This window comes from Schistocerca nitens, chromosome 2 (assembly GCF_023898315.1).
Source record: "Schistocerca nitens isolate TAMUIC-IGC-003100 chromosome 2, iqSchNite1.1, whole genome shotgun sequence".
Lineage (NCBI taxonomy): Eukaryota > Metazoa > Arthropoda > Insecta > Orthoptera > Acrididae > Schistocerca > Schistocerca nitens.
Window position 1 is genome coordinate 145,607,436 of NC_064615.1, and position 144,179 is coordinate 145,751,614.

General features: G+C 43.8%; 1 protein-coding gene across 1 annotated transcript; it reads left to right on the plus strand.

The window, feature by feature from the left end:
* Positions 1–23,096: 23,096 nt before the first annotated feature.
* LOC126234879 (uncharacterized) lies at positions 23,097–116,819 on the plus strand. Its single transcript, XM_049943619.1, has 7 exons — positions 23,097–23,107; positions 26,516–26,768; positions 43,065–43,407; positions 51,565–51,787; positions 106,413–106,624; positions 109,850–110,037; positions 116,493–116,819. Exons 1-7 carry the CDS (start codon positions 23,097–23,099, stop codon positions 116,817–116,819), a joined length of 1,557 nt encoding a protein of 518 aa, XP_049799576.1.
* Positions 116,820–144,179: the final 27,360 nt, after the last annotated feature.

Genomic DNA, 144,179 nt, shown 5'->3' on the forward strand with positions numbered 1-144,179 from the left:
CATTACACCACCTAAGTTTCTGTGCTCAGAAAGCTGAACTATGGAAAACTCTGATACTCTCTTAGGTGCTGTAACTGAAGCGCAAAGATTAGTCATTAAAAAAAGAAGACCCTTGATGACTTGATTACTTTTAAAAATTCTTTAATTATAGAGACTCTTTGCATTGTCACATTGCATAAAATCTGAAAAAAACTTCATTCACACAATTTTCTGTAACACTGGATAACTGGAAATACCTGTGAATAACGTTGTCCCACATTTATTTTAGTGCTATTTGTATTTCAAGTGCGTTAAACAGATCTTTGCCAGGTTCTGTTCCCCAAATATTTGACGAGTACGTTTGTCATTTTCTTCGCTCTTACTTCCGTCGTTTACTTTTGCTCCACATATTGTGCACTAATATGTAATGCTTTCAATAACATTGTTGGTAGTTTCAATGCACTTTTTTTTGATTTTGGTGTTATCATCAGTAGCGGCATGTAGGCACCTTACGCATACACCGGGTGTAAGCGATATCTGTAGACGATACCTGCTTATAATGTACCTAGGTTGAACAATTCAATATAGTACACTTGCAACGTATAGTGGAGGGAAACGACCACAAATACGCTTATACGAATCAGAGATTTTCAGTAGTACCTCGCTCTCTTACGCAACTATTTTAGTCGGCTGTTTCATTAACATTGTTAATTTCGACTTTTCCGCGAGGATAATGAAAGAAAAAGAACTGTCGTTGTGCATAAGCTAATTACGTTTTCAATTCGATCTGAACTTAACCTTTAAAACCACAATAGCTTCGCAGTAGCATCGACAGGCAAACAAAAAGATTGCATTTTTTATATCATACTGTTCAAATTCACAATACTTGGCTACAAAATTTACACACACGTAAATTTTACATTTTGAATGAGCAAGAAAGAAGTTTTTAATTTTCAAGGACGATTTTACCAAAAATCTCGCATGGCGACCATACGCTGTAGCACAGGTGGATTTTGAAGGCCAATTAGAAGCCCTTTCCTGGCTTGACAGATTGTGACTATCATGCCTCGACTTTAAACAACATCATTCTAGTACGATATGACAAGTTATTGTTTACACCCTGTACACAGGCTGTTTCACATCTCCTACTACAGGAATCCAGGTGGTGTGGAGGGGACTTAGTAGATGTTTAATAATAAGCCCACGTCTGGAAAAGTACTGTGTCGATGTAAAATATGTTTGAATAGTGGATCACTTTCAAATCTCGCGCTCCACAGCACACAGAGGACACCATGAGCTGTGACCTGTGAGCTCTACAGGAGCCGTCGGGCTCTCTTCTACGTGAGAGTCCTGCGCGTCCGTGGAGCATCATGGTCAGTCCTCCTATATTTGAACGTACCATTGTCTCGAAGTCGTTCTTACAGCCAAACTACACTGAATAGCCAAAGAAACTGGTGCGCTTGCCTAATATCTGTAGGAGCCCCGCGAGCACGCAGAAGCGCCGCAGCTCGACGTGGCATGGACTCGACTAGTGCCTGAAGTAGTGTTGGGGGGAAATGACACTATGAATGCTGCAGGGATGCCCATTATCCGTAAGAGTACGACAGGGTGGTGATCTTTTCTGAATGGCTCGTTGCGAGGCATCCCACGAATGCTCAATAATGTCCACGTCTGGGGAGTCTGGTGGCCAGCGGAAGTGTTTAAACTCAGAGGAGTGTTGCTGGAGCCACTCTATATCAATTCTGGACGTGTGGGTGTCACACTGTCCCGCTGGAATTGCCCAAGTTCGTCGGAATGGGCAATGGACATGAATGGATCAGGTTATCAAACACGATGCTTACGTACGTGTTACCTACCAGTGCCCAAGTTCGTCGGAATGGGCAATGGACATGAATGGATCAGGTTATCAAACACGATGCTTACGTACGTGTTACCTACCAGAGCCGTATCTAAACGTATCAGGGGTCCCGTTACACTCCATTATAGAGCCTACATCAGCTTGAACAGTCCCCTGCTGACATGTAGGGTCCATCGATTCATGGGGTTGTCTCCATACCCGTATATGTCCGTCCGCTCGATACAATTTGAAGGTAGACTAGTCCGACTAGGCAACGTGTTTGCAGTCATCAACAGTCAAATGTCGTTGTTGTCGAGCCCAGTTGAGGCATAAGGTTTTGTGTCGTGGAGTCATCTAGGGTACATAGGTGAGTCTTCGGCTCCGAAAGCCCATAGCGGTGATTTTTCGTTGAATGGTTCACACGTTGACACTTTTTGATGGCCCAGCATTGAGATCTGCAGCAATTTGCGGAAAGGTTGCACTTGTGTCACACTGAACGATTCTCTTCAGTCGTCATTGGTCTTGCAGGATCTTTTCCCGGCCACAGTGATGTCGGAGATTTGAATTTTTACCAAATTCCTGATATTCACGGTACACTCGTGAAGTGGTCATAGGGAAAAATCCCCATTTCATCGCTACCTCGGAGATGCTGTGGCCCATTGCTGCTGCGTCGACAATAAAACCACTTTTAAACTCATTGAATCCTCGTCAATAAAATTTTTCTGAGTTTGTGACCGAATTGTCAATACGTAAAGCTACCGACATTTCGATCACTGTTGAAAGCGACTTTCTTCAGGGTGTTTTTGATTACAAACCCAGAAAAATGTTATTGAGTGTGACGATGGCCGCGGAAGCCTAAATTTATATTCACTTATATCTTGATAACCTGCTATTGTAGCAGCAGTAACCGATCTAGCAATTGCGCCAGGCAATTGTCTTATATAGGCGTTGCTGACCACAGAGCCCTATTTTGCCAGTTTACATATCTCTGTTTTTGAATACGCATGCGTATACCAGATTCTTTGCCGCTTCGGTGTAAAATGGTATGTGATGTCATAATTACACCAAGGACTGACGACATAGCCCTCTCTTCTGTGTAAGTACCTCGAACGGGGGATTTTATGTTCAAACGGTTATTATATGGACATTGGTTCCAAATCAAAACTTTATTTACTAAGTCCTTTCTACAACCATAGAAGTCTGCAAGAGAAATTGAGCTTCCTGTGTACACTGTCTGACAAAAAACTGAAATGTCCAGAACGGAAGACGTCTGTGGATCTTGATTGTCACGGGAGTATCTGAACATTAAACAGGCAGTTCATAGCGACACGTGCCATGTGTGAATGAGCATTGTCATGTTGGTTAAAGGCACCACGATTGTTGGGTCCGCTACAGCACTGACACAAACAAGGAAGGACAGAAGTTGCGATGGCCGGTGAAAGGAGTGCAAAAGGATCTGTCCATAACACTTTCAAATTAATAGAACGCTATTTCTAACAAGAAAGAAACTCAACTTCTCGTTATGAAGTGATGTGCTTCCTGTGCCTCCTACAAGCAATTATTTTACACTGTATGACTACTGGCAGAACTTAGGCTAGGTACCATTTTCCTGTTACTCACTACTAATGCTTTCGAAGCCTGCGACCAAATTGGGTGCGACCAGCGACCGTTGGCTGGTTAAGGCAGCGTTAACAGTGGGCGCTGAACTGTGTCTTCCTAGAAGTGTGGCTCTTCCCGCTCTTTCCATTGGCGAGCGGTCAGCCATTTTCATGGGTATGTATCACAGAATGAAAGTTTAAATATAAAATATATTGCGCTATTCATGACCTCTTTTCTGCAATTTTCTGTACTTTAGATCTCAAGATGGTTCGACAATGAGGTGAAACTAGTAATCAGTAAAGAAATTTTAGCGATCTTGGCCTAGGATTTTTATTCACACATTTCACGTGTGAACAAATGTAAATGCTTCTGTGGCTGAAAATTTAATACATTCCTGGACACCGTATTTGTCTATCGAACACCTTTGCTAAGCAACCGTTACACTCGTAGGAAAATTACTTCAGCTAAATAAACATATCTAACGAGGTATGCACATTAATACAAGATGTTCTACATCTAGGAACACTGAGAGTTATGCACGGAGACAGAAGAATAGGAACAAATATTAACAAATATCTAGCGAACGCGGAAGCCACAAAATCTGAAAATCGAAGACAAAGAGCTCGCGGTGCAGAAGGTATTAGGAAGCGTGGCAGCTAATTACCAGTGTTATTCACTTTGAGTGCAAAGGTGAAATAGAGAAGCCGGCAGCTCTGACCGAGCGGTTCTAGGTGCTTCAGTCCGGAACCGCGCTGCTGCTACGGTTGCAGGTTCGAATCCTGCCTCGGGGCATGGATGTGTGTGATGACTTTAGGTTAGTTTGGTTTAACTAGTTCTAACTCTAGGGGACTGATGACCTCAGATGTTAAGTCCCACAGTGCTTAGAGCCATTTATTGCAATAGAGAAAGTGAAACTGAATTCCACAGCAGGACGAAATGAGGAAGGGAGAGATAAACAGGCTACATAAATATAGCCTATCCAACAGTTAGGCATTGTCAACACCCAGACCCCACAGTGAAATCAGTCATAGTAGCGGATCACATCTTGTGGTAAATGACGTGTTCATTGTTACTGGGTGTGTAGCGTGAAAAATATCGAATTCCAATATAAGTAAAGATCTAAGTGAACTAGGAGTACAACGTAAATATACCAAGATGATGCGTAATTGTACGTTCCTGTTCGAAGGAAAGCCATCCAAGTAAACAAGTTACACTATTGGCCATTAAAATTGCTACACCACGAAATGACGTGCTACAGACGCGAAATTTAACCGACCGGAAGAAGATGCCGTGATATGCAAATGATTAACTTTTCAGAGCAATCACACAGGGTTGGCGCCGGTCGCGACACCTACAACGTGCTCGCAGGAGGAAAGTTTCAACCGATTTCTCATACACAAACAGCTGTTCCACGGCGTTGCCTGGTGAAACGTTGTTGTGATGCCTCGTGACATGCGGGGACCAAGCAGCAATCGGTATTGTTATTGTAAACTGTCGAAGCTGCATTGGTAAAGTACCGGAACTTCAAGCGCTGATAGAAAGCACCGAAGCTGAAATCGTTATAGGTACAGAAAGCTGGCTGAATCCAGAGATAAATTCTGCCGAAATTTTTACAAAGGCACAGACAGTGTTTAGAAAGGATAGATTGCATGCAACCGGTGGTGGCGTGTTTGTCGCTGTTAGTAGTAGTTTATCCTGTAGTGAAGTAGAAGTGGATAGTTCCTGTGAATTATTATGGATGGAGGTTACACTCAACAACCGAGCTAGGTTAATAATTGGCTCCTTTTACCGACCTCCCAGCTCTGCAGCATTAGTGGCAGAACAACAGAGAAAATTTGGAATACATTCCACATAAATTTTCTCAGCATGTTATAGTCTTAGGTGGAGATTTCAATTTACCAGATATAGACTGGGACACTCAGATGTTTAGGACGGGTGGTAGGGACAGAGCATCGAGTGACATTATACTGAGTGCACTATCCGAAAATTACCTCGAGCAATTAAACAGAGAACCGACTCGTGGAGATAACATCTTGGACCTACTGATAACAAACAGGCCCGAACTTTTCGACTCTGTAAGTGCAGAACAGGGAATCAGTGATCATAAGGCCGTTGCAGCATCCCTGAATATGGAAGTTAATAGAAATATAAAAAAAGGGAGGAAGGTTTATCTGTTTAGCAAGAGTAATAGAAGGCAGATTTCAGACCACCTGAAAGATCAAAACGAAAATTTCTGTTCCGACACTGACAATGTTGAGTGGTTATGGAAAAAGTTCAAGGTAATCGTAAAATGCGTTTTAGACAGGTACGTGCCGAGTAAAACTGTGAGGGACGGAAAAAACCCACCGTGGTTCAACAACAAAGTTAGGAAACTACTGCGAAAGCAAAGAGAGCTTCACTCCAAGTTTAAACGCAGCCAAAACCTCTCAGACAAACAGAAGCTAAACGATGTCAAAGTTAGCGCAAGGAGGGCTATGCGTGAAGCGTTCAGTGAATTCGAAAGTAAAATTCTATGTACCGACTTGACAGAAAATCCTAGGAAGTTCTGGTCATACGTTAAATCAGTAAGTGGCTCGAAACAGCACATCCAGACACTCCGGGATGATGATGGCACTGAAACAGAGCATGACACGCGTAAAGCTGAAATACTAAACACCTTTTTCCAAAGCTGTTTCACAGAGGAAGAACGCACTGCAGTTCCTTCTCTAAATCCTCGCACAAACGAAAAAATGGTTGCCATCGAAATAAGTGTCAAAGGAATAGAAAAGCAACTGGAATCACTCAACAGAGGAAAGTCCACTGGACCTGACGGGATACCAATTCGATTCTACACAGAGTACGCGAAAGAACTTGCCCCCCCTTCTAACAGCCGTGTACTGCAAGTCTCTCTAGGAACGGAAGGTTCCAAATGATTGGAAAAGAGCGCAGGTAGTCCCAGTCTTCAAGAACGGTCGTCGAGCTGATGCGCAAACCTATAGACCTATATCTTTGACGTCGGTCATTTTTGGAAACCCAAAATCTACTCTGTAGGAATCAACATGGATTACGGAAACAGCGATCGTGTGAGACCCAACTCGTTTTATTTGTTCATTAGACCAAGAAAATTTTAGATACAAGTTCCCAGGTAGATGCCATTTTTCTTTGACTTCCGGAAGGCGTTCGATACAGCTCCCCAGTGTCGCCTGATAAACAAAGTAAGAGCCTACGGAGTATCAGACCAGCTGTGTGGCTGGATTGAAGAGCTTTTAGCAAATAGAACACAGCACGTTGTTATCAATGGAGAGACGTCTACAGACGTTAAAGTAACCTCTGGCGTGCCACAGGGGAGTGTTGTGGGACCATTGCTTTTCACAATATATATAAATGACCTAGTAGATAGTGTCGGAAGTTCCATGCGGCTTTTCGCGGATGATGCTGTAGTATACAGTGAAATTACAGCATTAGAAAATTGCTGAGAAATGCAGGAACATCTGCAGCGGATAGGCACTTGGTTCAGGGATTGGCAACTGACCCTTAACATAGACAAATGTAATGTATTGCGAATACATAGAAAGAAGGATCCTTTATTGTATGATTATATGATAGCGGAACAAACACTGGTAGCAGTTACTTCTGTAAAATATCTGGGAGTATGCTTGCGGAACGATTTGAAGTGCAATGATCATATAAAATTAATTGTTGGTAAGGCGGGTACCAGGTTGAGATTCATTGGGAGAGTCCTTAGAAAATGTAGTCCATCAACGATGGATATGGCTTACAAAACACTCGTTCGACCTATACTTGAGTATTGCTCATCAGTGTGGGATCCGTATCAGATCGGGTTTACGGAGGATATAGAGAAGATCCAAAGAAGATCTGCGCGTTTCGTCACAGGGTTATTTGGTTAGCGTGATAGCGTTACGGAGATGTTCAGCGAACTCAAGTGGCAGACTCTGCAAAATAGGCGCTCTGCATCGCGGTGCAGCTTGCTCGCCACGTTTCGAGATGGTGCGTTTCTGGATGAGGTATCGAATATATTGCTTCCCCCTACTTATACCTCCCGAGGAGATCACGAATGTAAAATTAGAGAGATTCGAGCGCGCACGGAGGCTTTCAGACAGTCGTTCTTCCCGCGAACCATACGCGACTGGAACAGAAAAGGGAGGTAATGACAATGGCACGTAAAGTGCCCTCCGCCACACACCGTTGGGTTTGCTTGCGTAGTATAAATGTAGATGTAGATGCAGATGTAAGGAGGATAAATGCGTACCATCACGTTTCCGACTTTGATAAAGGTCGGATTGTAGCCTATCGCGATTGCTGTTTATCATATCGCAACATTGCTACTCGCGCTAGTCGAGATCCAATGACTGTTAGCAGAATATGGAACCGGTGGGTTCAGGAGGGTAATACGGAACGCCGTGCTGGATCCCAACGGCCTCATATCACTAGCAGTCGAGATGACAGAAATCTTATCCCCATGGCTGTAACGAATCGTGCAGCTACGTCTCGATGCCTGAGTCAACAGATGGGGACGTTTGCAAGACAACAACCGTCTGCACGAACAGTTCGACGACGTTTGCTGCAGCATGGACTATCAGCTCGGAGACCATGGTTGCGGTTACCCTTGACGCTGCATCACAGACAGGAGCGGCTGCGATGGTGTACTCAACGACGAACCTGGGTGCTCGAATGGCAAAACGTCATTTTTTCTGATGAATCCAGGTTCTGTTTACAGCATCATGATAGTCGTATCCGTATTTGGCGATATCGCGGTGAACGCACATTGGAAGCCTGTGTTCGTCATTGCCATATTGGCGTATCAGAAGGCGTAATGGTATGGGGTGCCATTGGCTACACGTCTCGGTCACGTCTTGTTCGCATTGACGGCACTTTGAACAGTGGACGTTACATTTCAGATGTGTTACGACCCGTGGCTCTACCCTTCATTCGATCCCTGCGAAACCCTACATTTCAGCAGGATAATGCATGACCGTATGATGCAGGTACTGTACGGGCCTTTCTGGATACAGAAAATGTTCGACTGCTGCCCTGGCCGCACATTCTCCAGATCTCTCACCAATTGAAAACGTCTGGTCAATGGTGGCCAAGGAACTGGCTAGTCACAATACGCCAGTCACTACCCTTGATGAACTGTGGTATCGTGTTGAATGCTGCATTTGCAGTTGTACCTGTACACGCCATTCAAGCACTGTTTGACACAATGCCAAGGCGAATCGAGTCCGTTGTTACGGCCACAAATGGTTGTTCTGGGTACTGATTTCTCAGGATCTATGCACCCAAATTGTGTGAAAATGTAATCACATGTCAGTTCTAGTATAATATATTTGTCCAATGAATACCCGGTTATCATCTCCATTTCTTCCTGGTGTAGCAATTTTAACGGTCAGTAGTGTATTAAATACGAAACTGCATCTGGAATATGCTATCAACAGCAAAATGTGTACTGGTCTACATTATTGTAGGGGAATTGTAACATGCAGTGATATTATAGATAAAGATGCCAAAGAAATTCGACAGGAACAGGAAAGCGAATGTGTCACCAAAGTTCAAAAGTTTATCAAAAGAGTTAATGGTGAGTACCAGAATACACCATGTTTTATCGTGACATTCAATTTACTGACATTGCCGGAGTATATTTGCCGCAGGCTCTCTACCAGACAATTATTCAATGCCCTTTCCCGCTCATGCCCCAAAAATCATCCAGTTTCCATTCGGCAGAGGAGATGAAAATCTCGGAGATTAAGTCACATGACGCATCTTATACTTCGACGTGAAGAGGGCTTTTAGCGTACCTAGCACACCTGCTTTAATGTAGTCAATGCATCATAACTGAAACAGTGCTTCCAGATGACTAGTGTTGGCTCCCAGATTTCGACTGCTGAGCAGAGCACAAAAACCTACCGCTGTAAATATAGACGATGTTTCACAACTCATTTTACATATTTCTAGTGGTTGTAGAGGGGACTTAGTAGATTGCGTTGTACATAGGAACCAACGTCCATAAATGTCATCCAACGATGCTACAGAGTGTCAACGTTACAGACGCCGGCACGTCTGTAAACGTATGTATATAATACAGGGTGATTCTGATGTTTCAAACTTTCTAGGGTGATGGAGAAGGAATAATGTATCAATTTGAGATAGGGATCCCGCAACAGAAACGAACGAGTCGAAAGTTATAAGGGAAAACCGTTCTGATACATCTGACAGTTGAATACAAGTACTGGTGCTTTTTTTCTGAGATTTTAGGGTAGACAACGTTCATAAGTGGTAGTATGGACCAAAACAAGGAAAAAATGTCAAATATACGTGGGCTCTAAAATGCATACCTGAGGAGCTATGAGCAATTGTTCACCTTCGCTACTGTAAAACATATCTACCTTTGACACTCTGGAGCGTAGTTGGATGACTTTTCCGCACATGGGTTCCTATGTAAAACTTGATCTAATAAGTCCCCTCTGCAACATCTAAAATTGTGTAGCATGAATTGTGGTACACCCTGTACGAGAGCACGTCTGCACCACAAGTCAAATAATGAGGCTTCCTTGTGTTTGAAAAAATGGTGGAGTCGAAATCTAATGTCGGAGAGAACAACAAACCCTCACGGCAGACAGATGAAAATTTCTGTTACAACACAGTTTTGCCACCATCCACAAAGTCAAAGTCCGGGACGAAAAGCAACAGGCTGAAACGATCTCGTCCCAAACTAATACACCATGCGACATTGGTCCTGTTTTATGGATCAGATGGTGACCATATTATCGATGGTATGGACGGCGGTGTTTGCCTTAGGGAATCAACAGATCCCTAACGTAACTCTCACCCACTTCAGCCAACCTACGCTAGAGGAACTACAGGGCTAGAGACAGAGGAAATGTCGAAGTTAAGACGGATTTCATAATACAGTGGAATTTGAATTAGTTGAAGATTCCTGTGGAGGAACTATGTCTAGCAGCTCGTGGTAGGCGAATATATATATATATATATATATATATATATATATATATATATATATATATATATATGTCTCCAAGAGACGCCCCTGAGGTATGTGACTGTATTCTTCATAAAAAGACGGCCTTAGCGGGGAGAAAACTATAGGAGATGTGGCTGTTTTGGTGAACGATGCGTACCATTCCTTTCTTTTCTCAACCACCCAACAAACTGTCGTTCTACCAGCACATGAGCGTCATAATTTAACGATAAATTCCCACTACAGGACCCCTCATGAGGTGGAAGACGAAATGGCTCTCAGTGTGAAGATATCGCCATGACACTACACAGATTCCGTTACCTTCTTCCTGAGCTCTCCTCTTTTCTTGTTTTCTACTTTCTTCGTCAGTTGGAAGATTTAACACTGTATGGATTTTGTAACTTCGTTTCTTTGTACAACTTTCTTTCTGTGTAAGTCTAGGAAATGGTATTTTTATCTTTTTGATGCTATGTGTTTGCACTTTTATTAACGCATCATTTCAGTTATTCTCTGTAAACATGATAATATGAAATTGTGGTATTAATACGTAACTGTAAAACAGCGTATTCGGTGAAATGCGAAGTGAGATGCGTTGAGCTGCAGATATATATCGAGAAGTCTATAGATGAACGGCAGCAAAGAAGCCTCTAGAGAGGGAAGGAAATGACTGTCGTTTCGTGTGAGTTGGGTAGTAGTGTGTCCTTGGCCGAAGTGAAAAGCTGTTTTATCTATGATACGTGTTTTGATTTCGATGCGTACCATAGGCAAAGAAGCTAATAACCAAACGCGTCGCACTGCTTCTCTTTCTGAACTGCTGTTCAGGACATTAGTCTTGAAATTACGATCGCCGCATGGTTGCTATGGGAGTACGTTATCCACTGTGAAAAGTACAAACTGTTTGGATTGTAATGCGGGTTGTTAACCAAACTATCGAGATATTAATGTATGTTCTCTGTATGGACTGTGGTACTTTGAAACGTTCCGAGTCATAACGGAAAGGGAAACAGCAAAATAAATACTGTGGCCATTGGCGGCTAGCAAACGTTATGACGTCGGCATGCGCCACATGTTAATTGAATGAAGTGTGTCTTACCTACATAGGTAGCTGCATATACGTTAATCAAGAGGATTCTGCGACTATGAACGGACTGTTGCAGTCAAGAGGTTTAGCATGACCGGATAATCAGTGGAACGTGCGCTCATAGATTACAGGCAAACAACGCGGACGTTGACGATACGCCGACAACGCCAGTTAAATGAAGATTGCCATTGTACATCGCAGAAAAGCTAAATCATCACGAGTTATTGCTGAAAGGTTTTTGTAATATAATTTCCATTTGTGTTAAAGTTGTGTTAGTTCCGCATAGCCTCTGGCTGTTACATAACTGAAATTCCACTCAATTTTGATTCACATTTTTTAGTAACTTTCGCAAGTAAGATCAAAATTAAATTAGTTCATTAAATACATTTCTAACACATATGTTAAAATTTCATAAGCCTTTTACCTTTCGACAGTGTCCTCATTCATTTTTAGCAGCGATACTCAAGTCTTCAGTCTTTAGTTTTGATTCGCGTTTTGTCGTGTATATATGTATACTTGTGTTGTTTGCCACTTATATTTTCTGTGTTTTCATGTTGCTTGTCTTTGTGTTCATTTTCATGCTGGTCATTGTCATATGCCCAACACCAAGCTACTAGGCAGCAGCCAAGCGCAACAAGTCAGAGTGTTCTCATCGGTGCACTACTTTAATAGTGGGAAAATCTGATTTTGGTTGATGTGTAATGAACTATAATTAATCAGATGTCAATATTCGTCATGTTATGTCTGTGGCAAAATTAGTAATTATTTTAATTTTTGTTGGCGTCAGATTCAATTAATCTTGAGGATTATCGATTATTCTTTGTTCAGTTATCTCTATCCTTCTGCATATGATATATTGGGTACGTAGCACGGGAGACTTGTCAGGACTTTTTCACTTCTGTTACCTGAACACCATTTCTAGTAACATTATGATTAGATGGGGTTCCCGCTTCGTCACAACTGTACTCCTCACACAGCTATCCTACCCTTTCCTCTTCTGTGGAAATTTTAATTTACGAAATGTGCTTTGTAGTTCTGCAACCACATATCCCGGGATTACATGACTTTGGGGGTTTCTCATAACATCATTTGCGTGTCTAATCAACATGTGGGAAGGCACGCACTGCAGCACTGCGGTGGAATCGTTCAATGGCATCGATTTCCCGAAATGCTCTCTGGCCCTCTCAAATACTGCTCTGTGGAAAATGTTCCAAGACTTGCATTCAGATGACGCCCTTCCGATCTGAATTCGACTGCCAGAAAGAGTGGTGCCCGAAAGAAAGAAGCGACGGTGGGTTTTCAGTAGGACCAACTGGACACTTCACTACGGACTTTTAGTACGTAGACACAGTGACAGCGTCCAGGAATGGGTGGATCATGTTACCAAAATGATCCGCCAAGTGCCTGTCCACAGTCTTCCAACCAGTTAAGAAAGGCAGCCTTGGTGGAACGATGAATGCCGATCCACAACCAGGGCTAGGTGGGGAACTCTGCTCAAGTTCAAGTGCCAGCTAGCAGCAGACAACCCCGCGGCCTTCGGGGCAGCGACAGTGAAATGTCTTCGAATGATTGGATACAGCAGAAAGAGGTCCTGGAAACCGTTTCTGAGCACCATAAACCGTTCCACTAAAAGTACAGTCCTAGGAGGATACCCGGGAACGTCGGGAGGTGCTCAGTAAAAGCTGTAACGAAAGATGGACGTCTCCAAACCAACGTAGGAATTTTGTGAATTCTAAATTTTGTGGTAAGAACTTATGGGTTCATACTGGTTAGGTCATCGGTCCCTAGGCTTACACACTACTTAACCTAACTTAAACTAACTTGCGCTATGGACAACACACACACCAATGCCCGAGGGAGGACTCGAACCTCCGACGGGGAAGCACGTAGGAGATATGTTCCACACTATGATGAACTGTTTTGCCGTTATTACCGTCTCTGCTGGTCTGGATTCTCCTTCCCAGTGCTACAGAGTGGCCGCTGAAAGGGCCAGTTGGGACCTCAGTTCCACCAATTATGGTGAATGCAACTGCCCCTCTCCAACCAGGGAAACTGATTCTGTGTTATCTGCAGCTCGCGACATAGCACCTGATCACAATGGGGTCCATCATAATTTGTTACGGCATTACACAGAGCGAAGAAAATAAACCCTCCTCGTTTTTCTTATCTTCAGTTAGGCATGTGGGTAGTTTTCCGACTTGTGAAGACAGTCAACTTTAATTCCACTTTCAAAACCTGCGAAGGATCGTACACCCCCCAGTAGAAATAACAGTTTTCCCTCGCTAGCTGCATGGGGGTGACCCTGGAGCAGCTGTCTCGTTATTAGAATTCAGTCTAATCGCCAATGTCTTTGAGTTTGGGTTCAGGAGATATTACTCCACGTTCGATAATCTGGTCCTTCTGAAAACGGCTATACCACAGGCATTTCTGCACACGAATGACGTAAATTTGTTTCTTTTACTTCCTGACATTGAGAGAGACAATAACCTCGGAAAGTTCCATGAAAGGGGCTTTCGATAACTTCCTCCTGTCGTTATGTTGTCCTTCCTCTCACTACGCTGTTATAAATATCGAGTCGGTCAAATACTCTCTAACCACAATGAGCAACGTAAGGGTGTCGCGAAAGGAACTGTTTATGTCTGATTGTTCTTGTTATACACTCCTGGAAATGGAAAAAAGAACACATTGACACCGGTGTGTCAGACCCACCATACTTGCTCCGGACACTGCGAGAGGGCTGTACAAGCAATAATCACACGCACGGCACAGCGGACACACCAGGAACCGCGGTGTTGGCCGTCGAATGGCGCTAGCTGCGCAGCATTTGTGCACCGCCGCCGTCAGTGTCAGCCAGTTTGCCGTGGCATACGGAGCTCCATCGCAGTCTTTAACACTGGTAGCATGCCGCGACAGCGTGGACGTGAACCGTATGTGCAGTTGACGGACTTTGAGCGAGGGCGTATAGTGGGCATGCGGGAGGCCGGGTGGACGTACCGCCGAATTGCTCAACACGTGAGGCGTGAGGTCTCCACAGTACATCGATGTTGTCGCCAGTGGTCGGCGGAAGGTGCACGTGCCCGTCGACCTGGGACCGGACCGCAGCGACGCACGGATGCACGCCAAGACCGTAGGATCCTACGCAGTGCCGTAGGGGACCGCACCGCCACTTCCCAGCAAATTAGGGACACTGTTGCTCCTGGGGTATCGGCGAGGACCATTCGCAACCGTCTCCATGAAGCTGGGCTACGGTCCTGCACGCCGTTAGGCCGTCTTCCGCTCACGCCCCAACATCGTGCAGCCCGCCTCCAGTGGTGTCGCGACAGGCGTGAATGGAGGGACGAATAGAGACGTGTCGTCTTCAGCGATGAGAGTCGCTTCTGCCTTGGTGCCAATGATGGTCGTATGCGTGTTTGGCGCCGTGCAGGTGAGCGCCACAATCAGGACTGCATACGACCGAGGCACACAGGGCCAACACCCGGCATCATGGTGTGGGGAGCGATCTCCTACACTGGCCGTACACCACTGGTGATCGTCGAGGGGACACTGAATAGTGCACGGTACATCCAAACCGTCATCGAACCCATCGTTCTACCATTCCTAGACCGGCAAGGGAACTTGCTGTTCCAACAGGACAATGCACGTCCGCATGTATCCCGTGCCACCCAACGTGCTCTAGAAGGTGTAAGTCTACTACCCTGGCCAGCAAGATCTCCGGATCTGTCCCCCATTGAGCATGTTTGGGACGGGATGAAGCGTCGTCTCACGCGGTCTGCACGTCCAGCACGAACGCTGGTCCAACTGAGGCGCCAGGTGGAAATGGCATGGCAAGCCGTTCCACAGGACTACATCCAGCATCTCTACGATCGTCTCCATGGGAGAATAGCAGCCTGCATTGCTGCGAAAGGTGGATATACACTGTACTAGTGCCGACATTGTGCATGCTCTGTTGCCTGTGTCTATGTGCCTGTGGTTCTGTCAGTGTGATCATGTGATGTATCCGGCCCCAGGAATGTGTCAATAAAGTTTCCCCTTCCTGGGACAATGAATTCACGGTGTTCTTATTTCAATTTCCAGCAGTGTATATTTTAATTGTGACCAATATGTTATGGCTCTGAGCACTATGGGACTTAACATGTATGGTCATCAGTCCCCTAGAACTTAGAACTACTTAAACCTAACTAACCAAAGGACAGCACACAACACCCAGTCATCACGAGGCAGAGAAAATCCCTGACCCCGCCTGGAATCGAACCCGGGAACCCGGGCGTTGCAAGCGAGAACGCTACCGCGCGACCACGAGCTGCGGACGACCGGTAGGTTATATCTGTTCAGGAATCATGAAGGAAGGATACATACATGGAAGAAGGCTGGAGATACTAGACGGTTTCAGACAGATCATATAATGGTAAGACACAGATTCTGGAACCAGGTTTTAAATTGTAAGACATTTCCAGGGGCAGATGTGGACTCTCGCCACAATCTATTGGTTATGAACTGTAGATTAAAACTGAAGAAACTGCAAAAAGGTGGGAAATTGAGGAGATGGGAACTGGATAAACCGAAAGAACCAGAGGTTGTACAGAGTTTCAGGGAGAGCATTAGGGAACGATTGACAAGAACGGGGGAAAGAAATACAGTAGAAGAAGAATGGGTAGCTCTGGAGATGAAATAGTGAAGGTAGCAGAGGGTCAAGTAGATAAAAAGTCGAGGGCTAATAGAAATCCTTGGGTGGGAGGAATATATAGAGGGTCTATACAAGGGCGATATTCTTGAGGACAATATTATGGAAATGGAAGAGAATGTAGATGAAGATGATATGGAAGATATGATACTGCGTGTAGAGTTTGACAGAACACTGGAAGACTTAAGTCGACACAAGGCCCCGGGAGTAGATAACATTCTATTAGAACTCCTGACAGCCTTGGGAGAGCCAGACTTAGCAAAACTCTACCATCTAGTGAGCAAGCTGTATGATACAGGCGAAATACCCTCAGACTTCAAGAGGAAAATAATAATTCCAATCCCAAGGAAAGCAGGTGTTGACAGATGTGAAAATTACCGAACTATCAGATTAATCAGCCAAGACTGCAAAATAGTAACAGGAATTCTTTACAGACGAATGGAAAAACTGGTAGAAGCCGACCTCGGGGAAGATCAGTTTGGATTCCGTAGATATGTTTGAACACGTGAGGCAATACTGACCCTACGACTTATCTAAGAAAATAGATTAAGGAAAGACAAACCAACGTTTCTACCATTTTTTGACTTAGATAAAGCTTTTGATAATGTTGACTGATATACTATCTTTCATAATTCTGAAGATGGCAGGAGTAAAATACAGGGAGCGAAAGACTATTTACAATTTGTACAGAAACAAGACAGCAGTTATGAGTCGAGGGGCATGAAAGGGAAGCAGTGGTTGGGAAGGGAGTGAGACAGTGTTGTAGCCTATCCCCGATGTTATTCAATCTGTATATTGCGCAAGCATAAAGGAAACAAAAGAAAAATTCGGAGTAGCAATTAAAATCCATGGAGAAAAAATAAAACTTTAACATTGTATTTCTGACAGAGACAGCAAAGGACATGGAAGAGCAGCTGAACGGAATGGACAGTGTCTCGAAAGGAGGATATAAGATGAACATCAACAAAAGCAAAACGAGGATAATGGAATGTAGTCGAATTACATCTGGTGATACAGCGGGAATTAGATTAGGAAACGAGACACTATGTTTTCCTATTTGTGGAGCAAAATAACTGATGATGGTAGAAGTAGAGAGGATATAAAATTCAGACTGGCAATGGCAAGGAAAGAATTTCTGAAAAAGACAAATTTGTTAACATCGAGTATAGATTTAAGTGTCAGGAAGTCGTTTCTGAAAGTATTTGTATGGAGTGTAGCCATGTATGGAAGTGAAACGTGGACGATAAATAGCTCTGACAAGCAGAGAATAGAAGCTATCGAAATGTGGTGCTACAGAAGAATGCTGAAGATTAGATGAGTAGATCACATAACTAATGAGGAGGTATTGAATAGAATTGGAGAGAAGAGAAATTTGTGACACAACTTGACTAGAAGAAGGGATTGGTTGGTGGGGCATATTTTAGGCTTTATGGCATCACCAGTTTAGTATTTGAAGGCAGTATGGAAGGTAAAAATCGTAGAGGGAGACCAAGAGATGAATACACTAAACAGATTCAGAAGGATGTAGGTTGCAGTAGGTATTGGGTGATGAAGAAGCTTGCACAGGATAGAGTAGCATGGAGAGCTGCATCAAACCAGTCTCTGGACTGAAGACCATAACAACAGGCTATGTTTTCATACCTAATGCAGCTAATGCAGAAAGGTTCCGCAATCACTTTCAAATGTATAACATAGACAGTAAAATGTCCTGCCCAAAATTCTTTGTTTGATGACGTCTTCGAACACTCAGAATGTTGTACAGTCGTGACTATTAGGCACATCGCTTGGCCCTTATAAGCCTAATATTCTGCCTTAAGATTGGTGGCCAATGTTAACTGCTTGACTTGTCCTTGAGTTTCCATTTTCTTGCAGCTAAAATTCAATGCCATTGCTAGTGTGTATTGAAACTGCTTGTGGGGACCAATGTAGGGACGTCACCCTCACTGCTCTTAAGTGAAATTCGTTTGTACCCCATTTATAACTGTTCGTCCTTATGGTTACCCATTTGTTCATTTAGAATTTTAGTCCGTTGTAGTTCAGTCCATCTATGGGATTATGTCATCTTCCCAGTTAACGGGGTAGAGCTTAGTGCAGGTTTCTGCTGCCTTGTCGTCCACGGGTCTGGCGCCGCTCTCTTAGCGACCAACCGATCGACCAACCGAACTGCCAGTGTGAGAAAAGGCCGAGCCATCTCTTGTTTGCTGACGTTCGAGGCTGGAGCTGTAAGACAATAATAACTAGATTCTATGTATCTTACTTTCTTAAACACAGCTGGCTTTATTCTGATCGCCCGTGACATTTCTGTTCAGAGCATACTTCGCACTGACTTGTTAATATGTAATTAATTATTAGTTGAGTGCCGTGGCGGGTTTTGGTCTTAAATATCTTATAACCTGAATTGCTATCAGTAGAAGTCTTAGTGGACGTGGTGGCGCATGCTTCTAAATTACAACTGTTAATTGAAAGGTTATTAACAGTGTTTGGTAAGCGCGAGGAGCGCACTTTTCTAAAGTTGCTAATATTATCCAAGTTGCATCGAAAAAATAAATTGGATGGTTTAGTAAATGCCAGGTGCGCGTTTTTCGAAAACTGCAAATTTCGTTTAATTTGTTTCGCAGAGACAAATTATGATTGACAGATAGTCCAATAAGCGACAGGCGCATATTTTCTTAATTCTAAAATGTCTTGAAATTCTTGCGATCGTCTGCTTTTTTAACTGAGAATTGTTTACTGTGTAACCAGAATTTCATTCGAGTATTTCGTACAGGAAGAAATATGTTTAATTGTGTCCATGCACTCACTGGTTAAACTAGCGCAAATAAGTTGTTACCATGCAAAATGTGAATGATACTGCTGTTGCTGCGCTAGCCCTCCCACTCCACAGCCTGGTGTGCTGACCCTTGTGACCTGTCCTTATGAGCGTCGTTTCAGTGTCAGAGCGTCGTTACGGACCACTGTGGTAGGGTTCTTGATTGCAACATGGCCTGGACTCAGCATTTGGATGACTTAACACAGGGAAGAATCATCGGGGAACTAGAAGAAGGACAAAGAATGACGAGTGTAGCTCATTTATTTGGTATTACTCACAGAATCATTTTACGTGAGTAGGAGAGTTACGAACCACAGGCACTGCTGATCGAATGAGAGGATGTGGATGACCACGACCAACCATAGTAGCATGTGACCGCTACATTGCGCAATAGTCTAGAGGGGCCTCATGTAAAACGTCGGGTGCAATTGCAACGACATTTAACAGGACGGCAAGGCATGCAGTCGTATACTCCGCAATTGCACAGTGATTGTATGCGGGTGGTCTCTTTGTCCGACTCCCAGCACGTTGTTCTCCGCTGACAGTCCCACATCGGCGGCACCGTTTCCGATGGGGTCAAGAGCGTAGGAACTGGACCAGCGAGGCGTAGGGTCATGTGCTCTTCTTGGGGAGACCAGACTCTGTCAGAATACTGATTCCGTATGTACACTCATGTAGCAGGTGGTGGGAACAGGAATGCACCGAGAAACGTTGTTGAACACCATCGTTTTGGTGGTCCAATTGTTACGGTGTGGAGACGCATAATGTTGCATGCACGTAATGTCTCCAAATCATTGAACACAATGGACGCACTGGTCAACGTTATTGTGACACTGGACTCCCTCCGAATTTGAGTCTCTTCATGGGTTCGTTCGCTTCTGACTTCTTGGCAATGAGCGACCACATTGAGCAGGACAGGTGCAGAATCTCTTTGAATGGGAGGATACTTGGCGAATGGTTTGGCCTGCTCTTTTCCCGACTTAAATATCAACTAGCACTCTTGGGATGCCATAGGGAAACGTATTGCAACATGTCCACGTGGATCAATGGCCTGGTAGCAATTGATAAACGCGCTAGTGGAGGAATGGAGCACCATAAGGTTGGCCATTATGTGAGCACCTTGCAGAACATGGACTACTGTCTGTGGTTATCACACGAACTTTTAAGAACCATTGTTTCGTTTTTGTAATATCTAGGGTAGTATCAAAGATCGCGCCGTCTCCAGTGTAATAGTTGTCTTGAAAATAGTGTCATTTCTGTTCGTCTCATTCCGTATTCCTTCAGTTACCTTCTGTAGATAGCTCTTTCTATGTGTGGTCAAAGTCTCGAGATACGTTATTTCGCAGTGACACATCATGCGGAAGTAGCTTTCGTCCCTACTTTTTGCACAAATGTCAACATAAATGTAAGATAACTTATTGTTGCCGAATACGACCTGAGGAATAAGCATGAAATCTTATTTCTACAAACACAGATATTAGTTCTCACTTGAAACTACTGATACTCAGTCATCAAAGAGGGTGCCCAAATTAGAACGTATGTGCGAACGACTTTAACGTAATACAGTATTCGGTTTTCACAAGTGTATGGGGGGGGGGGAGGGTGGGGGGGAGCTGTAATTGAAACCTGTTTCCTGTTTTTCCTCCACCCATGATAGCTGGGCGGTCAGTTGCAGAGGTTGTTCATTTCAGAAAACATCCCAGTGGTTGTCAGTGGTTGTCAGTATCTCGAAGAGGGTTTCCCGTTCTGGCATTAATCTACTGCCAAAGATAAACCTAACTATAACCATGATCGGAACCGGGGGATTACATCCATTTTACATCCAGGCACTTCATATTTTAAATGTATTTCTGTTCCCTACCCCTAAAGGCAGAGTTGGTACATCGAGTGGTACTTGGTGGGTTTACAGACTTTTCAGCCAAATATCAGGCGAGCTGGTGGAGGAACAACGGGAGTCACGATCGGGAATAGATGATTACTTATTCGAGCTCTTGACTTACAGCCAAGGGAATCTACCTTTTTCAGAATGGGTGGGTGGGAACTATTTTGAATTCATTTCTGCATAAAAATGTCCCACTCTAAATATATGAAAGCCAGTGTACATATAGATGCAGTTGTTTATGTGTAACAGTGTAAAGTCGACGATTTTGTCGGCATGCGATGTGTACCTAAAATGTACAGTGGGACTGTATAGAAATATGCGGTACTGTTGATTGAGATGGAAACAAAGACGCTACAAGTGACTGTTTGTTGTCGCCTGTGTTAACCTTAGTCGCCCTTAAGCCGTGTGCAGCACTATAACGATCACGCTTCTCGGGCTAGCACCATTGCTTGTACTTTGATATTGGCGAGCGTATAGTTGTGGAAATCAGTATAAAAGCAGGTTTGCTACGAAAGTAACGTACAATGTCTGAAGCATACACGCATTGAATTTATTATAAAAGTGGTAGACAGATGTAACACATAAACAATCATGACAGAATCACATATTTTCTTTCATAAAACAAATAACTAAACAGGGCGTTTGCATTTCCAGGTTGGAAATTGCTATATAAGCACTCATTCACCAGTTGTGGTATTGCGTTGTTAGTACTTTGTTTAACCTCTGTTCTTTTTAACTATAAAATTCTCTTCGGTATGGATTTTGGTAGGGTTTGTAGTTGTTGAAGTGAATTTGTCATCCACCCTTCTCGTATCGTTCTTTTCAGCTCACATACGGCCTCAAACTGCCTTCCATTGCTATAAACACGCTTTGTAACTATTCGCCAAAGGTTTTCAGCGGGGTTCAGATCCAGGCTACGTCCAGGTTAGGGCAAGACATCGATATCTTTATCTTCAAGCGACGTTTTTGTTGTGCAGAAATTTGCACAGATGCATTTTGTTGAAACATGAAACATTAAGACGTTCGTCTTTAGGCCTCATACGTGCTAATCCAATCTGTCTCTAGCATCTGAGTGTGAATACTATTCATTGTAGTGTTCGTCCAAACAGTGTGTGATTTACGTTTAGTGCAGAATGCTACCTATATCATATTACTTTCACCACCTCAATTTCTACTCATTCATACCTGCTGTTCTGTTTATAAATTAGCGCATTCATACTGGGTGCTAGCCGGTCAATCCGAATTAAACTTCTTCACATCACTGAAGGTCACTTTACCCAATTTTCAAGTCTATGATCTATGTGTTTCAGCAAACTTCAGTCTAGCCTGGTTCTATTTGGATGCTGGGGCAGGTTTCTGTAGTCGGTTCTCGATTACGAGATGTTTTCATTTGACAGAATATGTCGTACACTCTGGCATTTACTGGCAACCGAAATAAACAAGAATTTCAGAAGAATAACTGTTTGTGGCCCTTGATCAGCGATAATGGAACCACTTCGATACCTAAGATAATTTTGTGCTTTGCCCATATTTTCCGTTCCGTCCATTTCGTACGCCGAATCTAACAAAATTACAAATAACTGTACTTGAACGGTTCCACTTTTTCGCGATTTTACCATTAGAGAGTCCGATTTCCTTTTGTCTACCGATTTTTTTTTCTTTTCATCACATGATAACTGTATTCCGTGGGGCTATGTTAGAATCGTGGTTTTTGTACACAATACGCACTGTCGCTAATGGTGTACGTTTCGTGTCAGTAGGAAACGCACGTGCACGCACATATTAACACGGCACGGAGCCGACTACCTTCATACCAGCTTCCCCACTGGACCACATGTATCGCTGATGTCTTGTCATATACTGTACTACTGACGTCAAATGCGATAACCATTTGACTGCATTTCTCTGTATACTGTATCTCATACTATTGCATGCACACTGTGTGCAACTATATCAACAGACAATGCCTTTATACTGACTTCCACTTCTGCAGTTTGTCTTTTTGGATAGCGAGTGTTCATCTGCGAGAGCGCATGCGCTTAGAGGGCAGTGAAGGATTTTGTGCTCGGCGGTCTGCCCGCAAATTAAGAGAGGATTTGTTGGTACTTGTCCGTTGGCATGCACGAGGCTACTGTGGGCCAGTTAGTCAGTGAGTGGAACCTGGAGTAAGGCTTGGTGGCTGGCCCGCGAGTGGAGAGCGGATGATTAGCATGGCAGCGTGCATGTGCCCAATTACTGTGCATTTTGCAGAGATGGAGGTACGGTAATCTGTGTTTGATGAATGAGCCACTGGTGTGGTTAACTTCCGCCCACGTCCGATGCACTGAATTATTTTGTGGTCACGATGTCTGTGTATTTCATTGTAGTACGGAATCCTCAACTGGAACAGGTACTATAATCTTATAGAAACGATATTGCGTTTAGTTCAGAACCTCCTCCTGCGTCGACATGGTGTGGCGTAACTGATTCTATTCACAAGGGCTACCCACAGTGCTTTATGTGTTTTAAAGGCATATTTGCATGCTGAGCTATTACTATCGGAAAACGTAATTGTAAGTAATAAAAAAAAAAGAAATAATTTAAGCCATAGATGTAGTCCATGGCTGTATAAATATTGTCTACAGCCGCTGGAAACATTTGAAGATTTTTGATAGTCATATTATTAGCGAAAGGGGAAGAGTCGCCTCTTGTTTTCTAGGTTTTGTCAAGATCGGAGGTATGTGGGACACAGCCATTAATACTGCAATATTTCATTCTTTTATTCACGAGTTGCAACCAAAGGGCGCTCGTAATTGCATAATTGAGGTACCAATGTAAGTGTAGTAATTTTAAATTGTGTTTTTATTTCAGTATATAGTTATTACTAACCTATGTACGTTTTATTTTGTGTCTTTAGTCATTGTAAGATTGTTGGGTGACTTGGCATGGAAAAAGGTTCCGTACTTCAAAGCAATATGTCGTCCAGTTCGATATACCGTCGTCTTCGGGTTTTGCTTGATAACGAAGTCCGATTTTGGAGAAAACACGGAGAGAAGAAACATGGTTAAAAATACATGAACGGACTTTTAACGAAAATGCCATCCTCAAGCGCCGAGAGTTTTTAAACTTTTTTTAAAATGTATTACTATAATTCATTGTATGGTCTCGATCCAGTTACGAATGAGCAAAAAAAAAAAAAAATTAAAGTGTGTTACAAAATGAGCCGACAAAAGTCGCGGGATAGCGATATCGACATATACAATTGAAGGCGGTGTCGTTTACATAAGATATAAAAGGCCAGTACATTGGCGGAGTTAATTTGTACTTAGCTGATTCATGTGAAAAAGTTTCCGACGAGAATATGGCCACAAGACGAGATCTAACAGACACTAATGCGGAGTGGTAGTTAGGCCGTTGGGCCGTTCCATTTCGGAAATCGTTAGGGAATTAATATCCCACGATCCAAGTTCCAAGACTCTGACGAGAATACCCAATTTCAGTCATTAGCTCTCATCTTGGAAAACGCAGTGGCCGACAGTCTTCACTTAACGAACAAGAGCAGCGTTCGCGTAGAGTTGTCAGTGCTCACAGACAAGCAGCACTGCGTAAAATAACAGGAGAAATCACTGTAGGACCTACTACGAACTTGTCTTTTATGACAGTGTGGTGAAATCTGGCGCTAGTGGCTTATGGCAGCAGACGACCAACACAAGTACCTTTGCTAACAGCACGACATCGCCCGCAGCGCCTGTCCTGGGCTCGTGACCGTATCGGTTGGACACTAGGGGGCGCCATGTCACGTATTGCGCAGCTGCTCCCGCTGGAGGTTCGAGTCCTCCGTCGACCATGTGTGTGTGTGTGTGTTGTTCTTAGCATAAATTAGTTTAAGTAGCGTGTAAGTCTATGGACCGAAGACCTCATTAGTTCCCTTAGGGTGGGTGGGGGGGGGGGGGGGAACCTACGACCTGTTCAATAAGGCCAGGTTTAAGTTGGTAAGAGCTGACGCTATGGTCCGAGTGTGGCGCAGACCCCACAAAGCCATGGACCCAAGTAGTCAACAAGGCTCTGCACAAACTGATGGTGGCTCCATAATGGTGTGGGCTGTGTTTTCATGGAATGGGTCGGGTCCTCTGGTCCAACTGAACCGATCATTGAGTGGAAATCATTATATTCGGCTACTCTGAGCCTATTTACAGCCACTTACGGACTTTATGTTCCAAAGAACGACGGAATTTTTATGTCATCCGGCTACAAATGCTGGCGATTTGTTTGAAGAACATTCTGAACAATTCGAGCGAACGATTTGGCCACCAGACCGCCCGACATGAATCCCATCGAACATGTATGGGATATAATCGAGAGGACAGTTTGCGCACAAAATGCCGCTCCGGCAGCACTTCCACAATTATAGACGGCCATAGAGGCAGGATGGCTCAGTATTTCTGCAGGGGGCTTCGAGTCGTTGCACTACGCCGGGGAAAGGAGGTATAACACGATATTAGGAGAAATTCCACGACTTCTGTAAAGTCAGTGTATACTGTTATCCTCTTTGTATCGATGTATGCTCTAAACGAAAACCTGTCTTGCTAGATATTGTTTACGGGGTGCCACGAGACATGCTGTTTCTTTGTAATCTCAAGAAGCTTGTATTGGGAAAATGTCTTCAACTACAGTTGGCTCTTTACATTTTCCATGTTAAGAGGATTGCATCTGTGTACTGGGTGGCTGCACTTGCGATAGCTTTATTTGCGTACAGCAGTCGCAGTTAATTCCATTGTTAATACTACACTGCCTCAGGTTGGTTGTTGTGGGATTTCTGTGCCTGCTATTTATTGGTGGACTGAGGCTCCAGTTTATATGTCAATGCGTCGGTGATGTTCTCTTAGGAAGCATCTGAGCTCCTGGACAGGAAAGCTTCTTTTATAATTATTAACTTTACTGTAATTATTTCCTCACTGCTTCTTATTGGTCGATCGTACACAAAATGAAGACTGATGCTTTTCACTCCATGCTTCCCATGCTTGCTGCACCGTTTACAGTTCTATGATTTCAAAACGAACACATTGCGAAAGTTTAATTGAAATTTTCTTATGTATCCCGTTATTTTTATTTCGTTGAACGTCGTCTGGTTGGTTACATTCTGCGCTGATACTGGACACCCAGTTAATGTTCAATGTCATATTCTCTTTTGCTTGTTACTATTATGTTTGGAACCAGTGTACTCGCCTAAATAAGGAGTGCAACTTAGCGTTGTGATCAAATTATTATTGCAATGTTTCTATAAGTGTGTTATTATTGTATTATTAAATCAATCAATCGATTCCATCCTTTTTTCCCTATAGGCCTACCGTCCTTACCAACAGTTAAACATGTGTGATTCCGTTACTCTTAGAACAGTTAGTTTCTTTCCTGAGACGACAGTGACGTAAGGTCGAAAACTAGCTTATTTATCTAAAATTGATAAGGTCACCGAGAATATGCAACAGAAGTTTCATAGCTTCTGCTAAAGTGATATTTGACGTAAGACGATAACACATGCACCAGCTAATAATAATCTCTGTGTCTCATAAGTATCTGCATCCTGAGAAAATTTCATTAGAGAACTATATTCTCTGCATGAATCTCTGTCATCCAGTGTTTTTTATCATCAGCGTTCATCAGCCTGATTTCACGTGTGTCTTGTCCCCAGCAGATTCGACCTGATTTCCGTGCGCTTCACGGGTCGGTTGACGTGGAGGGACGAGGTGGTGCTCGGAAGCTGGGAGCGCGATCGCGGCCTGCTGCCGCCGTCTGCAGACCTCTTCCCAGACAAATTGTCTGACCTGCAGGGCCGCGAGTTCGTCTTCGGCACCTTCCACTACCCGCCCTATGTCGTGCTGGACGATAAGGACCCAACTTTCCAGGACGGCCTCGAGGCCCGAATGATATTGGAGTTCCTCAAGAAGGTTAATTTCTGTTTCACACTGTATCTTACACTCATTTCTAGAAAGACTGAATTCTTCTAACTTTGACTGTTTGTAGAGCCCAACGACCTGTTGGTTGTCCTTTAATTTCGTTTATAGCTCATCGCAACGATACACTTTTTATGTGAGTGATATTTTGTCCGTAGACAGTACATGATTCGCAACAAATTTGTACGGAATTTTAATTTGTTAATGTATTAACTTGAATTACAACGATTGTTTGCGGACGTTTCCATAAAAGGGTGTGCTAATTTACGAGTCCTGTGTACAAAATTACTTGTATGATGACCTTTCGTTATTTACCTGACATAAGACTGATCTGCAGTGAATTTTATACAGGAATCGAAGAAGACGTTCTCTATAGGTTTTGATGCTCTGAACACGAATATCAGGATTAAAATTGTGTCATAGCTCAGGTTTACAAGTAAGTTGGACATCACTTTTCAGGCCTATACTGCTAACCTAATCTCTCTGTAATACCGAACATAACTCAGCAGCATAGCAATAGTCCACAGTCCTATGTACTGCAAACACGTTGAGGTGGCAGTAAAAGAAGTGCATCTCCACTGTCGTGTTGCAGTCGAAAACCATATAAGCATGAATGCGTTCGTCCACAAGATACCTGTAATTTTCTGGTCTCCTTTTTCCCAAGAACGGTGTTGTTACATTGCGAAACAATGACAATCACGCAGCTGATAAGGGGTTAGAGTGGACTCGCATTGTGTATTACCCCAACAGACGGACCAATTAATGTCATTTTGTGAAATTTCCTGGCAGATTTAAACTTCGTGCCGGGCTGGGACTCGAACTGGGGACGTTTTCCCTTCGCGGTGAAAGTGCTCTTGGGTAGCTCAGTTTGTAGAGCACTAGCCCCCGAAAGGCAAAGGTCTAGAGTTCGAGTCTCTGTCCGACACACAGTTTTAATCCGCCAGTAAGTTTCATATCGGAGCAGACCCCGCTGCAGAGTGAAATTGTCATCGCCTTCAAATGGTTCAAATGGCTCTGAGCACTATGGGACTTAACATCTGAGGTCATCAGTCCCCTAGAACTTAGAACTACCAAAACCTAACTAACCTAAGGACATTGCACACATCCATGCCCCGAGGCAGGATTCGAACCTGCGACCGTAGCGGTCGTGCGGTTCCAGACTGATGCGCCTAGAACCGCTTGGCCACAAGGGCCGGCTGCCATCGCCTTCGTGATTGTACTGAGTCGTGGAAACTTCTTACACACTGAAATGCGCCTTCATTCTTGAATGCTGTCAAGAGTCCCAAATTAATGTGCAATAGAAGTATAACTACGTTCTTTAGCAATAGCTTTGACCGCGACATCAGATTTGTTGGGTGTGTCACCGACGAGATTCCACTGCTGCCATCGCAAGGCGAAGAGTTTGGCTTTATGCTTTTGAAAATCTAATTCCCTAATCAGATCACTGATTTCACGATACGTGCTTTTGTAAGGTTCTCCAGAAGGCAATGTTAGTGTAAGTGCAGGGTTAATGTCACTGGCGGATGACTGCACATTTTCGGCTGTATGCATCGCCTCAGCACCATCGCTTTCATTGCTTGATGGCAGGAGAACGGGAAATGGCAGTCCTTCGTCGTGAGCCAGTGTGTGAATGACAGGTGGGATTTCAGGGTACTGACTCCTTTGCTCAAGTGAGGTATCATACAAAAATAACACTCCGGTGCATGATTTGTAGATTAACACCGAACCTCATGGAGACATTTTAACACGCATTCAAGCGTTCAGTGTAGACAAAATGCGCAACATACGCGTAAAATTCACGATTTTTCTTGGTCTCCAACTCGCCACCCAAAATACAAGGCTTATGCTTGTCTCAGACCTTCGGTCAATGGTCACCTTCTTCTGCAAAAATACGACAAAAGTTACAAGGTTTGTTACTGCAAGTGCAGGGAGTTTTTGTAAAAGCGTACATGTGCACAATAATACAGTTCATCGACTTCAACACGTCACCTCACCCACTCACTGCCAAAAGCCGCGACACTCCCTCCAGTAACGAGAGAACCAACACAGCACAAGACGACGCAGCCGTAACAGATGACAAAATCGCGTCTGGTTTCTACATTCTAAAATTCTCACATATCTGGATGGTGCATATGAGTTGTGGCGTAAAGCAGCGTTGCCAAATTGTACTCGAATAATCCACGTAATTCACTCATGGCAGAGGAGCCCTTATTACAATTATTTTGCAAGTAGCTGTTATAATGTCACCTACGTGTGAATGTGAAATGTAAACACGTTATTTACTTGTAACTCTGAGCTAAGAGTCAATTTTAATCTTCTCATCGGTGTTCAGCGCATCTGAATCTATAAAGTACGGTTACTTTCTTTTCTGTAAAAAATAAAAGAGAAATTTTGTGGAGCAGTGCAATTTTTCCACTTTTAAGATAATTGCCAGGCAATAAATATACCAGTAACATAGGAGGGCGTACTGAAAATCAATGCCTGCGATTTTTTTATTCTGTTCTCAATATCGGATGAGGTATTAAATGTGCATATTACTTAGCCGACTTTCTCGCTTGTCTGGAGCACGTTGCAACCCTCTGCCACTAAAGGGCTCCAAATTGCAGCGTGTAACATAGCAAAGTGTAATTTCACTGTGCCGGTGCGTGAGCAACTAGGTGCAGTAATCGAGTTTCGAATTCGGAGAGTTCATCAATATTTTGATATAAAGGTTATAGGCCAAGTAGAATGACTTTTTAACCTTAATTACACTGTCAATCACTCGGTAATTAACGACTTTAAATTTGTAACAGTTTACCACGTCCAACAGCTAAGTACAGTAATGTACTACTGATTTCTCTGCACTCTAAGCATGTGGTAAACTTAGGATATAATACAATCCCTCCTCTCTGCTTATTGCATTAATACAGTGATCAGTCAGAATATTCTGACCACCGACCTCCTATCGATATAGACGCTTCCAAATGATAGCAGCGTCACGGCACATCTACTAGAAAGAAAGGGGAAGGAGCCCGAGTTATCTGACTTTGACCGAGGACAGATTATGATGACCCGGAAGCTCGGCACCAGCATTTCGGGAACGGCGAGACTTGTCGGGTGTTCGAGGAGTGTTGTGCTGATTGACTTCAACACGTGGCGAAGCCAAGGTGATACCACAACCAGACGTCGTAGAGCTGGGCGGCCGCACCTCATTGTCGCTTACGGTCTATCCAATGACATATGCGGTTGGATAGAAAGTTCTCTAACAGACAGGGAGCAGTAGGTCGTCCTGAATGGGGTAACTTCAACAGAAACAAGAGTAACTTCAGGTGTGCCCCAGGTCAGCGTAGTAGGTCCTCTGCTTTTTACGATTTACTTAAACGATCTGGTTGATGGTATTGACAGCGGCCTTAGACTGTTTGCCGATGATGCTGTAGTCTACAGGAAAGTAGTATCACGAGAAAGTTGTGAACAAATCAATGAGGATTTTCAGAAAATAAATGCGTGGTGTAATGACTGGCAGTTATCTCTCAATATTAGTAAGTGTAACCTACTGCGTATAACAAGGCGAAAATCCCCATTAATGTATGAGTACACAATAAATAATTTGTGTTTGGAAGCGGTAAAATCAGTCAAGTATCGGGGTGTGACTATTCGAAATGATCTCAAATGGAATGATCAGATTACAGAAGTAACGGGTAAGGCGAACTCTAGGTAGCGGTTTATTGGTAGAATCCTGAAGCGATGCAGTCCTTCAGCGAAGGAAATAGCTTACAATACGTTAGTTCGTCCAGTCTTAAGAGTATTGTTCGTATGTATGGGACCCTTACCAGTTGGGTCTGGTTCAAGAGACTGAGATGGTCCTAAGAGGAGCGGCAAGATTCGTGACTGTTACATTTAGCCATCGCGAGAGCGTTACAAATCTCATAGAAAGTTGGTAGTGGGACACACTTGCAGATAGACGACATGCTAAACGGAAGGGGTGCACACTAAATTCCGAAATCCAATTTCACCGAGGATGTAGAGCATATATTATTACCACCAGCTTTCGAATCGCGTTATGATCATCATTCAAAGATAAGGGAAGGAAGAACTCGTACTGAGACGTTCAGACAGTCGTTGTTTTTCCCTCGCGCGTTCCGCGAGTGGAACGGGGGGTGGGGGGGGGATATGACTTTGGCGCGAATTGTGCCCTCCGCCACACACCGCTTGGTGGCTAGCGGAGTATATGTGTAGATGTAGAATGCAGATGTCTTGCGTCGTAGGCTGGGCAGACTGGTAAAACAGGACAGGAGGCAATCCGTAGAGGAATTAACGTCAAATTTTAATGTTGGGCAGAGTACAAGTGTGTCTGAACACACAGTCCGCAGAACACTCTGAACGATAGGCCTCCGCAGCCGACGACCCATGCACGAGCGTTTCATGGTCTGGGGAATTCGTCGTCTTCCAGGGGAACAGCTCATTTGACACCTATGCTGCGGAACGGAGACAAGATGGCGCCGGCTCCATTATGCTCTAGGGAACATTTACATGGGCATCCATGTATCGAGTGGGACTTGTGCAAAGCACCATGACGGCCAAGGAGAATCGCACACTAGTTGCAGAACACGTACACCCCTTCATGAAGCTCATGTTCCCCAATGGCAGTGGCATTTTTCAGCAGGATAATGTGCCATGTCACAAGACCAGGAGTGAAATAGATTGGTTCGAGGAACGCAGTGGCAAGTGCTGGTCCCCCAATTCGCCACATCTGAACCTCAACGACACATCTGGGATATTATTGAACACATCGTCAGAGCACATCGCGCCCCTCCCCGGAATTACGGGAATTAGGTGACTCGTGTGTGCAGATGTGATGCCAAGTTCATACAGCGAGCTACCAAAGCCTCACTGCTTTCATGTTACGACGCGCCGCCGCTGTTAGCCGTGCCAAAGCTGGACATACCGGCTATTAGGTACGTGGTCATAATGTTCTACTGACCAGTGTGTATGTTTGGTGGATATTAAATTTCCAGTAAAGAACTTCGTCCTCACGCTTTGTTGGATCTATGGGCACCTACCGACGGCCGTGTGATACTCTTAGAATGGCGTCATGAGACATTGTATGGAGGGGCGTGGATTCAGCACATTGTTCTCCTGCGTTGTCAGTTCAAACAAACCAGGAGCCGCTACTCGGTCTACCAGCTCACCCATTGTTATCATGAGGCTGGGTGGGTGCTGTTGCAGTCCTCCCACCAAGGAAAAATTCCTGGCAGTAATGGGAATCGTACCCGGGTCCACCGCATGGTAATAAGTCGTGCTGACTACTCAACTGTCGAGGCCAATAAAATACTTAATTTCACATTTTTAAATTACAATAGCACCGATAATTTTCAACAGATCAGGTTTGCTTCTGATGCCAGTCGTCTACTTGGTGTAACTGCGTGTAACGTGCGTGGAATGTTGGCGCCATTGTGAAGTGAAGAGGCTGGCACAGGAGAGGAATTCATGGCTGACTGCCATCAAACCAGTCAGGAGACAGAAGACTTAAACCCAGTTTATCGTAATTCGACTATTACTTCTAGCTGTTACCGATTACACTGGGAGGCCATTAGGAGTGGTCTCGTCTACCTTTGGGTTCCAAAAACCCTGTGCTCAGTCCACAACGTAATCTACTCTGCCTTACACAGTAGACATGGTCAGATGACAATGCAACTTCGTATACGTACTCATTATTGGTGGGTTTTCCGTTCTATATGGCTTATAGAATGGCCACCATAGCGAATTAGTATTGCCCATGTTAATTGGTCTTACCAGGCCTTGTGGGATGTATACGCAGCGTGAATAGTGTCAGAAGTTGAATGATGACTCTGAAGGACACGGAGATGCGGCATGCTCATATTTATACACTGTGTCATCAGCGTCTTGCAGACTCTGAAATTGACCTGATAGTAGGACTCACACTGGTGCTGGCTAATCGAATCTTTCAGTATGATTATTCGTTGTGCATTCTCATGTGACAGTGACCCAGTGTTGGACTCCATAGGAAAGTGAGGCCAGTCATATACTGTACGTCAAGCTTCTGGTCGACCACTACGAGGAAGGCTCACCTTATTGTGTATCAAGCAAAGTGGCGTTGTTGCTCTCGGTGTGGATTGTGTGGGCAGCCTTCGGGTATGATACTTGCTCACGCTTAATAGTGACTGAAAGAACTTTGGTAGCGCAATGGTACGTCATGGATATCCTGCGTCCTCCTGTGTTATCTCTCACGATACAGGACCATTGTTACCATTTTCCAACAGGGTAATGCTTACCCTTACAGAGTCCGTGTCTCTATGAACTGTCTGTGCGGTACTGAATTACTCCAGTGGCCGCAAGATCTCCAGATCTGTTCCTGGCAGAAAATTTGTGGGACCAGTGCCAGTGTACAAGCTGTCATGAACTTGTCACAACAGCTGTGGGTCAGCTTGTCCCAGAAGCGGCTAAACGCCTTTACGACTCCTTCTCCAACCAAACGAGTGCGTGCATCTAGAGAAAAGATGGTGCAACGTCATATTCATAAGTGCGCTTATAATGCCAAGTTCTTAGTGAATTTTTTGCTGATTTTGAAAGCAGAGAAATCACATACCCTAAGAACCCACGAAATTTCGTTTTAGTTCACGCAGCGTATTTGGCCTGGCCTGTTGCCTGTCTGTTCACAACATCCTTGATCTTGTGATAGCTGTGACGTAGGCTGAAGGTGTGGCAAGTACCAAAACGCTAAACGCACGTTATCTCTCTCTGTCTCTGTCTCTCTCTCTCACTCACTCACACACACACACACACACACACACACACACACACACAAGCACACAAAAAGCGTAATTTTGCATTCTGTTTGATGTAAAAACGGGTTTGACTATAAACAAAACGTTTATCTTGGATGTAAAAACAACGTTCATGTTTATGAATATTGGTATTTAAAGAATCATATTTGCAAGCGTCCAGGAATTAGATAAAACGTATGTCTTACAGTTATCGACATTATTGTAGACAGCAACCGTACAAGAATGTTTTGTACAGCGCAGTCAACCGGTCGCAACAAGATTGTACTTAAACGTTGTTTCAACACCAACTGCTTGTGTCTTCTTCAGAAAATCTAATAAATTTTTTGTTGTAATGCGTGAACAGATTTATGACCAAAACGCTCTCGTCATATAAAATACTTCGTAAGGAGACAATATTTAAACCATGTAGTTGTCAGTATAATTGTCGCTGCGTGGCGTAGCACATAATACGCCTGTAAGGGCTCTGGAGGTAACAGACACTGTTGAAGGCATCGGACTTAGAAGTAAAATCTGGTTCCAACCGATTCACTGTATTACGCAAACCATAAAACATGCGCAATATAAAGAACAATAGATCATCTATTGATTAGGGAAGCACCAAAGTTAGGGGAGCTTGCAGAGCACAGTGAGTGATCTAAGCATGCGTAAGTATCACAAGTCTATTACGAGCTTTCACACAAAGCGGACGTGAAATGCATAGGTTCAGATAATTGAGGGTACGCGGATTTGCATTAAACACCACTACTGGATTGGCAGCGGTCGTAGTTGTGATGAAATGAATACGGTATCAACATCAAACGTTTTATGTGTGAGCACGGTATGTAGTATAGCAGGTGGATGATGTTACTAACACCACCACACGAGGTTTGCAGCTCTCGTCATCACCATATAAATGGGAAAAAATACGTTTCCAATACAATTGTATGGGAACAAAGACGAATGAGTTTATTTGTGTTTTGAATACACTATCCAAGAGTGAAAATTGAAGTGCCCTTTTTACCTAAAATCACTGCACCTTTTTTATCATGCTACATCTTGTTGCAAAGAGCACATTGTTGCCTCATAAAAATGAGTTAATAAACTTAATTAATAGTTATAGCAAATGTCTATGTCTTTTCTTTTCCATCAGTCCTCTGATTGGCTCATGCGGTGCGCCACGAATTCTTCTCACAACTCCTTGACTGTCGCCGCCTCTATCATTTTTACCCTCTACAGGAATCTCTGTTACCATGCAAGTTATCCCCTGATACCTTAACAACATTCTATCACCTTGTCACTCGCTCGGATGTCCGTGTGCATTAGAGCGCCCGCTTTCGTGACAGGGAGGTGCGCCGATCCGGGTTCGAATCCGCACGGCGGAGTGACAACGAGAGTCGGTCTGTCAGCTAACCTGTATGTGGTTTTTAGGCGGTCTATCACACCCCACTAGGCGAATATCGGGCTGGTACGAACGTCCCACTTCAGATACACGCTACCCAAACATTTGGAAAAATTTCTCAAACTTACACATAGAATTCACTCTGGACGCAGACAGATGCACTCCGTCTTCAGGCCACAAGTGGCTCATCGGGACCATCTCACCGCCGTGTCATTCTCAGCTGAGGATGCGGATAGGAGGGGCGTGTGGGCAGCACACCGCTCTCCCGGTAGTTGTGATGGTTTTCTCTGACCGGAGCCGCTACTATTCGGTCGAGTAGCACCTCAATTGGCATCACGAGGATGAGTGCACCCCGAAAGATGGCAACAGCAAATGGCAGTCCGGATTGTCACCCATTCAAGTGCCGGTCACGCCCGACAGCGCTGAACTTCAGTGATCTGACGGGAACCGGTGTATCCACTGTGGCAAGGCCGTAGCCCACGCAGACAGATGGTGGTATACTAATTCCATTCTCGAGGCTGAATAGGAGACGGAAGACCTAACAAGTTTAGTCTGCGTATTCCCAGAACCAGGATTAGCAGCAGCTGCCTATTATTCTGTCTTTTGTAATTGTTTTCCACTTCGCTTTCCTCGCCGAATAAGCGAAAAAACTTTTCACGTCTTATCAGTCCACTTATTTTTCGGTACACTTCTATAGTAGTGAAACGTTCGCTCCGTCCATCGTTAAAGCTTGCAAAATGACGATCGTTGTCGCGGACGTAATCCACTCTCTTTTGTGTGACATGCCGCGTTCGACACCAATGAGGAGACCTGACGCTCTATACCTGGGTACGTTTATTGACATATCCGGAGTAATGGTCTACACTCATTCATTACCAAATCAATATAAATAAGAGTCTCCTGCATCTCTTTAACCAACGAGACAGTATTCAGCTTGATAACTCGAAAGCCAATAATAAAAATTCCTGTAGCTCTCTAACCACTTTCAGGAAAGAGCCTGAGTTATGATCACTGAACTGGAGGAATTCACAGCCAACAGCTTTCATATACTGGTTGTTAGCAAATGTAGTTGTTCATTATTCTACTAACAAACAGGAACACAGTTCGAAGTCATCAGGAAAAAGGGCACTCGAAACCATCACTTTACGATTTACAGGGATGCAGACACCCATTTAGAAGGACTGGGAAAAAATCTAAGACCTCTTCTGCAAGCCAAACACAAAACCACTTCCACCGGCCGCTGAAAACATGATGAGACGACTACAACTATGAAACAGGCAAGAATAACAACACGGCTAGGAAAATGTGTTACGGCATTACACCTCAATCTCTTTGGATCTATCCTTTTAAGGTTTCCTCATAGTCAGTGTTTTACTTCTATACAATGTTGTGTTCCAGACGCTCATTACCAGAAATCTGTTCCTTAAGTAAAGCCCGATGTTTTGTACCAGTGATCTTTTCTGGCCAGGAACGCTCCGATTGTCTGTGCAAGTCTACTTTCTATGTGCTTCTTGCTTCGTTCGTCATACGTGCTTCCAGGGTCCCATAATTCCTTCACTTATCTACTTCGCCCCAAGTTTGATGTTACGTTTATCGCTAATACCATTGCTGCCACTGTTCATTATTTTCGTCTTTCTGCCGTTTATTCTCAATCCATACTCTGTGTTCAGTTCTTTGTTCAGTCCACTCAACATGTCCCATAATTCTTTCTCACTTTCTTTGCAAGCAATGTCTTCATTTAATTTTATCGTTAATGTTCTTTCATCCTGAATTTTAATCCCACTCCTGAACATATGTTTTATTTCTGTCATTCCTTCTTCGATGTAGAGATTGAACAGCTGGGAAGAAATACGTCATCCCTGACGTAACTTCTCTTTAATCTGGACACTTTGTTCTTGATATCTTATTCTTACCGTTCCTTCTTGGTTCTTATACATACAGAATATCACTTGTCTTTCCCTGTGGCTTACACCTACCCGTATACAGATTTCGAATGCGTTTCTTAAGTCGACAGATCCTATAAAGGTGACTCGATAATTCTTAAGTTTTGCTTACATTATCAGGCAGAACATCAGAACTGTTGCTCTTGAGTTTTTACCTTTCTTAAGTCAGACCAATTGTCACCTAAGAGATCGATAATTTTCTTTTCCATTCATTTGCACAATATTTTTTTGAGGAATTTGGATGCATAAGCTAATAAGCCAGTCGATAACACTCGCACTAATCTACTATTGCTATTTTTGGAATTGCAGGGATGATAATTTTCACGAATGTCTGATGGTACGTCAGCAGTCTTATTGATTCAGTACAGTAACTTCAACAGCAGCTTGGTTGATATTCCCCTCAATTATTTTAGATATTCCGAATAACTGTTAACTACGCGTTCCACCTTATTTGATAGCAAGCCTTCCAATGATCTATGAAACTCAGACTGTAATACGGCATCAGCTATATCTCCCAAACTGACTCCCAGTTTTTCTTATTTCAGCAGACACTTCCTCCCTCTCATAGACGTCTTCAATGTATTCTTTCCACCTGCCGCCTGTCCTCTAACAGCCGAAGCCTCCCTTCACTCTTACGCTGACGCCCTTGCTTTTAAATTCACTCTAAGCTGTTTTGACTTTTCTGTTGGTTGAGTCACTGCTTCTGATAACATTACTACGCGGAAAATTTTGTTTAATTTCATAACCATTTAATGATTTCATTAGTACCCTATTGCTAGACATTCTTCTATGCTTTTAAATCTTTGCAATGTATCGTATGTGGTGACTTGTGACGTCATTGCTCAACTTCGGCGCGTTGTAACATGGGATATTCCAATGTGGTTACGATCTCGTGTATTGGTTTTATTCTTTCCTCTGTTGTGCCACTGTAATGACATTGTTTCTGATGAAGGTATTGCTTATAATGAGCTATAATTTCTTTTTCTTCTTTCTTTTCTGGTGTTTCCTTTTACTCCTTAATCGTGTCTTTGATGGTCTGATGTACTTTTTCGGTTTTGTTCTGAAATATGAAACGTTACTATGTTTTGCTTTATTTGTATTGCTACATGAATCTCCTTTTAACTCAGTATGCAAAAGATTCGGATAAATTCTAGTGTCCGATTCCACCCATTAGCTTCGACCAATGACGTCATACCTAAAACAAAGAAGATACAGAGAGGCGATGTTGAATGCAGAGAGGATTATTCGTATGGCAGAAGACGATACAACAGTGTAATAAACAATCCACAGTCACAGTTCACGAGATTAATTATATTGAACTAATTGTATCGGAAAGACGTTAACTTAACAGAAATACACATACGTGAAATAAATTATCAGAGGTCGCGTGAGTACGTGAAAGAACCTCAGACGACCTTTACAGTCCACTACAATATCACGTAACTTAAACTTGTAATATTGTGAAACATAACAGAAATTTAATGTAAGGGAATTACCGCGTGAAAGTGGAGACAAACCAAAAATCAACGTAACAATCGCAAAATGACGCAAACAGTGACATATAGGAAACGTAAAAGGACATTAACGGGAACTAAGAAGAACGCAACACAGAAATCCTGAAAGAAATGGCCCTACAGTAGTAACGAAAATTCGTGGAATAATAACAAGTCTGGGAAGTGGTTAGTGGAATTAAGCTACAGATCAGTTCTAGTCACCAATTCGAAGGTTCATTATTGTCAGCGTTCTTTCAGTAAGTGCATACAATTCTTTGATCTAGAATTCCTACTTTGTGTAGCCGTCTGTGCTACTACGAAAAATAATTAATCTTGGAATCGGTAACTAGAATTCACCTACATAGGTCAATTCTAGCTGTCGATTGCTAGGTCCGTTATTTATTGCGTGTTTGTAGTGATGCATAGAGCGACATCATACAGCTAAAACCTTAACGAACTATCAGTCCACACGTAATGAAAATGACGTAATAAAAGAACCTGTGATCGATAGCTGAGCGGTACCATATATGAAAATTTTAAAACAATGGATAGTGCACACTACTGAAAAAAAACGCAACAAATAAGAAACCATGTTTCGTTATCTTGAGCGTTTTTGCAATAGATGTGTACAACGGTTTGTTGCAGGATTTAAGATCGTTATTTTCAGCGTTTTCGCAGTGCGTGTGTCCAGTTCTTTCTTCGAGAATTCCTGTTTTTGGTATTGCCTTCTGTACTACTTCGAAAAATAACAAACTTTGGAATCGGTAAATAAATTTGAGCTATAGAAGTCATTCCTATTTGTGTACTACGGCGAAAAATAAGAAATCTTGCAATTCTAGTTGCACTCTTAGACTCCCATGTTAACCATACCCTCGGAAATCGCGACATATGTAGAAGAAATAGACCGGGGTACAACTCTGCGGCTTTGACCAATGACGTCATATTTTAGTCATAGATATTTATTTGTTTATTTTCGGGCCATAGATAATGAATCGATTATCTACTGCGGCGAAGCGTCTAATGGTAAATAGAAAGAAAGGAATGTATTATAAAGAGAAATATATTGTGTACGATTTTTGTCCCTGGCCATTTTTCTGTTGACCTATGTAGATAATCTTAAATATATAATACAAATTTTACGTTTGTCGCTTTTCTCGCCTTCGCTAGTACTGGTATCCTATTCTTCAGTTGACCCATATAGGTCAGCTGAGGTACGGGATTCAAATTTTATGTCTGTCGCTTGCTTTGACTACGCTAAGACTAGTATCCTAATACAGGATACCCATTTGACGTTTACCGCTTTTTTCGCCTTCGCTAGTACTAGTATCCTAGTCTTCATGTGACCTACACAGATTAACTGAAATACAGGATACAAATATTACATTTGTCGCTTTTTTCACCTTCGCTAGTACTAGTACCCAGTTCTTCATTTGACGTATGTAGAGTAACTGAAGTATAAGATCCAAATTTTACGTTTGACGCTTTTCTCGCCTTCCATAGTACTGGTATCCTACTCTTCAGTTGAATGTCAATTCAGGTACTCCATGGCATTGTAACGTACATCAATTTATTCTACGGGTTTATAATGTGAAAAAAGCGATATACGTCACATTACTTTCGAAATATGGATTTACGTGATACATGTCCATGATCTGTTTTCTTTGTACCTCAGTGGTTTGTTTCTCAAGATTCTTCTATGCTTTTAAATATTTGTAATGTGTCATCTGTGGTAACTTGTGTCGTCATTGCTCAACTTCGGCGGGTTGTAACCCTTCCAGTCGTATGAATTGATGTGTGAGAGCTATTTCGATAGTTGCAGGCGAAAAGTGACATTCAGAATGCCATCGGTTTCGTGGCCTGCCCTCAGTTTATGTTGTGTAATCGTGTTAGATAGAATCACACGAAAATGTTACACTGTGTGGATACCGTGAGCTTCTTGGAATACTATTAAAAGCAGTAACAACGAATATGGGTAATGACTATGATTGTCGTTGTGAGAACTGAACTGTTTGCACTTAACTGAGATGAACAAGCTAATATACTTTAAAATACTGATTTCGTTAGCCGCTTAACAAATTGCTGCGTGCGTAATCTTTAACTGTCGCCATGGAAAGAGACAAACTGCTATTAACCTGTGGCACTGTTTTCTCCAGAATTGTGAATTTCCTATAGTGACTGCTAAACATGTTCGGATTGTAATATCGTGGTCTGCGGGTAGAACTGAATACTGTAGTGTTTTCAAACTGTATACGGGACGTTAGAACGTGTGTAGGCAACAGTGTAATCGTACACATACGAACGTGGAGCTATACACCAACAACTAAGTTCTGCCGGACATAAGGAATGCAATGAAGAATGGAATAACCACCTGCAGAAACACATTTCAAGAAAGAGGACGTATCTGCTGCCATTTCACAACCGATTGGCCTGCTTTAATTACACCACCAGGACCGATGAGCCACCGTTGACATCACAACGTATGGTCATCAAAAAGATAAGACCACAAACTTTTCAAACACTTCCACATGTAGTTTCTTTTTGTTTTGTAATGAACTTAAATAAATGTAGCTTTTCTAACGCGTATTTGCAGTCGGTATTGGCGTTGTTAATTTCATCACAGACAGTAGTCATAACAATTTTCTACTTCTATCGTTTTATATATTTTATTTCATTTGTTATTGAGAGTGATTTATGTTTTCTTTTGGAAGGACGTGTTTTTATGAATGTGAACATTGTTTTTATCAGATGAATTTACGTGTTTTGTTGTGATATGTACCACCCCCTGTAAGTTGTGGTGTCAGACATTAAAATCTTGAGTGCCGACCAATCGCAGTTAGGCAGCACGTCTGCTATTACTGCAAGGCGCGCTATAGGTTGAAATTTTAAATCTAATAGTTGGCAACTGCGTAAAGTATGTTTACATTCAATGAGTAGTCATATTACTACATACTCGTGAAAATTGCGAGTTTATTCGGCTCTTACTGTTATAAATAAACAAAATTATGGCCACTCCTTTAATTATTTACGAGTTTTTTTACGGGAGTTTTCGTGTTTTATGCTCTTTTGATGTTTGTTGACAAACTATATCGTGGTTGCTGGCTTAAAGTAAAACGGGTTCTTTTCAGTTTAAATAATCGAAATTCACTGCCAAAGTTGCAGAGAGTGGGTCTGTGAAAACCGTTTTCTTCAATCACGACTCAGTTCGTGACACGACGAGGTAACACAGCATGTTTCGGTTTAATTTCATTACACTACCGAGTCATTTTCTTCACAAGCTCTGGTCCATCTTAGTTGACAAATGTTAGTACTGAAGTCTTGGTAAATGCAGTAAGTGATAAAGGCTTGCGCTGTTTCATGTAATCGTAAGTAATTAGAGTAAGGAAATATAAGCTGACAACTGGTAACTACATCCAAGTCAGCCTATCTAAATTGTTGAAAATAGGTAAACCATGAGTTCAAAGAATTGTAATTTTTGCGAGACTACTAGTCGAATTTTGAAGAGTCAAACGCACTTGAGTTCTTCTGTATTGCAAATATTCTACTAGCAGCAGAAATTATTGTAGTTCCTGGGATGAGAAGTTCCGCCTTATGCAAGACACCTTTTTTCTTTTGTTTGTTGGGTGAAACAAAAGAAAAAAGGTGTCTTGCATAAGGCGGAGCTTATCATCCCATTTTCTTAGCAAGTACGGAGACAACAAGAAGAACAGCACCTCAAGATGATTATTGTAGTTCCTTTTGAAATATCGAACTTTGTTTAAACTAGTAGCTCGGTAACCGATATAACTATTGAAATAGATTATGCGTCATTTAGTGAGATGTATTGACTGGGAGATGCCGAGGGGCAGGTTCAGCTGCATAATTGGGAAGGCTTTTCTTATCCTTCGCGCACACTGACACCTTTCATTCGCGATGTGAGAGATTTGGGTGTTAAATGTATCTGACAGGGTTAGATGACTTTAATGAGTATGTGTGTTGTGTGTGTTTGTGTGTGTGTGTGTGTGTGTGTGTGTTATCTTCGCGTTATAAGGGGGGCTCTGAAATTAACGGCCCTAACCGATGTACGGATCGCTATCCTTAGTGTCACGTGGTGTAAGCCCATGAGACACTGGAGAGAAGTCCGTCCCCGCTACCTTAGTGGTCAGCGCGACAGACTGAGAATCGTAAGGGTTCGGGTTCGATTCCCGGCTGGGTCGGAGATATTTCTCCGCTCTGGGACTGGGTGTTGTGTTGTCCTAATCATCATCATTTCATCCCCATCGACGCGCAAGTCACCGAAGTGGCGTCAAATCGAAAGACTTGCACCCGGCGAACGCTCTACCCGACGGGAGGCCCTCGTCACACGCTTTTTTTTTTTTAACAGCAGAGAAGATTCGAATTTAATTCAGGACTGGCGAACAGGCACTTCACACCGCGGCTCCCTTTCGTCTTTACCCGAAAGGCAAAGAGAATCGCCAACAGTGGGTGAGATACCCAGATAGCCACTAAAGTACCGGCAACGCCTGGCGTTACACAGCTTCGGTGGTCTGACAAGAAACTATCCAACGAGGCAAGCCTGTGGGCTCCCATTTGGGTCAAACAGAATTACGACATCTTAACCAGCTCGGGGACTATCTGAGCGGAAGATATTAGCTTCATCACCCTGTATAACACTAGCAGCAAAAATTAATTTTCTACCTGAACGTATCGTACAGGTGAACGCGACCTGCCGCCTCACGCTGGAGACGGAAGACAAGTGGGGCCAGATCTGGGACAACGGGTCCGGGAACGGCTTGATGGGCGCCGTGGTGCGCGATCTGGTGGACGCGAGCTACTCGTCGCTGGGCTACTGGTACTACGAGCATATCTGGCTGGACTACTCGCGCTCCTACTACCGCACCGGCATCACGTGTCTGGCTCCCAGGCCGCGCCCCCTACCCGGCTGGCAGGTGCCGCTGCTGCCCTTCTCGGCGTACCTGTGGGCCGCCGTCGGGGTCTCCGTGCTCGTTGCCACTGCCGCCCTCTTCATCGCCAAGACCAGCTCCACCAAGCTGCTCGGTACGTACTGAAGACCCATATTATCGCCCTCTGTTTTGCTGTGTACTCTGAAAACATTGTTACCACCTCCCTGTTACTGTGCTGGTCCACCTGAGACGCCCTGCCTAATCCGCAGGACAGAACAGGCAGTTTAAGTTGTGGAAAGGGGCCAAAATAAGCGGCTGTCAGTTACACTCGAACATACAACCTTTTATTTTATCAAACATTATATGTGACAAGAAAAATAAAAAATAACATAGATTTAGTTATGAAACTTAATTAGCGGCTGCATGCGCCGTACAATCCCATGCCTTAAGGGCAAGACCACTTTACTTTAAAAACGACTAAAAGCCAATAACTTAAAGCTCAACCAAAATCAGAAATGTAAAAGACAAAGCCTTATCTTAGAATACTTCCTTAATTAGGCTGAAGGCCCAAAGAATCTAACACTTTAAGAGCAAAACAACTTAAATTCTAAATCGGCTGAAGGCCCAACACTTAATACTCAATAACATTCATTTTAAAAATTCCAAAGGCTTTACGTAAACAGTTCTTAAAGTAGGCTGAAGGCCCAAACCATCTGACGCCTTAAGGGCAAAACAACCTTAATCTAAAAATCGGCTAGAAGCCATACAAGTAAAAACAACAAGTACAAACAAGAAAAGGCAGTACACTCACGGGCGCTCAGAAGTTTCGAGGGTCGGCCTGCAATTCAAACACTAACACTCGCTTTGGTGAGACAGGCAGTCGGCCCAACCTTTTTCGATGTGACGACAACCCATCCGCCAGACAGGCAACGGACCCATCGACAAGATAACCTCCGCTTGACCTGAGAGCTTCTGTAAAGTTTGGAAGGTACGAGACGAGGTACTGGCAGAAGTAAAGCTGTGAGGACGGGGCGTGAGTCGTGCTTGGGTAGCTCAGTTGGTAGAGCACTTGCCCACGAAAAGCAAAGGTCCCGAGTTCGAGTCTCGGTCCGGCACACAGTTTTAATCTGCCAGAAAGTTTCATATCAGCTCACACTCCGCCGCAGAGTGAAAATCTCATTCTGATAACGTAGAACATATTGGCGCCCACAACCAATTATACATTGAGCTGTCAAACACCGTGCTGGACAGCGACAACACGATGAGGAAAATACACTGCTTGAATTTACGTCAACGACCATGGCAGGTAACCGGAACGTTAACGGCCACAAGGGTGAAGATTGCGCTGGTGCACTTCAACTCAAACAACCAAATTCAGCTTAACTCCACCGGAGGGTGGCTGAAATTTGCCAACTTGAAAACACACATAGTTGCTCGCGGGAATATCCCAACAGCCGGCAACGAACTCCAAACAACACAATGTGAAGAGTCGTGACTTGCTGGCGGATTAAGTCAAAACTCACTCTCATGTCCAGGATCGGTGAGCCAAGAAACTTGTAGCAATGGAAACAGCACCACACTCTGACACCGCATAGAGGTCGCCAGCGGCCCGGCCAAACCACAAGCCGTGGAGATTTCCTCACTGCTCCACGCCAACCGACCAACTGCCCGCACGCAGCCCAGACGGAAACTATAAGCGCCAGGCCAAAGATAATCCTAGGTGCGAATATCGGTACACATCCCTGCTGCCACCGGCGGAAAGAGAGGATAGCATAATCGCTATAACCGCGGGAGACTAAACACAGAATAGCAACCAAGGTTTAACCCAACGCATGGCATGAGCCAGCCACGGCTCACCACCTTAGAACGCAATGAAGCAGCAATCCTTCATGACATGGACTCGATTAACTCACTGGTAGAGTTATGGAGTTAACAGGTGACATATGTATACTCGACAAGTTGCGAATTACGGGCATGCAGTTGGTGGGACCAGAGTTGATGTCCGATAGCAATCTAGATGTTTTACGTCAGGTAGAGATACAGTGATTTTGGTGACTAAGGCATCAACGTGAGTGACATAGACAGTTGCTGTGATGGAAAATTCCATCGCCGCTGGCGATAAAATCAATCGTCAGTGGATGCAGGTGATTCACCATAATGTTCAGAATCGAAAGCTGTTACGGTGCCTTAGATAACCACCACAGTGCCCAAGGAAGCAGGTGAATGTCGTGCGCAGCATAATTCTCCCTCACCAGCAGCCGTCCTTCAGGTGGGTCACGTTTTGCGAGCCCGATCGTCTGCATGACTTATCCGAACGCCTTTACAGACCTGACGTAGCAGTAAAAGTGAGTCATCCGACTTGGCGACGCGTTTCCATCGATGCGCGGTCCAATTTTGATGCTCTCGTGCCCACTGCAGTCGTTATTAACTATGTCAGTGTGTCAAAATAAGAATACGTAAGGTGTCGCCTTTTGAGGAGCCCCAAGGTCAGTAATACGCACTACATGTCATGTTCCGAAACACTAGTGACCACAACAGTATTGTACTGTTTATGAGATGTAGTACCATGTAGTACCAAGACTTACGGGGTACCACTGCCCTTTGAATTTCAACATAAGTACAATTATGGTTCATTTGAATGAAAGAGCGAGGACTGAGGTCGGTAGCGCTGGCATCTAAGTAGGATCAGCTCCACTGGAATAACAGCTGTCTCATCCTCTAATAAAGTCGTTATTTGACAGAAGATGAGTTAACTGAGAAGAGAAATATAAAAACAAAGCCGCCAGTACAGAATATAGACCAATAAAAAAGAGATTTACATTAAGTTAAATTAGGATAATCGAATTTGATTAGAGGAAAAATGTAAAGCTGTAAAAGCATACCTCACACCGGGAAAGGCAGAATCCGCATATTGAAGACAATCTCAATGAGAGGGAAGAGGAAGTCGAAGGAGATGAGATGGCTAATGTAATACTGTGACACGAATTTGACAGAGCACTGAAAGGGAATGTCAGAGAGTTTTAGCCTATTCCATTGTTACTAGCTATTAACATGGAAAAAGAAGTAAAAGAAACCAAGGATAAATTGGGAAAACGATTCAAATTCAAGAAATAGAATTAAACACTTCAAGATAGGATGATGAGGCTAGAATTCTGCCTGAGACACCAAAGGTGCTGGAAGACTGGTATGAGGAATGACGTTCTAGGATGAACTATTACGGAAGTGAAAATAGGCCAATTAAGTCTGAAAATGCCACGTTAAAAGTAGTAGACTTGTTTTTCATTTTGGCAGTACAATGTAAGGATCGGTCAAAAAGTTCCAGTCTGAGGGTGTTGCTGCACCATATGTACAACGTAGCACGACTCCGATGCGGATGTATAAGCATCGACATGTAGGCAAGGCATTAGTGTGGCATTCGAGTCTTTCCAAAGTGAGTGAGGTAAGTGCAGTAACGTGAACAATGGCGACATTATTAACAAATGCGTTCAAACACGTCCAACGTGCTGGTATCCTTTCCGTCGTTGCCGAAGGACAAACATCGGTAGACATCTGTCAGAGAACGAAGAACCTTTATTGGTCAGCATGTCTGTTAAATACCACAGTTGTGGAATGGCGCTCCATCACGTGCTGCTGCTTCCTGACAACTCACGTCCCCATACAGCAAATTTCTTAATTCAGAAGTTACGCCAACTCAGTCGAGGGACACTCGAGCACACACCCTGTAGTCCTGATCTCTCCCTATGAAGTTATAACGTCTTTGGTCCCTATGAAAAGGCTATGACGAGGTACGTTGTTTTAACGAGGTTTTCAGCCTAGTGCGTCGACGCGATGATTGCCTCCATGCTCACGGCGATATCGCCTGAATGGCGACCGATTCTGGACCATGCGGCCTTCGAACGCAAACGTCTTGGCCGTCACTTGTAACTAACAAGGTTGGAATCACAAGGGGTATAAAATGCAAGCTGGCAATATCAGTAATGGAGTTCCTGAACGAGAAACATTTGTTCACCACGTTTCCGATGCCCGATTTGCACCTTGTCGTGTCGCGGCTTGTACGACGCTGTTTCGCCGCTACCGCCATGTAGCAACACTATCCAGCAGATACTACAGCTCTGCCGGCTGGAGTGGCCGAGCGGTTCTAGGCGCTACAGTCTGGAGCCGCGCGACCGCTACGGTGGCAGGTTTGAATCCTGCCTCGGGCATGGATATGTGTGATGTCCTTAGGTTAGTTAGGTTTAAGTAGTTCTAAGTTCTAGGGGACTGAAGACCTCAGAAGTGAAGTCCCATAGTGCTCAGAGCCATTTTGAACTACAGCTCTGACTGTTATGCGTGTATTGCTGTCTCTGTTGATCACATCACAGAAAAGTAATTTGTCTCCGTTATGTCAAATGTTCATATCAGAATTCCACTTAAAATTACTTTTGTTAGTAACGAGAAAACAACTGACATTCTGTTCACACAGGCTGTCACGTGACACACCTGACAAATGGTAACTGTTTGGGCTGAATTCGTCTACGCAGAGTTACGAATTTGTCAGTACCGTCAGAAACGCCTGGTGAGACACCCATTGTAGTCACGTTCATGGATCGTGACAGACTGCCAAAGTAATCAGCAGCAGAGGTCGCAATATGGGAATTCGACTGTTTTCTGAAAACCCTTTTAAATAGTTAATTATGTCATTTTACGCTCACAAATCTTTTTTTCTCCTGAATTTCAGTATTCCTTTATAAAAATGGAAATGAAATGAAAATACTTTGAAAGCCCGCTAGAACGCATCATTCGAGTCATGTGATGCCTGTGACATCACTGTCTAGCCCGCAGCACCCACTGTCATAAAGCCAGTTCACAGTGATATCTTGTTTTGGAATTTACGTTTCGCAAAATGGGTCACAAACGGTGTATAATACCATACTGTACAAATACATCTATTAAAGTTGCTAAAAAATTGTTTCCGAGTGTTCTAAAGAATGAGAAGATAGGTAAAATATGGTTGAACTGCACCGGCCAAATGCCACCACGTCGATGCACAATGCCCCTTACTCAACTAAAAAACCCTTGCACTCTGAATTGAACGTTAATTTACCTGTGAGATATGATTTCCCACTGTTACAAGGATGGATAGCGTCATCCAGCGACATTAAACTCTTAATGAAAATTGTCGTTATACCCAGTGTTGTGTACCTCATTCGGTAGCTCAGATACATGCCGCCACGGTAGCTCAGCGTGTTCGGTCAGACGGCTGGTTGATAACTGAAAAAAAGGGGCAGACTGAATAAAAGAATGAACGATGGACTTAAACAGCTGTCAAGAGACGTCCGTCTGGACCAAAAGCAACTAGCAAAATGGAACCAAAGAAAAATTGGTAGACTATCAGACTTTATAACATGATCATCTAATTTTATAAGATGATATCGACTGATTCGAATTCAGCCAAAACAATATTTTAACTTATTTGTAAAACGACTCGACACTCCTGTCATGAGAAAACCAAATCAAAATTACAAAACTTCACCATCACAAAGAGGATATTTTATGTTTTCCTTGCCGTTTACATGCGCTTACATTTGCAATCGCTGTCCACACGCGTTACCTACGGAAAGATTTTTCTAGTTAATACACGCCTGGAAATGGAAAAAAAACACATTGATACCGGTGTGTCAGACCCACCATACTTGCTCCGGACACTGCGAGAGGGCTGTACAAGCAATGATCACACGCACGGCACAGCGGACACACCAGGAACCGCGGTGTTGGCCGTCGAATGGCGCTAGCTGCGCAGCATTTGTGCACCGCCGCCGTCAGTGTCAGCCAGTTTGCCGTGGCATACGGAGCTCCATCGCAGTCTTTAACACTGGTAGCATGCCGCGACAGCGTGGACGTGAACCGTATGTGCAGTTGACGGACTTTGAGCGAGGGCGTATAGTGGGCATGCGGGAGGCCGGGTGGACGTACCGCCGAATTGCTCAACACGTGGGGCGTGAGGTCTCCATAGTACATCGATGTTGTCGCCAGTGGTCGGCGGAAGGTGCACGTGCCCGTCGACCTGGGACCGGACCGCAGCGACGCACGTATGCACGCCAAGACCGTAGGATCCTACGCAGTGCCGTAGGGGACCGCACCGCCACTTCCCAGCAAATTAGGGACACTGTTGCTCCTGGGGTATCGTCGAGGACCATTCGCAACCGTCTCCATGAAGCTGGGCTACGGTCCCGCACACCGTTAGGCCGTCTTCCGCTCACGCCCCAACATCGTGCAGCCCGCCTCCAGTGGTGTCGCGACAGGCGTGAATGGAGGGACGAATGGAGACGTGTCGTCTTCAGCGATGAGAGTCGCTTCTGCCTTGGTGCCAATGATGGTCGTATGCGTGTTTGGCGCCGTGTAGGTGAGCGCCACAATCAGGACTGCATACGACCGAGGCACACAGGGCCAACACCTGGCATCATGGTGTGGGGAGCGATCTCCTACACTGGCCGTACACCACTGGTGATCGTCGAGGGGACACTGAATAGTGCACGGTACATCCAAACCGTCATCGAACCCATCGTTCTACCATTCCTAGACCGGCAAGGGAACTTGCTGTTCCAACAGGACAATGCACGTCCGCATGTATCCCGTGCCACCCAACGTGCTCTAGAAGGTGTAAGTCAACTACCCTGGCCAGCAAGATCTCCGGATCTGTCCCCCATTGAGCATGTTTGGGACTGGATGAAGCGTCGTCTCACGCGGTCTACACGTCCGGCACAAACGCTGGTCCAACTGAGGCGCCAGGTGGAAATGGCATGGCAAGCCGTTCCACAGGACTACATCCAGCATCTCTACGATCGTCTCCATGGGAGAATAGCAGCCTGCATTGCTGCGAAAGGTGGATATACACTGTACTAGTGCCGACATTGTGCATGCTCTGTTGCCTGTGTCTATGTGCCTGTGGTTCTGTCAGTGTGATCATGTGATGTATCTGACCCCAGGAATGTGTCAATAAAGTTTCCCCTTCCTGGGACAATGAATTCACGGTGTTCTTATTTCAATTTCCAGGAGTGTATGATCATACACGTTTTACTTTATTAGGAACAATAGCTTTTTATCTTCGTACATTCCAGCTAAGATCGTTATTGTTCAAATTTTTGAAGTTTTATCATCTGATATAAAGATAAAGTAAGTCTGCTTCAGACACTGACTTTAGTTTGCACTCACAAACATTAAAGTCCTTACTTTTGTGTTACCTCTATGTTGTACATGCTTTAAATCTCTTCCGATACAAAACTACATACTCCTACATCTGGTTGTACTGTGGGCGTATGGCGATATGTGCACTAGTAGCAATGCTTTTCAAAAATTGAATTGTTTGCACGCAAAGTAAATGCATTTATTCTCAATTGTCCATTTCTCAGACTATGATTAAACTGAAGCTATACATAATGCATCCCACCAACAAAACAGCGGATCCAATAAGTTCTTGCTAACGCTATTTTCGTATTTTGTGATGAACTTTTTCAAGTATATGACCCTTATAGGATTTGAACCTGTATCCTCCCCATCCCCAGGCGCAAACGCTGTCCGTTGCGCCACAGAGCGCATTCCCATTGCACTGCCTCTGCTGAGTATCTTGTGTAGAGGAAATCAGCACTAATATTTGCCAAGAATGACTTTACTGTGCATTGGGTCGTCATTCATAACCGAAAGTCGATAGTCTAGATACAAGATACGGACCCATAAGCAAAAGATTTGCTGTTCCTTAATTTTGAGCGAGTTTAATGATGTTGCAGGAAGCAGGGAAACAATGTCGGTCCTTGCACATATCGCCGCTATAAATGAGTGGACCATAAACGCATCGACATTCAGGAGGTTGCCACTATCAGCGGTTACAAAATTCCTTTCTATTGTTGCTTAAAAATTGTAAACTCTTTTTCTATCACCAAGTAGCTGAAGTGTTTCCAGAAGTATGTAAAACTTAGTATCTTACTACTAGAATGTGACGTTACCAGAAATTCAATTGTACAAAAATTACAGATATTTTGTGAGAATATTCACCGGTAAATTCTATCTGAATGTGAGAATAACAACAATCCGCACCATATTTTTAACATAGAAAAATAGCCTATTCCAAGGGTGGCGGCGTATGGATAACTTTTGACCCCGTATTTTCGATCCTGTGTAACTTCACTGTCGGACACGAGTCCCTGTTCTTAAATTCTTCCTCGTGTAAGACTTAACAGCACTTCGAAGTTAGTCGGTACCATTCTGAAACATCTTTAAGAACAGCAATAATCTGTGGAATATAATTACTGGGCTCCTAAATACCTACTGCCTGCAGGTGAGGAAAATGACACAGTGTTGGCCGGCGGGCGATACTCCACAGTGGAGGACTGCTTCTTCCGTTCTTTGGGCCTGCTGGTGCTGCAGACGCCGGACGTGGAGCGGCGCCACACACGTGTCGTGGGCCCCACGCGCCACGTGCTGTCCTGGCTGCTGATCGCCTACCTGCTCGTCACCGCCAGCTACGGCAGCGGACTCTCCTCTGTGCTCACTATTCCCAGGTACAAAGTAGACTGCATCCATCAACTGAATTATTTCTGTGAAGCATCAGTAGCTTTTCATTGCTGTTTTGCAGCTATTGTAAGAGACAGTCAAACGAATACTAGACAGGAAAAAGGTACATAAACTGTTTATTATTTCTAAATTAATCTCCATAGCTCTTAATACACTTATCCCACTGTGAAAAAAAACTATCAATGCCTTCTTGGTATGTTTTGACAGTTAAAATACAGTACTCTATATTTATAGTTTGTCACATAAATGTAAAATTTGCAACGTATCTTAAGTACTTTAGACAGGTGTAATGTAGTAAGATCGTTGCCCGTTTGCAGCAGGTTCCCTTTTTCATTCAGCTGTGAGTTCATAGTGTATCTAATTAGATTGTCCTACACAAGAACAGAATAATATATGTATGTATTAATTAAAAGTTATTCAATTAAATATGTGTAGTGGACTGACAAGGCAGCCAGTCCACAGAGACAGGTAGCCGAAAGGGCACACGTACACACACGCCGACTGGCGCGAAGTCTGGAACAGGATTCGTAATGAATGTGATAAAGAAAAGAACGTAGCTACTAGAACACATAACTTTTATATCGTCCTTTGGTATACAGCATTCTTGATGATACAAGTGAGACTATCTTGATATACATGCAATGGTACAAATGGCGCCTTGCTAGGTCGTAGCCATTAACTTAGCTGAAGGCTATTCTAACTGTCTCTCGGCAAATGAGAGAAAGGCTTCGTCAGTGTAGTCGCTAGCAACGTCGTCGTACAACTGGGGCGAGTCCTAGTCAGTCTCTCTAGACCTGCCGTGTGGTGGCGCTCGGTCTACGATCACACAGTGGCGACACGCGGGTCCGACATGTACTAATGGACCGCGGCCGATTTAAGCTACCACCTAGCAAGTGTGGAGTCTAGCGGTGACACCACATTCCTCCCCCGCAAATCGGCGAACGGTCGTGTTATAAGGCTTCCGCCCGCCGTGGGGAGGACCCCATGTTGACGTATGCGATGAGGTGGGGAGCCTAACAACAGGCGAGGCTGTGCCACCCGCACCTGGCCATTCGGTCCGAGGGGAGCTAGGAAACGCCTGAAAACCTAGTCCAGGGTGCACGCCAACAAGCGGTGTATGCGTCCGTAATGAGACAGAAGGGGCCGAAGTGTCGACCTCCATTGCGTCGGGGTATCCGACGCGCGAAGACGCCATGTGGTCCGGAGCGGGCAAGAGTTCCATGGCGGAGGACAGCTGGTCACGGGAAGCGATCGGCGGCGCGTGACCCAGGGAGGCGCTTGGCGGCTGCAGCGAAGCGTCCACCGCGGGCGGCGGCGGCGGCGGCGGCAGCGGCGCGTCGCCATGGGGCAAAATGGAAGGCATCGTCGGTAACACCTGGGGATGAGGCGAGCCAGTAGATGGGTCCCCAGGGCGCTGACCGGTCGGCACCGTCGCTGAAAGCAGACGGGGAGCAGCAGAACCCAGGCGACGACAGAGGCGCAGCTGATTGAGATGCCAACGCACCTCACCAGAGGCCCCCAAAACCAAATACATCGCGCGGCCGAGGCAGCGAAGAATGCGCCCTGCGAGCCAACGCCGTGAACCTCGATAGTTGCGATAGAAGACAACGTCGCCAGGAGCAAAAGCAGGAGTCTGCCGCTGCACAGGAACCTGATGCGGCGGATGCAGCAAAGACATCAAGGTTCGATGAGGACGACCATGGAGCAACTCAGCCGGCGAGCGACCATCTCGGGGCTGAGAGCGATACGAACACAAAAAGAGCAACAACGCGTCCTCCCGAGAATGCGACTCTTTCAACTTCAACATCTGTGACTTGAAAGTCCGGACCAATCGTTCAGCGGCACCGTTTGACTGTGGCGAAAACGGCGCGGATGTCAGATGTTGAATACCATTGGCCTTGCAGAATGACTGAAATTCTGCGGACATGAATTGTGGGCCATTGTCGGAAACAATAGTCTGTGGAAGACCTTCAATGCAAAAGATAGCAGATAACGCTTGTATGGTGGCAGATGACGTCGTGGAAGACAGTCGGACAACAAAAGGAAAATTACTGAAAGAATCGACCACAACCAACCATCGAGTATTCCAGAATGGACCGGCAAAATCTATGTGCAAGCGTTGCCAAGGGGAAGTGGCGGTCGGCCATGCAAAGAATTTCCGCGGTGGCGCGGAGTGTTGTGCGGCACACGCCATGCAAGAAGACCACATATTCGTAATCGCAGCATCGATTCCAAACCAAGTACAGTGCTGACGAGCAAGTTGTTTCGTGCGCACTATACCCCAATGTCCTTGGTGAAGAAGGCGTAAGGCAGAGGACTGTAACGAACGTGGGACCACTACTCTGGACTGATCATTATCAGAACGCAACAACAAAACACCACGTCGTACAAAAAGTCTCTCCTGGTGAGCAAAAAATCGGCGAACCAACGGATCCTCGATCCGTGACTTCGACAAGGGCCATTGCGTAGCAACAAAACGCAAAACAGTAGCAAGGACAGGGTCAGCAGCTGTGGCTGTAGCTACACGACGAAAATCAATCGGAAACGAGTCGACCATGGCATCGGTTTCCGAGTCAATGAACATGCAAGCAAGTTCAGAAGAATCGAATGCTTTATCCTCAGCAACAGGCAAACGGGACAACGCATCAGCGTTGCCGTGCTTAGCAGTGGACCGATACAAGATATCGTAGCGGTTGGCGACCTCATAACGCAATGCGTGGGGAACATTGCGCGCCCTGAAAAATTTTGGTCACGCGTTTACTTTCAGTTCCAAATGTGCTTCATAGTTCTTAGCGCAACCAAGGCCCTGTGAAAAATTGACTGCAGATTCCTCACATTGACTAGAAACACTGGCTGAAGGCACAGTCTGGTTCACTGATAGGATCTGATTTACTATAGACATGTTAAACAAATGAAACAAATCTAAATCAAACAAGTTCACTGCAGTAGAAGAACGAAGGACGTAAAATGACACAAGTTTTGTTTGTCCCTTGTATGGGGCAAGAAGAGTGCACTGTCCTAATACAGGGAGAGCTTGTCCGGAATAACTATTTAACTTAACATTTGCGGCACGCAATGGAGGTGCGCCCAGTTGTTTGTACGTGGCGTGATTGAGCAATAAAACTGCAGCTCCGGTATCGAGCTGGAACGGTATCACTTGTCCGGCAAAGTCCAAATCTACAAAAAGTTTATTGTCCTGCTGACGACAAAAGCGACTGTTTTGTGCAACGTGAACAGACACTGGAACAGAATCACGCGCGACGTGATGGGACTTCCGTCGACGTCGACGCACACTTTTTGCGGGACGAACACAGTCACTGTTAGATAAAGTGGCACTGGACGGGGTGGAATTAACTACATGAATGTCCATGGGCGAAGGTTCACGAGCCTGATTGTCCTTGGTCCTATTCCGGCGCGAAGCAAAGGGCCTGCAATGGTTGTGATTGTCTGAGTTGAGCTTTTTCTGGCAAACACTTTGAACATGTCCTTTCTTAAAACAGTAAAAGCAAATAGCTTGGCGTGACAGGCAATTCTCACGCGAATGTCTAGTTGCACACCGCGGGCATGATTTCACTGCATTTGCTTGCTTGCGCGGGACACGTGGCTGCGCGGACGAGCGCGAGGGCAGGTTAGCGTTCCGTGCAGCGGGCCCGGCGGGCCGGTTAATGTGACACACGGCCGGCGAAGTTGCAAATGATTCCTGAGCTAAGTCAAGTGTGTCTTGCCTATCCAATATGTCTATCACTTGTTGAAGGGAGGGACTGACGAGTTTCAAAATCTGTTCCCGTATGCGAACATCAGAAACGTTCTGTGCTATTGCATCACGCACCATAGTATCTGAATAAGGGAGTCCACAGTCACATTCAAATGCACAATCCCTAGTAAGTCCTTGCAAAGTTGCAACCCACTCCCTATTAGTCTGACCGGCCGTACGTTTTGTACGAAAGAACGTATACCTTTGTGCAACGACATTGACTGTTTCCTTGAAATAGGCATCTAAAGCAGACAAAATTTCTTCGTATGACAGAGTTGCTACGTCGCGTCGGGGAAACAATTTCACTATCACACAGTAGGTGGACACACCTACACACGAAAGCAAATACGGCTGCCGCTCATTACCTTGAATTCTGTAGGCGGCGAGATGAAATCCAAATTGTCGTGACCATTCCGTCCAAGATTCAATGGCTGCATCAAAGCCACGAAACGGGGGTGCAACTGCATGTTGTGGCTGCGGTAGCGGTGAAGCGGCGGCGGCCGCATCGGTTTGCAGTGCACGTTGACCCTGGACGAGCTGTCCAAGGGCATCCAACAAGGCCTGCGTCTGCTGATTCTGTAAGCGATAAAATTCGGACAGTACATCTGGAGAATGTGGCGAAGCCATGACACAAGCAATTTAATACAATACGAACGCTAAAGTCCCTTTTGAGACTCGCCGCCAATGTAGTGGACTGACAAGGCAGCCAGTCCACAGAGACAGGTAGCCGAAAGGGCACACGTACACACACGCCGACTGGCGCGAAGTCTGGAACAGGATTCGTAATGAATGTGATAAAGAAAAGAACGTAGCTACTAGAACACATAACTTTTATATCGTCCTTTGGTATACAGCATTCTTGATGATACAAGTGAGACTATCTTGATATACATGCAATGGTACAAATGGCGCCTTGCTAGGTCGTAGCCATTAACTTAGCTGACGGCTATTCTAACTGTCTCTCGGCAAATGAGAGAAAGGCTTCGTCAGTGTAGTCGCTAGCAACGTCGTCGTACAACTGGGGCGAGTCCTAGTCAATCTCTCTAGACCTGCCGTGTGGTGGCGCTCGGTCTACGATCACACAGTGGCGACACGCGGGTCCGACATGTACTAATGGACCGCGGCCGATTTAAGCTACCACCTAGCAAGTGTGGTGTCTAGCGGTGACACCACAATATGTATTATAATGATGTGCCGTAACTAGCAGTTTTTATTTTCACTAATGCAAGAAAATGGCTCTGAGCACTATGGGACTCAACATCTTAGGTCATAAGTCCCCTAGAACTTAGAACTACTTAAACCTAACTAAGGACATCACACACACCCATGCCCGAGGCAGGATTCGAACCTGCGACCGTAGCAGTCCCGCTTTACTAATGCAGTTCTCATGCTGTATATTGGAATGAATCTACGTGTACCGTTGAGTGATGTGCAGTAACTTACCAGGTACTGCACACTGCACATAATGCATATATACAGGGATGTTCATTGATCGTGACCGGGCCAAATATCTCACGAAATAAGCATCAAACAAAAAAAACTACAAAGTACGAAACTTGTCTAGCTTGAAGGGGGAAACCAGATGGCGCTATGGTTCGCCCGCTAGATGGCGCTGCCATAGGTCAAACGGATATTGTAAGTAGGCTGTTTAGGGTTTTTTTGGTAAGGCCACCTCTGTATGAAAATCACTGGCTGTGCTGTGTGCAGTCTGTGGCTGCTTTGCATTGTTGTAATACTCGCCAGTGTAGTGTTAGGCAGCTGGCTGCGAACAGCGCGTAGCGTTGCGCAGTTGGAGGTGAGCCGCCAGCAGTGGTGGATGTGGGGAGAGAGATGGCGGAAAGGTAAATACATTGTTTGTTCTCTATTAATATCTTTCATTTGCTAACTTTCCCTATCAGTAGTTAGTGCCTTCCATAGTTTGAATCTTTTATTTAGCTGGCAGTAGTGGCGCTTGCTGTATTGCAGTAGTGGGAGTAACGAAGATTTTTGTGAGGTAAGTGATTTAGTGATTTGTGAATGGTATAGTTTAATGTTAGTCAGGGCCATTCTTTTGTAGGGAATTCTGAAAGTCAGATTGCGTTGCGCTAACAAAATATAGTGTGTCAGTTTAAGCACAGTCGTGTAAAATTGTTTAAAAGGGGACGTTTCATAATATCAACTGCGATTTTTTAAATAGGAACCCCCATTTTTTATTACATATTCGTGTAGTACGTAAATATATATGAATGTTTTAGTTGGACCACTTTTTTCGCTTTGTGATAGATGGCGCTGTAATAGTCACAAATGAATGGCTCACAATTTTAGACGAACAGTTGGTAACAGGTAGATTTTTTAAAATAAAATACAGAACGTAGGTACGTTTGAACATTTTATTTCGGTTGTTACAGTGTGATACATGTACCTTTATGAACTTATCATTTCTAAGAACGCATGCTGTTACAGCGTGATTACCTGTAAATACCACATTAATGCAATAAATGCTCAAAATTATGTCCGTCAACCTCAATGCATTTGGCAATACGTGTAACGACATTCCTCTCGCCTTCCGTAATGTTCGCACATGCATTGACAATGCGCTGACGCATGTTGTCAGGAGTTGTCGGTGGATCACCATAGCAAATATACTTCAACTTTCCCCACAGAAACAAAACCGGGGACGTCAGTCCGGTGAACGTGCGGGCTATGGTATGGTGCTTCGACGACCAATCCACCTGTCATGAAATTTGTTATTCAATACCGCTTCAACCGCACGCGAGCTATGTGCCGGACATCCATCATGTTGGAACTACATCGCCATACTGTCATGCAGTGAAACATCTTGTAGTAACATCGGTAGAACATTACATAGGAAATCAACATATATTGCACCATTTAGATTGCCAAAAATAAAATGGGGGCCAATTATCCTTCGTCCCATAATGCCGCACTCATACATAGATCCGCCAAGGTCGCTGATCTTCCACTTGTCGTAGCCATCGTGGATTTTCCGGTGCCCAATAGTGCATATTATGCTGGATTACGTTACCGCTTTTGGTGAATGAAGCTTCGTCGCTAATTAGAACGCGTGCAAAAAATCTGTCACCGTCCCGTAATTTCTCTTGTGCCCAGTGGCAGAACTGTACATGACGTTCAAAGTCGTCGCCATGCAACTCTTGGTGCATAGAAATATGGTACGGGTGCAATCGATGTTGATGTAGCATTCTCAGCACCGTTGTTTTTGAGATCCCCGATTCTCGCGCAGTTTGTCTGCTACTGATGCGGGGATTAGCCGCGACAGCAGCTAAAACACCTACTTCGGCATCATGTTTTGTTGCAGGTCGTGGTTTACGTTTCACATGTGGCTGAACACTTCCTGTTTGCTTAAATGACGTAATTATCCGGCGAACGGTCCGGACACTCGGATGATGTCGTGCAGGATACCGAGCAGCATACATAGCTCACGCCCGTTGGGCATTTTGATCACAATAGCCATACATCAACACGATATCGACCTTTTGCGCAATTGGTAAACGGTCCATTTTAACACGGGTAATGTATCACGAAGCAAATACCGTCCGCACTGACGGAATGTTACGTGATACCACGTACTTCTAAGTTTGTGACTACTACAGCGCCATCTATAACAAAGCGAAAAAAGTGGTCTAAACTAAAACATTCATATTTATTTACGTACTACACGAATGTGTTATAAAAATGGTGGTTCCTATTTAAAAAAACGCAGTCTGTATCTGTTTGACCTATGTTAGCGTCATCTAGCGGGCCAACCATAGCGCCATCTGGTTTCCCCCTTCAAGCTAGACGAGTTTCGTTCTTTGTAGTTTTTTCGTTTGATGCTTATTTCGTTAGATATTTGACCCAGTCACTATCAATGGACCACCCTGTATATTACTTACCAGGTATTGATACTGCAGAAAATTTATATATATATATATATATATATATATATATATATATATATATATATATACCTAGTAAGCTACTTACCTGATACCCCATAAATGAGTAGCATTACCACCTTCTCTTCGTTGGTGTACATTCAACTCACACAGCTCTTGAACTGACAATGGTTGACGGAATGGCGGGTGTGCACTCTACTTATGTTTACATTTGTCCTCTGTCAACGTCAGCACGTAGATGTGTTCCATTACCCCGAGTACCTGCACTAAGCGCTGGGAGCGTCAACGTCAGTGTTGTGTTATGCAATTAATAACGCTGTGTTTCAGTGAATGGCACACTCTGACACATTTTTTAATAGGTCGTTAGGAGAGGAAATGAATTACCGAATAAAAAATTCAGGGTGCCAGTTAAAAAAGTCATACCGCTGTTTATATCTTTGTAAAAAATAAAGCTACAACTAAGGCTATCATGCTGATTGATATCCCCCTGACGGCTAAACAACATTTGCCTGAAATGGGACACCCTGTATATAATCTTGACCACCCTGAACAACTGTTTTTCCAGAGCAAATTACAAAATGTCTCAGGCAAATGTTCTTTAGCCGTCACGGGGATATCAATAGCATTATTACCTTCGTTGTAGCTTTGTTTTTTTTACAAATATATGAACAGCGGTATGACTTTTTTAACTGGCACCCTGAATTTTTTATTCGGTAATTCATTTCCTCTCCTAAAGGCCTATTCAAAAATGTGTCACAGTGTACCATTCACTGAAACACAACGTTATTAATTACATAACACAACACTGTCGTTGACGCTCCCAGCGCTTAGTGCAGGTACTCGCAGTAATGGAACACATCCTCGTGCTGACGCTAACAGAGGACAAATGTAAACGTAAGTAGAATGCACACCCGTCATTCCGACAACCATCGTCAGTTGAAGAGTTGTATGAGTAGAATGTACATCAACGAAGAGAAGGTAGAAATGCTACGCATTTACGGGGAATGTAAGTTAGCATAACAGTAATTGTAATACTCTTTTCTTATGTGCGGTTACATTTAGTACAGTAATTTATCGTTTGACAGGCTATCTTCCCTACAAACTGCATTGACATAACGTTCCTTTTATTGTTGTTGTTTAAGGTAGGCGAAATGCTACGCAGACAGCGGAACTGTACAGAGAGATAATATCCTGACAAGAATCCACCTTCGCGACGGATGTTTTCTCGTCTTGTTGCGAAGTTTCGGGAAACTGGAAGTTTCAACCCACGCCAACGCAATCGTCGTAGCACTATCACAGACGAAACTGCCGAAGTTACTGTTCTCGCTTCCGTTGCTACGAATCCACATGTGAGCACACGACAGCTTGAACACGAGATTCGCATTCCTAAAACCAGTGTACATCCTATTCTAACACGTCACCGGTTCCATCCTTACCATGTATACCTGCATCAATAATTGCATGGGAATGATTTCCAGAATCATGTGCAGTTCAGTCAGTATTTGCCGACGAATGTTCCTTCTCAAACAAAGGACGGGTAGATACAAGGAACATGCATTATTGGTTCAGCGACAACCCACGATGGATTACACAGGTGGAACAACAGCGTCAGTGGAGAGTTAACGTCTGGTTTGGGATGCTTGGTACTACAATCATTGGCCCTTATTTCACCAATCGTAGTCTAAACGGCACAGCGTAAGCCAACTTCCTCAGACGAATTCTTCCTCCTCTTCTGGATGAAGTGCCGCTAAGAACCGGAATGCTTATGTGGTATCAACACGATGGATGTCCAGCACATAATGCCTCGCGTTCACGTCATGTTCTGAACCGAAGGTATCCTGCCAGATGGATTGGTCGAGTAAGAACAGTTACTTGTCCCGCTAGGTCTCCTGATTTACGTCCTCTGGACTTTTTTCTTTGGTATGCATTTAAGACGTTGTCTATCGTGATATTCCAACACCTCCAGAAGACATGCAGGAACGTATAGTGCTTGCTTGTGATTCTCTTCAGCAGGCAACACTGGAAGCAGTGAATAATTCTTTCATTGAACGAGTGCACCTGTGTGCCGGTGTCCAGCGTCACTACTTTGAGCACCTTTGAATGTTCTACTCCTGGGAAATGGTACAGGAGATTCAACGTCAGTTTTGTGTTATGTTTTTACTTGGTTTTCATTTGTTTTCTGACGACTCATCTACATCTACATACATACTCCGCAATCCACCATACGGTTCGTGGCGGAGGGTACCTAGTACCACAACTAGCTTCTTCTCTCCCTGTTCCACTCCCAAACAGAGCGAGGGAAAAATGACTGGCTATATGCCTCTGTACGAGCCCTAATCTCTCTTATCTTTGGGGTCTTTCCGAGAAATATAAGTTGGCGGCAGTAAAATTGTATTGCAGTCAGCAGCAAATCATGTTTCTCTAAATTTCCTCAGTAGCAATTCACGAAAAGGACGCCTCCATTCCTCTAGAGACTCCTACCCTAGTTCCTGAAGCATTTCCGTAACACTCGCGGGATGATCAAACCTACCAGTAGCAAACCTAGCAGCCCACCTCTGAATTGCCTCTGTGGCCTCCCTCAATCCGACCTGATAGGGATCCCAAACGCTCGAGCAGTACTGAAGAATAGGTCGTATTAGTGTTTTATAAGCTGTCTCCTTTACAGATGAACCACATCTCCCTAAAATTCTACCAATGAACCGAAGACGACTTTCCGCCTTCTCCACAACTGCCAGTACATGCTTGTCCCACTTCATATCGCTCTGCATTGTTACGCCCAAATATTGAAATGACGTGACTGTGTCAAGCGCTACACTACTAATGGAGTATTCAAACATTACTGGATTCTTTTTCCTATTCATCTGCATTAATTTACATTATCTATATTTAGAGTTAGCTGTCATTCTTTACACCGATCACAAATCCTGTCCAAGTAATCTTGTATCCTGCTACAGTCACTCAGCCGGCCGGAGTGGCAGAGCGGTTCTAGGCACGTCAGTCTGGAACCACGCGACCGCTACGGTCGCAGGTTCGAATCCTGCCTCGGGCATGGATGTGTGTGGTGTCCTTAGGTTAGTTAGGTTTAAGTAGTTCTAAGTTCTAGGGGACTTATGACCACAGCAGTTGAGTCCCATAGTGCTCAGAGCCATTTGAACCATTTTTGGCATGGATGTGTGTGATGTCCTTAGGTTAGTTAGGTTTAAGTAGTTCTAAGTTCTAGGGGACTGATGACCTCAGATGTTAAGTCCCATAGTGCTCAGAGCCATTTGAACCATTTGAACCACAGTCACTCAACGACGACACTTTCCCGTACACCACAGCATCATCAGCAAACAGCAGCACATTGCTATCCACCGTATCCAAAAGATCATTTATGTTGATAGAAAACAACAGCCGACCCACCACACTTCCCTGTGGCACTCAAGATGTTACCCACACCTTCGATGAACACTCAAAAAAATGGTTCAAATGGCTCTGAGCACTATGGGACTCAACTGCTGAGGTCATTAGTCCCCTAGAACTTAGAACTAGTTAAACCTAACTAACCTAAGGACATCACAAACATCCATGCCCGAGGCAGGATTCGAACCTGCGACCGTAGCGGTCTTGCGGTTCCAGACTGCAACGCCTTTAACCGCACGGCCACTTCGGCCGGCGATGAACACTCACCATCGAGGACAACGTACTGGGGTCTATTACTTAAGAAGTCTTTCAGCCACTCAGATATTTGGAAACCAATCCCATATGCACCTACCTTAGTTAGGAGTCTGCAGTGGGGCACCGAGTCAAACGCTTTCCGGAAATCAAGGAATATGGCATCCGTCTGATACCCTTCATTCATGGTTCGCAAGATATCATGTGAAAAAAGGGCGAGTTGCGTTTCGCAGGAGCGATGATTTCTAAAGCCGTGCTGATGCATGGACAGTAACTTCTCTGTATCAAGGAAATTCATCATATTCGAACTGAGAATATGTTCGAGAATCCTGCAACAAACCGATGTTAAGGATATTGGTCAGTAATTCTGAGGATCCCTCCTTCTACCCTTCTTATACACAGGCATCACATGCGCTTTTTTCGCGTCGCTCTGGACTTTACGTTGGGCAAGAGATTCGCGATAAATGCAACCTAAGTACGGAGCCAATGCAGTAGAGTACTCTCTGTAAAACCGAATTGAAATCCCATCAGGACCTGGCGATTTATTTATTTTGAACCCATTCAGCTGCTTCACAACCCCAAGGATGTATATCACTATGTCCTCCATACGGGAATCTGTACGAGACTCAAACGGCGGTATGTTTGTACGATCCTCCTGCGTGAAAGATCTCTCAAATGCTAAATTTAAAATTTCAACTTTCGTTTTGATGTCTTCCGTTGCCAGGCCAGAGTGATCAGTAAGTGACAGGATGGAAGCCTTCGACGCGCTTACCGATTTTACGTAAGACCAGAATTTTCTTGGGTTTTCAGCAAGATCTTTTGCTAAGGTATGACGGTGGCAGTGGTTGTATGCTTCGCGAGTCGCTCTTTTTACAGCAGCACTAATCTCTACTAACTTTTGCCTGTCCTCATTCTCCCGATCTTTCTTGTACCGCGAGTGGAACTGCCTTTGCTTCCTGAGCATTCTCCGATTTGCGCTGTTAAACCACGGTAGTCTTTTCCGTCCGTAACCCACTTTTTCGGCACATACTTCCCCAATGCGTGATTTACAATGTGTTTAAAATTTGCCCATAATTGTTCCACGTTCATCGTACCGGAAGTGAATGAAGTCGATTTGTTTACTAATTGTGATGCTAACAACTGCTTATCTGCTCTTTCTAGTAAGAACACTCTCCTAGCCTTCGTAACCATAGTCGTAATGACAACCTCATGATCACTAATCCCTGTCTCAACACTGACACCGTCGATGAGGTCTGGTCTGTTCGTGGCTACCAGATCTAAAATATTTCCATTACGCGTTGGCTGTCGATTTAACTGCTCAGGACAGTTTTCGGATAAAGTGTTCAAAAGTAATTCACACGACGGCTTGTCTGTACAACCTGTAATGAATCCATAGACATCCCAGTCTATACTGGGTAGGTTGAAGTCGCCTCCGACTAATATAGCGTGATCCGGGTACTTCTGCTATACAGAATGTAGACTCCCTTTGAATGATTCTAGAACTGTCACGGTGCAACCTGGTGGCCGGTAATAACACCCACCAATTAACTTTATTTCTACTAGCCCTGTTAAACGCAACCAGATAACTTCTCAATCACACTCTACTTCGCCCGCATCTCGTGGTCGTGCGGTAGCGTTCTCGCTTCCCACGCCCGGGTTCCCGGGTTCGATTCCCGGCGGGGTCAGGGATTTTCTCTGCCTCGTGATGGCTGGGTGTTGTGTGCTGCCCTTAGGTTAGTTAGGTTTAAGTAGTTCTAAGTTCTAGGGGACTTATGACCACAGCAGTTGAGTCCCATAGTGCTCAGAGCCATTTGAACCATTTGAACCACACTCTACTTCGACCTCAGTAGACACAATATTTTTGTCAACTGCAATGAAGACACCACCTCCTACGGTGTCTAATCTGTCTTTCCGATACACATTCCAATCCTCACTAAATATTTTATAACTTCCTATCTCAGGGTTCATCTAGGTCTGTCCCGAGAATGAATTGCGAGCCACACGCTTCCTGGAGGGCAGTAAATTCAGGAGCTTTATTCCGAACACTCTGAAAATTTTCTGATAATATCTTGATAGCTGAAGTGTCTTTACACTGCGCGCGTCCTGATTTTCCTGCCTGCACGTCGACTGGTGAGTGTTCATCAGGACATCTCGCACTACTGCCTAGCCTAAAAAGATCCCCATGTGCACGCCACAAGTACTCTGCTACGCGACTAGCCGCTTCCTTTGTGTAGTGCACCCATGACCAATCTAGGGGCGTCCTACAATTCCACACCCAATAGCGCAAGTCTAGAAATCTGCAGCCGAGACCGTCTCAGAGTCGACGAAGCCTCTGGTTGAGACCCTCCACTCGGCTCCAAACCAAAGCCCCCCGATCAACTCTTGGAAGGATGCTGCAAATAGAGAGTTTTGCTTGCACCCCGTGTGCGAGGCCAGCGGTATTCACCAAAACCGCCAGACGCCTGTACGAACTGACGATCGCCTCAGCAACTACTTGCAGACGACTGCACCCCGCAGCAGGGCCGCCTCCACGTCTTGGATGAGGCCCCCCGGCAGACAAACAGAGTGCACGTTGGAATTCTTTCCAGCCCTGTACGCTATTTCCCTAAGGGGCTCCATCACCCGCCTAACGTTGGAACTCCCAATAACCAACAAGCCTTTGCCAGCGTGTGCCTGCTCGGGCCACCTGCCCACTGGCAGGATGAACGGGCGAGGTCAGCCGACCAGCTTCCACATTGACCCTTCGCCTCGAGCGACGCGAACGCGTTGCAGTCCGCCACTCACCCTGAGGGTAGAGTAGAAGGTGCCACGGCGACTGAGTCAGCGGACGCAGCAAGCGACACCTGGGGTGTCTCAAGCGACGCGCCAGACCCTCCGCCGTCACTGCACCTCGAGGCAGCAGCCTGAAGGCGGCTGACCGTGGCCAACAGCACGCTCAGCTGCTCGCGAACCGCGGCCAGTTCCTCCTGCGCCGGCACACAGCACGCACACACCCTGTCCACCCTGTTATTAAAATTTGATACTACCCCTTTCTAATTCGAAAATACGCAAAGTTCCGAAAAATTTCATCACGCAAGCACACAAACACACAAAGTAATTTGAATTAAACCTGCGGAACTAATACGAAAAACTGAATATACGACTAGTTTCTGCTACTGCTGCTCGGACACGTCACTCTGCAAGCACAGATGAAACTGCACTGGCCTCTGTTTGCTGCTAACTGACTACGAAATAAACATAAAGCACTGGCTGTCCAAAACAAACAACTGGCTAACGACTCCGCGAATTTATACTTTACAGCTATCAATAAGCAATATAACTCCCCTCAAATACGAGAATACGAAAGGATTTTATGTAATTAAATATGCAAGCGCACAAACACTAGGAAAGAAATTAAGAATCAAACTACAAAACAAATATGAAAGCTAAATATGCGACTCGCTGATGCACTGTTGCTGCACTACCGCTGCACTGACTCCAGCAAGTGGACGAGTTTGTAATCCCAGGCTCAAAGTCAGTGTTGTGTTATGTAATTAATAACGTTGTGTTTCAGTGAATGGTACACTGTGATACATTTTTGAATAGGCCTTTAGGAGAGGAAATGAATTACTAAATAAAAAATTCAGAGTGCTATTTAAAAATGTCATAGCGCTGTTCATATCATTGTAAAAAACAAAGCTACTACGAAGGCAATCATGCTGAATACTGTCCCCCTGACAGCTAAAGAACATTTGCTTGAAACATTTTGTAATTTGCATCTGGACAAACAGTTATTTCGAGTAGTCAAGATAAATGGGACACCCTGTATATAGGTAAGTCACTATACATCGTTCAGTGGCATACGTAAATTCATCTCGACTATATGTATCGCATGAGAACTGCATGAAAAAACTAAAAATTTCTGGTAGTTACTGCACATCATTATATATACGAGGGTTGGAACTTTAATAGTGGCAGGTATTTATTTACAGCTCGTGCAAAATGGATATTTGTTTCAAAGTTTTACTGACCTTAAATGTAGTCAGCAGCATTGTGTGTAACCCATTGCCAGCGATTTGGAAGTCGTAGGATACTCTTAGCAGTGCCATTTGTGTTGACAGTTTGAGTGGCGCGGTCTATTGCCCGACGAATTTGTCGCAGTTCTAAAGCGAATGCCGTGAAGTGTTTCCTTCAGTTTAGAAATCGAGTTGAACTCACGAGCGCTTAAGTCAGGGGATTGCAGTAGGTGGTATAGCATTTAGTAGCCCCATCAGTCAAACAAATCAGTAACAGCTTGCACTGTACGTGCTTGAACATTGCCCTGCAAAACGATGGTCAGATCCTGCAGAAAGTGTCATCACTTCTGTCTCCATGTTGTTCATGTTTGGAACACAACCTACGACCAGCTTAGAGACAGAAGTGATGACATTTTCTGCAGGAATTGAGCATCATTTTGCAGGACAATGTTCAAGCACGTACACTGCAAGCTGTTTGTTTGACTGATGTGGCTGCTAAATGCTATACCACCTACTGCACTCCCCTGACTTTAGTCCTCGTAAGTTCAACTCGATTTCTAAGCTGAAGGAAACACTTCACGGCATTCGCTTCAGAACTACTTCAGATTCGTCGGGCAATAGACCGCGCCGCTCAAACTGTTAACACAACTGGCACTGCTAAGAGTATCCTAAGACTTCCACATCACTGGCAACGGGTTATACACAATGCTGCTGACTACTTTGAAGGTCAGTGAAGGTCAGTAAAACTTTAAAACAAGTATCTATTTTGTACGAGCTGTAAATAAATAGTTGTCACTATTTAAGTTCCAATCCTCGCGTATATATATATATATATATATATATATATATATATATATATATATATATATATATATATATATATATATACTCCTGGAAATTGAAATAAGAACACCGTGAATTCATTGTCCCAGGAAGGGGAAACTTTATTGACACATTCCTGGGGTCAGATACATCACATGATCACACTGACAGAACCACAGGCACATAGACACAGGCAACAGAGCATGCACAATGTCGGCACTAGGACAGTGTATATCCACCTTTCGCAGCAATGCAGGCTGCTATTCTCCCATGGAGACGATCGTAGAGATGCTGGATGTAGTCCTGTGGAACGGCTTGCCATGCCATTTCCACCTGGCGCCTCAGTTGGACCAGCGTTCGTGCTGGACGTGCAGACCGCGTGAGACGACGCTTCATCCAGTCCCAAACATGCTCAATGGGGGACAGATCCGGAGATCTTGCTGGCCAGGGTAGTTGACTTACACCTTCTAGAGCACGTTGGGTGGCACGGGATACATGCGGACGTGCATTGTCCTGTTGGAACAGCAAGTTCCCTTGCCGGTCTAGGAATGGTAGAACGATGGGTTCGATGACGGTTTGGATGTACCGTGCACTATTCAGTGTCCCCTCGACGATCACCAGTGGTGTACGGCCAGTGTAGGAGATCGCTCCCCACACCATGATGCCGGGTGTTGGCCCTGTGTGCCTCGGTCGTATGCAGTCCTGATTGTGGCGCTCACCTGCACGGCGCCAAACACGCATACGACCATCATTGGCACCAAGGCAGAAGCGACTCTCATCGCTGAAGACGACACGTCTCCATTCGTCCCTCCATTCACGCCTGTCGCGACACCACTGGAGGCGGGCTGCACGATGTTGGGGCGTGAGCGGAAGACGGCCTAACGGTGTGCGGGACCGTAGCCCAGCTTCATGGAGACGGTTGCGAATGGTCCTCGCCGATACCGCAGGAGCAACAGTGTCCCTAATTTGCTGGGAAGTGGCGGTGCGGTCCCCTACGGCACTGCGTAGGATCCTACGGTCTTGGCGTGCATCCGTGCGTCGCTGCGGTCCGGTCCCAGGTCGACGGGCACGTGCACCTTCCGCCGACCACTGGCGACAACATCGATGTACTGTGGAGACCTCACGCCCCACGTGTTGAGCAATTCGGCAGTACGTCCACCCGGCCTCCCGAATGCCCACTATACGCCCTCGCGCAAAGTCCGTCAACTGCACATACGGTTCTCGTCCACGCTGTCGCGGCATGCTACCAGTGTTAAAGACTGCGATGGAGCTCCGTATGCCACGGCAAACTGGCTGACACTGACGGCGGCGGTGCACAAATGCTGCGCAGCTAGCGCCATTCGACGGCCAACACCGCGGTTCCTGGTGTGTCCGCTGTGCCGTGCGTGTGATCATTGCTTGTACAGCCCTCTCGCAGTGTCCGGAGCAAGTATGGTGGGTCTGACACACCGGTGTCAATGTGTTCTGTTTTCCATTTCCAGGAGTGTATATATATATATATTGCACATCATTCAGTAGCACATGTAAATATGTTAATTTCTTTTCAGTATTTTTTCCGCGGTCTGCTTTTGTATTACATATTGTTTCTCTGTGCCTCTGATGGTTTGCCTTATTTATGACTGGAATGACCCTGTTCCAACATTCACCGTAGTAGGATAGGAAGCCGGCAGCAACTGTAGAAGAAACAGCCCAACACATGTAAAGACAGATAAAAAATTTTCTTCCCTTAACGACGCATGCTGCATCGGTCTGGCGGTAGGTGAGTATGGCCCCACCTCACGTACAGCAGGGCAGCATTGTAATGCCTGTAGCAAAACTCTTGATTACGTTCACAAAAGGAATTAGTTGCAGAGGTGTGCGAAATCAATCTACCCGTAGATTACCCGTGTTTACTGTCACGTGTAGTATATTGCTTATAGCGAGTTACTGTGTATAAAATTATATTTTATTGCGCCGAGGACGTATTTAATCGTTCCTCTCCTGTTATCGCATGTGACTATCAGACGTTTGTAACGCCGAACTCAACGAGTTTATTTCTTGTCCACTTCAAAGGTGTGGCACTGGTATCTCGTTACAATAAACTTGGCAAAGGCTGAAACGTCGGGCTTGTGGTTCAGTGACGGGCCACTGTGAACAAAGCGCTGGAGTTGTTGTAGCGCTGTAATTTAAACAGTCGACAGTGTACCTCAGTACTTAACAGTCATCTTAATTCTATGAGTACACGTCGCGTGTTCAAAGTGTTCATTGTGTGAATTGCGCGACTAACAGCTTCTGGGAGTGATCACTCCATTGCAACCATATTGTTCGTGACATCACTATATACATTTTCCATGTTGTTGCATTTCGCGGTATATGAGTAAGTACTACAGTTGCTTTTTATGTGGTGCATAGTTTGGCGCCTTGTGCAACTGTTTCATTTGAGATGCGGTGCTACAGAATAATGTTGAAAATCAGGAGGACTGATAAGGTAAGGAATGAGGAGGGTCTGTGCAGAATCGGACAAAAAATGAAAATGTTGAAAACACTGCCAAGGAGAAGGGTCGCAATGATAGGACATCTGTTGACACATCAGGAAATGACTTCCATGGCATAAGGAGGACTGTAGAGGACGAAAACTGTAGAGGAATACATCCAGCAAATAACTGAGAACGTAGGTAGTAAGTGCCACTCTGAGATGAAGAGTTTAGCACATGTGAGGACTTCGTGGCGGGCCGCATCAAAGCAGTCAGAAGATTGATGACTCCCCCCCACCCAGAAAACAGCCTTTTAAATGTCATCTGTAGCAGCCTAACAACACAGCAATATCTCGACGATTCTACTCCCCGTTTTGTTGCCGGTCATGGGAAGCTATCCTGGGTTTACATCTAAGGTAGATAATGGTCGCTCGCACAGGGCGAGAGTTTCTACTGCTTTCCTTCGCGCTTGCCAAACTCAACCTTGGCCAGCAACGTCGCATCTCCCATTCGGATCTCTCATCGAGTGAGAATGTTTGGACCATTATAGGCATAGCGCTCCTACCAGCTCGGAATTTTGACGAGCTAATGCGCCAATTGTGGCACGATGTCCCTCAGGATAGCATCCAAAAACTCCATCAATCAATGTCAAGCTGAAGAACTGCTTGCTCAATTTGTGAAGCTCATTCTCTTGAATAACATCATCCAAATTTTCTGAAATTGTAACCATTTGCTTGTCTGTAATCGTTCATCACATCTGCTAATTTCCGTCTCATTCGAATAATCTCATGTTGCGTCTTTCTTATTCCGAAACGTACACTTATCAGATAGAACGTTGTGACGATCGGCCGTTTATCAATATAAACCCGTTCTGGCGATAGCAGCGTCACCGGGCGGGGAATGACTGCTAGACAGACAAGCACACACGGTGTATGTAGTATAAGTGAGTGTGCCGTCCCTGTGTTAAATAGGGAAGGCACACGATCTGTCTGAGTTTGACCGAGGGCAGATTGTGATGGTACGGAGCCTCGTCACGAACATCTCGGAAACTCCACGATTTGTCGGGCGTTTGAATAGTGCTGTGGTGAGCGTCTTCAATAAGTGGCCAAAGAAAGATAAAACCACGTCCAGACATCTTGGGGTTGAGCGGCCACCCCTCATTACAGATGTAGTACGTTGTAGGCTGTGAGATTGGTAAAACAGGCATCGTTCAATATGCCCTAGACATGTATGTTCCGAGTAAGTTTTTAAGGGATGGAAACATCCAACATGGGTCAATAGCCGTGTTATAAAAGCTCTGCGTAAACAAAGATCACTTCATATCACTGTAGCGCAACTAACATCAGACTTTAATGCTGGGCAGAGTACAAGTCTGAACGGACAGTGCATTGAACACTGCTAACGCTGTGCCTCCGCAACCGATGACTCATGCATGTACCAATGCTAACAACACGACGTCAGCACTAAGACTGAAATTTGCTCGTGACCATTGGCACTGGACGTTCGCACAGTGGTTCAGCGTTGCATGGTCTGATGAATCCCGATACCTTCTTCATCATGTCGATGGCAGTGCGCGAATCCGTCTTCTTCCAGTGGAACAGCTCCTTGACTCTTGTGCTGCGGGACGGAGACAAGTTGGTGGCGGTTCCATTATGCCCTGGAGAACATGTTGAAACGGCAGCCATGGGTCCAATAGAACCCTTACAAGGCACCGTGACGGCCTTCATGGGCATCATGTTTTCTGACGGCAGTGGCATTTTTCAGCAAATTAATGGGCCAAGTCAGAGAACCAGGAGTGTGATGGAATGGTTCGAGAAACGCAGAGACGAGTTCCAATTGATATTATGTCCAAGTCACTCAGCAGATCTTAACCCGATCAAAGTCGGGTGTGATTGAACGTGGCGTCATAGTTAAACCCCATCCCCACAATTTACGGGAATTAGGTCCTTTTTTGTGCAAACGTGGTGCCCACTCCTTACAGCGACCTTGCAAGGCCTCGCTGCTTCCAAGCCACTACAGGGACTCGTGTGGTAATTTTCTGGTGAGGGTAAGGTCTTAGACCTTCTGGCAACAAACAGACCTGAACTTATAGAATCAACTAACGTATGGGAAGGTATCAGTAACCATAAGGCTGTGACAGCATCTATGATGAATATCTCAGCAGTCAGTATCAAATATTCAGTGATGAGGACGAAGATGTGAAGAACAAATGGAAAAAATTCAAAGGCATCGTTCAGTATGCCCTAGACAAGTACAATGTGTTTCAAAAATGACCGGTATATTTGAAACGGCAATAAAAACTAAACGAGCAGTGATAGAAATACACCGTTTGTTGCAATATGCTTGGGACAACAGTACATTTTCAGGCGGACAAACTTTCGAAATTACAGTAGTTACAATTTTCAACAACAGATGGCGCTGCAAGTGATGTGAAAGATATAGAAGACAACGCAGTCTGTGGGTGCGCCATTCTGTACGTCGTCTTTCTGCTGTAAGCGTGTGCTGTTCACAACGTGCAAGTGTGCTGTAGACAACATGGTTTATTCCTTAGAACAGAGGATTTTTCTGGTGTTGGAATTCCACCGCCTAGAACACAGTGTTGTTGCAACAAGACGAAGTTTTCAACGGCGGTTTAATGTAACCAAAGGACCGAAAAGCGATACAATAAAGGATCTGTTTGAAAAATTTCAACGGACTGGGAACGTGACGGATGAACGTGCTGGAAAGGTAGGGCGACCGCTTACGGCAACCACAGAGGGCAACGCGCAGCTAGTGCAGCAGGTGATCTAACAGCGGCCTCGGGTTTCCGTTCGCCATGTTGCAGCTGCGATCCAAATGACGCCAACGTCCACGTATCGTCTCATGCGTCAGAGTTTACACGTCTATCCATACAAAATTCAAACGCGGCAACCCCTCAGCGCCGCTACCATTGCTGCACGAGAGACATTCGCTAACGATATAGTGCACAGGATTGATGACGGCGATATGCATGTGCGCAGCATTTGGTTTACTGACGAAGCTTATTTTTACCTGGACGGCTTCGTCAATAAACAGAACTGGCGCATATGGGGAACCGAAAAGCCCCATGTTGCAGTCCCATCGTCCCTGCATCCTCAAAAAGTACTGGTCTGGGCCGCCATTTCTTCCAAAGGAATCATTGGCCCATTTTTCAGATCCGAAACGATTACTGCATCACGCTATCTCGACATTCTTCGCGAATTTGTGGCGGTACAAACTGCCTTAGACGACACTGCGAACACCTCGTGGTTTATGCAAGATGGTGCCCGGCCACATCGCACGGCCGACGTCTTTAATTTCCTGAATGAATATTTCGATGATCGTGTGATTGCTTTGGGCTATCCGAAACATACAGGAGGCGGCGTGGATTGGCCTCCCTATTCGCCAGACATGAACCCCTGTGACTTCTTTCTGTGGGGACACTTGAAAGACCAGGTGTACCGCCAGAATCCAGAAACAATTGAACAGCTGAAGCAGTACATCTCATCTGCATGTGAAGCCATTTCGCCAGACACGTTGTCAAAGGTTTCGGGTAATTTCATTCAGAGACTACGCCATATTATTGCTACGCATGGTGGATATGTGGAAAATATCGTACTATAGAATTTCCCAGACCGCAGTGCCATCTGTTGTTGAAAATTGTAACTACTGTAATTTGGAAAGTTTCTCTGCCTGAAAATGTACTGTTGTCCCAAGCATATTGCAACAAACGGTGTATTTCTATCGCTGCTCGTTTAGTTTTTATTGCCGTTTCAAATATACCGGTCATTTTTGAAACACCCTGTATGTTCCGAGTAAGGTTTTAAGGGATTGGAAAGATCCACCATTGTTTAATAGCCGTGTTAGAAATGCACTACGAAAACTAAGATCGCTTCATCTTAGATTCAAGAATAGCATAAGCGTAGCTGACAAACAAAAGCAGAACGAAGCGAAAACGAGCTTAAGGAGAGCGATGACAGAAGCGTTCAATGATTTTGAAAGTAAGACGTAGTCAACCGACTTGAGTAAAAACCATAAGAGCTTTTGGTCGTATGTAAATTCAGTAAGTGGGTCAAAATCATAAAATAATTCAGTCAGTGACCATACTGGCACCGAAACGGAAGATAACAGAGAATAGGTAGAAATACAGAACTTGGTCTCCCGAAATTGTTTGACCGCGAAAGATCGAAACACCGTTCCTCCCTTCAATCGTCGTACGAACGTCGAAACGGCAGATATTCAGACAACCGATCGCGTGATTGAAATGCTGCTACAATTGCTTATTAGTGGAAAGGCGTCAGGACCAGATGAGATACCTATAAGGTTCTATAAACATTATGAGAAAGAACTTGCTCCCCCTATAGCAGTAATTTATTGTAGATCGATTGGGCAACGAAAGGTACGTAACGACTGAAAAAAAAACGCAGGTCATTCCTTCTTTTAAGAAAGGCCATGAGACAGATCCACACAATTATAGACCTATAAGGTTGACGTCAATCCGTCGTAGCATTATGGAACATATTTTATGCTGAAGAATTATGACATATTTCGAAAATGAACATTTCCTCTGTAAAAATCAACATGGATTCCGCAAACAGAGATCCAGCTTGCTCTGTTCCTCCATTAGATCCACAGCGCAGAGGACAACGGCGCTCAGGTTGATGCCGTATGCCTTGATTCCAGTAAGGCATTTGACACTGTACCACATTGCCACTTCATGAAAAAAATACTAGCAGACTTGCGATTGGATTCAAGACTTTCTTGCAGATAGAACTCTACACGTCGCTCTTAACGGAACAAAATCGACAAATGTAAAAGCAATATTCGGAGTACCACAGGGAAGTGTTTTATGACTGTTGCTGTACATAAATGATCTAGTAGAAAGCTTCGGATGCTCTTTAAGGCTATTCGCAGACACCAAAGTAGCAACCTCAGAAGATAGAATTTGCAGAACCTGCTGAGAACTGATGAATGGTGCAGGCTCTGGCTGTTGACCTTGAACGTGAATAAATGTCACATATTGTTCATACATAGGAAAAGAAATCCACTACTGTACAGCTACACTATTGATGACAAATAGCTGGAGACAGCGTCTGTCGTAAAATATCTATGAGTAACTATCAAGAGTGACCTTAAGTGGAATTACCACATAAAACAGATAGGGGGAAAAGTAGACACCAGACTCAGATTCGTCAGAAGAAGCTTAAAGAAAATTAGTTCAACCACGAAGGAAGCGGCACACGAGGCACTTGTTTTCTCGATTATTGAGTACTGTTCACGTAACTGGGGTTCCTATGAGGTAGGACTGATAGTGGAGATAGAGAAGATCCTACGAAGAGGGGCGCGTTTTGTTAAGAGATCGTTTAGCCGGCGAGAGAGCGCATCGGAGACGCTAAACGAACTCCATTGGCAGACGTTACAAGAAAGGCGTTGTGCATCATGGAAACATTTACTATTATTTCGGGACACCACTTTTCGGAAGGAGTCGGCCACATATTATTTCCCTCCACAAACATCTCGTGTATTTACCACGTGGAGAAGATTCGAGAAATTTGAGCCAATACAGAGGCGAACCGACAATCATTCTCTCCACGCACTATTCGCAAGTGCAACAGAGTTGGAAGTACTAGATAGTATTACCGAAAGTACCCTCCGCAACACATTATTGGGTGACCTGCGGAATATGATGTAAATGTAGATGTGGAGACGCGTCGCCGCAGCTATCGATGGCGAGGATTGACATACAGGCTATTAGGTAGTTACTCATAATGTTCTGGCTGATGTATATACATCACTACAAGAATATGCGGCTCACTAACAGTCACACATCATTGGTGGAACACTTTGAAGTCTTCGTTGGTATTGTCACATCCACCTTACCCTACCAGATTCATGTCAGACTAACTGGATGTTTCCAGAACGAGATTTTCACTTTGCAGCGGAGTGTGCGCTGATATGATATTTCCTGGCAGATTAAAACTGTGTGCCGGACCGAGACTCGATCTCGGGACCTTTGCCTTTCGCGGGCATGTGCTCTACCAACTGAGCTAACCAAGCACGACTCACGCCCCCTTCCTCATAGCTTTACTTCTGCCGGTACCTCGTCTCCTACCTTCCAAACTTTACAGAAGCTCTCATGCGAACCTTGCAGAACTAGCACTCCTGAAAGAAAGGATATTGCGGAGACATGGCTTAGCCACAGCCTGGGAGATGTTTCGAGAATGAATTTTCATTCTGCATCAGAGCGTGCGCTGATATGAAACTTCCTGGCAGATTAAAACTGTGTGTCGGACAGAGACTCGAACTCGGGAGCTTTGTCTTTCGGGGGCAACTGCGCTACCAACTGAGCTACCCAAGCACGACTCACGCCCCCTCCTCACAGCTTTACTTCTGCCAATACCTCGTCTCCTACCTTCCAAACTTTATAGAATCTCTCCTGCGAACCTGGCCTCCGCAATATCCTTTCTTTCAGGAGTGCTAGTTCTTCAAGGTTCGCAGGGGAGCTTCTGTAAAGTTTGGAAGGTGGGAGACAAGGTACTGCCAGAAGTAACGCTGTGAGGACGGGGCGTGAGTCGTGCTTGGGTAGCTGAGTTAATAGAACACTTGCCCGCGAACGGCAAAGGGCCCGAGTTCGAGTCTCGGTCCAGCACACAGTTTTAATCTGACAGGAAGTTTCATATCAGCGCACACTCCGGTGCAGAGTGAAAATCTCATTCTGGAAACATCCCCCAGGCTGTGGGTAAGCCATGTCTCCGCAATATCCTTTCTTTCAGGAGTGCTAGTTCTGCAAGGTTCGCAGGAGAGCTTCTGTATAGTTTGAAAGGTAGGAGACGAGGTACTGGCAGAACTAAAGCTGTGAGGACGGGGCGTGTGAGTCGTGCTTGGCTAGCTCAGTTGGTAGAGCAGTTGTCCACGAAAGGCAAAGGTCCCAAGTTCGAGTCTCGGTCCGGCACACAGTTTTAATCCAACTGGATGTCGTTTTGTGGCTCTTACACATGATTTAAATTGGCCTCTTGACGATAACGGAGACACATGACATCGTGTTTCTCCGTGTTCCGTCACTTTATAAACTACGTCTTTGCCTGGCATCGCATTTTACTTGCATATTTTTCTTTCACAAGTAGGGTAATTGTGAACTTCTGTGTCTCGCAAACGCATAAAGGTTGTTCAAGACAGGAATAATAGGAATATATCGTAAAGACTGCAGCCATTTGCTGTGTATTATCGTCTTGGAATCTGTGACAGATGAAAAACGACTTTTGGGGCGGTTCCTCAGAAATTGCCTACGAATTTACGCAATTGTATCATTTAGTCACTCTCCCACAGGTATAAGTGTCAGTTTAATTAAATCATGAGTTTTTCGCTGGTATGTCCTTCATCAGACCATTTATTTAATTTTATTTATAGTTTCTTCCGTTACTTTTGGGTACAAGATTTCCATACTTGAGGTTGGATAAAAAGTACACTATTTCTTCTACTGATTTTTGTTTATTTCATACTAGTTTCGACTGACTGGATCATCTTCAGGAAACATAATTTTCATGGAGATTGAAACGGATGGGATGCTCCCTTTCCTAGATGTTTTGATTAAAAGAGGAGCTGACGGCACTTTGGGCCACGGCGTGTATCGTAAGAAGACCGATTTGTACCTACATGCGGATAGCTGCCACCACCCGGCACAAACGAATGGCGTGCTCAAAACTCTTGTACACGGAGCTCACACCATCTCCGACGGGGACAGTCTCCAACAAGAAATGGACCATCTGAAGACCCTGTTTCGGAGGAACGGTTACAAGGAAGGGCAAATTCGGAAGGCTCTACATCCCACACCTGCAGCACCAGTGGAAACTGAGGAGGAACCTCAGGAGGAGGCGGCCTTGGCTATTATTCCGTTTTGTGGGTTCTTATCCGGAAAAATTGGACGCATTCTACGTAAACACCAAGTGAAAAACATCTTCCGTCCTCCAAAAAATACAAAGAGCCTTCTTGGTAGTGTCAAGGACAACCTTGGTCTACGTAAATCAGGGGTTTATCAGATACCTTGCCAATACGGTAGTTTATATATAAGTCAAACCATTCGTACCATTGAGGACCGATGCCGAGAACATCAACGGCACACTAGACTGCAACAGCCCAGTAAGTCGGCAATCGCTGAGCATTGCCTGAAGGAACTCCAAAGCATGGATTATGACCAAATCAAAGTCCTGACACAGACTTCCAAATACTGCGACTGTTTCCTCAAAGAAGCCATAGAGATCAGAGTAAGGGAGCAACAACTAAATCGTGACAGCGGTTACATCCATAGCAAGGCGTGGGAACCCGCGATCACACAGATTAAGAAGAAGAAGGATGAAACGTCCTGGCAGATTAAAACTGTGTACCGGACCGCGACTCGAACTCGGAAGGTAAGAGACGAGGTACTGGCAGAAGTAAAGCTGTGAGGACGGGGCGTGAATCGTGCTTGGGTAGCTCAGATGGTAAAGCACTTGCTCGCGAAAGGCAAAAGTCCCGAGTTCGAGTCTAGGTCCGCACACAGTTTTAACCTGCCAGGAAGTCTCATATCAGCGCACACTCCGCTGCAGAGTGAAAATCTCATTCTGGAAACATCCCCCAGGCTGTAGCTAAGCCATGTCCCCACAATATTCTTTATTTCAGGAGTGCTAGTTCTGCAAGTTTTGCAGGAGAGCTTCTGTAAAGTTTGGAAGGTAGGAGACGAGGTACCGGCAGAAGTAAAGCTGTGAGGACGGGGCGTGAGTCGTGCTTGGGTAGCTCAGCTGGTAGAGCACTTGCCCGCGAAAGGCATAGGTCCCGAGTTCGAGTCTCGGTCCGGCACACAGTTTTAATCTGCCAGGAAGTTTCATATCAGCGCGCACTCCGCTGCAGAGTGAAAATCTAATTCTGGAAGAAAAAGAATATTTCCCAGAGTGTACCGACTTCGGGGAAGGAGGGAAGAATAACGAGAGCGGTGCCGGCAGACCCTCCGGAACGAGAAGACCTAGGACGCAGTGCCCAGACGGCGGGAGAACGGACGCTGTACCTGGACCGCGCACGGGTCGCGGACCGCACCGACTCACAGGAAGCGCCTGTGGAAGGAACGAGGGGGATTGTCCTATATATACCTGGCGCCGGCCTGATGATGGCAACGTGGTCCATTGCCGAAATATTGGGTCCTATGCACACTCATACCAGGCTGTTCAAAAAAATTGTTCAAATGGCTCTGAGCACTATGGGACTTAACATCTCAGGTCATCAGTCCCCTACAACTTAGAACTACTTAAACCTAACTAACCTAAGGACACCACACACATCCACGCCCGAGGCAGGATTCGAACCTGCAACCGTAGCGGTCACGTGGCTCCAGACTGAAGCGCCTAGAACCGCACGGCCACACCGGCCGGCTACTAGGCTGTTCACCCGAGATTTATTTCGTCATAAAATACGCCTGGAGAAATTGAAGAATCACATGTTTTTTAACGTTTTAAGCAAACTCTAGGTGGTGGACGATATTATGCACGACAAATAAAATACACAATCCTATGCTATCACAGATTATATAGTTGCGGTTTCATAGTTTGCAAGATCGCTACAGTGGTTGAGAACTACCTAACTGAGCACTAGTAACTTGCGCAACAAGGATATCTTACATTGCAAATTACATTTTTGTGCAACGGGCAATATTAAACACAGTACGTGGTTAAAACAAACTATATTAAATTATTACACTTTACTTACTACTTATACAAGTAGTGTAACTTTGAAACTCTGTATCTTCGAACCCTAAAAATATATATCAATAAAATTCTCAAGGTAGTTCTAGATCGCTGTCTTAGTTATATATTGTACGAATTTCAGCCATTTCCTGTGCACAGCTATATCTTGGGATACTCTGATGGGTTTTGATCAGCTAGTGACAGCGAAAATATAGTAAAAAGATCTCTCTTTTGGGGGTTTTCTGAGGAACCGACAATGAACTAAAGGTGCCTTCAAGTTCACCGTACATCACATCAAATACAGGAAGAGCCAAACTATTTGCTCCATTTGTCTGAGCTGCAGGAAGTCTGAAATATTAATAGATTGACCCTGTACTGTAGTATGGTGAAACTAAGACGTTAATTCTGTTGGGTACACAAATGGTCCTCAGCCCATGGGCTATCCAGAATAATTGGACCTACCTTTTTATGACTAACAAAGCCAGAGATATGAGCACCTAACAGTCGTGTTATTTATCGCAGCGTTTTGGAGCTTACTGTAATCATACCGTCGCATGGATACCTATTACCCGTATTTCCTCATAGCTTGTCCCAGTTTTTCTTAGAATTTTGAACATCTTGCACCATTTTACATTATCGAATGCTTTTTCCAGGTTGACAAACACTGTGAACTTGATTTTTCTTCAATTTTGCTTCCTTTATCAATCACGTCAGAACTGCTCTCTGGTGCCTTTACCTTTCCTGTAGCAAAACTGATCGTCTTCTAACAGGTCCTCAATTTCCTTTTCCATTTTTCTGTATATTATTCTTGTCAGTAGCTTGGAAGTATGAGCTGCTAAGCAGATTCTGCGATAATTGTCGCGTTTGTCGGTACTTGCCATCTTCGGAATTGTGTAGATGACGTTTTTCCGGAAATCTGAAGTTATATCGCTATTCTCATTCATTCGACACGCCAATTTTAACAGTCGTTTCGCTTCCACTTACCCCTGCGGTTTTAGAAATTCTCTGTCCCTTTTGTCTTATTTGATCTTAATCTTCCACATCTCTTTCAAATTGTAATTCGAATTCTAGATCCCCTGTCTCTTCTCTATCGACTACATCTTCTTCTTTTATCACGCCATCAAACAAATCCTCCCCCTCACTGCCACCTTCAATGAACTCTTTCCACCTATCCGCTTTCTCCTCTGCATTGCACTCTTAATGTTACCGTCCTTGCTTTTAATTTCATTGAAGGTTATTCTATCTTTTCTATACGTTGAGCCAGTTCTTCTATGATTCATTGTTTCATAATTTCCATATGTTTTTCGTGCAACCATTTCACCTTAGCTTCCCTACACTTCTTACTTACTTCACCCCTAAGTGACTTGTATATCTATATTACTACATTTCTCTGGACATATTTTTACTGCCTTCATCCATCGATCAGCTGAAGTATTTCTTCTGTTACGTATGCTTTCTTCGCAGTTATCATCTTTGCACCTACGTTTTCTTTCCAAATTCTATGGCTACTCTTTTTAGAGATACTCTGCCTACTGAGCTGCATCTATATCCTCAGAGAACTTCAAGCATTCCTCTTCCTGTAGTGGAGTGTTAAGGCAGCCAGTCCACAGAGACGGGTAGCCGAAAGGGCACGCGTCAACTCACGCCGACTGGCGCGAAGTCTGGAACAGGATACGTGATGAATGTGATAAAGAAAAGAACGTAGCTACTAGAACACTTAACTTTTATATCGTCCTTTGGTATACAGATTCTTGATGATACAAGTGAGACTCTATCTTGAGGTACATGCAACGTTACAAATAGTTAATGGCGCCTTGCTAGGTCGTAGCCATTAACTTAGCTGAAGGCTATTCTAACTGTCTCTCGGCAAATGAGAGAAAGGCTTCGTCAGTGTAGTCGCTAGCAATGTCGTCGTACAACTGGGGCGAGTGCTAGTACGTCTCTCGAGACCTGCCTTGTGGTGGCGCTCGGTCTGCGATCCTGACAGTGGCGACACGCGGGTCCGACATGTACTAATGGACCGCGGCCGATTTAAGCTACCACCTAGCAAGTGTGGTGTCTGGCGGTGACACCACACTTCCTTTCTTAGTACTTCCATTTCCCACTTCTTTGCGTACTGATTCTTCCTGACTAGACTCTTAAACGTCAGCCTACTCTTCATCATTACTAAATTGTTATTTAAGCCTATATCTGCTCATGTGTACACCTTACAATCCAGTACTTGATTTCGGGATCTCTGCCTAACCATGATGCAATCTAACTGGTTTCTTCCCACATCTCCAGGCCTTTTACAAGTGTACCTCTTTCTCTTGTGATTCTTGAATACAGTATACGTTATTACTAGCTGAAAGCTATTGCCGAACTCAATTAGCCTTTCCCTTCTCTCATTCCTACTACCAAGCCCATATTCTCCTGTAATCTTTTCTTCTACTGCTTTCCCGAGAACCACATTCCAATACCACCTGACAACTAGATTTTCATCTGCCTTTATGTACTGAATAACACGTTCAGTACCCTCATATACTTTCTGTCTCTCCCTTCATCTTTGCTTGTGACGTCGGCTTGTATACCTGAAATATTATCGTAGGGGTTGGTTTGCTGTCGATTCTGATGAGAATAAGGCTATCACTGAACTGTTCACAGTAACTCACTCTGTATCCCACCTTACTGTTCATAACAAATCCTACTCCCGTTATTCCATTTTCTGCTGCTGTCGATTTACCCTGTATTCATCTGACTAGAAATTCTGGTCATCTCACCATTTCAAATCACTTATCATCTCCGTTTTCAGATTTTCTACCTTACCTACCACGTTTAGAGTTTTGACAGTCCACGCACCGACTCGTAGAATGTTATCCATTATTGGGTTACTTTATCCACCTCTGCATTCCCCTCCCGGAGATCCAAATGGGGGACTAGTCTGGAGTCTTTTGTCAATAGAGAGGTCACCATCAAACTCTTTTTATTTACAGGCCTCATGTCCTTTGTATGCAGGTTATGTGTCTTTAATGCAGTGGTTTCCATTGTCTTGTACATCGCCATGCTATTGATCACTGCTGATTCTTCTGACTTTTAGTGGCAATTACTCGCCATAAAGGCAATAGAACGCACTGAAGCTCTGTAGCTCTTTCACTCTCTTTGACGTGGCTGTTGGCAGAACGAGGATAACTTCATATGCCGGCCGTCTTTGCTGATGATTTTTTATTCAAAATTAATCAGTGGCGGGTTCGAACATGGGACCGAGAACGTTTTGATTACTTATCAAGACTGCTATCACTAGACCACGGATGGTGCTCCAATAAAAAAGGCATAAGTCATAGATGACACTCCATCGAAATTTCTAGTCACTGGGGTAAGTGGCAACCAAATGACAGTTCCAGCTGGTGTGTAAAATCTATGAAACTGAAGAGATACTAACAGACGTTGGGGAGATACTATGCATACAATTCCGAAGATACCAAAAGATAACAAGAAAATTATTGTATAATCGGAGTAAGAGGGCAAATATCCAAATAGCAGACGAAAATGATATACAAATTATTAGAGCAGAAAGGTTAACCTCTTGGCAGACGGCAAGTGTGATTTAAGAAAAATTAAAAGCACATCAGAATCGTTTACGTCGTTGAGGTAGAAAATAGAAGCAAGATTTAAGGAAAAATAAGACGTATTCATGAGAATTAAGGAAATAGAAAATGCGTTCTAAAAAAAAGTTGTAGCTACAGGAAAATACGAGTAATAACACAATATGTATAAGAACCAAGAAGGATCAATAACAATGGTAGACGAAGAACATACTGCTCGGCTGATAAAGGTTCAAGGAGATGCAACTTTTCTCCCACTTAATTCAACCTGCACATTCAAGAAGCTTACTTACCTTTAAGGGCTTTTCCACTATTCAGGAGTTTCCTTTTATTCCCATTCGACAGCTTTAGATCAGGGCCGTCATCCTTTTTCAGTTCTTTCTTCCTCCTTATTCCCATTACTTCCGCTCTCCGTGTTAATCTCCGCAGTCCACGCTTTATTCTTCTTGGCGGCTTCCTCCTTCCTGACAATCCTTCCAGGATCGCTTTTGGCCATCGTCCTTGCTCCCTTCGCCCTACTTTCGTAAACCGCTGAATAGGTCTATTCTCAGTTCTTTGCACGACTGGTTATTCCGAATCCATTAGCTCCCTGATGTCATTTCATCTCGGCTCCGTCCTGGATATCCCATATGCCCTCCTTATGCCGTCCATCTATGCTTCTCTGCCGCTCCCCCATGGTCAAGCCCTCTGCAACGTATATTAGTATACTTTCCACTACTGTTTACAGAATCCTTTTCTTTCTTTCTTTTGGTATTACCCAGTTCCACAGAAGCCCATTTAGCATTCTAATTGCTCCTCTTGCCTACAGGATCCAGCGTTCTACATCTGCTTCACAGCTTCACGAGGATTGTGTAATCGATCCGAAGTATTCGAACTTCTTTAGAGGTATAAAAGTTCCTTGCAGCAGTGCTATACCCCTCCCATCCCCTCCCACAACTGCATATTCTGCTTTGTTCGTATTTAATCTGAACAAGCTCCTTCAAACACTTCCATGAACTTTATCATATACCGTGACATTCTCTTCACTTTGTGCTGTTAGTAGCTGCTCATTGGCAAGTAATAATGAGTGGATAGTACCACACTGGGAAGGAATCCCATGCTTCCGCATGACTGATTCCACCGTTCCAGTATACAGGGTGAGTCACCTAACATTACCGCTGGATATATTTCGTAAACCACATCAAATACTGACGAATCGATTCCACAGACCGAACGTGGGGAGAGGGGCTAGTGTAATTGGTTAATACAAACCATAAAAAAATGCACGGTAGTATGTTTTTTAAAACAAACTTACGTTTTTTTTAAATGGAACCCCGTTAGTTTTGTTAGCACATCTGAACATATAAACAAATACGTAATCAGTGCCGTTTGTTGCATTGTAAAATGTTAATTACATCCGGAGATATTGTAACCTAAAGTTGACGCTTGAGTACCACTCCTCCGCTGTTCGATCGTGTGTATCGGAGAGCACCGAATTACGTAGAGATCCAAAGGGAACGGTGATGGACCTTAGGTACAGAAGAGACTGGAACAGCACATTACGTCCACATGCTAACACCTTTTTATTGGTCTTTTTCACTGACGCACATGTTCATCACCATGAGGGGTGAGGTACACGTACACATGTGGTTTCTGTTTTCAATTACGGAGTGGAATAGAGTGTGACCCGACATGTCAGACCAATAGATGGTCAATGTGGTGGCCATCATTTGCTGCACACAATTGCAATCTCTGGCGTAATGCATGTCGTACACGCCGCAGTACATCTGGTGTAATTTCGACGCAGGCTGCCACAATACGTTGTTTCATATTCTCTGGAGTTGTAGGCACATCACGGTACACATTCTTATCTAACGTACCCCACAGAAAGAAGTCCAGAGGTGTAAGATCAAGAGAACAGGCTGGCCAATTTATGCGTCCTCCACGTCCTATGAAACGCCCGTCGAAAATCCTGTCAAGGGTCAGCCTAGTGTTAATTGCGAAATGTGCAAGTGCACCAATGATGCTGATACGACATACGTCGACGCGTTTCCAGTGGGACACACTCTATTCCACTTCGTAATTGAAAACGGAAACCACGTGCGTACGTTTACCTCACCCCTCATGGTAATGTACATGTGCGTCAATGAAAAAGACCAATAAAAAGGTGTTAGCATGTGGACGTAATGTGCTGTTCCAGTCTCTTCTGTACCTAAGGTCCATCACCGTTCCCTTTGGACACCTACGTAATTCGATGCTCTGCGATACACACGATCGAACAGCGGAGGAGTGGTACTCAAGCGTCATCTTTAGGTTACAATATCTCCGGATGTAATTAACATTTTACAATGCAACAAACGGCACTGATTACGTATTTGTTTATATGTTCAGATGTGCTAACAAAACTAACGGGGTTCCATTTAAGAAAACGTAGGTTTGTGTTAAAAAACATACTTCCGTGCATTTTTGTATGGTTTGTATTAACCAATTACACTAGCCCCTCTCCTCACGTTCGGTCTGTGGAATCGATTCGTCAGTATTTCATGTGGTTTACGAAATATATCCAGCGGTAAAGTTTGGTGACTCACCCTGTATACATATATACTGTATATATGCCTATGAGATACACAGATGAAGAAGTGTGTATATATATATATATATATATATATATATATATATATATATATATAGTTCTGTTGTAGATATTTACCTATTGTACCTCTGATTGATCAGTGTCATGTTAATAATTTGGACACCTTCGTAATTCGGTGCTCTGCGATACACACGATCGAACAGCGGAGGAGTTCTGTTGTAGATATTTACCTATTGTACCTCTGATTGATCAGTGTCATGTTCATAATAATTTATCCGCATTCATCTTTTCCTATCCTTTATTGGACTTACTATTGCGTTACCCCTTTTTGATTTTGTGTTGCTAATTTTGCATCCACCTGACCAGAATCGTTTTCTTCTTGCCGTAACACTTCAAATAAGACTGGCTGATTACAATGTATATATTCCTTCTTTCTGTTTTCTAACCTACCTAAAAGATTAAGGAATGTAATAATCTACACTTCGACCTGTAGAATGCTGGATTTGTTTCATTTGATGACAGCCGGCCGCGGTGACCGTGCGGTTCTAGGCGCTGCAGTCCGGAACCGCGGGACTGCTACGGTCGCAGGTCCGAATCCTGCCTCGGGCATGGGTGTGTGTGATGTCCTTAGGTTAGTTAGTTTTAAGTAGTTCTAAGTTCTAGGGGACTGATGACCTAAGATGTTAAGTCCCATAGTGCTCTGAGCCATTTGAACCATTTTTTTGATGACAACGGCCACGTTAGTAGTCGTCGTTTGTAGATCCAAACTGGTAACAAGGACTATTTGGCATTCGGAATATTTTATCCAGTTGCGTAGCATGTCCCCAGTGAAAACAATGGCTATAATATTCCCTTGCATTCAGCGACGCCGCAGCATCAACACGATACGGGCAGCCTCTCCATCACTGCAAGATCCATTGTTCATGGTTCATGGTGGAATCATTTCAGACATGAGTATGTCTACTTAGTACCACAACTGATGCCTTCTATTATGTAAATATTTTCCATTCTGTTATGATCCAACTGGATTTTCATGTTTATTGGCGCAGGGTTACCTACTTTTCACTTGGTTTTCAGAAAGTTCATTTTGGCACTGAGCATAATCAGTGAGCTTCTGTTTCTTCACTGCAGGCTATACACAGTACAATGTAATATAGGTATATGAACTGTAATTAGCGTCACAAATCTGCTCGGGAGTTACCTAAAACTGTACCCTTTTTTACTGTTATGAGCCACTGCGTTAAATCATAAGGAAAAACATTTTCCTAGTGTGATATTTAGCATTGCTGTTCCGAACGCAGAAGTCCCAATTCTCTTGAGACTCGAAAGCTGTACACGGAGCTGTTTCTTTCCTCAATACATCCTGATCATTAAGTGTCAGTAGGTGAACAAATCGCCGTTTTCGGTCCTACTACCGTGCGAATTCATTGTATTGGATATAGGATCTGTCAATCCATTCTCAATAATTTACATCTGTACGGTCACTTTTCAAATTTTGCCGCCTTTTTCTAAAGCTGCCTTCACTCATTTCTGCCGGTCCATAAACTAATGGAATTTTTACACCATGCCAGACTTAAGCAATGTCTACCCCATGAATTTTAAAAACAAGTTGCAATATGACGTTTCCCGAAATTAGCTGGCTGAAAGGGAGAGTTCCGAAAGGCAATAAATTAAAAAAAAGGCAAACATCTGCTGGATTTTAGGAGCTGTAGGACCATTTTCACAGAAGGCTAGCGCTTCAAGTAACTGTATCTGTGAATATAAATACATATAAATACACTATCATGATCGTTACCCAGAAATTACTTTTTTTTTTGTATTATTGAAATATGTCTGATATAATCATAAACTGATATATGGGAGACCATGGAATTTAATAATTTGCTGGCAGACTTTACTGTTGGAGATCATCTAGGGCTTATCATGTCCAACACTAGATTATATGTCATGGTAAAGTTTCCGACAGGGATATAGGGACTCAATGCAACATCCATGGGCAGTTTCATTTAAGACCCAATTACCTTCAGTTACTTTGGTTTTCAAGTCTCTCTAAGCGCGACAGTAAAATTTTAACAACCAGATATGCTGACCAATTAGTTTCAGGTCATAGAAGAAAAGTACTATACCGCAGAATCAATACAACGTCTCGAACATGGTGTTCCCTCAGGTCTGTAAGTATAATAATGACACATATAAACGGTTTAAAAAATAAAACACTCCTAAAATACATTAAAAACAATTTATAACTTCGCTGTATTTTATTTTATGGGCATTAGGTAGTGATACGGTTTATGTTTCGTCTCCTAATGCTGGACATATCATGAGAGACTATAATGATGCAGAAAGAAAATTCAGACCTGAAAAAGTTCAGCGAACTAAATACTTTATACTTATCTCCGCCAAGATCGGGTTGCGATGTCGTCAGACCACTGCCTAAGATGGCGGATTCGCCTCTACGTGCGTTGTGTAGTTTGTAGTGTGGAAGAGCTGGCAGCAGATTGAGGACATCACGAGTCCACTATTGACAAGATACATATAAATAGTTCTGCATGCTGATCATGTTTGCTTTAATCTGCTATCTGAATCTTCGTGGCCTCTGATGACGTCTCCAGGATTAGGAGACGAAACATGAAGCACAGAAGTATGGTATGGTCATGGCCTGACGCCAGTGTAACAAAATGCACCTACCCATAGCCAAACGAAATTGAAAGAAACGTGACAATGCATTCTTGTAACTGACAGAACTTTAATGTAAAAAAACAGGTTTTACATTTCGAATATGCCTGGTAGTTTTCTGATGGTGCTCGCATTTGTAACGGCACCCAATCACCGTGAAAAAGAAGTGAATTTGTTCGTAGCATATTTGGAGCTATGTTTTGAGAAGCAAAACCGCACTGCTTTGGAAGACGTATGTTGTGGATATAAGCGGTTTGCAGTTCTGGGGGGAGAATGTCGCGTTCCCGGCGGGGCAACAGCCGCCGGCCCGAACTAAGTACTTGATAACGCAGGAAACAAGGTGTGAAGGAGCAGCAAAGCACCGCCTGAACCTGCTAAAACAACGCCGCTACACAAAACGCGTACCACCGCGCAGCTCTCTGTGAATTCCGACGTTACAGACGAAGAGGCGCCTACAAAGCCAGAATTCTCTAGTACCTGAGCGCTGAAAAGAAACAAGCGTATTTTTTTTTTTTTTTTTGATGTGGAGTGAGTTTCTTTCACACAAAATGGTCCGAACAAACGAAGCTACTGAAATAAAGTCACACACATACACACACACACACACACATACATACACACACACACACACACACACACACACACACACACACTCTCTCTCTCTCTCTCTCTCACTCTCTCTCTCACACCCACTCACACACACACACACACACACACACACAGAGAGAGAGAGAGAGAGAGAGAGAGAGAGAGAGAGATACGCTTGCTGTACTTAGAATCCGGTAATGAGGCAACTGCTGATAAAAAAAAGTTTTGTAAAGCCGCCGACTGAAAACCTTCTACAAACAGGAGAGTTGATCTTTTTTATTTTTTTTATAATAGGGATTATCGGCATAAGAGGCAGAGGCAGAATTAGGAATGTGAATGTACACAATTCCAAGAAACGCTTATTGCTGTACGTCGCATTTTGATGAAGTTACAAAATGGCACAGGCACTTATTCGGGGAGGGGGGGGGGGGGGGTACGTAGTTTAAATTCTTCTGATGTGATGTGGAGTGTTGAACAGTTGATTCTGCAAGCATTTTCGCCAGTGAGACTCACTGGTATTTCCTCAAAATGGCAACTAGTCTCATTCTCAGAAATGCACGAGACACCAAGAATTCAACCTGACAAAACACATTATGAGAATATAAAGTACAGTGTTTCATTTTCTCTCTGATCTCACATCAAGCATAACGTTGCCTCTTCACTCGGAGGCACTTATTTCCTGTGGAAGTGATGGAATCTTCCGGGCGGGGAGTTTAACGGCCACAATATCAACGCAAATGTCCCTATATTCAATGCATGTTTAATTCGCTATTTCTTGGTATATCTACAAAAGAGTTAAAGGGGATGGACAAAAATATGGAAACAGAACGAGAAATGCATGCCTGAGCATAAAAAGCCTGCAGGTTTCGCTTTTATAACTGACGACGAATGGCACCTATGCATTGTCCTCAATACGCTGTAAGCGTCAGTTGTGGTCTAAGCAGTGCTCTGAGTACACAGGGTGGTCCACTGATCATGACCGGGCAAATATCTCACGAAATAAGCGTCAAACTAAAAAACTACAAAGAACGAAACTCGCCTAGTTCGAAGGGGGAACCAGATGGCGCTATCGTTGGCCCGCTAGATGACGCTGCCATAGGTCAAGCGGATATCAACTGGGTTTTTTAAAATACAAACCACCATTTTTATTACATATTAGTGTAGTACGAAAGGAAATATGAATGTTTTAGTTGGAACACTTTTTTCGCTTTGTGATAGATGGTGCTGTAATAGTCACAAATGAATGGCTCACAATTTTAGACGAACAGTTGGTAACAGGTAGGTTTTTTAAATTGAAATACAGAACGTAGGTACGTTTGAACATTTTATTTCGGCTGTTCCAATGTGATACATGTACCTTTGTGAACTTATCATTCCTGAGAACTCATGCTGTTACAGCGTGATTACCTGTAAATACCACATTCATGCAATAAATGCTCAAAATTATATCTGTCATCCTCAATGCATTTGGCAGTACGTGTAACGACATTCCTCTCAACAGCGTGAAGTTCGCCTTCCGTAATGTTCACACATGCATTGACAATGCACTGGCGCATGTTGTCAGGCGTTGTCGGTGGATCACGATAGCAAATATCCTTCAACTTTCCCCACAGAAAGAAATCCGGGGACATCAGATCCTGGAAGACCTTCAATACAAAAGATAGCGGATAACGCTTGGATGGTGGCAGAAGACGCCGTGGAAGACATCCGGACAAACAAAAGGAAAATTACTGAATGAATCGACCACAACCAACTATCGAGCATTCCAGAATGGACCAGCAAAATCGATGTGTAAGCGGTGCCAAGGGGAAGTGGCTTTCGGCCATGCAAAGAATTTCCGCGGTGGTGCGAATTGTTGTTCGGCACACGCCATGCAAGAAGAGCACATATTCGTAATCGCAGCATCGATTCCGAACCAAGTCCAGTGCTGACGAGCAAGGTGTTTCGTTCGCACTATACCCCAATGTCCTTGGTGGAGAAGCCGTAAGACAGAGGACTGTAACGAACGTGGGACCACGACCCTGGACTGATCATTATCAGAACGCAACAGCAAAACACCACGTCGAACAAAAAGTCTCTCCTTGTGAGCAAAAAATCGGCGAACCAACGGATCCTCGATCCGTGACTTTGATAAGGGCCATCGCGTAGCAACAAAACGCAAAACGGTAGCAAGGACAGGGTCAGCAGCTGTGGCCGCAGCTACACGACGAAAATCGATCGGAAACGATTCGAGCACGTCATCGGTTTCCGCATCAATGAACATGCAAGCAAGTTCGGAAGAATCGAATGCTCTATCCTCAGCAACAGGCAAACGGGACAACGCATCGGCGTTTCCGTGCTTAGCAGTGGACCGATACAAGATATCGTAGCGGTACTGGGAGAGGAAAATAGACCAGCGAATGAATTTCTGCGCTGTACGTGGAGGTACAGGCTTGTTCGGATGAAAAAGCGATGTCAAAGGTTTGTGGTCTGTGATGATGGTAAAGTGACGACCATACAAGAAATCATGAAACTTAGTAACACCAAATACGAGAGCCAAAGCTTCTTTCTTTATCTGTGAATAATTTGTTTGCGCAGACGAGAGCAATTTGGACGCAAAGGCAATAGGGCGATCGTGTGAACCATCTCTGTGCGCAAGCACAGCACCCATCCCGAAATCCGATGCATCTGTTGTTGTTGTTGTGGTCTTCAGTCCTGAGACTGGTTTGATGCAGCTCTCCATGCTACTCTATCCTGTGCAAGCTTCTTCATCTCCCAGTACCTACTGCAACCTACATCCTTCTGAATCTGCTTAGTGTATTGATCTCTTGGTCTCCCTCTACGATTTTTACCCTCCACGCTGCCATCCAATGCTAAATTTGTGATCCCTTGATGCCTCAAAACATGTCCTACCAACCGATCCCTTCTTCTAGTCAGGTTGTGCCACAAACTTCTCTTCACCCCAATCCTATTCAATACCTCCTCATTAGTTACGTGATCTACCCACCTTATCTTCAGCATTCTTCTGTAGCACCACATTTCGAAAGGTTCTATTCTCTTCTTGTCCAAACTAGTTATCGTCCATGTTTCACTTCCATACATGGCTACACTCCATACAAATACTTTCAGAAACGACTTCCTGACACTTAAATCTATACTCGATGTTAACAAATTTCTCTTCTTCAGAAACGATTTCCTTGCCATTGCCAGTCTACATTTTATATCCTCTCTACTTCGACCATCATCAGTTATTTTGCTCCCTAAATAGCAAAACTCCTTTACTACTTTAAGTGCCTCATTTCCTAATCTAATCCCCTCAGCATCACCCGATTTAATTTAACTACATTCCATTATCCTCGTTTTGCTTTTGTTGATGTTCATCTTATATCCTCCTTTCAAGACACTGTCCATTCCGTTCAACTGCTCTTCCAAGTCCTTTGCTGTCTCTGACAGAATTACAATGTCATCGGCGAACCTCAAAGTTTTTACTCCTCTCCATGAATTTTAATACCTACTCCGAATTTTTCTTTTGTTTCCTTTACTGCTTGCTCATTATACAGATTGAATAACATCGGGGAGAGGCTACAACCCTGTCTCATTCTTTTCCCAACCACTGCTTCCTTTTCATGCCCCTCGACTCATATAACTGACATCTGGTTTCTGTACAAATTGTAAATAGCCTTTCGCTCCTTGTATTTTACCGCTGCCACCTTCAGAATTTGAAAGAGAGTATTCCAGTTAACGTTGTCAAAAGCTTTCTCTAAGTCTAGAAATGCTAGAAACGTAGGTTTGCCTTTTCTTAATCTTTCTTCTAAGATAAGTCGTAAGGTTAGTATTGCCTCACGTGTTCCAACATTTCTACGGAATCCAAACTGATCTTCCCCGAGGTCCGCTTCTACCAGTTTCTCCATTCGTCTGTAAAGAATTCGCGTTAGTATTTTGCAGCTGTGACTTATTAAACTGATAGTTCGGTAATTTTCACATCTGTCAACACCTGCTTTCTTTGGGATTGGAATTATTATATTCTTCTTGAAGTCTGAGGGTAATTCGCCTGTCTCATACATCTTGCTCACCAGATGGTAGAGTTTTGTCATGACTGGCTCTCCCAAGGCCATCAGTAGTTCTAATGGAATGTTGTCTACTCCCGCGGCCTTGTTTCGACTCAGGTCTTTCAGTGCTCTGTCAAACTCTTCACGCAGTATCTTATCTCCTATTTCATCTTCATCTACATCCTCTTCCATTTCCATAATATTGTCCTCAAGTACATCGGCCTTGTATAAACCCTCTATATACACCTTCCACCTTTCTGCCTTCCCTTCTTTGTTAAGAACTGGGTTGCCATCTGAGCTCTTGATATTCATACAAGTGGTTCTCTTCTCTCCAAAGGTCTCTTTAATTTTCCTGTAGGCAGTATCTATCTTACCCCTAGTGAGACAAGCCTCTACATCCTTACATTTGTCCTCTAGCCATCCCTGCTTAGCCAATTTGCACTTCCTGTCGATCTCATTTTTGAGACGTTTGTATTCATTTTTGCCTGCTTCATTTACTGCATTTTTATATTTTCTCCTTTCATCAATTAAATTCAATATTTCTTCTGTTACCCAAGGATTTCTATTAGCCCTCGTCTTTTTACCTACTTGATCCTCTGCTGCCTTCACTACTTCATCCCTCAGAGCTACCCATTCTTCTTCTACTGTATTTCTTTCCCCTATTCCTGTCAATTGTTCCCTTATGCTCTCCCTGAAACTCTGTACAACCTCTGGTTCTTTCAGTTTATCCAGGTCCCATCTCCTTAAATTCCCAACTTTTTGCAGTTTCTTCAATTTCAATCTGCAGTTCATAACCAATAGATTGTTGTCAGAATCCACATCTGCACCTGGAAATGTCTTACAATTGAAAACCTGGTTCCTAAATCTCTGTCTTACCATTATATAATCTATCTGATACCTTTTAGTATCTCCAGGATTCTTCCAGGTATACAACCTTCTTTTATGATTCTTGAACCAAGTGTTAGCTATGATTAAGTTATGCTCTGTGCAAAATTCTACAAGGCGGATTCCTCTTTCATTTCTTCCCCCCAATCCATATTCACCTACTATGTTTCCTTCTCTCCCTTTTCCTACTGACGAATTCCAGTCACCCATGACTATTAAATTTTCGTCTCCCTTCACTACCTGAATAATTTATTTTATTTCGTCATACATTTCATCAATTTCTTCGTCATCTGCAGAGCTAGTTGGCATATAAACTTGTACTACTATAGTAGGCATGGGCTTTGTGTCTATCTTGGCCACAATAATGCGTTCACTATGCTGTTTGTAGTAGCTAACCCGCACTCCTATTTTTTATTCATTATTAAACTTACTCCTACATTACCCCTATTTGATTTTGTATTTATAACCCTGTAATCACCTGACCAAAAGTCGTGTTCCTCCTGCAACCGAACTTCACTAATTCTCACTATATCTAACTTTAACCTATCCATTTCCCTTTTTAGATTTTCTAACCTACCTGCCTGATTAAGAGATCTGACATTCCACGCTCCGATCCGTAGAATGCCAGTTTCGTTTCTCCTGATAACGACGTCCTCTTGAGTAGTCCCCGCCTGGAGATCCGAATGGGGGACTATTTTACCTCCGGAATATTTTACCCAAGAGGATGCCATCATCATTTAATCATAAAGTAAAGCTGCATGTCCTCGGGAAAAATTACGGCTGTAGTTTCCCCTTGCTTTCAGCCGTTCGCAGTACCAGCACAGCAAGGCCGTTTTGGTTAATGTTACAAGGCCAGATCAGTCAATCATCCAGACTGCTGCCCCTGCAACTACTGAAAAGGCTGCTGCCCCTCTTCAGGAACCACATGTTTGTCTGGCCTCTCAACAGATAACCCTCCATTGTGGTTGCACCTACGGTACGGCCATCTGTATCGCTGAGGCACGCAAGCCTCCCCACCAACGGCAAGGTCCATGGTTCATGGGAGAAGCCGATGCATCTACCATCAACAAAAGGGGTTTCTGGGGATCGAATGGCGTAAGGTAAGTATTGGAAAGCAACGCCGATTTCAACTGGTGAAAGGCGCGTTCGCATTCCGTCGTCCAGACGAACGGAACATCTTTACGGCGTAAGCGATGAAGCGGAGCTGAAATGGAAGAGGCGTGGCGCACATATTTATGGTAGTAATTTATTTTTCCCAGCACACTCTGTAGCTGCTTCAAATTCTGCGGCGAAGGCAAGTCTTGTATGGCATGGAGGTGCTCGGGACTGGGACGTATGCCTTGGACATTGATTACATGTCCCAGATAGGGTAAGTCACGAGCAAAAAACACACATTTGTCCTTCCGCAAGCGAAGACCATTTTATCGCAAGACCTGAAATAATGTTCTGAGATTGGCTAAATGTTCTTCTTCCATCTTGCCGGAGATCGCAATATCGTCCAGATAGTTTGCTGCAGTAGGGACCGACGCACAAACAGTTGGCAGATAATGCTGAAACAATGCAGGGGCGGATGCACACCTGAATGGCACTCTTTTGAATCGATACAAACCAAGATGCGTGTTAACCACCAAAACGCGCTGGGAGTCTTCGTCCACCGGTATTTGCAAGTACGCATCTGCGAGTTCCAACTTCGAAAAATATTTACCCGGGCACAGTTTGTCAAAAAGATCTTCCGGGCGGGGTAAATGATAAGTTGCAATCACTAATTTTCGATTCACTGTAGCTTTGAAGTCCACACAAAGTCTCCATTTTCTGGAAGGTTTTAGCAAAATTACTAAGGGTGATGCCCAGAGAGAAGCCTGCACACGTTCAATTACACCTTGTGATTCCAAATCGTGTAATGTTCTTGCGACATCATCATGCAATACGTGGGGAACAGTGCGCGCTCTGAAAAATTTCGGTTGCGCGTTTACTTTCAGTGCCAAATGTGCTTTATAGTTCTTAGCGCAACCGAGGCCCGGTGCAAAAATGTCTGCAAATACTTCACATAGACGACAAACACTGGCTGAAGGCACAGTCTGGTTCACTGATAGGACCTGATTGACTATAGACAAGTCAACTGAAATAAATCTAAACCAAACAAGTTCACTGCAGAAGAAGAACGAAGGACGTAAAATGACACAAGTTTTGTTTGTCCCTTGTATGTTGCAAGAAGGCTGCACTGTCCTAACACAGGGATATCTTGACCGGAGTAGCTAGTTAACTTAACATTTGCAGCATGCAACGGAGGTGTGCCCAGCTGTTTGTACGTGTCGTGATTGATCAGAGAAACTGCAGCTCTGGTATCGAGCTGGAATGGTATCACGTTGCCATGAATGTCCAAATGTACAAAAAGTTTATTGTCCTGCTGACGACAAGAGCGACTGTCTCGTGCAACGTGAACAGACACTGGTACAGAAGCACTTGCGACTTGATGTGATGTCCGGCGATGTCAACGCACACTATTTGTGGGACGAACACAGTCACTGTTAGAGAGAGTGACACTGGGCGGAGTGGAATGAACTGCATGAATTTCCATTGGCGACGGTTCACGAGCCTGAGTATTCTTGGTTCGACTCCGATTCTGGCACGAAGCAAAGGGCCTGGAATGGGTGTGAGTGTCCGTTCTGAACTTTTTCTGGCAAACACTTTAAACATGCCCTTTTTTATTACAGAAAAAGCAAATAGCCTGGCGGGACGGGCAATTCTCACGCGAATGTCTAGTAACACACCGCGGGCATGATTTTAGCACTGCATTTGCTTGCTTGCATGGCACACGTAGCGGAGAGCTTGGCGGCAGCTGCGCGGACGGGTGCGAGGGCTGTTTACTGTTCCGTGCAGCGCGCCCGGCGGGCCGGTTAATGTGACACACAGCTGGCGAAGTTTCAAATGATTCCTGAGCAAAGTCAAGTGTGTCCTGCTGATCCAATATGTCTATCACATGTTGAAGGGAGGGATTGACTAGTTTCAAAATCTGTTCTCTTACACGAACATCAGAAACGTTCTGTGCAATTGCATCACTTACCATAGTATCTGAATAAGGGAGTCCACATTCACACTCAAAAGCACAATACCTAGTAAGGCCTTGCAAGGTTGCAACCCACTCCCGATTAGATTGACCGGCCATACGTTTTGTACGAAAGAACGTATACCTTTTCGCAACTACATTGACTGATTCTTTGAAATATGCATCTAATGCAGACAAAATTTCGTCGTAGGACAGAGTTGCTACGTCGCGTCGGGGAAACAATTTCACTATCACGCGGTAGGTGGACACTCCTACACAAGAAAGCAAAAAAGGCTGCCGCTCAATACCTTGAATTCTGTAGGCGGCGAGATGGAATCCAAATTGGCGTGACCACTCCGTCCAGCTTTCCAGTGCAGCATCAAAATTACGAAAAGGTGGTGCAACAGCGTGGTGTGGCTGCGGTAGCGGTGGAGCGGCGGCTGCCGCATCGTGTTGCATTGCACATTGACCCTGGACGAGCTGTCCAAAGGCCTGTGTCTGCGCCTGCGTCTGGTGATTCTGTAAGCGATAAAATTCGGACAGTACATCTGGAGATTGTGGCGAAGCCATGACACAAGTAAATTACGGTAATGTAAAGAAGAAGACCGTTTTTACTCTTGTTGCCATATGATGTGTTGGCAGAAGAGCCAACACCGTGTTGCTAGAGGAGGCCGAAATGCACGCGTTTAAGCTCACGCAGACTGGCGTGAGGTCTGGAACAAGGTAAAGTAATTATAGTAGCAAAAAATAGTGCACAGCTTCTGGAATACTTAACTTTAATCCATAATTGGAGAACATCACTCTTGATGATACATAATTACAATCTCAATATAAACTGGTAATGGTGCCTTGCTAGGTCGTAGCAAATGACGTAGCTGAAGGCTATGCTAACTATCGTCTCGGCAAATGAGAGCGTATTTGTCACTGATCCATCTCTGGCAAACTCTGCTGTACAACTGGGACAAGTGCTAGGAAGTCTCTCTAGACCTGCCGTGTGGCGGGGCTCGGTCTGCAATCACTGACAGTGGCGACACGCGGGTCCGACGTATACTAGCGGACCGCGGCCGATTTAAAGGCTACCACCTAGCAAGTGTGGTGTCTGACGGTGACACCACAGAAATAGTTAGTGACTCACCCTAAGAACGCATGCTGTTACAGCGTGATTACCTGTAAATACCACATTAATGCAATAAATGCTCAAAATTATGTCCGTCAACCTCAATGCTTTTAGCAATACGTGTAACGACATTCCTCTCAACAGCGAGTAGTTCGCCTTCCGTAATGTTCGCACATGCATTGACAATGCGCTGACGCATGTTGTCAGGCGTTGTCGGTGGATCACGATAGCAAATATCCTTCAACTTTCCCCACAGAAACAAAACCGGGGACGTCAGATCCGGTGAACGTGTGGGCCTCGACGACCAATCCATCTGTCCTGAAATAGGCTACTCAATACCGCTTCAACCGCACGCGAGCTATGTGCCGGACATCCATCACCTTGAAAGTACATAGCCATTCTGTCATGCAGTGAAACATCTTATAGTAACATCGGTAGAACAATACATAGGAAATCAGATTACACAGCACCATTTAGATTGCCATCGATAAAATGGGGGCCAATTATCCCTCCTCCCATAATGCCGCACGATACATTAACCCGCCAAGGTCGCTGATGTTCCACTTGTCGCAGCCATCGTGGTTTTTCCGTTGCCCAACAGTGCATATTATGCCGGCTTACGTTACCCCTGTTCCTGGTGCATAGAAATATGGTAGGGGTGCAATCGATGTTGATGTAGCACTCTCAACACCGACGATTTTGAGACTCCGGATTCTCACGCAGTTTGTCTGCTACCGACTTGCGGATTAGCCGCGACAGTAACTAAAACACCTTCTTGGACATCATCATTTATTGGAGGTCGTGGTTGACGTTTCACATGTGGCTGAACACTTCCTGTTTCCTTAAATAACGTAAATATCTGGCGAACGGTCCGGACACTTGAATGATGTCCAGGATACCGAGCAACATACGTAGCACACGCCCGTTGAGCATTTTGACCACAATAGCCATATACCAACACGATATCGACCTTTTCCGCAATTGGTAAACGGTCCATTTCAATACAGGTAATGTATCACGAAGCAAATACTGTCCTCACTAGCGGAATGTTAAGTGATACCACATACTTATACGTTTGTGACTATTACAGCGCCATCTATCACAAAGTGAAAAAGGTGGCCAACTACAACATTCATATTTCTTTAAGTACTACACAAATATGTTATAAAAAATTGGGGTTCCTATTTTAAAAAACACAGTTGATATGCGTTTGACCTATGGCAGCGCCATCTAGCGGGCCAACCATAGCGCCAACTGGTTTCCCCCTTCAAGCTAGACGAGCTTCGTTCTTTGTAGTTTTTTTCGTTTGATGCTTATTTCGTGAGATATTTGGCCAGATCTCGATCAGTGGGCCACCCTGTACATGCGTGTATTAAGTTAGATGTGAGTATATTCGGACACCCCAAAATTTTGGTAATTGTATGGTGGGTGCTGCTGTAACCAAGGGCACCAAAGTGTTTGGTGTTTCAAGAATCACTGTACGGATCATTTATACCGCTTTCAGGGAAAAGCACAAAATCATCCACTGAGTCACAATGATTACGAAAGCGTGTCATGAGTGATTGTGACACACGGTCATTAAAGAGGGCTGTGACTAAAATTAAATTGACAATTGCTCCAAAAGTCACTGCAGAAATGAATGTCCCACTCGCGGATCCTGTCAGTACTAAAACAACTCGCAGGACGCTCCATAAGCAGGAAAGTCCGGGTTGCAATTTCAAAACCATCATCAGTGATCAGATCCTCGTAAAGGAAAACGTGTTGCAGAAGCCATAAAACATGAATTATGGAGCAATGGAAGAAAGTTATTTCGACGAATCGGTCTTGCTTCACACTGTTTCCAACTTCTGTCCGAGTTTACATCACAAGAGTGAAACACGGCCGTAATGATTTAGGCAGTCATAGCATGGTAATTCCATGGATCCCTTGGTTACCCTCCAAGATCGCACTACTGCCAAGGACAATGTGTCGTATTGGGTGCAATGGAATAATGTTTGTTCCCCAGTGATGACGCTGTTTCCCAAGGGGACAGGCCACTGTTTGCACAGCTCGCCCGTCCTGGAGTCGTTTCGTGAGCACAAGGATGAACTGGCGCATCTACCATGGCCTCCTAAACACGGTATTATTTTTCAGGAAGAAAACCATACAGCACCTGTGTTATCCATTCTGAGACGAGTGGAAGCCGTTTTGTACTATAACGGATTTCATACACCTTATTAGATATGGTAATGGGTTTTTAATGTTACCATATACACTCCTGGAAATTGAAATAAGAACACCGTGAATTCATTGTCCCAGGAAGGGGAAACTTTATTGACACATTCCTGGGGTCAGATACATCACATGATCACACTGACAGAACCACAGGCACATAGACACAGGCAACAGAGCATGCACAATGTCGGCACTAGTACAGTGTATATCCACCTTTCGCAGCAATGCAGGCTGCTACTCTCCCATGGAGACGATCGTAGACATGCTGGATGTAGTCCTGTGGAACGGCTTGCCATGCCATTTCCACCTGGCGCCTCAGTTGGACCAGCGTTCGTGCTGGACGTGCAGACCGCGTGAGACGACGCTTCATCCAGTCCCAAACATGCTCAATGGGGGACAGATCCGGAGATCTTGCTGGCCAGGGTAGTTGACTTACACCTTCTAGAGCACGTTGGGTGGCACGGGATACATGCGGACGTGCATTGTCCTGTTGGAACAGCAAGTTCCCTTGCCGGTCTAGGAATGGTAGAACGATGGGTTCGATGACGGTTTGGATGTACCGTGCACTATTCAGTGTCCCCTCGACGATCACCAGTGGTGTACGGCCAGTGTAGGAGATCGCTCCCCACACCATGATGCCGGGTGTTGGCCAGGTGTGCCTCGGTCGTATGCAGTCCTGATTGTGGCGCTCACCTGCACGGCGCCAAACACGCATACGACCATCATTGGCACCAAGGCAGAAGCGACTCTCATCGCTGAAGACGACACGTCTCCATTCGTCCCTCCATTCACGCCTGTCGCGACACCACTGGAGGCGGGCTGCACGATGTTGGGGCGTGAGCGGAAGACGGCCTAACGGTGTGCGGGACCGTAGCCCAGCTTCATGGAGACGGTTGCGAATGGTCCTCGCCGATACCCCAGGAGCAACAGTGACCCTAATTTGCTGGGATGTGGCGGTGCGGTCCCCTGCGGCACTGCGTAGGATCCTACGGTCTTGGCGTGCATCCGTGCGTCGCTGCGGTCCGGTCCCAGGTCGACGGGCACGTGCACCTTCCGCCGACCACTGGCGACAACATCGATGTACTGTGGAGACCTCACGCCCCACGTGTTGAGCAATTCGGTGGTACGTCCACCCGGCCTCCCGCATGCCCACTATACGCACTCGCTCAAAGTCCGTGAACTGCACATACGGTTCACGTCCACGCTGTCGCGGAATGCTACCAGTGTTAAAGACTGCGATGGAGCTCCGTATGCCACGGCAAACTGGCTGACACTGACGGCGGCGGTGCACAAATGCTGCGCAGCTAGCGCCATTCGTCGGCCAACACCGCGGTTCCTGGTGTGTCCGCTGTGCCGTGCGTGTGATCATTGCTGGTACAGCCCTCTCGCAGTGTCCGGAGCAAGTATGGTGGGTCTGACACACCGGTGTCAATGTGTTCTTTTTTCCATTTCCAGGAGTATATTTCCCAGACCGTGTTCATTACTAAATTTCTCTCATGTACGTAGATCTGCTATTGTGGCAGCAAATAAACAGAGGGAGTCCATTAAATAGAAATTAATTATGTGCCTGTACCGCGGTTGTGAACTGTAGATTAAAACTGAAAGTACAGCAAAAAGGAGAGAATTTGAGGAGATGGGACCTGGATAAACTGAAAGAACCAGAGGTTGTACAGAGTTTCAGGGAGAGCATAACGGAAGAATTTACAAGAATGGGGGAAAGAAATACAGTAGAAGAAGAATAGGTAGCTTTGAGGGATGAAGTAGTGAAGGCAGCAGAGGACCAAGTAGGTAAAAAGACGATGGCTAGTAGAAATCCTTGGGTGACAGAAGAAATATTGAATTTAATTGACGAAAGGAGAAAATATAAAAATGCAGTAAATGAAGCAGGCAAAAAGGAATACAAACGTCTCAAGAATGAGATAGACAGGTAGTGCAAAATGGCTAAGCAGGGATGGCTAGAGGACAAATGTAAGGATGTAGAGGCATACATCACTATGGGTAAGATAGATACTGCCTACAGGAAAATTAAAGCGACCTTTGGAGAAAGGAGAACCACTTGTATGAATATCAAGAGCTCAGAGAGTAACTCAGTTCTAAACAAAGAGGGGAAAACAGAAAGGTGGAAGGAGTATATAGACGGTCTATACGAGTGCGATGTACTTGAGGACAATATTATGGAAATGCAAGAGCATCTAGATGAAGATGAAATTGGCACCAAGGCAGAAGCGACTCTCATCGCTGAAGACGACACGTCTCCATTCGTCCCTCCATTCACGCCTGTCGCGACACCACTGGAGGCGGGCTGCACGATGTTTGGGCGTGAGCGGAAGACGGCCTAACGGTGTGATATGATACTGCGTGAAGAGTTTAACAGAGCACTGAAAGATCTAAGTCGAAACAAGGCCCCAGGAGTAGACAACATTCCATTAGAACTACTGATAATCTTGGGAGATCCAGCCCTGACAAAACTCCACCATCTGGTGAGCGAGATATATGAGACAGGCGAAATACCCTAAGAACATAATAATTCCAATCCCAAAGAAAGCAGACGCTGACAGGTGCAAAAATTACCGAACTATCAGTTTAATAAGTCACGGCTGCAAAATACTAACACGAATTCTTTCCAGACGGATGGAAAAACTGATAGAAGCTTACCTCGGGGAAGGTCTGAAGATGGCAGGGGTAAAATACACGGAGCGAAAGGCTATTTAAATTTGTACAGTAACCAGATGGCAGTTATAAGAGTCGAGGGGCATGAAAGGGAAGCAGTGGTTGGGAAGGGAATGAGACAGAGTTGCAGCCTATTCCCGACGTTATTCAATCTGTATATTGTGCAAGCAGTATAGGAAACAAAAGAGAAGTTCGGAGTAGGAATTAGAATCCATAGAGAAGAAATAAAAACTCTGTAATTCTGTCAGAGACAGCAAAGGACCTGGAAGAGTAGCTGAACGGAATGGATAGTGTCTTGAAAGGAGGCTATGAGATGAGCATCAACAAAAGCAAAACGAGGATAATGGAATGTAGTCGAACTAAATCGGGTGATGCTGAGGGAAATAGATTAGGAAATGAGACACTTAAAGTAGTTATGAGCTTTGCTATTTGGGGAACAAAATAACTGATGATGTTCGAAGTAGAAAGGACATAAAATGTAGACTGCCAATGGCAAGGAAATCGTTTCTGAAGAAGAGAAATTTGTTAACATCGGGTTTCTGAAAGTATTTGTGTGAAGTGTAGCATATATGGAAGTGAAACATGGACGATAAATAATTTAGACAAGGACAGAATAGAAACTTTCGAAATGTGGTGCTGCAGAAGAATGCTTAAGGTTATTTGGTTAGACCACATAACTAATGAGGAAGTACGGAACAGAATTGGGGAAAAGTTAAATTTGTGGCACAACTTGACTAGAAGAAGGGGTCAGTTGGTAGATCATGTTCTGTGGCATCAAGGGATCACCAATTTAGTATTGGAGCGCAGCGTGGAGGGTAAAAATCGTAGAGGGAGACCAAGATGTGATTACACTAAGCTGATTCAGAGGGATGTAGGTTGCAATAGGTACTGGGAGATGAAGAAGCTTGCACAGGATAGAGTAGCATGGAGAGTTGCATCAAACCAGTCTCTGGACTGAAGACCATAACAACAGCATCGTGGTTATTAGTAACATAGCGATTACGCATTGGTGTTTGATTCATGCGCCGCAGGTCACTATTCATTTAGGTGAAAACAGTTACAAATGTCTTTAACTGGTCAAAAAATTATTTTCAGCTGACACAATTATGAACGACAATCTTCGTGAGGAAGATTTCGAAATATATTTTTCTGAAAACAACATGTTTTTTCGTTTCTACAGTTGTTCGGATGACATTTTCTGTGTATTGTTGAAAGCCTAGGTTTACTTCATAAGGAATTCGATCAGTTGCTACAAGACACACAAAATATTGGTTCATTTTACTATAACTCTTTAATATAGAAGGATAATACCTAACTTAAATGCAGTCCGTTTCCACTTAACGGACAACAGATTTTTATCACTGTTGTCCAGTACAAGAATACTGATTGTACTTGAATAGTACGAAGGGTCGTCTCAGAGCGAAGTATATTTAACTTTAAAATTTGGTACCCAATTCTGACTAATAATGCAAGCGCTGCTGGATCTGAGCTATTTTCATGCAGCAGTCATCGAAGATTGCGCTCTAACGTAAGTTGTCTTCCGTTATCGGTGGCGTATGGAACCTCTTGAGGGAGTGTTTTCGACAGCGACTCTCATTAGTGACTGCGTCTGGTAGCGTCTGTCTTTAGCTTGTGGTGCTGTCGTGAAATATCAACCAGAAGCTGAGGCCTCGCTCTTCGGACGACTCCACAACACATTTGTCACGTGACAGCGTGGGAGGGGGTGGGGGGGACACTTTCTCCGGGTACACATTTCACCATTGAGGAGAAAGTGACGGAACCCTTCCATACCACGATTTCTGGTGAGACAAAATGGTGATGGTACGCTGGGACACGTCTGTGTACATAACATCTAGATATACTCTTCCATCGCTTTGTTCTTTTGTGGCATGCTTTGTCTGAGGTACACAGCACTTTGCTCTACGTATGCTGACAGGTTACTCTCAGGGATAGAGTCTAGAATGTAAGGGATAGAGTGTAATGACAGATTTTACCAGGTTAGGTTGCAAAGTGACAACTTCAGTTGCAGTTACTTTCTACTTATTTACGTCCAGAGACCTGCGGTATTTTGGAAATTAGACATGTTACCTGAACCTCTATAAATTATTTATTTATGGTACAATACTGGCGATCGTTATCATTCCGTCACCACAATCAAGATTCGTATTGGAGACGAAATCACAAGTAACATTTCGAGAGAATAGGTACCAAAGCGTTCTGTATTACAGTAACAGAAATTCCCATATGCGAGAGAGCCATAAAGTAAAAGCATAACGCGAATAATTGCTATGAGAGTATCACTAGTGTCATATATTTTATGCGAACTGATTCGTATCAATCCATCACCGTAGTGAAGTCCGCCCCTGGTAGCTGAGTGGTCAGTGGGCAAGAATGTCATACCTAACGGCCAGGGTTCGATTCCCGGCTGGGTCGGAGATTTTCTCCGCTGAGGGACTGGGTGTTGTGTTGTCCTTATCATCATCATTTCATCCCCATCGACACGCAAGTCGCCGATGAGGCGTCAACTCTAAAGACTTGCACCAGGCGACCGTTCTACCCGACGGGAGGCCCTAGCCACACGGCAGTTCCACACCGTAGGGAAGACTACGTATTCTGGACGAATTAATTGATAACTATATCAATATAAATGCTCCGATGTTTTAACTTCCCATCATCATTTGCGATAGGTGTTATCAACAAAAGCCCTTAGTAAATTTTTACCTAAACATCACAATTCTGGCCCAGAAAGCCACTGGAGAGCAGCTACCAAGAGCAAGTTGAGTGACTAAGCAACAATGAGAACCGCCCTCATGAGGTTAAATTTAAACAGGGAATCCGTCTGGGAAAAAGGAAAGTTCCTTCCTGGTTAGCAATTCATGAGGGTTCTGATACATCCCTGTCATTAACTTATTTATGAGTTTTCGACAGGTAAATGGAACCGCCTCTCCTCGCAGGTACGAACCCCCAATCAACACGGTGCGGGACCTGCGCGACAGCGGACTGAACTGGGCTGCGACGCACATAGCGTGGCTGAATCCTCTGAGAGGCACCGACGAGCAGGTGATCATAGACCTGTGCGAGCGGTTCAGAGCACTCAAGGAGGAAGACATGAAGGCCCGCTCTTCCACCCGCGACCTGGCGCTCGGCATAGAACGGCTGCCGGCAGGTGGGTTCTACAAGCGCGTGCAGTCTGGGTCAGGGCTCGATCTCTGACGAAAGTAAGTAGACAAAGAAACATGGGAAATACAAACAATCCTGCTAGAGCAACATCCGTATCTGAGCCAACAATAATAATTTTTACATGCAGTAGTACATTCGATAAAACAAAAAGGAAGTTCCATGTAACGTCATAGAAAACAACGGTTGGGCTAGGTGGTGTAAAACCTAAGTCAATGTCAAAGCGACAGAAGAGGATACTACGGGATACTGCCTGGATAAAGAAATATGCGGTGAACACCAGAACACACTGTGTGCTGTGACCTCGAGTGCCGTGTACGGGACGCGGTGTACCACCAGCGAGTGCAGAGCATGAAGAAGCGTACATGAAGGTGGAAACAATCTGGTAAGCCAGAGTGAAGGAGTACTGCCATCTGTTGACGGGAAGAACAAGGAGGGACCAACTTCTCCAGCCGTTCTCAATTTTCAGTCTGTGACTTATATTCAAAAGGAAAAAAATTACAAGAAAGTGGCATGATAAGCGTCAAGAGCAGATTGTGAGTGGTAAAGGAACATACGGAACAGGGGCACTACAAAACTGTAGTGAAGCTAATACTAAGCAGGCAACTTAAAATTCATGTATGAACCGTAACACACAATGAACATTTTTTTCTCTTTCCGTGAGTGGCACGCAAGTTTTTAATTTAGTGGAGATACTTATGGCGACGTGGAATAACGTACCACATATGTCTCTTGGCTGAAGAGCAGCGCTTATGCTGCTGCCATCCCACCCCTGATGGGGAATGTAAATGACAATAACGAAAAAAAAAAAAACAAACAAAACGTGCCACAGTCACGAGATGAAAGAACACACATAGGTACCACTCCTATTAAAAACATCTCGCTACTAAACAAAATGGATGATAGCAAAACCTTAGAGTCTGCACATTCAAAAATTCCTATACCAATTAATATTTGGTAGCAATAGCACTAACGGTACACATTAAAGTAGGAGCAATACAAAAACTGCTTACTTAACGGACGGTGACTCAACAAGACGTAAGTGAGATAAGACGTGAGGCAAATTTCACGTCAAGAACGACACGTAAATTTTCATTTAGTGACAACACAGAAAATGTCGCACTCTAAAGCGTCGTAGTCATAGGATAAAAAGTTAAATACTTGCGAATGTCTATTAAAAGAAGACTTTTACAGCTATGTAAAATATAAACTGTGTGAACCCTGCAGTCCTCACTGTAGGAAACAGGCACATGCCATATAGTGGCTAAGTCTTATTAATGGCCACCAAAGCAATGGCGAAAATATCGACCCAGTTCAGAAATATAGATGTACAATAATCAGAAGGAGAACGAAATGAGGCTGGTTACTGATTCAAAAGAGGAAGGTTACTCAGAAGGGCTGCGCGCTTAAACGAAGTTCACATATTTCTTTACCCAGGCAGTCGTCCGTAAAATTACCTGGTGTCGCTTTGCCATCGACAGGTTTTACCGCACCTACCCTGATCGCTGATTTCTAAAATGTTGTGTGGAACTTCTTTTTGTTTTCTCATATGTACTACTGCATGTTAAAATTATTATTAGCTTCGGTCTTTTGTTTGTTTTCAGTATCACACCTGATGAAGGGCATGTAAGAGCCCGAAAGCGGTAGTGATTTAAGTATTGAAAAATAAAATGAACCTTACAACTAAAGCGGTATCTTAAAATTCTATATGTGAAACAGGTGATTCATTGTATTACCTCAAACACTCGTCGCAGCAAGTTGCTTGTGATGGAATGTCCCTCTTAGAAATAACTGTAGTCCAATTGTCAATTCAAAAATATTTTGTCAACTGTGGAATACGTGTAGTCTGCGTAACTTTAAAAAGATTATGAAATTATTTCACTAAACTGTGGCTAAGTAGATTTCTGGAGAGCCGTATTGACAACGTGTGTGACAATAAAAAACAATCCTGATGAGCTGTGGCACAATTTGACGTTAAAATTAAGCCTCAAAAGGTTCACAATTTCTCAATATCGGCACAACTAAGCAACAACATCACAGATTAATTTTACATAACGGAATCAACATAAATGCAGGTTCAATACTCCGCCACTGTTTTTTGAAAGGACGCCGCAGGATCCTATATTACCTTTTATGATCTCCTTGTAACGCTGGTTTTAGTCATCAATCTTACGTTGTCACTCCGAATTTCTGAAGGAAACGCTAGCTTCCTCACAAGGGACTTGATATGACGCGTATCACATCTTCTTTTAAGTTCTGTACTTGGTGCATAATTACGCAAGATCGCTTTTAGAATCTACCAGAGGTGTTCATTTTGTATCTATGTGGGTGTTAAATGACCTTGTGTATAGACACCAAGTCTCGGGATAGGAATACGCAGGGATACAACATAGTTGAGAAACGGCGATTAATTTACTTATAATCAATTATTCAAAATGACAGTCACAATCGCAATAGTTTATTTTGCCGCCAACCGGTTTCAACCCGCGATGGGGTCATCTTCAGGGCAGTTTACACCACTTGGTCGCTCGGTGGAGTCGTCACCCTGCCTGACATAGTTACCAACGGTGCACAGGCGGGGTGAAGACTCCAGCGAGCGACCAAATGATGTAAATTGCCCTGAAGATGACCCCATCGTGGCTTGAAACCGGTTGGTGACAAAATAAACTATTGTGATTGTGACTGTCATTTCGAGTAACTGACGCAGGGTTACAATCAGCTAGACTGTTAATTTTGTCTGAAATGCCATACTGTTTGATTCAATTAATCGTATGCAGTGGTACAGTTAGAAAAAAGTGAGTTAAATCTATTAATGGCTGCCGATGACAGTGGTGCATCGAGATAAAGGATGGATGTCATTTGTTCCATCACATTGTTCTTCACATCTAAAGTACAGGTCATAAATATCCTTCCGTCTCGTTGCTTTGGTACCTGGCATTTCGAATGTCTTGCTATCAGGCCATATTTTTGTAATTATGTATTTCGTGGGTGGAGATACAGCTGCACACTGCAGACACCATTACTTCTTACATACATCTTTGACGACAGTCCACACACACACACACACACACACACACACACACACACACACACACACACACATCTAGACAGCAGTTTGTACTAGCAAGATACAATATGACGGTTTAAACTAGATAAGAACTAAAATTTCTTTTGACATGTTGCTCATTCTGTTCTGAAATGTTCGCTTTGTTAGGATACTTTGCTGTTGGCGACTACATAGAAGAAGAAGCCGCCAGCAAGTGGCTGCGGCCGATGCAAGAGGATATCTACTGGGAGATGAACAACATTATGGTGCGCAAGGGCTGGCCGCACCTCCAGCATCTGGACGACCTCATCGACCGGCTAATCGACTCTGGTCTCATACTGGCCTGGGAGGGTCAGGTTAATACTTCCAACATACTCAATATTATTTTTGTATATTATTGCGGTAAGTTTTCAGGTCAATGTTCACATCAGAAAACCGTACAGCAGTGCTCGGTGTCACTTTATGCAAGGCTTTCAGCCCATCTTTAAAAGCATGAAGTGGGTAGTTCTCCCAACCACAGTAACATGCAGCACATTTCCTCAGCCGGCAGGGGTGGCCGAGCGGGTCTACACGCTACAGCCTGGAACCGCGCGACCGCTATGGTCGCAGGTTCGAATCCTGCCTCGGGCATGGATGTGTGTGATGTCCTTAGGTCAGTTCAGTTTAAGTAGTTCTAAGTTCTAGGGGACTGATGACCTTAGAAGTTAAGTCTCATAGTGCTCAGAGCCATTTGAACCATTTTTGAACCACATTCCCTCATCAATGTCCCATTTCGTCCACTCACGACGAGATTCATCAAACCATGAACTTTGATCGTTGGTTTCTAATCTGGTGGGGGTTGCGGGATGGAAGTTCATTGCAGCATACTGTAGGTGACATCTAAAACGTCTCTGACCCAAAGATCGAACCAAGGTGAGTTGCGTGGCTTCAGGCGTGTTACAGTTTGATTGTAGAAAGCGCCATATAGAACTGAGAACATATGGGGCTCTGTCTTTTTAAGAATTTACACGATGGCAGCTTTCTTCAGAGAGCTGGACGAATGGGTAGAGCATTCAACATGGAATAGGTGGACCCCTCCCTGGCAGTGTCAGTAATGGTCTTCGTGGCCCCATTCAGGCGTGTATCAATTTTTCTTACATGGGCGGTGTTTTCTCATGCAAGTGCCACAATATGCAGCAGAGGAATACACAAGTGGAGTTGGAGCACTGGGCAGCGTATCTTCTTTACACCCCCCCCCTCCCCCCATTACTCCATCCCTTTCGTGGAGGTGATTTACCCTTGAGTTATGCACCTCTCACGAATGTATGGATTCGCACTTAAATGACAATGTCCAATCGAGAGTGACACCTGCATAGTAGGGTAGTCATCATGTGAAATTCTGACTCAATGAAATAACACATTTAACTTGCTGAGAACTTCCTTATTATGTGAACGGTATGTTGTGATCTCTACTTGGTTTCTGCTCCTTCCTTCATCTGAAAAATTACTGATTCCTTATTGTAAGACGCTGTACAAAGATATCCTCACAATGCATGGTATATTATTCCACTATTAGAGGCGATATCTTTCTACCAAAAGAGTATTTCGTTTTCCATAGTGATTATACTGCAGTTTGTGGAAATAGACGGCACGTTCTGGAATGCAGAGTGTTTTATCGTTCCCTGGCATACATTGTGCAGTACTTCCCTGCAGATTGTATTCTTTGAATCCCTCTACCTTGGAACCTCGCAGCAATACGCTAAAATCGTGATGATGGTCTTTCGTTCTTCGGCCTGCTCTTCCAATGCAAACTGGTCTCTAAATGAATTTCTGAAAGCATCCACTTCTCTAAGATATCAGTTTAGAAATATGGTAAGGTACGTATTTGAATCAAACTAGTCGTGATATAAACGTACTAAAATCGATTAAAAAGTATTAACTACTAAGCTACATGGTAATTACGTCTGTATGTTGTCGGAAACCAGTGTTGTGTTTACTGACAAAATGAAGATCTTCCGAAGAAGGGGAGTTCTTGGGTAAAAGTTCCTCGAATTGGTTGGCTATTGTCACTTCTTATTTACTCTCAGCTAATAGCATAAAAGAGGGGTTATTATTTTCATCATTCTTCCAAGCAGTTTGACGTGGCCTGTCATGATCTCATCTCTTGCGCCGTTCTGTGCATCTCAGAGTAGCACCTAACTTAACGTTCTTCAGTCAGATCCGATGCAGTGGTTAACACACACGAATTGTAGTCTGGTGGATGACGGCTCTAAGAATTGAATCCAGTCATATCGAAAATGACAATAAATAAGAAAATTTTAAAACAAGCATCCACTTCAATTATCTAGGATGTGGTATTAGTTTTAACCATGACCAAGATATTGAGAAGGAGGTTAACAAATACCAACTGGAACAATTGGAAGACCTGTGTGAGAAAAAAAAAAACAAGAAGTAAAAAACAAAAATGAAATTCTATAAGTTATTGGTTTATCTGCTCTTGTATATGATTCCATCTCATAGACGGTAACAGAAATAGAAAAATCACCTGTACAAGCAGCTGTAATGAAGTTCTTGAGATATGTGAGAGGCTCTCATAAAATGGATAAAATAAGGAATGAAACAATAAGATCAGGTCGAAATATCTTTTCAGTTAGTGACAAGATAGAAGAGAGTAGAAAGAAACTGATGGATCATGTTAACACAGTGATGGAAAACAAATTGCCAAAAAAAAAAATTATTCTCGCAGATTGAAAAGAGAGAAATTGTTAGACGTCGTAAGAGACTGATGGGTGGATAATATAGATCGGAAAATCTAATACTAGGAAGAAAAAATGGTTTAAATGGCTCCGAGAACTCTGGGAGTTAACATCTGAGGTCAAAAGTCCCCTAGAACTTAGAACTCCTTAAACCTAACTAAGCTAAGGACATCGCATCACACACAATTATGCCAGAGGCAGGATTCGAACCTGCGACCGTAGCGGTCGCGCGGTTCCAGACTGAAGCGCCTAAAACCGCTCGGCCACAACGGCCTGCCCTAGGAAGAAGATGATGATGTTATTGTCACGTATTTTTACAAATGATCGTCTCTGACTCCACTCATCAGCATGCCAGGGATAACACAATGGCATTAGTAAACATTATGCTGTTTGACTTTCAGGTTGTCACGGCAATTTAAACCACTTGCTTGTCGATGGTGATAGTTTTGGCGATCTTTTTTCTAATCTTTGGTATCTTAATCTTTACAGAGGATTGCCGAGTTCATTTCATCTTTTCTTTGTCGATTTCTTGTACAGCCCTTAAAGAGCTACAGAAAGTGGCGACTTCAGCACCTAGCACTGTATAAACATGACTGCACAGTACCTACCCTGCTCATATCCCCTACTCCCACATCTTAATGTCAACAGTAAATTAGCACTTGACCCGTCAAGGCTAGCTAAAACTTCATTGAGTTTGACATTCATAAAGCCACTATGGTAGACTATGAAGAACACGATGATTGTAAATTGTACGTGTATACAAGTACGCTTCATCTACTAGTCCAAATACATGAAGAAATACATATTTCTGCATTCGAAAAAAGTAAAAACGGTGAAATACCAAGATAGATGTGGTTTTTGGTCCTTCTTAAACTGTACGGCTCTCAAAATATATATGGGGTGCAATCATATTCGACATTCAAGTATAGAGGTATAAGATCTATAGTTCAGTTGTCATTTCTACGCAATTACATTCCGCATGAGGCACACTAAGGTCATTTCGGTTGAGATCTGAGCTGTTAAGAGATGGTTCTATCGACCTGTATCACAGTTGTTTACGAAGTTTTGATACACTCGTATTTATAATAAGAATATAAACATGTTCTAGGGATATACTACTGAAATAGCTTACTTTCAAGGTATAGCAATATCCTACCTTCAAAACTATATTGACAGAGTAACTATCAAACGTTTAAGATACAATTAGCTATGTGTAGCTCCTTCAAAATTTATTTCTTGGGGAATGCACAACCAATCAGCTTTATCAGTAAAAATATTGAAGCAATTTGTCAAATTCTTTGTAAAATGGTTTATCTAAAAGTAAGAAGTAAAATAAGTTGGAGACACATTTAATGCATGTCATTTGTTGTACATGATTTGGAACATCATTCGAAGGCGCGTCAGCTATATCTCTAACATATCAAATTTGTTATTTTTGTACAATTCATTTCAAATAAGCATTCAACTGACTTTTGGCTGATTTTTAATTTTCAAGTTTTGTTCATATAACACGATCTTACTGACAAAATGAAGATCTTCCGAAGAAGGGGAGTTCCTAGCGTCTTCAGTCTTCAAAATGTGTTAAAGTTTGTACTTAATTCACACTTACGTAATCTTTCACGCCCTAAATAGCTTGGCCTTGAAACGTTTTTGACACCTCATTTGTCTTACTAGTAGCTGCTGTTCTTGAAATATTCAACGTTTAGTATTTGATTGAAAGAAGCGATTTTAAAACTTTTTGGGCCCAAAATAGATATACATTCAAGCGATGAACTTTTTGACTCCTCATTTGCGTTCCTAACGTTTTCTGTTCTCTAAATGTCCTACATTTAGTATTTAATTCGAAGGAGGCTCTTTTGATTCTTAAATATCATATCATTACAACTCTTCATGCTTATAATAGGCCTTGAAGACATCAACTTCTTGACATTTCATTTACAATAATTGATCGTGAAATATTTCACCTCCCCTCAAATGACTATTATAACACCCCAACGACCCCCTTAAAGTCAATTAAGACAGAATATCATAATATGAAGAAGGGAAGAGTTGTCTTGGCAAATAAGACATCTTTACCGATAAGCTCACACCAAGAAGTTTTGATAACAACAACATTATACATCACTGAGAGTTTTTGTTATGAAAAGAGGAGGAAGAAACCTCAGATTTAATTAGTGGACAAATATCCAAGTGGTAATTGCAATTAATATCTTGAAAGCTAAGTCCAACGTGATGTTAGTCAGAGGTAACTTTTATGTGGAAGAGAGTTGTAAGCGCAACGAAGAAATTCAATGCGCCTACAATACACTTTTCCAAGAAGAAGTCGCTTGCTGACTCTCATCCTGAAAAGACATGGAAGAACAATTATTGACTTAGTTATTGAGAGTACGGAACGCGACGAGATAGTTTTGCATTCACAAGTGTTTCTAGCGTGACGTGATTCACGAGCTTCGGAAACTGATTTTCTTAGCAGAGACAGGAACTGATAGACGCGTTTAACCGTGCATAACTGGTTAATTGAACTTTATTGACAAAACTAATATTATATTGGAGCTCCGTCGAACCGCCTTATGATGACCTGACCTTCCTTGCCCAGCAACTAACTGTACTTCTGTCGTCAGCAGATGCTTCATAGACCTTGCACGAGCGTTTGTGAATGTTCCCCACAGTTTCTTTCTCTGCAATGAGAAATTCAATGACGGCACTGTGCTTCTAATATACATTACCTCAGGACGCCATTTCGAAACTGTCCTGCAGCTACGCTACGTCTCACAGACGTCAGACGTGACGAAATCTTGGCGCGTTCATTCAGGAGACCTCAAATTATACGTACGTAACGTTCCGCATTGATAGCATTGTTTTCTGCTGGGTAAAAAATACGTTGCATTACTTTCTGGGCAACCCGCGTAGATTGCCGAAAAAAAAAAAGATGTAACACCCTCAAGAACAAGGCCGTTTTACTAAAAAGTGATGTGACTGGTAGTTCACCGTAATAGGAGTACATGATAACAATCTCAGACAAAATGAAGCACAATTGTCACAGTAAAGGGTGGCCAAACAGTCACATCAACACACGGTGTACCCCACTCTGGCGATCGGGCAGACTTGTGTTCTCGATTGGAAATGATGGTAAAGGAGCCTAATGGCACGCTGCCATTGACCGTCACAAGAAATTCGGCAATAGTTCTTGCTGGCTCTAGAGAACGAGTAAGTTCCCGCTCCACCATGTCCCATACGTTTTCGATTGGACTTGACTTTCAAATAATTGGAACTAAAAGAAGAGCGGATAGTATATCAAAGAGTATCTGTTGATCTCGCTTCATACAGGTTCAACAACTCCATAGCAACGAGCCAACAACGTACGAGAAGACTGATAATTGCAATGTTTCCTCGTAATTGGTGGTGTGTACGATGCAGATGAGATAAGATTTAACAACTACTGCATATCCCGGCAATGAATCATTCAATCTTAAATCAGAAGAAGCTTCCATCGTACGAGTTCGCATTTCTGTCTCCCGTTCACCAACGGGGACCTACGTCATCGCGCATAGTATCTCAACTCCACTGCGAGAGCTGTGGCAGTAGCAGCTCTACGACGTCGACGATATCAGCACGCGGTTGGAGTGGGGGGGATGCCACGCTATTTAATTTTTTTCAAGTACCTTGATTAGTTTCAAGTTATACTAGACCTCACGCCGGTCAGTTTCATACACCATTTGCTCTTTTTCCAGCTCTTCTCTTGAAAACCATGACACAAATCGGTTGTGTAATTTATAGGCTGTCTAGCTTTCACTCTGCTCAAACATTTGACAGGAATGGAACTTTTCTACGGTCGCAGGTTCGAATCCTGCCTCGGGCATGGATGTGTGTGATGTCCTTAGGTTAGTTAGGTTTAAGTAGTTCTAAGTTCTAGGGGACTGATGACCACAGATGTTAAGTCCCATAGTGCTCAGAGCCATTTGAACCATTTTTTAATGGAACTTTTAGTATCTTGCTCCCCCTTGGATGAAAATGTGCTCGCGCCTATGGCAGCAGAGTAAAATATTCGCCTCGATCTCACCTCGTCGTGTTGGCAGGTGACGCGACGATGGCTGGCGCCCCGCGTGCAGCTGGCAGTCCAGACGGCGTTCCGGCTGCCCTCGGCGGGGGCGGAGCCAGTCAAGCTGCGGCTGTCGCACGTGCAGGGCGAGTTCGCGCTGCTCGCCCTGGGCCTCTGCCTCTCGCTGCTCGCCCTCCTCGCCGAACTCGCCATCCACAGGTTCCTCAGCGGCGGGGGCGCCGCTCTGCCCTTCAACGTCAACTTTCTAGCGAAACCACCTCGGAAGGAAATGGCGTTCACGAGGGTTTATGGGCCGCTACTGAGAAAGGCCAAACGGTCTGGTCCAGTAGCTGGAGCTCTGTGAATGGCGGGCCAGAGGCGTCGTTCATAACAGTAGCGTGCTGCAGCAGTAAATAGTAGTACAACAATAAATAAACACAGTAGTTAATGTCCGTTAAATATTAGTACAACTTATATCACTGTAAATTTATATCTAGAAATACGAGGGTTGCCCAGAAAGTAATGCGCAGCATTTTTTTCTTCAAGAATCTTTATTGAACATAATGAGAATTACAAACACGGATGAATGGTGTTTTATGTACACATCTCATTTTTCCACGTAGTCTCCATCCCGTTCTATAGCCTTCTTCCAGAGCGAAACAAGGGCGAGTATGCCCTGTCTGTTACAATCCTTGTCCTGGCGGCGGAGCCAGTGCTTCACTGTGTCAATCATCTCCTTATCGTCCCCAACATGTCTTCCACGAATGGCATGTGAGGGGGATAGGCCAGGATTGTAGGTTTGATGAAGTAACACTGTCCAACTCTTTTTTGCGATGTAGTCAGCAGTCCTCAGAGTTACATGGGGCCGAGAGTCATCGTGTTGCAGCAAAACATCTCCGGGGTTGCTGTGGCGCCGAAGTCAGCCGAAGCGCTTCTTGAGTTAATGTGTTGACATACGCTTCTGAATTAATGGTACCGCCGCTTGGCATCACATCAATGAGACTCACACCTTCACAGTACCAGAACACGGCTTTTCGCGGATGATGCTGTACTATACGGAGATGCTGCAGCATTCAAAAATTGCAGCGAAGTGCAGGAAGATCTGCAGTGGATAGGCACTTGGTGCATGGAGTGGCATCTGAACCTTAACATAGACCAATGTAATGTATTGCGAATACATAGAAAGAAGGATCCTTTATTGTATGATTATTTGATAGCGGAAGAAACAGTGGTAGCAGTTACTTCTGTAAAATATCTGGGAGTATGCGTACGGAACGATTTGAATTGGAATGATCATATAAAATTAATTGTTGGTAAGGTGAATGCCAGGTTGAGATTCATTGGGAGAGTCCTTAGAAAATGTAGTCCATCAACAGAGAAGGTGGCTTACAAAATAATCGTTCGACCTATACTCGAGTATTGCTCATCAGTGGGGGATCCGTACCAGGTCAGGTTGACAGAAGAGATAGAGAAGATCCAAAGAAGAGCGGCGCGTTTCGTCACAGGGTTATTTGGTAGGCGTCATAGGGTTACGGAGATGTTTAGCAAGCTCAAGTGGCAGACTCTGCAAGAGAGGCGCTCTGCATCGCGGTGTAACTTACTGTCCAGGTTTCGAGAGGGTGCGTTTCTTGATGAGATATCGAATATGTTGCTTCCCCCAACTTATGCCTCCCGAGGGGATCACGAATGTAGAATTAGAGAGATTCGAGCGCGCACGTAGGCTTTCCGGCAGTCGATCTTCCCGCGAACCATATGTGACTGGAACAGGGAAGGGAGGTAATGACAGTGACACGTAAAGTGCCCTTCGCCACACCGTTGGGTGCCTTGCGGAATATAAATGTAGATATAGATCGGCGGAAGCAGTTGCTTTGAAATTTTCCTCTGTGCGGAATGGGAGTGGCGCTATTCCTTCGACTGTCGTTTTGTTTCAAGGTCAAAATGGTGAACCCAGGTTTCATCAACTGTCCGGGACAAGAAGTGTGGTATCGATAGCTACGATGCCACGGCTTAGGTAAAAGTTCTTAGGTTGGCACTAAGACACCGACACCGACGACACCGCCCTCTAGCCGGGGCTGTGCAGCTCGACGAGCGCCGCTCCAGTTTCGGCCCATTTTTTCGCGAGCTGACGACCAACCATCATAGTTTCATCTTCATAGTGGGCGAGCCACTACAGATTTTGCCTGTGTTAGCTTTGATACATCCGGTTTCGCACCTACGTGCTCACCTCTATCAAAAGTTACATATATGTCTTTGACTAATATTCTCTATTAAATGTCCTTTTACGTTAAAAGCAGTACCGACATTTTTACCTCACATGCTCCTACTCGCTTCCTACATTCCGCCTACTCTTCAGTTTACAAGAGCAGACCCACGCGCCGCCTATCCAGGCAGGATACGAAAAGAAGGCTTCCCCCTCGGTTTCAAAACGTTGCAACAAACCAAGACAAATCTTTTTTCTGTGCGATTTGTGATCAACCGTTAGACACCGCTGGATCCATCTTGCACGCACTTTTGAATATCCAAGAGTGTGGAAAATTGCATCCTCATTTCCTTTGCTGATTGACAGATGTAGCGGCAACTGCCGAGTCGTAATGCGCCTGTCCTCGCGAATGACAACATCAGCTCGCTGCAACGTGTCAGGTGTGACAGCCGTGGATGGTCACTCTGACCGTTGCAAATCGTGGAGCTCCGTCGAACCGCCATCTGATGACCTCACCCTCCGTGCCCAGTGACGGACTGACCTCTGTCCACAGCAGATGCTCCATAGACTTTACATGAGCGGTTGTGAATGTTCCCAACAGTTTCTTTCTCTGCAATGAGAAATTCAATGACGGCAAGTTGCTTGTAACGTACGTCACCTAAAGACGCCGTTTTGAAACTGTCCTGCAGCTACGCTAACTGTCAGATGTGACGAAATCTTGGCGCGTTCACTCAGGAGACTTCAAATTATACATACATAACGTTCCGCATTCATAGCATTCTTCTCGACTGGGTGAAAAATGCGGTGCATTACTTTCTGGGCAACCCTCGCAGATTGCCGGAAAAAAATGTAACACCCTCAAGAACAAGGCCGTTTTACTGATAAGTGATGTGGCCGGTAGTTCACCGTTATGGGAGTACATGATAACAAATTCAGACAAAATGAAGCACACTTGTCACAGTGAAGGGTGGCCAAACAGTCACATCAACACACGGTGTAGCCCACTCTGCCGACTGGGCAGACGTGTATTCTCGACTGGAAACGATGGTAAAGGTGCGTAATGGCACGCTGCCATTGACTGTCACAAGAAATTCGGCAATAGTTCTTGCTGGCTCTAGAGAACGAGTAAGTTCCCGCTTCACCACGGCCCATACGTTTTCGATTGGCGTGAGATCTGATCATTTTGCTGGCCAGAGCAGTACATGTATGAAGAGCACGTTGCGTCGCTGCAGCCGTTTGTGGACGAGCCTTGTCCTGCTGGAAAAGCACATCACCTACCGGGCAAAGGAATGGCAGAAAGAGGCACTAGTTACTTTACCATTCAGAATCACCAAACGTTACCGAGAGCTGTAACTGCTAGAGCCCCTCACCCTGAATCCTGGGGTGGGACCTGAGTGTCGTGAGTGAATATACTCCAAATCAGGCCGCTCACCACGTCTACGCCGTATTTATGTAATCTATCAGTCACGTACAGACATAGCTGGCTCTCATCACTGTCACTCCAGTAGGCTTTTTCACGGCATTGGAGTAGCTTTGCTTGGCGATATCGTGGTGTCAGTGGTAGGTGGTGAGAGGCACACGTGATCTTAGTCCTACTGCGTGCAAACGGTGACCAGTGGTCCTTGGTGACCCTTCTGGTACAACGTGTGCCCAGATTTCATCGCCTGAAGATGTTCGGTTGTCCACTGTTTCTTTGATAAAGCATCGCTCTTGATGTGAGTCTCTGCTATGCGGACGTACAGAACCTGGACTATGGTGACACGAGTGTTCCACAGACCACTGCCGAGAACTGCTACAGACCACCGATACATTGTGCCCAACTTGTGCAGTAAGCAGTCTATACGTGCGTCCACTTTACAGGATACCTATAATGCCATCCAGATCAAATGGATGAAGTTGTGCAACTGGAGTATGTACCCTAGAATGAATGTTACAAACACCGTTCAGCTCTAAACTCGGCACAGTTGCTATCTCCCGAGTAGAAACAGAGGGTGCACAACAGGCCTCTACAGCGCCTTCTCGTCGCCTATGACAGTCACAAATGATTCACTTATACTACAGTCATTCAGTATGCACATATTATACCCCGGTGTCACTGAACAATGTCCTTGAAGCCGTTACAGTTTTATCCGAAACTTATAGTCCATAACCAAATAAACATAGTTGATATGACACTTCAAGTTCAAAAGTTAAGCCTCTAAGTAGGATTGGAACAGTGACTTATGGTAAAAACCTGGGAAAGTTTCGCTAGTGTTCCGCACTAAGTAAGCCACAGTAGCATAGATATCCTGTGGAAATGTTTCGAAGTCTACCACCTGTGGTCGAGCACTGCTGACAGAGTCCCACGGTAGTAAAACAGAGCTGGAGGACAATTTCAGCAGAACCGAATGGAGCCGAGCCACGTCGTATGGTAGCTCTGCGTTGTTGGCAATGATATGGTTGAGGTGACTGCCAAAAAAGAACTCACTTTCACCTCAGCGGCCATTTATACCGCCATCTTTGTAGTTCTCCAGAGGACCGAACTGAATGAGCAGCGGATAGCGTAGACACCGCTGCTTGTTGCGGAACCATTTAAACCAACAGTGAGTATAGTGTGTGTCATTGATGCGTCTTCACCTGTCAGTAGCAAGATAGGCAGATGCCACATGTTGTACATATGGTAAGACAGTGGACCTAGGAGGAGGGTACTTCAAATTGTAATACAAACAACACATTTCTGCATTATTGTGGACCTCATTTTTCAAATTAGATCGCTTCTATATGCTGCTTCCTAGTTTCGTCCTATTGTACGTAGTCAAGTCTAACACGGGTTCATGTTGCACTATTATCTTTACTACAATGGTATGCAGGTTGATCACAAATATTCTGAAATGCCTGTAAGCGTGTTGCAGGGGAGGTTGTGCTGAGAAACTATTGTTAAGAAAAAAAATTGTTACGTTGCGTAGTTTCCAAATAAATTCACATTGAAGTTAGCCAATCTGGCCGTTTCGCGCGCAAATTCAAGCGGCCCCCCAGAGATGGTGTCACCAAATGTGTGTTTTGTTTGCTTTTCCTAAAACAGAACGAGAGAGCTGTACGAAAATTGTACATGGGACGGTAGTAAGGATAGAGCTTGAGCTAAAGGCTGAGCAGTCTCGTGTGCTATTATCTATGCTACGAGAATAACTGACACTTATTGTATCTGGGGCGGGGGGGGGGGGGGTGGAGGGGGGCAGAGGAGCATGGATTAGAGCGTGAAACGGCTTGAATGGCCGTATCGAATTTCTTTTCTTAACAATTCTTTTTCGGCACAGTCTACCCTGCAACATCCTTGCTAGCTCGTTAGACTATTTCTGACAACCTATGTAACACAACTATGTAGGCGAAAGTTTTGCACCTAGTGGATAATGCTTTTTGCTACAATTAATGTCCTTCAGGCGTACTTTAGTCCAGTGATCGATTTTGAAATCACATGAAGGAATGAGGACTAGAATCTGCCATAAGCAGTTTCCTCCATTTTGTACTTTTTTATTGTAGACGGAGGTTGTGTTTCGTGCAATATTTGTAAATATTTCGAGCTATAATCTTATTAGTACTGTACAAAACAGTACAGCTATTAGGAATACGTTGTTAATTTATTATTTAGAGATATTTACAGCTAGTAAAATTTTCTACAGTTTTAGATATATAGCGTGTGGACGGTTAAGCCGCATTTCTTCTGTCGTGCACCATCTTCTACCTTGAAACTGAGGAATGTCTTTTGCTATGGAATGTGTGATATTTGCAAATTAACTGAGTAATAATGTAATTGTTAGACGACTAAATACAGCATTGACAAAACGTCTTTTGATTTAAATTTCAATTAAATATTTGTACCTAGCTACACCACCATGTTGTACCCTGGAACATGTTTCCAGTTTTGGAAAAACCTAAATTTTTTTAACTGAGAAAAAACTGCAAGACATAAAAAGTTAACGCAGTCATTCAAAGGTGTAAAAAAAAGATATACTTGTATTGCATGATTGGCTAGAGGCGAAAGTGTGAAAAGTGTTCCAGGGTGCAACAAACTCTTAGCTACGTCATGCACATTTGAGAGATTCGCCGTCAGCCGCTTGCGGAAACCCGCTGCGGTATGACTATAATCACATGTATAAGTTGTTAAATGTGTCTATGTAAACATGTCTAGATCTACCACCATTGTATCTTATCCACTGTGAGAACGGAAGGCAGAGCACAAATCAGCAGCCGAATAGTGCACACTCCAGAGATGATAAGACGTTTCGGAGCAGCCGGCCACTACACGAGATCACCGACGGCTGATTCTTACAACCAATGGATTGTCAAAAGTCGAAGACCTACGAGTTTCTCTGTTTTGCTGGTTTCCTATTGAGTTTTGCATGGAGGCTAGGGAATTATTTGCTACAGCTCCGAGAGAAGGGTTTAGCGTGATCTCGTAGGGGGAACTCATGTATCGCTAATCATTGGCGGGAGTCCAGCAGAGATTTGGAGTTGACGCAGGTGAAGCCAGACAAGTAACAGTGCAGATTTACTGGGTAGCGAGTCGAGATGCTGATGACTACCGCCGATTTTGGTAACTTTGAATGATATCCCGTGAAGACCTGTGACTAATTTTTGTTCGGCTACGTTCAAGAACTAGTGTTCCGCTCCTACGACACATCTTGAAAGTGGCAAGGGCGATTTGTGAGATTTTGAGTCTGTGAGAGGGTACGTAAATTTATGTAGTGACGAAGAGTCACGTGTATAAGATAACAAGTCCTAGTGTTAGTGTTTGCTATTAGAATGTTACTTTATGGCAATGAAATCGTTCGATTTTCTGTGATGAATTGTTAGTTCGCGGTTTCGCACTCCCTAAGTTAGTTGGGTGGTTGCAGGTCCACGTCACTGGATAATGTGGTGTATTGATCCATTGAGCTATTCTGTATAGTAGTTGTGGTTCGGAAGTGTCACTAGCAGAAATATTCACAGATTTACCTTGGTTTGCGGTCAAGTTGCGACCAGACAGTAACTGGAATCACGCCTTAGACTGATTTGGATGTTTGAAAGCTGACAGAACAAGAAAATTGGCAATCTTTTACAGAAGCTCGAAATTTACCGCGGACTTCAATGCGAGCGCTTATAATAATTTCCACAACGAAACTTTGGCCCGAAACCTGGCAGAAAATCCGTAGAGAATCTGGTCGTATGTGAAGTATGCTAGCGGCAAGACACTATCAATACCCTCTCTGTGCGATAGCAAAGGTGATATACTATCGAAGACAGTGCTGCGAAAGCACAGTTACTAAACACAGCCTTCCGAAATGCCTTCACAAAAGAAGACTAAGTAAATATTCGAGAATTCGAATAAGGGACAGCTGCCAACATGAGTAACGTAGAGGTGGATATCCTCGGAGTAGTGAAGCAACTTAAATCACTTAAGAAAAGCAAATATTCTGGTCCAGACTGTATACCTATTAGGTTCCTTTTAGGGTCCGCTGATGCAATAGCTCCATACTTAACAATCGTATACAACCGTTCGCTCAACGAAAGATCCATACCCAAAGACTGGAAAGTTCTACAAGTCACACAAATATTCAAGAAAGGTAGTAACAGTAATCCGCTAAATTACACGCCCATATCATTAACGTCGATATGCTTCAGGATTCTGGAACATACAGTGTGTTCGAACAATAAGCTAACTGTGGGTTAGACCTTCAGTGACAGAGCACCACAAGTTCCTGCTGCTAATAAGGCAGTACACCGTTCGGTTGTTACATATTTTTACGAGCTTCATACAGGAGCAACCTATTTTCAGTTATCTGTGTAGTTACTAGTTTATTTTTGTAATTTCTTGTTTGCTTGAGTGATAACTAGGCACATCCATTTATTTTAATAACAGTGTAGCGTAGAGTACCGCCGTTGTTTTTAACCCTTGTATCGACACTCGTATCGTAGAGGCTTTTGTTCAAAAATGGTTCAAATGGCTCTGAGCACTGACTTAACTTCTGAGGTCATCAGTCCCCTAGAACTTAGGACTACTTAAACCTAACTAACCTAAGGACATCACACACATCCATGCCCGAGGCACGATTCCAACCTGCGACCGTAGCGGTCACGCTTTTCCAGACTGTAGCGCGTAGAACCGCTCGGTCACCCCGTCCGGCCAGGCTTTTGTTCATTTTGGTTAGAACAGCTCAGTGTCGGTTAGGCATAAGTGACAGAGCACGAGTTCCTGCTGCTAATAAGCCGGGTACACAGTTCGTTTGTTACATATTTTTAAGAGCTTCAAGCAGGGGTGTCTTCAATAATGGATAGGAACTATGTGCAGATGCGAGCTGAGTTGGTGACTCTTCGCTCGCAGCTACAGGTAGCGTTGGCATCCACCACACAGCTTGAGGCAGCTGCGAAGGGGCTTCACTGTGGGGGGCCAGACGCGGGGATGTGAGGGACGTCGAGCACGTCCAACGTGTCCCGCGATCGGCCTACTGCTGTGGCTGCCGCGGGTACTGCCTGCACTGAAGTGGACCCCTCACCTGTGGTCGAGTGGTCTGGATATTGTATCACAGACACAGTCCCTTTCACTGTTCAGAGATGTCAATAAACCCGCCTAAAGATGTAAACAGCCATGCATGAGCAGCACCTATTAGATGGAGGGGGTTCGACAGCCGATCAGTTCCAGTCATTCCACCAGGGAGGAGGTACACGGCTTTCCGTACCTATAACTATTTGATATAGATGTAGAACTTACGGAATCATCAATACAAAGCACGTAGGAATACTGAGACTTGGAAGTTAATAAAAGTCGAGGTGCCGGTAAATGTTTCACTAAAGGTTATTAACGGACGTGGATCGCCAACGACTAAAGAGGTTTAGTTTTATAATTTTTTAATGAATATTATTGTAAGGTTGTGGTCCAAAGTGGCTGTGGCATTTAATATTTTTTTCTTTTTTGTTCATGTTGTTTTGCTCTTATCGTATAGTGGGAAAGGGTGTTTATCATTAATCACATGGACTCACACTTTAAAATTTAAGATTATGTACTGTAGTTTGAGTTTAGTTTGAGTTTACTGAATAAAAGGGCTGCTGCGCTGGCTGAAAGATAATTAGAGCTGCCTTATATTTGTACAATATTATGTGATAGTGATTGGTATTATTCAATTTGGTGTGAAAAAATAGAAAGGTTTGTTTTGACAGACAAGTACGAAAATTTGAAAAGAGAATTATTACGTCTAGCAACAGTGGTATATTAATATTGTGCAGTTAAGAATTGAAAATCATAAGCAACGATCCAAAGATGGCGATTGATTATTTTAAGCAGACTTAATAACTGATACTTTGACGGAATTATTTCCGATTGACACAGAAAAAACAAAAATGTTCGGATGTGTGTGAATTCCTAAGGGACCAAACTGCAGAGGTCAACGGTCTCTGGACTTAAACACTACTTACTCAACTTATGCTAAGAACAAAACACACACCCATGCCTGAGGGAGGACTCGAACCTCCGGCGTGAGGGGCCGCGCAATCCGTGCCACGGCGCTTCAACCGCGCAGCCATAGATTAAACACCTTATTTCTAAACCTGGTTTATTAAGAGTTATTTCGACTATGTCAGAAGTTTTATTGTAATAGAAGAAACTCTAATATAATTCCATACAGGGAATATGTTTCACTTAAGAGAACGTTACGAAAGAAGTAATTATATATTCAACACATCTACATTGGCATGGATACTCTGCAAATCACATTTAAGTGCCTGGCGGAGGATTCTTCGAACCACCCTCACAATTCTCTATTATTAGAATCTCGTATAGCGCGCGGAAAGAATGAACACCTATATCTTCCCGTACCAGAACTGACTTCCCTTATGTTATCGTGGTGATCGTTCCTCCCTATGTAGGTCGGTGTCAACAAAATATTTCCGCATTCGGAGGAGAAAGTTGGTGACTGGAATTTCGTGAGAAGGTTCCGTCGCAACGAAAAACGCCTTTCCAGCCCAAATCCTGTATAATTTCTGTGTCCCTCTCTCCCACATTTCGCGATAATACAAAATGTGTGACCTTTCTTTGAACTTTTTCGATGTACACCGTCAGTTCTATCTGATAAGGATACCACACCGTGCAGCAGTATTCTAAAAGAAGACGGACAAGCGTAGTGTAGGCAGTCTCCTTTGTAGGTCTGTTACATTTTCTAAGTGTCCTGCCAACAAAACGCAGTCTTTGGTTAGCCTTCCTCACCACATTTTCTGTGTGTTCTTTCGAATTTAAGTTGTTCGTAATTGTAATACCTAGGTATTTAGTTGAATTTTCGGCTTTTAGGTTAGACTGATTTATCGTGTAATACAGCATACGCTATACCGGCAATGCCGGCAGACGCGGAGCCGAGCGGCCGCGATAGCAGCGGCAGTAGCAGCAGAAGCTGACTGATACACAGTAATTTAGTTTAGGTTCTGCTTGTTTTGTTCGCGTGCTTCTGCAAAGAAGCGAACTACACCTATGTATTTTACCGTGTACACAACTGTTAACAAACTACTCTAAGTTATTGTTTTTACGTATATCTTGGTGCATAACCTTGTGTAAGGCGGCTATCTATTGTACTTTTCCCGCCGTCAGAAGCTTCATATCACGCCACTACGTTTAATCCTCGTGTTGGTACGCAGCATGTAGTTTAGATTAGAATTCTAGTTTGCATTCTTATCTAGTGCAGTAATTTTTCGGTAAACAGAATTTCTAGTTAGAGGTAACTACAGATACATCCACTTCAGTAGGAAATTTATTACTGTCTAAATTTTTGCTACTCAGGGTAGATTCAGAAATCTGCATAGCAGTTTTTAGTTTTCCTTTATTCTGCTCGTGGTTTTTTGCGTACATGCCAAACTCATTAGAGCCATTTGAGATATATTTTTTATACACACTACGATATGGCTAGGTACTGTGGTTGTTGTGAGCTAACACGTCTTGAACTGGCTGCTGTCCGTAAACAGATGGAAGCTGCGTTGGCTGTTGTTGACATGCTTCTGGTTAATGCTCGAAGTTGCAGCGACTTCGGGACGCTGGTGACGAGACCTGCGACACGTTTGGTGCCGTTGGGATTCCCTTGTCACCTGGTGTCGCTGCATCTTCTGATACCCAAAATATGACTAGCCAGAAAATGGGTAGCAGACAGTGGTGTGTTCCCGTACCACTGGGTGGAAGGCGGAAGAGGGAGCAAGTCACACGGTTGGTTCAAAATGGTTCAGATGGCTCGAAGCACTATGGGATTTAACATCTGAGGTCATCGGTCCCATATACTTAGAACTACTTAAACCTAACGACATCCCCGATGCAGGTTTCGAACCGTAGCAGCAGCGCGGTTCCGAACTGAAACGCCTAGAACCGCTCGGCCACAGCGGCCGGCGTGGCTGGTTCCCTACGCCTTAGCAACAGGTACGAGGTGCTACCCATTGCTGATGATAGCTCTGAGCCAACATGGAATGCATCTCCTGTTGGGCCAGCGGCCGACTTTCCTGCTCTGTTCGGCCAAGCAACGATGGTAGGTATGCTTGCCATTCGGAGTTTCAATATCAGGCAGATGTTGGATCCCCTTACGGGAATAGCAAACAAGACGGGAAAGAGTGCCAGTGTGTACTCGGAATGTTTGGTGGGAGGTCTCGTCCGAGATGTGGAAGAGGGCCTGCCGGCGGCTATCGTGCGCACTGGGTGCAACCGACTGCATGTCGACTACATGTCGGCACGAATGAGCCTGCCGCTCTCTTTCTAAGGGCATCCTCGACTTATTTCGGCGGATGTCTGATCTGGTGAGAGCAATTAGCATCGCACGTAGGGTGCAAGTTAAGCCGTCCCAAGCATCGTACCCAAGGCTGATTGTGGTCCTCCAGTTTGGAGCAGAATGAAAGACCGTAACCAGAGACTCAGAAGAATCTGCGACGGTATCGGATAGAAATCTCTTGACCTCCGCTATCGGGTGCAGAATTGTAGCGTTCTACTGTACAGTTCAGGCTTGCACTGCACGCAGGAAACGGCTACTAGGGTACTGGAGTGCATGTGGCGTACACAGGGGCTTTTCTTAGTTTAGGGAAACCCTACCTTGGGATCAAAGACGATTTGCCAGATAAATTAGCCACATGACCTCAGAGAATGTTCGTCCTCTCAAATCAGAGATGGAAAGGGTTAATATGATTTTAGTAAACTGCACGAGCCTCCAAGGAGAGACCCCAGAATTAGTATTACGTAATAAAGTTTTTAATGCACATATGGTGTTAGGGGTAGAATGTTAGTTGGAACCGGTCGTTAATGGCAACTAAATCCTAAGTTCAGATTGGTTCAAATGGCTCTGAGCACTATGGGACTTAACTTCTGAGGTCATCAGTCCCCTAGAACTTAGAACTACTTAAACCTAACTAACCTAAGGACACCACAAACATCCATGCCCGAGGCAGGATTCGAACTTGCGACCGTAGCGGTCGCGCGGTTCCAGACTGTAGCGCCTAGAACCGCCCGGCCACTCCGGCTGGCAGTTCAGATTGGAATATGTATCGTAACAATTCAAAAATGGTTCAAATGGCTCTGAGCACTATGGGGCTCAACTGCTGAGGTCATTAGTCCCCTAGAACTTAGAACTAGTTAAACCTAACTAACCTAAGGACATCACAAACATCCATGCCCGAGGCAGGATTCGAACCGGCGACCGTAGCGGTCCTGCGGTTCCAGACTGCAGCGCCTTTAACCGCACGGCCACTTCGGCCGGCTTCGTAACAATTGGTTAGTCGCCAATGGTGGTGTTGCGTTTATTGCAGTAAAGAATTTGATAGAATCTAGCGAGGTTATCTAGACTACGATTGTGAATTAATCTGGGTGAAGTTAAGTATCAAAGATCTGTCAATAATGGTAACCGGATGCTTTTATAGACCGCGTGGGTCAGGAGCCCCAGTGGTAGAGCCCTTCAAACAGAACTTGCATCAGATCATTAATAATGTTTTCAACACGGCTGTGATTAGCAATCGTAATTGTTTACAATGCCACAAATTTGCAGCCAACGGGTTGCAAATATAATTAAAAATTCTTTCTCTAGTTTTCAACGTCAACTAGGGGCGCCTTCTTGAGAAAAAACTGTTACCTTACCTAACAATATCCCAGGAAGGTACATTAATAACAGGTAGGCATTAGAACAAACACTTAATTTTTACAAATTAAATTGCATAGAAATATTCACGTGTGGTTAAAAGGAATTTGAACGACATCGCTCTGGTCAGAACATTTAAACACAATTAAAATATTTTCCACCTGAATACATAACAGGTATAGTCAAAATTTAAAACAATATATAAATATGCCACTAACGGCACTACGGTGGTCGCTGTTTCTCACTCGTGACCTATAGCGCTGTAGTGCGCTTCGTGGCATATATATATACATATATATTGTTTTAAATTTTGACTATACCTGTTATGTATCCAGGTGGAAAATGTTTTAATTGTGGTTTTAATGTTTTGACTAGGGCGATGTCGCTCAAATTTCCTTTTAACCACATGTAAGGTAGCAGTTTCTTCTGAAGAAGGCGCTCCTAGTTTGCGTTGAAAACTAGTTAAAGAATTTTTGAATTCTATTTGCAACCGGTTGACTGGAAATCTGTGACCTTGTAATCGATTACGGTTGCTGATCACAGCCATGTTTAAAAGAATTATGATTTTTTCCTGTCCAAGTGCTCAAGGTGTATCCAAATATAAAGATGTAAGGAAAAAGATAATCAACACAGGTATGGCAATTGAATTTAATAAACGTTGTGAAGAACAAGGGCTTGTACCATACTATGTTAAAGCTTTTCTAAATGTCAAATTGTTCAAAAAAGAACAAAAATGTTTAAATTTCCTGTACAAAAAATCATTTCAGACAAAATCAGAATGTTATACAATAAGAAAGATAGTTTGAACGGAGAAGCATATTATTTGTATCTTGAAATCACTAAGTTGTTTCGCGTACAGAACAACTTTCAAGTTGATGATTTTTTGGAATCACATATCTGACAGCTTAGAAAATTATAAGCAGATTATTTCGAACAGATACGAAAAGAAACATAGCAAACTATGTCGTCTGTTGCCTGTAACCAAAACAATTCTTAAGGTATTCACAGTTTTCAAAAAAGTGATCGTAAGTCTTACAACAGAATTGTAAACAAAACTGACAAATCTTACAAATAAGGAATTGTCCTTATTAAGAAAGGCCTCAAGTACAACATCTCTCCTAATGTATCTGGCCATAATGTTGAAGAAAATACGTTAATAGACCTTAAAAGTGGCCTGGATTGCTTAAAAATTGATAACCCATGTCAAACTAGAATAACCCATAATGTATGTAACATCGTCAATCGTAGTTTTCTGACGCTGAGAATACCATTAGCAGTGACAAAAAATTTGTAATGCTATTAACAAGAAACTTAAAGAAAATGATGCTCTTGTAACAAAGTCAGATGAAGGAAATTCCGTGATTATTGCTAGCAAACATGAATATGTGAGTAAGGCTTTGCAGTTCTTTGAGGAGAACAGTATTTCTGAGCTGCAAGACGATCCCACCTCAACGCTGCAAAAAGAAATTAGGTCTGCTATCAATGATGCTAAATTTTTAATGAAACCATTAAAAGAAAAAAAAAAGAAACAGTTAATCAATATGAACCCGCAGCCTCCAAGGTTGAGTTCTCAGTTTAAGGTGCATAAGACTGGTCATCCAATTCTTCCCATTTCTAGTCGATCGATACTGCCTACCACACCTTAGCAGAGTTACTGCGCGATATATATTTAAAAAAATCTTTGTTTTTCAAATTAATTTCAGTTTTCAATAGCCAGAACTTAGTCTATAAAATAAAAAAAATTGGAATGTCATGAATATACCAAGATTGCTTCGTTTGATATTAAGAATTTCTATACGAATGTACCTGTTCTCTCGACCTTAGATATTGTGGAAAAATTTACGGATTTGTAAAAAAGACATTACTGATGAGCAAATTACCGATGTCATGAATTTACTACATATCCCGTTGAAATATAATTATTTCGAATTTAATGGACAATTCTACGAACAACATGATGGACTCGCTATGGGCAATTCGTTAGCAAGTATCTTAGCCGATATCTTCATAAATTCCTTAGAAGAAAATTTCTTTAAAGATTTTTCAGCTTCAGCGTTAGGTATCTTATCTTATTGGCGAGACGTTGATGACATTTTGATTATTTACAAAGGCCCTGAATCTGGTATTGACCATATGTTTAAAATCTTCAATGAACTGCAAGAAAAATCTACGTTGACATGTGAGCGCCAAAATGAACATCGTCAGTTAAATTACTTGGATTTAACATTAACGATAACTGACGATAGGATATCATTTAACATTTTTCGCAAGGAAACAAACACGGATCAGATTGTACCAGCCTCTTCAACGCATCCTGAATCCCATGAAAAAGGCTTTTTTCACTCATCCATCCATAGAACTGTTTCCACACCACTGTCCTGCAAAAATCTTGCAACTGAGATAAATCTGTTAAAAGCCATTGCAGTTAATAACGAATAAAAGCCGACTATAGTAGATAAAATATTCAGAAATAAGATCAAAGCCAGAATTACTACTCTCAGCATTGCTTTTAATAACGAAGCTCACGAAAAGAAAAAATATTTTTCCATTCCATAAGTAGGGCCTGTATGTTACAGGATTACTGAGGAACAAACATATCTCCAACGTAGCCTTTTCTACTAACAACGTATTGCATAGCAACTGTATACATAATTTATAATCAGAACGGTTTCCCCTCCAGAACTCAGGAATCTATAAAATCAGTTGTGACACATGTAAAGGCTATTGCATAGGCCAAACAGGTTGTGCTTTCTCTGCTAGATACAAGGAGCATCTTTAAGGGAAAAATCGTTCTAACATTCATAACTTAACCTTTGCCGACAAATTGTTAATCACAGGTTTTAGATTAACAATTCGGAAGACTTACAGATCTTCAAACATTTTTCTCTGAATGATGGCCTCATATTAAATGAACAACTGCAGTCTCGCAATAAAAATTTTTCAGTGGCTTAAGGCCGTTACTTAAAGATGTCTGATAGCTAATATTGGTTATCTGCTTCCCTGTTAGGCACTTAAATACTGTTTTCATCTCCCTTGCTTTTATGATTTACATCCTGTTAATTTGTCAGTCACTATTATATTAATTTCGTAAAGATGTTGTTAAACCTTTGTAAATTCTGCTACTAGATGGCGCGAGCTGTATCATGTTCACGTCGTCATTTGCTACGGCCCGCTCACGCAGCCGCTGTTACTCACTCGTGTCCTATACCACTGTAGTGCCCTTAGTGGCGTGTTTGTATATTGTTTTAAATTCTAACTATACATGTTATATATTCAGGTGGAAAATGTTTTCATTGTGGTTTTAATTTTTTGAATACAGTGATGTCACTTAAATTTCCTTTCAACCACATGTGAGTATTTTTATGCAATTTAATTTGTAAAAATTAAGTGTTTGTTCTAATGACTACCTGTTATTAATGTACCTTCCTGTGATATTCTTAGGTAAGGTAACAGTTTCTTCTGAAGAAGGCGCCCCTAGTTGGCGATGAAAACTAGTTAAAGAATTTTAAATTCTATTTGCAACAGGTTGGCTGGAAATTTGTGACATTGATATCATTAACAGTTTTCCTGATCATGCCGGTGTAATGAGAGTGACTTCAACTTGCCAGGTGTAGATAGGAAGTGTCATGCTATAAAATTGGTGACAGACACAAGAATTCTTGTGACATTGTTCATGATATCTCGCCCGAAAATTGCTTTCAGCAAAAGTTTAAGAACAAACTCATGAGTGTAACGTCTTACAGATGCCGGCAACAAAAGATTTGAACTTAGCGAATCAGTTAATGTAGAGGAGGGTATCAGTGATCATAAGGCTGCGATTGCATTTATGACAACGAGTCTTACAAAGAATGTTAAGAAAGGATCAAAGATATTTTTGCATAGCAAGAATGACAGGATACAACGTCCAGACTATCTGTGCAGGCAGCATCAAATATTCGGTGATGAGGACGAAGATGCGGAGAACAGATGGAAAAAATTCAAAGGCATCGTGCAATATGCCCTAGACAAGAGTGTTCCCAGTAAGGTCTTAATGGATGGGAATGACCCACAGTGGTTCATTAGTTATGTTAGAAAACTGCTACGAAAACAAAGAAAACTTTATCTTTCATTCAAGAGAAGTAAAACCTAGCAGACAAACAAAAGCTGAATGAAGTGAAAATGACCAACAGGAGAACAATGAAAGAAGCTTTCAACGACTTTGAAAGTGAAACTTTGTCAGCCGATCTGAGAAAAACATTGAGAGCTTTTGGTCGTATGTAAAATCAGTAAGTGGATCAAAATCATCATATCATTCAGTCAGTGACCATACTGGCGCCGAAGCGGAAGATAACAGAGAGAAGGTAGAAATACTGAATTTGGTCTACCGAAATTGTTTCACCGCGGAATAACCTCTCAATCGTCGTACAAACGTCGCAATGGCAGATACTGAGATAACCGTTCGCGGAATAGAAGGACAACTACAATCGCTTAATAGAGGAAAGGCGTCAGGACCAGGTGAGATACCTATAAGATTCTACAAAGTTTAAGCGAAAGAATTTACTCCCCTTCTAGCAGTTATTTATCATACATAGCTTGAGCAACGAAGGACACCTAGCGAGGTGGCCAAGGGACAGATGTACACAATTATACCTATATCGTTGACGTAGAGTTGTAACTCAGCTCGCCCTGTTGCTCCACGAGATCCACCGCCCCGTAGACAATGCCGCTCAGGTTGATGCCGCAGTTCTTGACTTCAAGATGACGTTTGAAACAGTCCCGCACTGGCGTTCAGTGAAAAAAATACGAGATTATCCAGCATCGGAACAGATAGATTTGCCACTTTATTCAAATCTTTCTTGCAGATGGAACTCAACACTCCGCTCTTCACGTAACAAAATCAACAGATGTAAAAGTAATTTCCAGAGTACCCCAAGGAACTGTGATAGGACAGTTAATGTTTAAAATACACTCCTGGAAATGGAAAAAAGAACACATTGACACCGGTGTGTCAGACCCACCATACTTGCTCCGGACACTGCGAGAGGGCTGTACAAGCAATGATCACACGCACGGCGCAGCGGACACACCAGGAACCGCGGTGTTGGCCGTCGAATGGCGCTAGCTGCGCAGCATTTGTGCACCGCCGCCGTCAGTGTCAGCCAGTTTGCCGTGGCATACGGAGCTCCATCGCAGTCTTTAACACTGGTAGCATGCCGCGACAGCGTGGACGTGAACCGTATGTGCAGTTGACGGACTTTGAGCGAGGGCGTATAGTGGGCATGCGGGAGGCCGGGTGGACGTACCGCCGAATTGCTCAACACGTGGGGCGTGAGGTCTCCACAGTACATCGATGTTGTCGCCAGTGGTCGGCGGAAGGTGCACGTGCCCGTCGACCTGGCACCGGACCGCAGCGACGCACGGATGCACGCCAAGACCGTAGGATCCTACGCAGTGCCGTAGGGGACCGCACCGCCACTTCCCAGCAAATTAGGGACCATTCGCAACCGTCTCCATGAAGCTGGGCTACGGTCCCGCACACTGTTAGGCCGTCTTCCGCTCACGGCCCAACATCGTGCAGCCCGCCTCCAGTGGTGTCGCGACAGGCGTGAATGGAGGGACGAATGGAGACGTGTCGTCTTCAGCGATGAGAGTCGCTTCTGCCTTGGTGCCAATGATGGTCGTATGCGTGTTTCGCGCCGTGCAGGTGAGCGCCACAATCAGGACTGCATATGACCGAGGCACACAGGGCCAACACCCGGCATCATGGTGTGGGGAGCGATCTCCTACACTGGCCGTACACCACTGGTGATCGTCGAGGGGACACTGAATAGTGCACGGTACATCCAAACCGTCATCGAATCCATCGTTCTACCATTCCTAGACCGGCAAGGGAACTTGCTGTTCCAACAGGACAATGCACGTCCGCATGTATCCCGTGCCACCCAACGTGCTCTAGAAGGTGTAAGTCAACTACCCTGGCCAGCAAGATCTCCGGATCTGTCCCCCATTGAGCATGTTTGGGACTGGATGAAGCGTCGTCTCACGCGGTCTGCACGTCCAGCACGAACGCTGGTCCAACTGAGGCGCCAGGTGGAAATGGCATGGCAAGCCGTTCCACAGGACTACATCCAGCATCTCTACGATCGTCTCCATGGGAGAATAGCAGCCTGCATTGCTGCGAAAGGTGGATATACGCTGTACTAGCGCCGACATTGTGCATGCTCTGTTGCCTGTGTCTATGTGCCTGTGGTTCTGTCAGTGTGATCATGTGATGTATCTGACCCCAGGAATGTGTCAATAAAGTTTCCCCTTCCTGGGACAATGAATTCACGGTGTTCTTATTTCAATTTCCAGGAGTGTATATAGAAATGATCTAGTTAAAAGCGTCGAATGCTCTTTAAGGTTGTTCGGTTGTATATAACATAGTAGCAACCAGGAAAGATGATAACGAACTTATGAATGGTCCAGGCTCTGTCAGTTGGCCCTGAATGTAATATACTGAGCATATATAGGAAGAGAAATCCCTACTGTACAGTTACACTATTAATGACAAACGGCCGGAAACAGTACCTGCCGCAAAATATCTAAGAGTAACTATTCAGAGTGACATTAAGTGGAATGACCACGGAAAACAAACATTGGGAAAAGCAGGAAGAATCTTAACGAAATTTAACTCTTCTACGAAGGAAGTAGCTTACAAGGCGCTTGTTCGGCCGATTCTTGAGTATTGTTCATCTATTTGAGATCCCTGCCAGGTAGAACTGATAGAAGAGGTAGAGAAGTTCCAACGAAGAGCGGCGCGTTTTGTCACGGGATCGTTTGGCCCGCAGGAGAACATTACAGATATGCTCAACAAACTACATTGGCAGACGTTACAAGAGAAGCGTTATGCATCATGAATACGTTTTCTATTGAAATTTCGCGAGAGCACTTTTCTCTAAGAGTCGGACAACTTATTACTTTCCCCCACGTACGTCTCGCATAATGACCACGAGGAGAAATTTGGAGATATTAGACCAAAAACAGAGGCTTACAGACATTCGCTCTTCCCACGCACTACTCGGGAGTGGAACAGTATTGGAGGGCTCAGTGCTACAAAAGTTACGTTCGCTACACACCATTATGTGACTTGTGGAGTATGATGTAGATGCAACTGAAAATTTTTGTATCAGTATAGAACAATATCTGATGTAAAAGACTATAGCCATGAGAAGATCCTTGGATATGTCAGCTGGAAGAACATGGAGAATGTGATAGGCGTGAGAAACTGGCAGCTGTCTGTTACGAGCTGTCTGACCGGGCGGTCTTGGAAACTGCCATTTTCCAGGTCATACGCCGGCCACTTCTGCTTCCGGCACAACGCATTTGAACGGCGGGTAGTGTAGTCCAGTGCTGCAGGCGCTCCTTCAACGGAGACAGTTGCTCGCCGAGCGTCGCTAGTACATCGCGTGTTATGGAACCATTACTGCGGACAAACTATAAAATGCCTCTTGACCTCTATCAGTCGCCACCAGGGTTCCGGCCTAGCTCTCAAAAATCGTGCGCATCGGCGACAGCGGCGTTGCCATCAAAGGGACTACGTTGCATCCGCCGTCATATACTCATTGAGCACTGCGACGTATAATCTCGCTCACTGCCTATGAGGACGCCTCTCGACCACAAGTGCGCATTATGTCAAACATCCGTTCTGTTAACTGCTGGCTCCAATTTTAAAAATGTTTTAAACTTTTTACTCTCATATACTTTTTACTCTCATATAGCAGAAGAGGGCGACTTGTAACAGTTGACAGCCCACTCTCGCCCACAGTGGGCGAGGGGAATGAACTAAGAATTAAAAAGAAGAAAAACAAGCACGCAGCACACACCAGCTCACGTTTGTGCTCACGTTCCTGATTTAAAGCCAGGGCTCACGGCCCATCACTCAGAAACCAGACTCGGGAATCGCATCTACGCAGCACTCCAACGTCTCTGGAGCAGTCGCCAGTAGGGACGATCACGACAGACAATTGTTATGGTCTACGTCACGACATAGTCACGACAGGGGTGCCGTCAGGCTCTTGGCTGCGCAACATTCTCACCAGACAAGAAAGTTTCTTTCAGTTGTATCATTCAGAAGCTGCATTATGTAGTACTTTATTCTTTCTGTGGTGTCTCAGAAAGCATTAATTACATGCTACTTGGGAACTCTTATTTATTGTGTGCAGCCCCATCACCCGGGAAACGTCAGAAGCCGTAGCCTCGGATGCCTCAGCATTATTTTGACTTGTATTAACATTCACGGAAGGATTGGCAGTGCTCAAAATTTGGAGAAAGTTCGCTGCTTGGATTCAATAGCAATATATGCGCACCGGCGAAATACCATCATCTGCGAGAATCGCATGGGCATGTGGGCTACATTCTTAGCGCCAATTCAAGACTATCTGCAGTTCGTCTCCATCACTAACGTTTTATTATAACACGCACCAGTGACAATTTATGTTAAAATGAGCTTTCTATGTCTTTCCATTTACCTAGTAAAACGGTGATAATTACGAAATTCTATCAGTTTATCGGATACATAGAAATGTTTCGTAATGAAAACGGTCTTGGTTGAGAAATAGGACGGTGTTATCTCGATACTATAGTCACTGAACATGTTTCAATGTATCCTCTACTGTTCCTGAAACTGACGTTCCTTAGAGTATCCAACAGCCTCTACACTACATTTACATTTAGCAATAGCCTGAACGACAATGTAACATCCTTGCAATTTTGCTTATGTCCGTATAGACAGTAACAGCACACATTGATTAAGAAATTCCTCTGTTACTGCCATGTCGCACTCTCTCTCTCTGCAAGCACATGGTGTGAACACACAGTCACACATTCAAGCCAAAAAACAAATCACGAACACAGATTAATAATAACTGTATTGATAACACACGCTCATACGCAGTGTGAGCATTTGTGATTTACTAATAAATGTCTGAATTCAATGCATTAATGTCATGTAAAAAATTCTGTTATGTATGTATTTGTTATTATTTCAATCTGTAGCCAGTTGACGATGTCGAAGTTAAATTGCGAAACAGCAACGTTTCTTCTTATGCTCTGATATAAGCCGTTGACGGAAAATATCAACGCATCTTTACAATTTATTCACAACTAATGTCAGTAGGCTGTTTAGGTTTTTATGTTGGTAACGCCACGTAGCGCTCTGTATGAAAATCACTGACTGTGCTGTGTGAAGTCTGTAGCTGCTTTGCATTGTCGGAAATTTTGCTATTGTAGTGTTGGACTGTTGGATGTGAACAGTGCGTAGCGTTGCGCAGTTGGAGGTGAGCCGCCAGCAGTGGTGGATCTGGGGAGAGAGATGGCAGAATGTTGAGAGCGGACGACCTGGACTTGTGTCCATCAGAAAGAGTAAATTTGTAATACTGGATATCATGAACTAATATATATATATATATATATATATATATATATATATATATATATATATAATGACTTTTGAACATTATTAAGGTAAATACATTGTATGTTCTCTATCAAAATCTTTCATTTGCTAACTATGCCTATCAGTAGTTAGTGCCTTCAGTAGTTAGAATCTTTTATTTAGCTGGCAGTATTGGCGCTCGCTGTATTGCAGTAGCTCGAGTAACGAAGATTTTTGTGAGGTAAGTGATTCATGTAAGGTATAGGTTTTTTAGTCAGGGCCATTCTTTTGTAGGGGTTATTGAAAGTCAGACTGCGTTGGGCTAAAAATATTGTGCGTCAGTTTAGTGTTGATCAGAATAAGTTAAGAGAGAAATGTCTGAGTACGTTCAGTTTTGTACAGCTGTTTGAAAATCAAATAACGTAAGAGGTTTACCAGCACAGTCATTCATTAATTTTTCTAAGGGGATGTTTCATATGTCGACCCTTAGGCGAGGATACCTCACTGCAATCTACTGATTTTTTCTTGTAGTTTGTATAATTAGTGTACCTATTGTTTATTGCTAGCGCGTAATTGTAGAGAGAATCTTCTTTGTGGTTGTAATTTTTCATTGTTCTACAGTAAAACAGAAGTGGAATACACGTAGATTTGCATCAACTATTTCGCAGCTGTGCTTGCAATTAATTAGATATTATTTTCAGTACTATTTTAATGTGATTTCTTATATTACTCTTCAAATTGTTCTTTTCTGTGTTACCGTGTGACAATTATGGCATGTGAAAAACGTAATACTAGGCTCCAAAGTAAACTGAGAAATGACAGTGAAGACGAGAGTAGTGTGTTAGCGCCACTGTGTAGTGAATTAATTAACGTTCAACATTGTAATTTGGTAATTGTACATAGGGAAATGGACCAGGCGGCAGATAATGGTGTAGACAGTGAAACAATTAGTGAACAGGGAAGCATAATCGATCGGTCGGTCGGCAACAGCTCGCCTCAGGAATCCGAAATGACAGGACACAATCTTGAAAATACTGTAAATTCAGGTTTTGCATTCTCACCGTTTTCTCAGATAAGTCAAGCCACATTTTCTGCTTTTCAAAATGAGAATATTGACGGTTCAAATGCACTGCCGAATAGCACTGAGGAATATGTTTCAGACACCAGTGCATTGTCATTGCAAATAATACAACAAATGGGACAAAAGCTTCAAAAGTTAGACACAATGGAACGACACCAGAGACAAACACAGCAACAGTCAGACGCAATGGAACAAAATCAAAAACAGTCACAGCAACAAATGGAACAAAATCAGAAACAAATTAAACAAGCACTTCGAGAAACACGTGAAGATTTTTACTACTGAGTTACATGACATCGAATCGAAATGTCAAAAAGTCTGTAATGACGTAAAAACACAAATTTTTGAGCATTTTCAACCTATTTTTTCGCGGCATGAAAATGAATTACAGAATCACGAAGCAGCCGTAAAGGAACTGCTAACTAATGTTCATGAAAATCATGAGACTTTTCGGGCTAAAACTGACACAGTTCCACCTATTGATTCGGTTACGCAACTTGCAAAACCTCATGAAAACTTAAAGGACAGACAGACAGACACAGTAGATACTCTGAAACTTGGTTCAGAAAGACACAGGAGGAAATTAGTTCATTATCAGAGAAAGTAGTCACACTTTCGGATCAGCTAAATAATTTTTCTACGAAGGTTAATGATAATCTGAATGGCACAAGACCGGTAGTCTTTAATGACACAGAAGAGTACGAACAAATTCGGAAATTCAAACAAAATCAGAACCAAATTAATATGCAACACAAAAGAGAAATCCGGGCAGTACAAGATCAGTTGGTACAAGTAACACCAGAATTACATATTTCAGAGGTGGATCGCGCTCCAACACGGGAAGAGGGAATTAGAAATACGGAAAAGCCACAAAATAATAACACAGGGCATTTCGGAAATCATGACATTAATTGATAAGGTGCACTGAATTTTGAGATGGAACTGCCGAAACGACGTAACAAAGACCGATATACGACTCGGCGACATGATTATTTTGACTATAAGCTGTTTATTACGTATTACACGTAAATTCCAAACATTTAAGAATTCCGGCAACGACATTCATCCACAAGCATAGCTTCATCAATTCTCTCATTGTTTTCCTCCCAAGGAGAATTTTATCATGCCTTCCTTTCAACATATTGGTCTCAAGCTACTCAAGATCGCGTAAAACATAGCATCATAATGATGAAACATTTCGAACAATCTGAATTTTTCAGTCCAGTCAAATATTTTGAAGACATGTTGCACAAAAATCAGTATCTGTCAAACCCATACAGCCCCTAAGAACTTATTTGCATTTGCTTAATCAAATTGCCTGAAGATTTACGACATATTATTTTGGCAGGACGTTGCAAAGACGACATCGAAGCTTTTCAGGCACTGTTACAAGAATTGGAAATTGACACTGACAACCATGGGACGCGAAAACAGAAACACAACACTTACAGGTTCAAATGGTTAAAATGGCTCTGAGCACTATGGGACTTAACTTCTGAGGTCATCAGTCCCCTAGAACATAGAACTACTTAAACCTAACTAACCTAAAGACAACACACACATCCATGCCCGAGGCACGATTCGAAGCTGCGACCGTAGTGGTCGCGCGGTTCCAGACTGTAGCGCCTAGAACCGCTCGGCCACCAGTTACAGGTCTCATCCGTCACAATTCCGCGATGACAGAAATAATAACTAGACACGACAAGGCTATTCTTACAACGCAAATCGTGACCAAAACAGACATCACCCATATGAGAACCGCTGGCAGAGTAATAATAATTACAGGGAAAGATCACCACTCCGCAGTAATGACGATAACAGAGACAATCAGAGAAATAGACAATATGAGAACCAAAATAATTATTATCAAGGGAGACAGAACAATTTCAGACGCAACGGTCCACCGTGCAGTTACGGTACCAGGAGAAATTCTCCACCACATGACGGAATAAAAAGAAACTATGGAAACTACCACATAATGACAGACCTGAATTTCATCAGAACTGGCGGGGTTCGAACAGGACAGAGCCCTCTCGGCAAGGGGAATTTATAGAAGTTATGTCCCCTAATCCCAATAACGCCGCGTGCCAACAAAGAGACAACAGGCAATGTCTCATACCGCTGGCAGCCGCAAAACGTACTTACGAAGCTGACGACGTAGCTGCCGTGGCTAGTAATTACGTAAAAATGGAAGACATTAGGGACATCTTACTCCAGGAACACGACGCAAAACAGAACAACATTGGGTATCCTGTAATTCACATTACAGTAAATGTAAAATTTACGACAGTACTTGACTCTGGCAGTCCCATTTCAAATGGCTCTTAGCACTATGGGACTTAACAGCTGAGGTCATCAGTCCAATAGTACTTAGAACTACTTAATCCTAACTAACCTAAGGACATCACACACAACCATGCCCGAGGCACGATACGAACCTGCGACCGTAGCGGTCGCGCGGTTCCAGACTGAAGCGCCTAGAACCGCACGGCCACTCCGGCCGGCTAGTCCCATTTCAGTAATTAGTGAAACAGCCTACTTACGAGTATATAGCGCCCATGCTCCTGTCAGTTTAGTGATGATCAGAAAACGTAAAGAGAGATATGTCTGAGTACGTTGAGTTTTGCTCAGCTGTTTGAAAATCAAATAACTTAAGGGGTTTACCAGCACAGTAATCCATAAATATTTTAAGGGGTGTTTTCATATGACGAACCTGCCAGGATTCGAACCTGGAATCTTCTGATACATCCCCTTAGAAAAATTAATGAATGACTGTGCTGGTAAACCTCTTACATTATTTGATTTTCAAACAGCTGAGCAAAACTGAACGTACTCAGACATTTCTCTCGTTACTTATTCTGATCAACACTAAACTGGCACACAATATTTTTAGCGCAACGCGCTTTCAATAATCCCTACAAAAGTATGGCCCTGACTAACAATAACCTACACCTTTCAAGGATCACTTACCTCACAAAAATCTTCGTTACTCGAACTACTGCAATACAGTGAGCGCCAGTACTGCCAGCGAAATAAATGATTGTAACTACTGAAAGCACTAACTACTGATAGGCATAGTTAGCAAATGATAGAACATCGAATGGATTTTCGTACGTGGTAGTCACTGTTGAACTTACTTCAAAATTTGTTTGTTTCACACCGTTACGTAAAGCCATTAGACGGTCTGTATCTAATGCCTTTGTTAAAACTTTCTTACGTGAATTTGGACACGTAGGTAAGTCATTTCAGATAACGGACCGCAATTCAGATCTGCTGTTTGGTCACGCATGCTTCGGAATCATGTTTCATTAACATGAATTTACTGAATATACATGGCGTAACTAAAGTCCATTTATAGACTTTGACGGCAAGTTCCATACACCGAAACAAGAAAAATTACGTACATTAAGAGGCATGAGCAATGCGTCGGCTTCGATACTGTGAAAAAAAGTTCTGGTACTGTAAAATCTTTGCTTTCCATATTTTAGGAGGGAGTAGTATGGAGCAAAACAGGAAACCCGTGTCCAGTAAGCATGGGCTCTAAAATGCATAACCTAAGAGCTATGTGCACTGATACATCTTCGATGCCGTGAAACACATCTCTACTGGAAACTCTTTGCTTTCGACGCTTTCGGAGGAGTAAGCATGAGCCAAAACAAGAAAAAATGTTGCCTAAACATGAAATTTAAAATAAATACCGTGAAAGTTATGAACACTTCCTCATCTTCACTGCTGAGAAGCCCTTTTGAAAAAATGCTAATAGTTCTTAAGGTATGCTTTGAGCGCCCATGTTTACTTGACACTTTATCTTCTTTTGCTATAAGGAAGTTCTGAACTGTAGCTTAAATTTGTTTTTATTTTTTCAATTCCAGCTCATAAGGATATTTAGAGATTCAATTAATTCACTTGCTTAAACTAATTTCGTGATGTTTGCAGTGTTCGAAGTAGTAGTA

Excerpts from the sequence above, each read along its gene's own strand:
- LOC126234879 (XM_049943619.1), top strand. Across the intron at positions 26,769-43,064 it reads TATTGGAGTTCCTCAAGAAG|GTGAACGCGACCTGCCGCCT; the intron begins GTTAATTTCTGT and ends CGTATCGTACAG. Across the intron at positions 51,788-106,412 it reads TCTGTGCTCACTATTCCCAG|GTACGAACCCCCAATCAACA; the intron begins GTACAAAGTAGA and ends CTCTCCTCGCAG.